The sequence below is a fragment of the Pristis pectinata genome, chromosome 17, assembly GCF_009764475.1.
Source record: "Pristis pectinata isolate sPriPec2 chromosome 17, sPriPec2.1.pri, whole genome shotgun sequence".
In the NCBI taxonomy this organism is placed as follows: domain Eukaryota; kingdom Metazoa; phylum Chordata; class Chondrichthyes; order Rhinopristiformes; family Pristidae; genus Pristis; species Pristis pectinata.
This window is the reverse complement of record NC_067421.1, coordinates 18,266,759-18,410,937: the sequence shown is the minus strand read 5'-3', so window position 1 is coordinate 18,410,937 and position 144,179 is coordinate 18,266,759. Positions and strand designations below refer to the sequence as shown.

Sequence of the window (144,179 nt, the reverse complement as noted above, 5' to 3'; positions counted from 1 at the left end):
GAAAATGCATTTCACCACCGCCCCCACAGCCCCAATTATATTGACAGTGCGAGCTCCCTGCATTCTGCAAAACAATTAATGCTTCATGGGATATCATGTGTCCTTCTACTTTATTTTACAAGTTAACATATTTTTATAGCCTCCGGTCACTCAGTTTCAGGTCTGGACCAACCCACTTTAATTCTTGCTGATCTTCAGTACCTCAGCTGTCTCCTCTAGCTGATGATGTGATGATTGGTTGGCATTTTTTTGAGTATGACTGAGGCATTTAGAGCTGTTGAGACTAGCTACTGTGGCTTTTTCCAGCTCATGCTCTTTCCGGGTTACTAATGGGGCTCCCTCTCCCTCTTCGGGATGTCTTTCTTGGGGCTATCCTCTGGACTCATCTGTTTTCTTATCTCTGCACCTCCTACAATAGGTGCAAATATCTGGCTGTCCCTGCTGTGAACAGGCCTGTATCCACTACCCTCCTGTATACAAGCTCCCAAAATCAGGTAGAGCGGTGGTTCAGAGCTTCAGTTGCCAGACTAGTGATCCAAAGGCTCGGCTTAACAATCTAGGGACCCGAGTTCAAATCTCTTTGTAGCAGCTGCAAAATTTAAATGCAGTTATAATTCAGTAACAACAACTAGCCTCAGTGATAAAGATCACAATAACTACTGGGGGGAGAGCTATCTGACCCACCGATGCCCTCATGGGAGGATATTTGCCATCCTTACTGGTCTGGGCTATCGATGTCCCGATGTTGTTGACTTTAAAATACCCTCTGACGATGCCTGGCAGTTTCGAGGAGTTGGCTCACCACTACTTTGCCAGGGGGCACTGATAGAAGGGCAATAAATGGTAGAATTGCCAGCGATGAACTGATCCTGAAAAATACAAAAAGCAAATTGAGCCAAGCCTAATTCTGCTTCCTGTCTTTGATCGATCTCTCTTGACTTCTACCCCCTCAACCCACACCCATCTCAGTTCAAAGCATAGAGGGCTCTGGAAGTGGGATTAGTATTGATGGGTACTTGATGGTCAGTATGGACAGGGCAGACCGGAAGGGCTGTTTCTGTGGTGTATGTCTCTATGACTTCTCCCCATCCCTCTCTGTAACACCTTGTGTTCTGCTGTTCTGCTTTGGAAATCCAGTGAACAAGAAAAGGACCTGTGCAGTCCCCTTGCCCCTCCACCCTAGAGATCTGAGGGGAAAGTTTTTCACAGAGGATGGTGGCTGGGTGGAACAAGCTGCCAGAAGAAATGGTAGAGGCAGATACAAGGGCATTTAGACAGGTACTTGGATAGGATACAGATTAGTGTATATGGGCATGGAGGAGTTGGGCTGAAAGGTCCGTTTCAGTACTGTACCACTCTATGACTCTACTCTTCTACTGTCTTAAGCTCATGTCCTCTCTTGGTGGCCTCCAACTCGATATTACTCTGCCAGGGTTGTCTCTGCTCCCTGACACTCCTTAAGCAAAGTGCACATGAACACCCACAGACTGGAACCTTGGCTTGAAGTTCTGACAACTTCACTTCCCACTCCCTCAGCCCGACTCAAATTTTCCGCACCATTGTTAACGATGAGAGAGAGGGGAAAAATACCGCAGCTGCCTTCAAGATCGGGTCATGGAATTGTAACACAAACATTTTTAATATTCTGTAAAAACACAGCACCAATAAAGAGATTATTTTCAGGGAGATAATCTTTTCTCCTCATGCGATACTGACACAAGGCAGATGCTGCTTCATAAACTCTGCACAACAATGCTCTCTTGCCTCGTACTTGAACGAACCTCGACCTATTTTAGAGGTGGTGACAATTAACTGAGCAAACCTTCAGAAGAACTGAGAGATAGTAACACTGAGCTATCCATTTAACACACAGTAAATTGTCAAGTGTGTTCAGGGATTAACACAATCTCAGGATTCTGATTAATGCATAAACCACTCAGGTTCTGCTGCCTTAGTTTATATTGTAGGAAACCTTTATAAATAAAGTAATGTATACTGGGTAGCCAAATTCATGGGTATAATTTTCAGTAAAGCAGTCTTCCAGTTATACGATACTGAAGCAATGCAGGTCAGCCTTCATAATTGTAGTAACTCCTCTGTTCCTGTCACAGAAGTATTTAAATCATGGAAGCTGTCCTAAAGTAATCCCTTTTCCACGATACACATCCAATGCCGATATCTCTAGGGGCCTGTGTTAAAATGCAGTGAGCTACATCACTACAGTTATCAGACTGAATTTGGTTCGTAGCTTAGTTGGGTGCAAGCCTATTTAAGTTGGGCTGTCAGAACCACGTCAGTCTCTGACTGGGAGAAACATGTCTCTGCTCTCAGTAGCCATGTGCAGCCCCTCCCCCATCATGTCATCTGCACAATGGTTAAAATGTTGCTCTTAACTGATGTTGACTGTCCTGTCAATTCTCAGCTGACATTAAAAAGATTAAAGCTGAGGGTGAGCCAATGGAGCCAAAACTACTCACAACGAATGCCAAAGCAGTGAGTGGATTCAACAGCCATTTTGAAATTCAAATCAAATAATCCAAGTATGGGGTTGTGACACAGTTTAAGGCAATTTTATAGTCTCCTTCTACTCACATTATAAGTGATCTGATCCTGGCTTCAATTGCATTTCCCTACCTGATCCACAAAACCCTCGACTCCTCAGAATCTTGTCTAGTGCAGCCCTGGTATACTTAGACCCTGTATTCCCAGCTATATGAGATAGAGAATTCCAAAGATTCACAACCCTGAAATTCCTCCTCATAGCCATCTTCAGTCTCTGATCCTGAAACCATATCTCCTTGCTGTGCCCCCCCCCCCCCCCCCACCGGGGATACATCCTCGCAGTATCTGTCCTGTTGAGCTCCCAGAATGAGATCATCTCTCATTCTTCTGAACACCAGAGTATGCAGGCTCAGCCTGTTCAATGTTTCCTCATAGGAGAATCCCCTCATCTGTGGAAGACAATCCCTTCATCCCATTCCTCTATCCATAGGTCATGGATTTTAAATTTAGTTAGGAATCAGGGAGATAACGAGGGTAAAAGAATTTCCCTCCTCTTAAGTATGTGGCAACAGGATTCACGCCATTCAAAGCACTCAGGGAACCTTTCATCTCTTTCATATCCATGTTTTTTTTATTGCACCAGGGGAGACTGTATATATGGCCCTGAACTAGACTTATAATGTGGCACATAAGTCTTGAAAGGCATGGATAACATGGCCAAGTATAAGCACAGCACCATCACAGCTCCTCCAAACTATTAAATAGGCTGACTTGAGCTGGGTCGCTTGGACCCCGGCCCCCTACACACATACTGGATGGAAGCTGAGGTTACAAACGAGCTTTCAGGAGACATCTGCTGTAGTGCAGTGAGGTCTGAGAGGCAACTGGACCTCAGGCAGTGCACTGCTGATGCCCCTGCCCTTAAAATGCTTTGAAATTATTTGACAGGAAGCTAAGCTGAGGATAGAGCCTCACCTCCTGTTAAAGTCTGAATGTCTTTTCTTAACTGCATTTCTGTTGGACCTGACTTCAGAGGCAGTTAAAGAATACTAAGTTGCTTTAAATAATTAAAAAATGAAAATTATTTTTAAAACATCAATTATTTTTAGTGCTATAATTGTTTATTTTAACAATTATAGCACTAAAAAATAACTGATATAAATAAAAGTAACCTTCCTCCCCACTAATCTCCTTGTCAGGAATCGCCTTTCCTGCAAATGAGACACTTATCCTGAATGAGGTCTGACCGATGTAGGATAGGAGAGGTGGATTCCCCAGTGTAACACTGGAGAATTCCTGCACAGCTGAGCTCCACTGTTGGAATCCATGTGGAATCCAGGAATGGAAATCAGCAACAAACCTGATGGATGTGCACAAGTCCCAGGCTTCCTTAATGAGAGCAGCCGAGCCTTGCCAGTTCCCTTCAGAACTTTAGTTTACACACAACTTGACTTGACACGATATATTGTATGTTTTACATTTGCTTCGAGGGGAAGATCAGAGAGAACTGCTGGGAGTAGCGTGGATCTCAAGACCTCTGGTGCTGGACTCTCTTATGGAGAAGGAATGGGAAACGTCTCCCACAAAATTCATGTAAAATATTGTCTATACTGGCCACCTCCCCTCTCAGTCCTGATGCAGGGTTTCAACAATTCCTTTCCCCCCTACAGATGTTGCTCGACCCACTGAGTTCCTCCAGCAGATTGTTTGTTGCTCCAGACTTCGTCTCTTGTGAGTCCTCATGGAAAGTATTGTTTCCATTCAAGATATTTACTGTCTTGGTAACACAACATACGGGCTGCATGACCCACAGTTTATGTGTTCTGTCCTCTCTAATGAGAGGATTTCCTTATTTTTTTACCATTAATCCCTGTTTTTCTATCAGGCTTTTCCAAGATCTCTTCCTTCTCCTTGTGTTCAGCCACCAGAATCATAAATCCCTGTACAGACAGGCATAGTGCAGAGATTACAAACTGACTTCAGCAAGATGCCCAACTGTGCATGGGCCATCCTCGAGCTGTGGGCAGGCCAACACATGTTGCACAACTGCCTCCCACTGCAGCCTGCATGAGTTGCAACAGACCTTCACTTCACCATGTCAGCTCTCGGAAAGTCCGATAGGAAAAGCAGGAATGCACATTGCAATGATAACAACGAAGAAAGCCTTTCTTCCCACTAATCTTCCCACTGGGAATCCTCTTTCCCGCAAATAGGATACCAATCCTACACCAGCTCTGCCCAGTGTACCAGTGACCGCTCTTACTAAAAGTAACAGACTCACTTGGGCACAGAGGCAGTTAAGAACCAGCCAGTTCTAACTCAGTGACCATCTGTATTATTGTGAGGAGCCACTAATGCAGCTCCAGGTATCGTCCTCCAGCAGTGTTACCACATGGAGGGCATCTTGCATCCCCTCTTTGCCACTTACTCTCTCCATCCTTGGCCACAGCTCTCCAGATGTGCTGTTGGAATAAGGCTGCAGTGATGGTCAATCAGTATCCAGGGTGAAGTGCCATGAAGCTGGGCAGCATTTCTCAATGCCTTGTGTCACCTGACCAATACAACATCCCATCTGAGCGACTCACATGTGGAAAGTGCACATGTGAAGCAGGGAGTGGAGCTGGGCTATAAGACGTTCCTCCACAAAGGGTTGGCAGGAACTCTTCCCTGATGATTGGCACCTCCGAGGCCGAGAGTGGGCAGCACAAGTAGTATCGGACACTAAGCCTCCTGAGACCATTCAATGGAATCTAAAGCACGCTGCAGACTGAATAGGTGAACATGGGTCATTCATCAGCCAATCCCTTGTGTCACGGAGCCCATAAGCATGAGGCAATTGTATGGCCGTCAACTGCACCGTCCTGAGGATGCAAGTGTTGTGCCCAGGGCTGGGTTGCTCTGGCATGCAGCACGGTGATGCAAGGCTTCATGTCACTTGGCACTGGGCACCTGGTGCTTCCAGCATGTACAGAATGCCAGCCACACCTCACTCCCCAAATCTCATGTCCGCTCAGCTGAATCCCAGGACAATCCCTGAAGCTCCTGTAAGTGAAATGGCAGTGGGAGGATACGGCTGTATGAAAAATTGCCCCAGTAAATTGCAACTGAAATCTACCCCTAACTACCCAGTGATGAATTCATTCCTAAGATGATGGCAAAGATACAAATACTCAGCTGTTTAAGTGCATCTCTCTCAGTGGCTCATCTCTCTCATGGTGTATTCTCAGAAGGAAGCATGCTGCTGATGGTTACATTTGTGGGATTGGCATTGAGAACTTTGTGGGGCCAATCTCCCAAATGACTGTCACTGCAGAGGAAGCTTGGTGATTCGACCACTTACGTGGCTTGTTCAGGACACTCATCATTGTTAAGGTGGTTGATTGACAGAAGCATCCTCATCCCATCCACCACCTCCCCAAGGAGAATTCCCAGCACTGGTCTATAATTAGATTTCTTGCAAACATTGTGCATGGCCTCATGTGCTTGTAAGGGCTGGCAGAATACATTAGAATCAGGTGACAGGCAGTCCTGTGGCCTAACTACCAGATTGCCTCAAGTTCCCCTTCACCCATTGTGGACCCGTAATGATTTATAGTATCACAGAGTCATAGGGAAATAGAGTATGGAAAGAGACCCTTTGGCCCATCAAGTCTGGGCTGACCATCCATTTACAGTAACCCTACCTCAATCCCACTTTTGTTCTCTCCACATTCTCGTCAACTCCCCCAAGATTCTACCACTCACCCAAACACTAAAGACAATTCAAAATCGTCAATTAACATAACCAAGCCTCACGTCTTTGGGGCGTGGGATGAAACTGGAGCATCCAGAGGAAACCCATATGATCACAAGCAGAACATGTAAAGTCCACACAGACAGCAACTGAGGCCAGATTTGAACTCGGGTCTTTGGCGTTGTGAGGCAGCCACTGTGTTGCCCTTAAGTTGGAGAAGACTGGCTAAGTTATGGCTGTTTTCATGGGAACAAAAAAGCTGACGGAAAGATTAAATCGAGGTGTAGAAAATTATAAGAGGCCTAGAATGAACAGGAAAGACCTATTTCCCAGAGCAGAGATTTAACTTATTTGGGACATGCAGTAAATGGGAGTTGAGTCAACCTTTTACTACTCAATGAGGAGAGGAGGTTGGAACTCACAACCAGAAGGGGTGGTGGTGCCAGAAACCTTTACATCATTTAAAATCTACCTGGATGACTACCTTGAGGAGTCAAAACCTGAGGGCTATGGTCCAAGACGTAGGATTAAACTAAAGTATGGACACAATCAGCCAAAAGGTGCTGGATATTTCGTGGATTATTTGAAAGTGAATCAGACAGTTGACATCCAAATCACAAATCTTTGAAGCAGTGTGAGCAAGATACTGTGGCGAAGGGTTTAATGTGTCTAAAGTCCTATCTGTCCCTAAAATTGGGGAAGGTGGAGGACAGGGACTGTAATTGAAATACTTTCTGCCCATTCTGATTTTCTTCTGCCCAACAAGCTGGGACTTCCAATGGAAAGAGGGACCTCCTGAATAAATGCAAATCACAATGAGACAATAACCTACCCCTGCCCCATTTCCATCTGTGCTCACACTGTTTCCCCTGCTCTCTGCTCTTGCTCAATAACTCAGAGGTGGAAAATGGAGCCATTTTGAAGGTTAGAGTCAGGGAGAGCTGACTGCAGTCACTGGATCTTGGGACTTAAAGGCTTCTAATGATCTCCTTGGTGCTGCGGAGACTGCAGGTAAATGATCATTCCCACTGTAAAATGTGGCTTCCTATCCCTTCCAGCATCCATCTCAACTGTCCCAGAGGGGTGAGCGCTCTGAAGTGAAGAGTTGAGCTCAGGAGACCTCCACCTCACCTCCAAGGGTTCAGAGCCCGAGAACATAAAGTCAAGGCAGCACTCACAAAATAAATAATTGACTTTCATCTCCTCTTAAAAGGGACGTCTCTCTGAATGGTCAACATGTACCTGATCACCGCCAATCTAGTCTGGAGCAAATATCTCCTTCAGGGAAAGTCGATAGTTACTGTGACAACGAATCACTTGGTGAGGCATCATTTAGTGAGGAGCAGATTACACTGTTGATAGTCGGGGTGGGCACAGCATGTTGAGTGCCTCTCTGGAGTTGTGACCCTCGTCAAGGAGACTGATGCAACAGCAGGAGTAAACGGGTCGATCTCCTTCCTTCTCGCACAAAACTCTGTGAAGTGATCTTCATTATGTGAGAGAGCGTGGCGTCCAACTTCTCATCTGATAAAACCTTCTTCTCGGTTGTCTGTTTCACTATCTCAGTAATGCTTCCCACAGGGACTGGAGGGAATCCCCATATAATCCTTCCATGTCTACTGCAGAAGGTTCAGGGTCCAGACACCAATACCTAGCAATGACCAAGCTCCAGTTAGCAGGCAGTATCCCACCCTGGTGATAACCTATTCCGTCAGTTAGGGTAACACTGATTATAACACTCCCAGAGAATCCCATCACATGGAAACAAACAACAGTGAGGTAGTAAACACACTCATGAAACCAAGTCTTCACACTTGCCTCAACGGCCAATAAAATTAATTTTCTTTACTTCTCCAGAAGCCTCTCACCACTTAATTCTGTGGAAGGCAGCACAACCTTCCTGATCTTCTGTGCACCTTATCCAAGGCTCTCCTCTGAAAATATATGCAGCACTTTGCTAAACTGATCTTGATCCTTTCCAGGGTTTACTGCAATGTGGACCTTGTGTCCAGTCCAGGGTAGAAGCCAGTGTCTAACTGCCCCAAGTATCTCTTCATTTGGGTCTGTGGCATCAGCCAGCTGACTTTCGGCTGCACCCTTCTAGAGTAGGGGCTTTTTTTTGAGATGTTATCATCTTCAAAGCTCAAGGCCAAAGCTGACTGTCCCAGAACAAAAAGAGGCTTTCCCAATGGACAATGTAAGCTTTCCATTTGGAGTCAGTATACTGTGCAGCTCACTTCTGAAATTTATTGAGTGACATGATTGGCAGGATAGGTCTTGTTAACAAGGAGAGGAGTTGGGTTAAAGCCAAGGGTGGCAGCGTCCTTTACAGCCACTGCTCATTGTGTTGTGGAGACTGGCCATCAATACAACTCTCCTTCACTCAACAGGTACCCTGAACCCACTCAGCCATGAGTGACTGACCCAGGACCTGGAGGTACATCATTCTCTGTCTTCAGCACTGCCGATGAGCCTTGTCCTCCTCTCCCAGGGGCTTGCTCATTGTTCCTCACCCACCAGCTTCGACAGGAAGATCATCTACAAAAGGCAGCTGCCAGTGTTGAGGGCGAACTTCCAAAGAAAATCGTACAGCACGGGAACAGGCCCTTCAGCTCAATAGGTCTATGCTGACCAATATGCCCATCCAAGCTAGTCCCATTTGCCCACATTTGACCCATAACCTTCTAAACCTTTCCTATTCATGTACCCACCCAACTACCTTTGTTATTGTACCTCATTTCATACACAGACCACCTTCTGTGTAAAAAATCTTGCCTCTCAACTTCCTATTAAATCTCTCTCCTCGCACCTTAAACCTATGCCCTCTAGTTCTTGATTCCCCAACCTTGGGAAATAGACTGTGTGAATTCACCCTATCTATGCCCCTCCGGAATTTATACACCTCTATACGATCACATCCCAGTCTCCTACACTCCAAGGAAAAATGTCCTAGCCTGTCCAACCCCTCCTTGTAACTGAGTCCCTCAAGTCCTGGCAATATGCTTGTAAATCTTTTCTGCACTCTTTCCAGTTTAATAGCATCTTTCCAACACCAGGGTGACTGAACGTGAACACAATACTCCAAGTGTGGCCTTAGGTAGTCGATGCCCCCTCAGGTAGTACCTCATCCTTGCTTCCCCTAGAGTCAGGAGCCAAACTATCCCTGCCACTGTGTATTTTAGAAGGGTTGGCTTTGTTGGAAATGTGTGGGTAATATAATTGATGAAACCGTTGATTAGAAAATAGAGCAGGACCAAACAAAACATGGAACTAATTACAAGCTATTAAAGCAATCAGCACCACACAACAAAAAGACACCAAGGCTTTTGTTACCTGCGTTCTACACTTTTGAATCTCTTTCCAAGTTTCCTCCCACAGGTTACACACTAATAATTAGAACATACATTCAGTTAAAACAACAATCCCTGGTGCAACATTCTAAGTTCTATGTTGTGACAAGCTTGCAATAATATTACATGTTGCTACAAAATCCTTTTGCTGCTACAAAAGCTTTCAACTTTCACATAGCAAAATGTTCCAAGATGTTTCACAGGAGCTTTATTTAAACAAAAACATTGACACCTTGCCCAATCTGGAGATATTGGGCAAGTTTCTAAGAGATTGATCAAAGAGAATGTTGCCGGGTCTTCAGGAGTTGAGTTACAGGGAAAAATTGAACAGGTTAGGACTTTATTCCTTGGAGCGCAGAAGAATGAAGGGAGATTTGATAGAGGTTTACAAAATTATGAGGGGTATAGACAGAGTAAATGCGAGTAGGCTCTTTCCACCTAGATTAGGAGAGATAAGTACGAGAGGACATGGCTTTAGGGTGAAAGGGGAAAGGTTTAGGGGGAACTTCTTCACTCAAAGAGTGGTAGGAGTGTGGAACGAGCTGCCATCTGATGTGGTAAATGCGGGCTCGCTCTTAAGTTGTAAGAATAAATTGGATAGCTACATGGACGGGAGAGGTCTGGAGGGTTATGGACTGGGTGCAGTTAAAAAGGACTAGCGGAATAACGTTTTGGCACAGACTAGAAGGGCTGAATGGCCTGTTTTCTGCGCTGTAGTGTTCTATGGTTCTATGGTTCTAGAGGCAGGTTTTAGCGAGAGCTGTAAAGGAGGAAAGCGAACAGGGAATTTTAGGTCGGGAATTCCAGAGCTCTGGGCCTTTGAGATGAAAAGAGTGAGAAGTTTAACATGTTGGTATCACTTCAACGGAAACCAAACGAGATCAAGAAGTACAGGGGTGATGGTGAATGAGATGGTGGGACTTAGAACATGGGCAGTAGAGCTTTGGAGGACCTCAGCTTTATGGAGAGCAGAACAAGGGAAGACATTGTTCTTGGATTTCGTGGAACAAGGGAGGCTAACCAGGAATGCAGTAGAATTGTCAACTCCAGAGATAATAAAGGGATGGATCAGGGTTCATAGGGATGGAGAGGAGTAATGACAATAGATAAAATTAGTCTGTCTCTTCAAAAGCATGGATACAAGTTCCAAAGGTTGTCCTGGTTTGACACTAAGATTGAGAACAGTCTGCTTACCTTTTGCCCAAGAAAGGGATGAAGGCAATGGAATTTGTGACAGGTTCTGAGATAAACCCTTCATCTCCCCGGTATTTAGCTGGGGGAAATCTCTGCTCAGCCAGTGCAGAATGACAGGTGAGCTATCTGGCACGTTAAGGCCAGCAGATGGATAAAAAGAGGAAGGTCAAGTGAGGATGGTGCTTCAGGGCAAATGTGGATAAGAACCAGGGTTGCCCTGAGATAAACCAGAAGAAGGTAATGGAGGTAACTGTGCAAATGTGAGAAGTTGTTCTCTCTTTTTCAGTTCTGATGTAAGGTCTTGGACCTGAAACGTTAACTGTTTCTCTTTCCACAGATGCTACCTAAGCAGCTGAATGGTTCTGGCATTTTTTGTTTATTTTATTTCTTTCATTAGAGGTTGTCCACATCCAATGACATTTGTAATTTTCAAAATGTGGGACCATTAAGATAAAATGGCTCCCACTCAAATCAAAATTATGTGAAAATGATGCTCACAGTTTCATGTAAAAAGAAACAGTTATTCAATGTGTTGCAAATTTGTTGAAGTGAATAATGCTGAATCTTAGAATTACTGGCTATGCTGAAGTCCAGCTAAACCAACCTCTCAACCAGAGTCCAGTTCTTTTAATCAAGGCTGCAGTGGAACTCCACAGAAAACAGAATTTTATTTGTTCTATTATGGTGCTGGACTACATGAAATATTAGTAGAGCTGCAACGAGAAATGTCTGACAAATTTAGACAGAATGCACTTTGGGAAAAGCAATATACCAGCCAGCAAGTAACAGCTAAAATAGTTCACTCTAACAAATTTAAAGCTTTGGTCTCAGTATTCTCAATTCTGCTTGTTCTCCATATTTCAGGTTAAAACAGTTGATGGTTGTCTATTTTCCAGATGCATACGAGATGGTTATCTATTTTCCCAGCCACCCTCCCAGCCCAGTGCAGTGCTGTGTGAATGCAGAATCTATCACGGCAGGGAACCCGTCTAGTCTTCACCATGGTGAGATGCGCCACCTACTGGCCTCACCTGAGAACTGGTGAAACCATTGCAGGCAGACTCTCGTGACTTGCTGGTGTATTGAAACCACTTCAGCAATTGTTTTAGCACAATGAATTGGACAGAGCTTGAAGTGAAAATGCCTCTTTGCTGGAGTTATAAAATCACACCGGCTATCTTTATATTTTTCTTTGCTAGCACTGGTCTTAAGATTCCGGTGACAGCAAATTGATAAATATAAAAATAATACTTTAAAGAAAATTTGTGCAATCCTTACTGAAAGCACATAATTATTAAATCTCCATTTTTAGGAAATGTGTGTGGGTTAAAACATTTTTCTGTCTTGTTCCTTTAAAATAAAATGGAATTCAACATTGCCTACCTGCACTGCACTTTTTCTGTAACTACAACACTACATTCTGTTTTTCTTTTTACTCTCTCGATGTACTTATGTATGGCATGCAAACAAAAGCTTTCGTCTCGGATGACGTGGCAATAATAAACCAATACCAACACTGATGTTCAAAAAAGGAACAAAAAACAGAATGCTGGAAGAACTCAGCGGGTTCAAGATGTAAGCCCTTCTCCCTCCACAGATGCTGATTGACCTGCTGAGTTTTTCCAGCATTTCCACCTTTTCTCCCAGATTCCGGCATCTGCAGTCTCTTTTGTACTCACATTCAAAAAGGACACGTTTTTACCAGTTCTGTGTGTGTCTGTACAAAATAAAAATGTTAGTTTTGCAATGATTAATGCAAAAGATATTTGCAAAAAATTAAATAGGTTATGTATGAATATTTAAATAGCACGGACTTCAATGTTAGCACTTAGAATTAGAAATCTAGATTCAGAAATTTGGATCCAGTAGGAAGCTGAAAGTTTTTAGTTCCCAAAAGCAATGGAAATGCTCAATACCAGTTCAACCTTAGTGAGTACTTAAAGCTTCAGACAACTTGGTTACCAGGCAGTGGGAAGACAAGTTGCCTGAGAGACACAGCAGTAATATGGTGTTTGGTCATGTGCCTTTGGGCTTTTTGGGTGAGGTCCTTCACTTCAATGATTTCTGTTTCTCACTCTGCTCTACTTTATGGGGAGTTGCTCGCCAATGGAACAGAATTTTATAATTGTTCGCACATGATTCTTATTCATTCAAGAAAGCCTTTCAACGTAAGTTGCACACCAGACCTTTATCTTTTTGCAGTTGGTTTTGTGGAGAAAAATCTACTCACATTTTTCATCGTTTCCTATATCATTCTTTGACTCAAGACATCAGGCGGGGAACTAAATGCCAGATTTGCCCACTGCTGCTATGAAGTCAGCCAACTCAGAGCAGTAATTATCCCTTGTGGCCTTAGCCTTCTGATGTGCCAACTTGGCTTAGATAATAATAGCCCTGTCACATCTGGGTCATGTGGTTGTGACTTTGAGTCCAATCCAAGAGCAGAATGTTTAATCCAGACTGACATTTCACTGCAGTACTGAGGCATTGTTGAATTATTGGATATTAAACCAGTGCTTGCTGATTCCAGCAGAATGGCTAGATATTAAAAAATTATTTATTCAGAGAAAAACAAGCAAGAAGTAAGCCTGGAATCCTCATCAACAGTCCTTCATCAATAATCAGTCTCATTTACTGACTGGCTGTTCAAGTAGTTATTGTTTTTCTTGTGGGATTTTTCTAGGGGTTGCTGCATGTGAGTACATAGCAATACTCACTGTAATTCATTTCTGTGCAGTGCTTCAAGATACATCTAAGCACTGTGAGGTATAATTTAAAGAAACCACTCAATTTTCAACTCCTCATAGAAGCATGGTTAAATTGCTCCATCCTAACCTACAGTATATGGACATTGGTGTGATTCTCATGGTCATCACCTCATCCACTCCTCACCCCTCCACATCCGCTTCTCCCCCCACCTTCTTCTCATTTTTTCTTGCTTTCTTCCTGGAGACACAAGAGACTGCAATGCTTGAATCTGGGGCAACACACAATCTGCTGGAGGAACTCGGTGGGTCGAGCAGCATCTGTGGGGGGAAAGGAATTGTCGACATTTCAAGTTGAAACCCTACATCCGGACTTTCTTCCTCCTCTTTGTTTATTGTCTCCAATTATTTCATTTGGATTTTAATTCTTCTCCCTTTTCCCAAGTAGATGAACTGGAAAAAAACTGCATTTAATCTTGCACTTGCACAATGTTTAAGCTAATATTTTCGTTGGAATAAAAGGAATGGCATAGAAAAGCAGAGCTGCTTGATCCCATTCTATTTAGGAAGTGTAGATTAGGCTCCTTCTAAAGTATGTGAAAAGGACACTACGTGAACCTATTAGTAAGTTTTGAACACCACTCTCAATTTTCCCATGCAGTAATGCTGAAACTTCAGCGAAATCTGTTTTAGATTTGCCCTATTAGCACCTCAATATTTATCATTTACTGCTGGCTGGCGGCTAAGTATGGGACAAAAATTAACATGTGGCGCAGTGACTGATTGTGCTTGTGTGTCGGGATCCAAACCCGATGGATGCCCAATCAGTAAGCTTGTTAAAAGAAACATCAAAAGCTGCAAGTCAAATCAAAGCAGACACTGTCAGATAGCCAGCCAGCCCACCTACATCTGAAAATACAGGTTACATCTCCCCTCTTCTCTATTCAGATGATTATATGTGGCTACAACATTTCTCCTTGTTTTTAAAAGGCACTTTATGCTGATGAGGTTCCATTATTTAACAGGCCTATTCATACTTTTTTCTCTCTCTAGTTGCAAATAAAATATATTAAATAGTGGAGATCTTTGGTCTATTCTAGATTGACACTGACTGGCATACTCTCTCCAGTATTCCCTTGTGCTGGCTCACTGAATCTGCCACTCAGGACAGACAGTGGGAGTGCAACCCCACTTGTTAAGTGATTGCCAGTGTCAGAGTCATATATTCTGTCCCTTCAGCCCACTGGGCACTAATTTACACTGATCCCATTTTATTAAACATAGAACATAGAACAGTACAGCACAGAACAGGTCCTTCGGCCCACAATGTTGTGCCGACGTAGCTAATCCTTCCTACCTACAGAATGCCCACTATTTTCCTCTCATTCATGTGCCCATCCAAGCCCCTCTTAAAAGTCCCCAATGAATTTGCCTCCACCAGCCGATCAGGCAACGCATTCCAGGCATCCAGCACTCTCTCAGTAAAAAACGTACCCCTCACGTCTATTCTGAACCCACCACCCTCTCACCTTAAATGCACGCCCTCTGGTATTGGATCACTCAATAAAGGGAAAAAGATATTGCTTGTCCACCCTATCAATGCTCCTCATAATTTTATACACTTCCAACAGATCACCCCTCAGCTTCCACCGCTGCAGAGAAAGGAGCCCAAATTTGTCCAGCCTCTCCTGACAGCACATGCCCTCTAATCCAGGCAGCATCCTAGTAAACCTCCTCCGTACCCTCTCTAAAGCCTCAACATCCTTCCTATAGTGAGGTGACCAGAATACTTGTTCTCTCCAGATTCTCAACAACTCCCCCCAGATTCTGCCACTCACCTGCACACTTGGGGTGATTTAAACTGGTCAATTTAACCCACAGACCCTCACATCTTTGAGGTGAGGGAGGAAACCGGAGCACCTGGGGGAAACTTACAGAGTAACAGAGAGAACGGGGAAACCACACACAGCACTGGAGTTCAGCATTGAACTTGCAACTGTGAGGCAGCAGCTTTATGAACTACATCACTGCCTTATTGTGCTGCTTTTTTTAAGTTAATCACCTATTCACAGGGAGAGTGGAAGACTAATCTATTACTTGGGAAAACAAAACTCGCTTCCTTCACACGTGCACACAGCTCTGCTCTTCACCAGAGCCACCGTGATATCATCCAGAGGAAAATGAGGCCACTCTTTTAACAACTCCAAGGACTAATTCACCAACGAATACCAGATCACCATCTCATTTAAAAAAGTAATTAAAGTCTAAGCAGGGATCTAAGCAGCACCTGGCAGAGGTAGACAATGAGTAGAGTACAAAGTGGGTGTTGAATTAAGACTGAAAGTTGACCCCTCCTGATAATAAGTTTCAGGGTCAGTCTAAAGGTCCAAACTAATCCTTGTGATCCTATCTCCCAGATCTACAACTAACATGCTATTCCTTATCATCAGTACCGAGACAACATCACATTGATCTGTTAGAGCTTCTCCTTTGGTGAAACAGTCTAGAAATGCATTTGCTAGCTTTTTGTTTTGCTAACTTGTCTTTCGGAAGGTTTTGTCCACAATTGTAGTCAGGATTAGCCATGTACTTTTTCCCCTTTGGCTTGCTAGAAAGAATCTTGCATAGTTCAAGGCGCCTGTGACTGACATCTCTGTTGACTTTATTTTTAATCAGTGGGTACACGATTAGCTTCAAATTTAATGCGGATCAGTGAGCCATGATGTGACCTAAGGGATAAGATTTGGAAATTACCTCTCCTGCATTCGGGCATTTGAGCCTGTTCTCACTGAAGGTAGTCAGAGAGTGATTAATGATTATACATCTGCTGTGTTGAGATTTAATCTGTCACAATTGTGCACAGTAGAACCAGATGCTTTCCTTTACCTTAAGTTGTGCTGCTACCTTGTGTTTGCAAAGAACTGGACACAAGTATTTAAATGTGGCTACACAAAAATAAAGGAATTTCAATTGCAACAGAAACAGAATTGTTCTGATTTCTGGTTCCTGAACCACTTCTTGACATTGAGTTCATATAATGATTCTAAACCACTGTTCCAGAGGCAACAGTCCAGATCCATACCTCCTTACAACACAGGAAGTGGCCACTCGGCTCATCGAATCTATGCTGGCTCACAGAGCAATCCCATTCCCCCACTAATTTCACCTATTCTTCCTACATTCCCATCAACTCCTCCCAAATTCTACCACTTACCTCAGGACAGTTTAGAGTGAAGAATTAACTTGCTAACTTGCGAGCATACACGTCTTTGGGAGGTGGGAGGAAACCAGAGCACACAGAGGAAACCCACGCAGTCTCAGGGAGAACGTGCAAACTCCACACAGTCAGCACCAGAGGTCAGGATTGAACCCAGATTGCTGCCACTGTGAGCAAATCATTCAGAAAACCATTAAACCGTTGATGGGAATTAATACTGGTGGGATGGTCCCATTACAGGTTGTAATAATTCTGGCTAGAAAATCTGCAAACCTATGGTTGTGTGGTCACATCTCAGGAAGAGTCTAACTGTATCTATATTAGTCGGTCCAGATGGCATCTGGTGGCCCATATACCCAGACAATGACCAAAATGTTGAGTGAGTGAGAGTGAGTGAGAGTGAGTGAGTGAGAGTGAGTGAGAGACAGAGAGTTAGCGACACAGAGAGAGAGAGAGTGAAAGAGAGAGATTTTGACCATCCTTAAGTCTAATATTCAAAAGTTTGCATTCATTAGGAGTCCAGATGTCTGCATTCTGTACCCAAAGTCTTTGGAAATTTCAGAAATTGTTGAGTTAAGAAGAGCACTTCAAGCACCAAATACACAAAGAGCTGCTGAAAGGACAGTGTGGGAAGGGTGACCTGGTCTGTCATCAGCAGATGTTGGCAGGTGGACCACAGTCGTCGGGGTAGGTCAGAACTGATTGGTCAACAAAAGTGATGCCTGATTGGATCATGGCAGATCGATCCTTGTCCTGTGTATGCAGCGCTCAGCTTGTAGTGTAGAGCAGAAGAGAGAAAGAGAAAGGTATCTTCGCATCAGCTGTCATATTAAGCTTACTGTCACCTCTCAACCTCAAATATCGATATTTTACCAGAGAATAAAGTCTCTCATCATTTATTAAATCCTTCATCAAGACTTCTGCACAAGTGATGGCAATCAGTTACCAGCCCATTGTAAATGTAGGCAGGCAAGGTAACATGCATTCTACAGTTGTCAGCCATTAAATTACCTAATTGACCATTTTCCTTTTGTGAAGAAAGTAGATGGGGATTCTTCATGTGAGATATCCAGCAAAGTAAACCTGGAATTGTTGCTAAGTCGGTGACCTGACATTGAACCCAGGTAGGCCTTGGTTACTCCGGGGGACTGCTGGTGGGGACCAAGTCAGACAAGTGCAGGGTACTGGCATTCCTTCAACGTGGCGCAGGGAATTATCAGGATAGAGAACTTTTTTTTATTTGTTTCAGGAAGAAGAATTTCCTTTCATCCAAGTTTGTTTATAATATTTAGGAAACGGAATCACAGATAGATTGGTAAGTCAGTGCCCTGACTGCCGGGGAGATCGCAGCTTAGACCTGCTATCTTAAACTTCCTGTTCCAGTAAAAGATGTGCTTGTGGCTGGTTAAATCCCAGCAGTTCCCCCAAAGGTAGATGTGTCATCTCTGAGAGAGAGTTCCTTGAACTTTGCCTCTTCCCAATTAAGCTCTCTCAAGTTTGAGGCCTACCTCAATGGGGAAGAGAGTGAGTGTTCGAGAACAATCAAAAACTCTCTCAGTATGGATTATATTGGAGTTTTATTGTGAGCAATGTGGTAAGATTTCACTCTAGTTATACCTCACAGAGCAAAACCAAAAGGATGGTCTCATCCTGAGCAAACAGTAGGATTGACCTTTGCCTTTACCTGTTACTTTAAGAATAGACAAAGATGTGGAAGTGTGGCAGGGCTTTATCTCTACTCAGGGACTGACCCTGCCAGTCTGAGAAGGAAGTAGGATCCCTTGGGCAGAAACCCTGGCCATTTTTTTTGTGGGAAGGGGAGAAGCCATTTCTTTCCTCAGGCCTATTCCACCATTCTACTAGAACATGACTGATTGGTCCATCAACTCTCATCATCTGTCTGTGCCATAACCTTTGATGCCTTGAATTAATGAAATGCTATTGATCTTGAGACCGAAAGCTCCAACTGTCCCAGCATCCATGGGCGGTTGGAATGGAGGATTCTAGACTTGTACCACCCTTCTGTGAAAGTCACTATCTGATTTATGTCCCCATGGCCTGGTTCTATTTTTTTTTAGATCCCCCTTCATTCCTGATTCTTTCATTGGTGGAAATATCAAATGCATCAATCCAGAAAACCATATCAAGACTTGCAATGCAAAAATTGCTTTTAATTTTTTTTCTATACAAAGGAAGCTGGCCGGGTTCGTGCTGAATATTGGAGAAGCATATGTGAATGTAACAATAAAGACAAAATCATCACTAGCGTATGGCATACTTGCTTTCATCGGTCGGGATGTGTATAAAAGTCGGGAAGTCACGTTACAGCTGTATAAAAATTTCATTAGGCCACATTTGGAGTACTGCGTGCAGTTCTGGTTACTGCATTACAGGAAGAATGTGGGGGCTTTAGAGAGCATGCAGATGATGCTCACCAGGACGTTGCCTAGATGAGAGACTATTTGCGATATGGAGAGGTTGGACAAACTTGGATGGAGAGATTGAACAAACTTGGACTGCTTTCTTTGGAGAGTTGGAGTCTGAGGGGCAACTTGATCAAAGTATATAAAATTATGAGAGGGATAGGGTAGAGAGTTACCAGAGTGGAAGTCTCAAACACCAGAAGGCAAAGGTGAGAGAGGGAAAGTCTAAAGGAGATTACGAGGCAAGTTTTTACACAGGTGGTAGGTGCCTGGAACACTGCCAGCGGAGGTGGTGGAAGCAGATGTGCCAGTAACATTTACGAGGCATTTGGACAAGCACATGAACAGGCAGGGAATAGGGGGATATGGACCTTATGCAGGCAGATGAGTTTAGTTAGATTAGCATGGTCGGCACAGATATTGTGAGCTGAAGGGCTTGTTTCTTTGCTGTACCATTCTACGTTCTATGTTTTTGTTGCCTCTGCGGTTCCAATAAACTCTAAGGTGAGGTGGAAACTCACCATATTTTTTTCCTACAGCTGGAAGCAGTGGGAACTATTTAACTATGGCCATTTTCAGAGGGGCACCCATCCATATCCTCAGTGACACTGAAAGAGGCATCCGTGGACACAACCTACACAACTCCTTTCAGTGTCTGCGGCGAGACCCGGGTCCCTGCTTACCTCCACCACTTGTGCACGATCGTGCCGGGGGGTAGTGTGAATGAGACTGACCCTGGGAACTTGTCCGGAGTCAGGTCTGCCAGTCGATTCAGTCCAGGGCAGTAAACCTTGGCCACAGTCTGCTCTCAGAACCATTCCATTCAAAAAAGGTCAAACTGCATCTTCATTTCCACCTCTGGGGCAACCTTTCCTTTTGCAAAATGGAAAGAGACAAAACACAAATGAAGTCTGAGAGGATCAGAACCACAAGTCTAGAAATTCCAGTGCATCCGACAGTGGGTTAACATGATGGAGTAACAACCACACTGTTTCTGTCCCAATGCACCAACATTTACTGCCAGCTGGGCTTTGCAAGCTCCTCCACCTCATCCTCCTCTCCCAAGGCAAGGCACTGGCAAATGGTCTGGCTGAGAGCTCAGGGTGGAGAGGGCGGTCAGCAGTGGGAGAGATCAGCCAGCAGGTATGAGGGATTGGGGTGGCATTTATTTGGATGGGGGGGGGGGAGAAGAATCTGAGTACCCACTGAAGGGCAAGGTAGGGAGATGGGCTGTACTTCAGGAGGTTGGAAGGGACAGTGGGGTAGGGGTCAGGATTGAGGCAGAGGAGGGCTGCTAAGGCCCAAGGATTGTGGCACTCCTAGCCACAGGCTGGGAGATTGAGACCATGTTGTCAAAGTTACCTGCAACACTCCAACAGCAGTGTAGCATGAAGAATGGTGTCATCCAAAATTCCCCTGACATGGAAATCACATCAGGGTCACAAGGATGGCCGCTGACAGGAAATGCCCGGTTTATTTTCCTGATAGGCATGATCTGATTTGGAATTGGTTGCAAACATGATTCATTCCATGTTCAATTGATTTTCAATCACTCAGTGTTGAAAAAAGGGGTAGGTGATTTAAATTTCTGGGCAACAGTTTTCTTAACTTCTCACAATCAATTGATTAAACATATTAATCACACAATTTCTCAGCTCTCGTCCAGTTTTTATGGAATAGTTATTTTGTAAATGTATTATTACATCACAAAAAGCGAAAGTCATTGTTGTACTCTTCCAAAAATCCAAGTTCCACCTCAACTACCCCTGATCTATTGTGCTCCTGGACCATTTATAGTTCTGTTTCCGATTTCAATTTTTTAAAAATATTTCAAATGTCAGGGATCAGCAATTTTACTCTGCCTGAAGGAAAAGGCAGTGTGGAAGAAAGAAGCTTTTCAACTAAAGGACTGCAGGATGAAATCCTGTTCCTCAGGGCTGGTGTTTGCCACCAATCACTCTGTCTCCAGCCACTCCTTTTAGTGCAACAAACCCATTGCTCTCGTAAATGCCTGGTCCCATGTTAACATTACCTTATTCCCCCTACATTTCTCAGGGCTTTGAGTTGTCAATATTTTCTTTTTACTTCCTGGCAATATGTGGGAGGGAAAGGGGAATGATCTATGTATAGGGCTTGGTGTGAGCCCAGTGGGAGAGTATGAAGCCTATTTCTGCTGCGATGAGGTGCAAGAGCCCTGCTTGAATTTTGCCCAAGTGCTGTGTAGAGGTTCTGCATTAATTTGCCTTTCTTTCATCATTAAATCTGGATTGAGTTTGGAACAATTCCAGTGCTCAGTTCCACAGATCACCTCCTTCAAAGGAAATGAACATTTTAATTGACAGATTTATATTGTGGTTATTTTGTATTATTATAAAAGACACAACTTTAGGATAATTGCCAAAACAGAAGAATAGGTAGAAGATGAGGGCTTTTTTCACCAGGGATCATTATGATCTGGAACGTACTGCCTGAAAGGCTGGTGGAAGAAGGTTCATTCAGAACTGCCAACAGGGTTACTGTATATACTGTATTGAAAAAGGGCAGATTTGCAGAGCTTCAGGGAAAGAGCAGAGGAATGGCACTAGTTGACTAACTCTTCCAGGCATCCAGCACAGTCACAATGGGCGGAATTGTCCACTCGTCTGCTGCACCACTCTATGACAGGCTTGTTTCTTATTTAATCCACAGTTCTATTTATTAACACAACTCATCCATTGCACTGGCACTTGTCTAGGCCAATGATAACAATGTGCTGTGCCCTCTATGTTTGTCATGGTGAAGAGTTGTTGGTAGTTTCTTTTTGGCTCCTGGTGATAAATTCCAGCTTCCAAAATGTCCACAAATATTGTGATCTCTGGTACTCAACAACATGGACTGAAGGGCTCGTCATCAGTTGCCTCACTGTCTAAAAAATGGGTAGGAATTTCTGTAGAGTGTTCTGTTTCTCTTCAGGTCTCTCTTCAGGAAGGGAAAGTCGGGAGAACACACACCAGTGTTCACTGGGGGGTCAGCGGTGGAAAGGGTGAGGACCTTCAAGTTCCTGGGCGTCAACATCTCAGAGGGGAAGAAGCTGATTCTGAAATGTTAAGCATGGGTCTTCAGGCTCCTGTACTTACTCCCCGATGGTAGTAACATGAAGAGGGCATGTCCCGGGTGATGAGTGTCCTTAATGATAGATGTCACCTTCTTGAGGCACCGCCTCTCGAAGATGTCCTCAGTGGCGGGGAGGGTTGTGCCTGTGATGGAGCTGGCTGAGTTGACAACCCTCTGCAGCCTCTTTTGATCCTGCGCATTGGAGCCCAACACATCGATGCAACCATGAAGAAGGCACGCCAGTGGCTCTACTTTATTAGGAGCTTGAGGAGATGTGGTACGTCACCAAACACCTTTGCAAATTTCTACAGATGTACATTGGAGAGCATTCTGACTGGTTGCATCACCGCCTGGTATGGAGGCTCCAACGCGCAGGATCACAAGAGGCTGCAGAGAGTTGTAGACTCAGCCAGCTCCATCATGGACACAACCCTCTCCGCCATCAAGGACATCTTCAAGAGGCGGTGCCTCAAGAAGGCGGCATCCATAATTAAGGGCCCTCACCACCTGGGACATGCCCTCTTCACGTTACTACTATTGGGGACGAGGTACAGGAGCCTGAAGACCCACACTTAACATTTCAGGAACAGCTTCTTCCCCTCTGCCATCAGATTTCTGAACGGTCCATGAACACATGAACTCTACCTCATTATTCTTCTTTTGCATTCTTTATTTATTTTTGTAAACGTAGTAATTTTTACGTCTTTATGTCTTGCACTGTACTGCTGCCACAAAACAACAAATTTCACGACATATGTCAATGATAATAAACCTGATTCTGATTCTCTTGGAAACAGAGTCACCAACCATCGAAAACCATGACAAATCAAGGAAGCAATTGGGAGAAAAATCTGAATGGTCAGAAAGCTGATCTAGTGCTTGGTAGATCTGGTACATCTTCTCCATGGTATCCACAGACCATAAACTGAGCTGTCGTTCCATTTGGGGCATACAGGACACTCGCTGAGTCCTCTGCTGCTGAGTTGCATTGGGCAGGTAAGGCCTGAGGTTGAATTTCAGTCTGACTTTAGTTTGATGTTTTTGAGTATTCATCACAACTGTACAGTTGCATTTTTTAAATGGAGTGGGGCAGAAATTGGTCTTATGCTATAACATGACACTGGCCTCCTGTTGTACTTTCTGCTGGCTGCTTAATTCAATTGATGCCTAGAGGCATAATGTCATAGAGACCTATGGCACAGAAATTCAGTGTGACTGAACGGAATGAATCTCCAGACAGCAATGTCAAGAGAAGCAGTAAACAGAATGTGCAGAGGCAAGTCCAACTGCATGCATGTTTCTACTAATTATTAATGAGAAACAAGTCATGACATTTAAAATGAGTTGTGTGGTTTTTTGATAAAGTAAACAGTAGTCTGATTAAAATAACATTTTACCAGCCAATTCAGTTCTCAACTCAATTGTGGTGTACAATAGCAATCCAAATAATATTGGAACCCATACCTTGCATTTAAACCACATTTGACAATTCAGTGCTTTTGCACTGATAAATATGAAGTCAATTGGGATATATTCCCGCTGTTTTTTGATTGACTGCAGCTTATCAAATATCACTGCTAACCAAAGACATTCTTGGTTCAGGAGTCACACTCTCACCTCTGAGTTGATCAGTCACTGGGTCATCCATCTTATTACATGCTGTAAGATTTGCTGTGTAAAAGTTGGATGTCACACTCATTACATCAGTGACTCTTCTCCAAATAAGGGTACTTGATCGGCTGTAAAGAGTTGTGGGATGACATGAAATTGTGAGATGTGCTGTAAGAATGCAAGACTTCCCTCAAATTGCAAGGTAAAATTATAAATAGCTTAAAGTAATCAATCATTTTCTTGTTCAATTGGAAGTCGTGTAAGTGTCCTAAAGCTTTATAGAATTATTCTTCTTTGTTCTTCAATGCTGGCTATTATAACATGCGAAATGTGGAACTAGATCGAGCTTACCTATAGCTGGCAGTTCTGTAGCGAACTCCCGGTTGTCTGCAATCTGTGGCTCTGCACATCTCAGACTTTCAAGCATCTCTGACCAAACGCAAAAATCTGAGATGACTGGAGGCCAGATGGTTGTGAATCTAACTCCTCAGCCCACCGCTGAGCTCACCATAGAGACCTGGTGCGCTGAGGAGCGAGACCTGAGTTGACATCAGGTCTGGATACTAGAAGAGTCACCAACCCAATCATTTAAATGGAGCCTCCTACCCCATGGGAGATGTCTGAAGATAAGTGTTTATTTTTTACTTTATTTTAAAGTTTTAATTATTTGTCACCATTTTAAATTGCCTTTACATTTTCTGTTACCAATTTTCTAATTCCTTGAATCAATTTTTGAATCATGAGTCACATTTAAAAACTACATTAATGCCTTAAGTCTGTTCATAGTCTCGACCCTGTTCCACCTTTTTGGACACCTCCCAAGTGTGGAGGGTCAGCTCAGTCAGCCCTCTATAAATGGAGCAGGTTGATGTGAACAGGGAGCAGGAAAATCAGCCCTTCAACTCCTCAAAGTTACGGAACAACACTGTGCTCCTTCCACCTATAATACCTTCAGGCTTTTAAAGTCCAAGCTTGATGCAATACCCTGATTGCCTGACTTTTCCTTATCACTCATTTAGCCTGAACCGTGCCTCTCCACTGTAGTCACAGCTCGTCAACTAGGTTTCAGATAATTTAAAAGAAATTAAAGCCAACCACATTCTGGCTCTTTGATTTCTTCATATCTTAGCAAAAATGCCTTTAATCTACTTGTAGAACACATGCTTATCTACATTATTGACATTAGTTCAGAATGCTGAAATTGCACCAAGTCCACTGAGCATAATTCAGAGGCTGCAACAATCCTGAAATACTCAGAAAAGCCTGTGTCCCTGCTTCCAGTCAAAATGTTCTTTTGGAACCACTTAAACAAATTGCAAAAATTAGCTAATCTAAAAAAATAAATTGATTGAAAGTTAAATTGGATGTTGGGGACCTGCTGTTGAAGACATGGTAATTACATTATGGCCTGAGGCAGTTAATGAAGAGATGAACCTCAACCTATAGCGAATCAGATGTGGTCCAATTGAGATATTGTAGAACTCAGTGTTCCTTAGCTTCTGTAGAGTAATATGCACACAGATCTGTATGCGTGTAACTGCCAACAATTGGCACTGAGTTTTGTTGCAGTGCTTTTATTCTGCATTCCCAGTGACTTTGGTAATCAGGGAGTCTCAAAAGAGGTTTAGGATAGCAATAACCAGGACCCAGTTCTATTATTTTGTCCCATCTATATTACAACCATGTTACCACACAATTTATAAAGCAATCTGATTTTTTGCACTACATCCATTTTCCCCTAAATTCCCCTTCTCATTTTATTTTGTTTAGGACATACTGAAACTTTTCTTGCAAATCGCAGCCCAGTTGAATCTGAATGGAGAGAGCTGTGGAACAGAAGATGCCATTGGATAAATTCCATGAAAGATAATCTCCTCACAAGAGTAATGGACACTCTTTCAGGACATTTTTATTTGGTATATTATTTCATGTGTGCAATAGATTCCCAAAATATTACACTTAAATCATTATTAAAAAAATGTTAGTGATAGCTATGATAAATGCAACAAAATATGCAGTAACCACAGCTCAAAGGGAGTAAATTTGCGACTAAGGCAGAAGGTTATGAGTTCAAGCCTCACTCGAGAGACATGGGCACATAATCAAGGCTGTTGTGAGAAGTGCTCCCAATGGCTGAACATCTTTTGGGTAAGACATTAAGATGGACCCCATTTGCTTTCCAGGATGATTGTAAAGGATCCCACACTATTAATTAAAGGAAGAGCAGTGGAATCCCACTGACCAACATTCATACTTCAGTCAACAGGGTATCTGCTCTTTGCTACATTGCTCTTTTTGAGATCTTGCTGTGTACAATCCAACTGTTGCACTTTAACAGTTACAATTGTGACTGCATTACAAAACTACTTTATTAGCTATTATGTAAGTGTAAGTATTTGGGAAAATTGCTTTGAACTTAGCATCCAGTAGCTATTTGTAACCCTGGTTAAACTAGACCATGTCATTGTTTTTGCAAGTCTGCACCACTGAGGAACGATGTACCAGGCAAAGGACAGTAAACAATGGTAGCCAAACGCACTTGGCTCTTTGATGACTTTTTCTTTGATCACCACACATTGCCTTAGAGCTCTGGTCAATACTTATCCCTTTTCCAACATCACTAAAACAGACTGCCCTGTCTTTATCAGACTGCTGGTTTGCAACTTGTAAGACAGGCTGGTGTGCTTCCTCCCATGCAACAGTGACTACAGTATAAAGCACTTTGGCATATTTTAAAATTGTGGAAAGAGCTGAGAGAAATACATGCTTAGGAAGTTTACAGAACACATTTACTCCTAAAGAGCGAGCACTTGATTTCATCAGTCACCTTTAACAGTGGAAAGGAAAAGTACAACAGAAGTGGTGCTCTGAAGAGGGCAGGTTAACCCAGAGCACTCAAGCACATGAAGCCCAGGGTACAGATCATTACATCACCAGCTGAAGTACTTAGCCCAGAAGAACACAACAAAAATTAGAAGTTGGGGGTTTGGAGAGAAGGCAGATGAAATAAATGAGGTGGGGGAAGAACTGCATCAAATTATATGCCCAGAAAGGTAGACAGAGAATACAGCACAGTGAGCAAAGCAGTACTTAGACAGCAATCAATTGTTTCATGATTTACAGCTGAGATTAGTTACTAGTCACAATGTAAACTCCAAAAGGTAACAAGGTTGGGAACACAGAGAAGCAAAGTAAAGGTACACATTAACAGCAAACAACAAACAGAGGCAGTTAGGAGCAAGTATTTTTTGAATGCAATTCAGCCTGAGCAATCTGAATAGTTAATTGGACTAACAGGAACTGGGGAGTGATTCACTGATCTCAGAGCCAAGACCCATACTCGAGTACCAAATTGTAAATGCAATGGGATCCTTTGTTGCTCCTGCTTACAATGCACCCTATTGTGATTCAGTTCGGAAGCTATTCCAGAAAATAAGTTGCTGGGAGTTACCAAAAAAAAATCAAATTAGTTGATGCTGAAATATGGACAAGTTCTTCCCATCAATAAAGTTAGTTAATGTTTCCTATTGAATGCAACCCGCTGAGAATGCAATGGAGATTTTCCCCACTTATCTCCATCAAACTTTGGGAGGGAGAGAGAAAATGACTGGCATCTTGTATGCTGCAAACTACCTTATCTTGCACACTTGCACTGTGACCTTATCAATTCGCAGAATCTAGACGTTTGATTGATTAGAAAGTTAGTAACATAGCTGTTAAACTGAGATCCAAATCAAGGAAAAAATTATTTTAGAATGTAACCCGTTCATGTATCAAAATGGATAGAGGGAACGTCAGAACAGAAGATGAAAGTGAGGAGTAACTATTGCACCTAAAAAGCCATAATGAGTAGAACATAATAGTTAAAATAAAGCAGGAGAAATGGGCAGATTAAAACTATTCAGTTCTTATTTAAAATTATGCTTTAGCTTAATTTAATAGCTTGTTTTACTTCTTGTTTGGGTTGTGGCAAAGTTGCCACTTATTACCCACACCTCACTATCTGGAGGTGGTGATGTCGATTGCTTTGACCACTGCTTTTTTTAAAATTGTTGTCTGCCAGATTATGCTCTTGCTAATTTAGTAGGCTAGGCTTAATAATGGGGAATGGGCAACATGTTATATGAAGTGAAACCGTACAAAACTAGTTGTCCCAGATAGACAAAAATTTCCTTAAATTGCCTAACATTCCAAGGGTTAAAATGACTTTTTGGCTGAAGTTGTACTACAATCCTAACAAAACCAAGTATTAGACAATCAAATTCTTCCTGTATACCTTATCTTCTTATTGCAACAACTGAAAAATATTAGGGATAGTTTTCTATCTTGGGTAATAGAGTTAAAGTATGTTTAAAATTAACTTAAACTCCATCTTGTAACAGATAAGATCCCAACAGGATAAGCTTTAAAGATTCATTGATGTTGTGTTCTTATATAATATTGGCATTCAATTACCTTTTATTCAAAATGAAGAACTTTCCTGTCATAATCTCACCATAGGCTTACTCAAAGAGCTTTGTAACTATTCGAGATCTTGAATGTAGTTAACTGGCTTTGTTCATATGTGGTTAGCTGAATCAAGGGAGAATCCTGCTGGAAAAAGAACTTTGATTAATGTGCTACACAAGCCACATGTTCCAGAGTTTCCATGAGTCATTCATTTCATGTTGGAAACTAGCAAGTGAGTACACTGACAGCCTGTGTTGGAGAAAGAATTAAAGAGAAATAACCAATGACATTCCAGGCTTTAGAAAAAAAACCCACAATATTGGCAAACCAAATGAATCTGTTATGCATTGCTTCCAGCTTCTGTGTTTTCCTAGCATTCCCAGATTTTCTTTTCTTATTTTATATTGTTAGTGGGTTCTCAATGCACTGATTACAAAGAAATAATATTCTGAAACACGAAAAGGAAATCAGAGAACTGCTGAACACTAAGGATGTAAGGATAATTAAGAAACACACTGTGAATAAGCATAAGGAATATAAACCACAAATTGAGGAATCATTCCAATCCATCTCTGGAAGAGCTGCCAAGGTCATTTTCAATGAGTAACCCTGTTTTACTTAAGTAGGATTATCATATTTAGTCAGGTTTTTGTAGCCGGGAATGACTATAAAATGTTGATAAATTACAAGCTATTAAAACATTCAAAATTTCAAAGTTGATGAAAAATGAGACGACATTAAACTTTCAATCATTGTTAATTTTTAAAGAAATAATTGTATTTTTAATGACAATTGTTAGAGGTATGTTGTCACCCAGACTTTTATCCACTTCAGATTTTAATTGTCCCACCTTTAAGCACCGGTGCTGACAATGGCCTCTATCTTGAACTTCAGAATTCCCTCCATAAATGTCTCCGCCATTCTACATCACTGTCCCTTGATATATTCCTTAAAACTTTGGCCACCTGAACAACAGAGTAGTACAAAGAACCACAGTAATTAGTTTCACTGATCAACAAATGTTAGTTACTTAATAAAATTTAAAAAAAGAAAAGCTTTCAAAACACTCCTAGTTGTGGGTGTCCTTGAGTCTAAAATGTAGCTTAAGGTTGTAATTCTGCGAACTGGAACAATTAGAGATGCCTGGCCATGGTGATTAGTTTGTTTTGGCTCATGACCAGTGTTGAAGGCTAAGTTCGGCTTCCAGCGCAATTATTTTAAACTCGTGCAAAAGGTTACGGAAACTCCGTTTTTGCAAGATGCAGCGTCCGGCTGTGCTGGTTCGGACAATTCCAGCTGAAGGTGCAAAATGGCAGAGGCGCTTTCCCTGTGTGTTTCCCTTCAATGTCTGTGAGCAAAAGGAATCTGCACATGTTTAAATTCTGAACCAGAAAACCCTGTCAATGCGCAGCAGGTCTGCCAACATCAATCAAGGAAAAAGATGAGATAATCCTATTAGTGTTCTATCTTCAGATGCTGACAGACCTGCTGCATAGTTTCAGCTTCTTCTGATTTTACGAACAAAAAGATAATTGACTAGCAATAAATTATACACGTGCAACTGGTTGAAACGCAGCTGGGAATCAATCCCAGCTTTTAGGCCATTAAATACACTGTAACTGCATGTCTCCAGGTAAATGCAAAATAAGATGAAGCTTCCCGCCCAACTTATCAAACGTTTACTATTTTGAACCTGCTTCCAAATGGTCTTTGATCACTTCCAAAATTAATAGCTTTTAACAGGGATCTAAGGAAAGGAACAGGAAGTCATTAATCTAATCAGGTGAAGAGTGTCAAATGGTACAATCCTTTTAATATGAAGGATTTCTTCATACGATCAATGTTTCAAAAGAGAATAATGTCAAACAAAAGAGAAAGTGCTAGAAATATACAACTTAGCATCTGGAAATAGAAAATACAGGTTAACACTTAACCCTTCACCAGGGTTCGTTCCAGAAGGGCTTAACAAAAAGAAAGATCACTGTTCTTTTCATGAAGGATCCCTCTTTTATCTCTTTGTTTCTCATCCTGAACAATATTCCTGACTGCCAGCTTTAAGAATTCAATGCATAAATAAAAGGTGTTTTTTTCAGTTCTCCCCCCCACTCCCCCTCCTGAAAGCAAGGCTGGGAGGTTGTTTTGAGTGAAGCTTGAACATTTTTGGAAGCCTAAACTAAACTCTAATTTCCCACCTCACCTGTCTCCATTTTAATTAGGGAATAGAATTTGAAGTGGGGGTGGTGGTGGTTAATTAAATATTATAGTGTTGTGTGCTTCAGATTTAAACTGTTTTCCACGAGCTCTAAAGTGGTTAGAGCTGGTAGAACTAGATTTTGAACCCTAAACTTCAGAAAACTCAGCTGTTAAAGGAAAGCAAGGGTGGCTTTGTGGAAAACATGACTTTCTTTAAGTACTGCTCGTGGGCACGCTCCCAGTGCAGTAAACAGCTTCTTCCCTGCCTGCTTTCTGTCCCACCTCCACCTGGGATACAACTACCTCCTCGGAATCAGGGATTCAATTACCCCAGCCCATCTGAACAGGAGATCAGCGCTCCCCCTGGGAATTTCCAGCCATTCCCCAACCCCAAGGCCAGGCACATCCCAACATACCATCCACCAACCCGTGGGCTCCCCAGATGCTTCATCCTGAATCTTCCATGTGTGACATGGAGCCACTCCTGTCAATCAGCATGGCTTCCTGGCAGCGAACCTGCCAGAAGAAAACTGTACTCAGTGATATTAAGACTGCACAGCCCAACTTAAAACAGCTCTCCCAGCCTCATTGCCAACAAAATCCATGTCAGTAACTGGGAGGGTCATGGTATCCAAAAATTGCACAGATCTACTGAGAGGACAGTGGCACAGCTGGTAGAGCTGCTGCCTCACAGCTCCAGGGACTCAGGTCAGTCCTGATCCTGATGGAGTTTGCATGCAGGTTTCCTTGCACAGGCAAGTGGCCACTGTAAACTGTCCCTGATGTGTAGGAGAGTGGTCGAATCTGTGGGGAGTTTTGGAAATGTGAGGGAACTGAAATGGGATCATTATAGGATTAGTGTAAATGGGTGCTTGATGGTTGGCATGAACTCATTGGGCAGAAGGGCCTTTTCCATGCAGTATGGCTCAATGACTCTATTTTTATTTCAGGAGTAGTACTTACAATCTAATTGCCTCATTTATTCATGGTTTAATGCAAGATATCTTTCCACATTTTGCTTTAAAAACTCCTTCCACCCATCCTGAAGAAAAGACCTCAAACCATCTCAAGTATTACCACAACCTCACTGCTGTTGCTGTGTGCCAATTAATGTCCAATGGTCTCCAGAGAGCATGAACAGAGCTGACTTGAGCAAGCATCCTGCTTGACAGTTAAAACCAATTCTTTACAATGCTGTTCCAAGTGAAAGCTGGGTTGGAACTCAAACATGATTAACACAGTACTTTACACCTGAATGAAAATTTTTAAAAATGTTAGAAATTGGAAATAAAAACAGAAAATGTTGGGAACACTCAGGAGGTCAGCTAGAATCTGCGGAAAGAGAAAGAGATTTCATGTTTAAGTTCCAAGACCCTTTGTCAGAATTGGGAAAGGGAGAAAAACAAGTTAATTTTAAGTTGCTGAGAAGGTGGGAGGGACGGATAGGAAAAAGGGACCATCAGTGAGAGGATGAGGAAAGGTGAAGAGAAGTTCGAGAGTTAAGTGTCAATGGAAGCAGTTAGAGGGAAGTATCAGAAACGTGACTGTTTCCTGTTGTGCCCAAAGTGACCGGTGAAATTTCACACCAATTTTGAATGAGCAGTAAATTCCAAGGGCTCTTTGGTTTGGGACAAAGCCATTATAATCAACCATGATGTGCAGGGGTCGACAAACATACAAGATAGGGAGTTTGGACCTAGTGCAAATACATCTGTTGCACACGTGCATTTCTGCTTTACACCACACTTGCATCTGAAATTCCACACGATATTCCCTCCATATTTGTGTCCATGGTAAATATGCAACCTGTAACTGATATTTTGCTGAAACAAAAATAGAACTATTTATATGAATTAATATTTTAATACATTCACAGATTACAACATAGCTAGAAAGGTCCCCAACTGACCTTAAGATGGTAATGGTTAGTTGCCCTCTTAGAACATAGAACAGTACAGCCAGGAACAGGCCCTTCGGCTCACAATGTCTGCACCAACCACAACGCCAATTTAAACTACACATCTGACTACACATTGTCAGTATCTCCCAGTTCCTTGCCTGTTCACATGTCTGTCTAAATGCCTCTTAAACGTTGCTATTGTATCAACTTCCTCCCATTTCCCCTGGCAAAGCATCCCTGGAACCTACAACTCTCTGTGTAAAAAACTTGCCACGTAAATCTCCTTTAAATTTTCCCCCTCTCACCTTAAAGCGATGCCCTGTGATATTTGACATTTCCACCCAGGGAAAAACACTCTATATACCCTGTCTATGGCTCTCATAATTTTATATACTTCCATCAGGTCTCCCCTCAGCCTCCGATGCGCCAAAGAAAAGAATCCACTATTGTCCAATCTCGCCCCACAGCTAATACTTTCTAATCCAGGCAACATCCTGGTGAATCTCTTCTGCACCCCCTCCAAAGTCTCCACAGCCTTCCTGTAATGTGGTGACCAGAACTACACACAATACTCCAAATGTGGACAAACCAAACTTTTATACAATTGTAACATGACTCCCCGACTGTTATACTCAACACCCTGACTGATGAAGGCACGTAAGCCATACGCCTTCTTTATCACCCTATCTACTTGTGTTGCCACTTTCAGGGAGCTATGGACTTGCACCCCAAGATCTCTCTGTATATCAATGCTCTGAAGGATCCTGCCATTTACTGTATACTTTCCTCTTACATTTGACCTTCCAAAGTGCAACACCTCACACTTGACCTGATTAAGCTCCATCTGTCATTTCTCTGCCCATATAATCCAAATGGTCTACATCCTGCTGAATCCTTTGACAAGTTAATTGTACAAATTCTTGGACTGCCAATATCCATATGGTGAACTTTCACAATGCTCTTGGATCAGTAGTTCCAGGATTTAAACCCAGCAGTATTGAAGGAACAGTGATATACTTCCAGTCAGAATGCTGTGTGACATGGAAGGCACTGTGCAATTGCTGATGTTTCCATGAACCTCCTGTTCTTGTTTTGGAGATCACAAGTAAGAAGTCTTCGCAAAACTGCTGCAAGGCTATTGTGCTGTGATGGGTGTAGGGAGTAAATATATAGAATGTGAGTGTGGTGTCAATCAAGTGGGTTGGTAGTCCTCGAAGATATCAAGCTTCTTAAGTGTGATTAGAGCTGCATCCCTCCAGGCAAGTGGCCAATATTCCATCATGTTTCTGACAACCTTGTAAGTAGGCTTTGGGGTATCGAAGGGCGAGTCACTCACTGCAGAATATCCAGCCTCTGATTAACTTAGCAGCCACAATATTTATGTGACCGATCCACCAAAGTTTCTGTGTCTATGGAACAGATAGGATGTCGATGGTAGGGAAACTCAGGGATATCAAAGGAAGGTGGTTGGAAACCCTCTTGTTAGGAACAAATAACGGAACGCTGGAAGAGAGTGTGACAAACAGCATCAGCATAGGCAAAAGGTGTACGTCAACGTTTCATGTCAAGAATCTGGATCAGAACTGAGAAGGAAGAGGAAAGAGTGCCAGAGTATAGCAGTGTGTGGAGGGTCAGGGGAGTAAGAGGGAAACAGAGGTGATAGTTGAGAGGTGGAACCAGATGGGGAGGGGATGATGGGTAGGTGGAACCAGGTGGGGTCTGAGGTTAATAGAACAGGATAGGTGGAACCTGCTAGGGCGCGGGTATGTGCAGATTGAACTGGGGTGGAAGGTGAACAAAAGGAGAAGAAAACTAGGTGGATGGGTGAGGTGTGTGTGGGAGAAGAACACCAGGGGTGAGGGTTACCTGAAATTAGTAAAGAAATAGCATAGGTGGGTGCTTGAAGGTTGCCGTGGCATCGGTGGACCAAAGGGCTTGTTTCTGTCCTTTGATGAGCAATTTCTTCATCCAGACAGCACTGAATCTCTGGAATTCTCTTCCCAAGAGGGCTGCAAAGGCTGACTTACAGTCAGAGCAAACTGGATGGATTTTTAGAAACTAAAGAAATCTAAGTGCTGCAGAGTGATGTTGAGATAAAGGATCACCCATGATTGTATTGAGGCAGTAGCAAGGGGGGTCAATGACTACTCCTGCTTCTATTTTTAAGGTCTTATCTGCCCTCTGTCCAACTGTAACGTTGCAAATTGGGTAAGTCTAATTGTGACTGTGAGATCTGAAAACAATTTGCATTTAACTAGCGCCTTTTGCATGCTGTCCTTTACAGATGAAAAACACGATGATGCCGGAGGAACTCAGCAGGCCGGGCGGCATCCATGGAGAAAAGCAGGCGGTCAACATTTCGGGTCAGGACCCTTCTTCAGCACTTTACAGAAGCTGAAACAGAGAAAATCGTGGGCAACACACGACAGAAGATGATGTTAGAAGATAGAAATGGATTGCAAGGGGGAACTTAATAGCAGGTGGGGAAGCAGAGTTGTTTAGGACGAATTCCACAACATGGTAATTATGTCAATGGGTGGTGAAGTGCGGGGGAAAGAAGAGAGACAATCTCAGTAATGGCGAGGATATAATCCTTGCATGAACTGTGCCAAGTGACAGCCTGTACTTGGGCTTTCCGTGTTATGCTTCACTCTTGGCAGCAGATAATGTTTTGGATTCAAGTTGTCACATTCATTGGCTCTTTTTGTGAAGAAACAATACTGCAAGAGAGGTGCATTGCTCTCTGTGCCTGATGGACACAGTTAGGATCTTTAACAGCTCATTTAGAATAGCTTGACGGTAGAATTACCATATATAGTTTCAAAGTACTGTAAACCACATTATCTAACAAATCTAAAGACATGAACTATGGTACAGAAGGTAATTGAGGCTCCTTAAATTGCTTTTTCAGTAAATTGCTTAATAAGACAGGTGCCTGTGTTCAGGCCAACCAAATCAGCAGGGTAAAGTGAACAAATATTGTAGCTGAGATAATTAACTGCCCTTCCTGAGGTATCTATTCTGGTGCTGTCAGTAATAAGTTGTACACTCCTAACCCGAGACCAGAACAAACCTTAAACATTGTGAAATTCTATCCTCAGCTGCAGAATCAGACTTTTAAAAGGACTGATCTAAAAAAACATCTGTTTCCCATTTAGTTTACACACAAGCTTGAGTTTTGCATGTTACATTTCACTGTTAGCAGCAGGCAATGATTTGGATTCATTGCATCTTTTCAACTGGAACCTATTTCCAAAGGAAAACAGAGAAAAAAACCTGTGCTATTTTCTTGTGTAAAATTTGTCATTTTGATAACATTTGATTATTATATGGAAAGAAACCAATGTGTGTGCTTTTGTCAGACTGATGTGATGCTTGATCAGAGAATCTGAGATGTTGTTGTATCTCTGCTGCAAACAGTTGTCAGTGAGGTAACTAGCAAGCGTAACCAGAGATTGTTTGGAGGCACCGAATATCATGTTGAACAGGGAGTGTGCTGAGCGGACCAATGGTCAGAAATTGGGTAAATATTTTGGGCAGACTTCCACTGGTCTGCAAGCACAGCCGGGCAGCAGTCATCAGGGGCAGAGAACCAGACAGGTCCAACATGGAACCGAACCCACATACCTGTGGAGATTGTGCACCTGACAAAAAAGGCCCGTCACTCAGAAATTCCAGTGGTGTGGCAGAGCCAGTACAAGTGCCCTGTGGCACTGAAAGCCTTCATGCAATCATAGAGCCAGCATTGTTACAGCAGAGACCATGCTGCCCATTGAGCTTCTGCAAGCCCTTCAGAGAGCAATTCCATCAGTTCCACCCCTCTAATGTTTCTTCATTAAATGGTGCGGACAGTAATGGACACTTAGAGGATGCAGACGTGACAAATGAAAACTTCTTAAAAGTGCAAAGGCAGGGAGCCAATTGTAAATTGTTTTTGCTCAAATGCCTTTTGATTTTGTTTCCACCCCCTTTACAGGCAATAACTTCTGTCTATTTACATTGCACACCTCCTTAAACTCTTCTCAACTTCTTTGCTCCATTGAAATGAACTCCAGCTCCTTCAGTCTAACCTCAAATTCCTGAACCCTGGAAACACTCTAATTAATCTTTCTTCATTCCCCCAAGGGCCTTCACATCTTTTCTAAAGTGTGGAGGCCAGAACCAGAACAAATCGCTCAACATAACTGACTGGCTCCCTGCCTTTGCACTTTTAAGAAGTTTTCATTTATCACATCTGCTCATTCTAGATCTGCTAGAGGATGTCTGCATCCTCTAGGTGTCCATTACTCTCTGCACCATTTAATGTTTGTCCCAGCTTTGTGTCATCTTCAAATGTTTGAATTTTATGCTGTGCACTCATGTGCACTGTCTTGGCAAATGTGTAGTCCATGAGGAGGTGGATGACAGAGAAACAAAGGACTGCAGATGCTGGGATCTAGATAAAAAAACATGATGATGCTGGAGGAACTCAGCAGGCCAGGCAGCATCTGTGGAGAAAAGCAGGCGGTCAACGTTTTGGGTCAGGACCCTTCTTCAGGAGGTGGATGATCATCTGTTCTGCACTGCAGCCATCTCAACGACAGCACGCAATGGGATTGAGGCCCCAACTGTGATGAAGGATCTGATGGGAAAGGGCCCACTCACTGCCAGCCAAGCATGGTCTTGGTGCTTGTTTGCAAGTTGTAGCCATGAGGCATTCTGCCTAATGACTGACAGTCTGCTCAGGGAACTATCCCACAGGATCCACCATCTCCTTCCACAGGACCTCCAGGACATTCAGTGCTGACCACTGTCTGCTGAAATTGTGCTCAATGGAGTTTTTCTGCAAAAAGCTTTCTACAAAGGACAGATAGTGTGGCAAAGTCCAAGTGATTGAAACATTGGATGTCTATGTGGCCAGAGTCATCCTTCACAACACGGGGACAGGTTGGATCTCACGTGTAGTGACACTTGGTGTTTCTCTACATGTTAGCACATATATATTGTGAAGATTAAAATAAAGTTGCAATGACCTAATAAAAAAATAGACTGTATTTCAGTCAGTCAGGCAGGAAGCTACTTTGGTCTCTGTAACTTTAGTGAAATTATGTTTGTTCAAGTTTGGAAAAATTGCTAAAACTCATGACCTGTTTAAGTGTATATTATAATGATTCTGTTGGCTGTAATATTATCATCTTTTTGAAGGATGGTATTTGGAAAACTGACAAATCACACGCTAAATAGTGTGACATTTTGTTTTTAAAAGGAAAAAACCTTGCCTTCAACAAGAGTAGTTGTTTTGCTGTGTATTGTGCTATAATGTTCTTGGACATGTCATTTGGTGGTTATTGAGAAGGTCCATTGGTTTAGAATGACAAAGTAGTCAACTGTCGTTATATTACATGACACCTGTATTTTCATTAACTAATGTTTCAGGACATCCATCCTAATTATGGGGACACTATTATAAAACTCACATAATTCATATTTCATTTCTTATGATGCAGGATTGGTGTTTTAGTGAAGCTTAATTCATTTTTGCATAAACCAATGTGTTTGGTGGTGACCTGTAAACTAAGGGTAAGAAGTCCACCTTTGGCCAGAATATATGTTGCAGTAGGAACAGCTAATTGCTTATAAGCATAACTTGTAGAAGGTGTTCTGTTGCTCTGCAAAAAGACCCCGCAGATCCATTTTATCAATCATGCAATATTAAGATATTATCTTCCATCACAGACCCAGTGACAAGGCATATGTATGATAATGTTATTCATACTACTCTTCCTCTCTGAGAAAAATAATAAAGTAGCCTATGATATAATGAAATCTAGTGGATGGGATTCTGGTCATTGGATCAATCTTACGTGATTGCTTCCCAATGAAATACTGTAGGTCTTTTTACTTACAATCTTATCTTCCAATCTAGACACCTTGATCAGCTGCTGTGGAACATTCGTACGGTTTCAAGCTAGAGTCATATGAAACTGCAGTGAACTCTCTTTGGTTGCAATTCGAATAAAGCAGCTTGGGTAATTACTTTGCAAGGTCAATAAACTGTGACTGTGTATAAACCTAACTACAGATGTAGTACTAATGACTTTTAAGCTGCCTTCTTTCGGAAGTTAGTTCTTAATCTTGCTTTCCTGCTCCAAAAACATAAACTAATCAATTCCCATGTAAAATAACTGAAAGCCTGGATGCACCTGGTATGAAAAAGGTTAAGACATGGAATAAAGCTTTGATCTGGAAGTTTCGGTTAGATAGGACTGACCTTTCCCAGCATCCGCCACATGCAAAACCAATTTCCATTTACTGCAACTTAAAATATCATAGTCAATTATCAAAGTTCATCTTTAGTTTTCTTCACTGCATTTCAAACATCTATAAACCTTCTTTTAAACTGCATGTGTCAAATGCCTCAGCAGTGAAAGAGTAAATTGAAAGGGACAGGAAGATGAGGGATAACACATGCAAACAGCCATTACACACACTCTCGCATACACACGAGAGTACACTTAGAACGAAAGACCGTCTTTCCTAGACTTTCCTCTTTTAATATATTGATTTTAAAATATACACAATGACTGGAGTAAACAGAAATTTTATAGCTACTGAATATTTCAGTTGCTAGCTGCTAAAAAAAATCATCGATCACTGCACTCAGCCTTAGTATGGCCATTTTAGCCAGGTAGATTACACCCAATGATTTGAAACAAATCATTTTTTCATAGTTTATAACAGGAACAAATATGCACTGCTGTCCAGTGCAATGAAGATTCCTCCCACTTGCTCAACTTACCCACTGAATATTGAGTATGTTCCTAAGATAGTTAACATCATTAAAAACAACCTTAATTTAATTTTCTAAATAAACTAGCTTATCATTTGAGTTCAGAATGTCCCAACCATGTTGCTGGTGGATCTAGACCCATACTGTAAGCTGTCCCTAATTTGATGGGCTGCGGCCTTAGAGAAGCCACGGAATAGTTGGTATAGGATACTGGCATCTGCCACACTCAGTCAATAGGCAGTATTCTTCTGATGATGCAACTGTTAGAGCAAAGGGGAGAGAGTTTCTCAGCAAAACAACATTATTCCTGAAGTGGAGATTGATTAAAAAGATTGTCTAAAGTGAAAACAAATGTTCCATTTCCCACCATGAGCAAAATTCAACATATCTTGAGAAACAAGTTAAGTTTATAAAACTATCTTATTCATGCTGAGTCACATAAGTTTGCCAATGTCTTTTAAACATGCTTTATTCATTATTAAATAGCTATTTCAATTTCGATAGTTGAATGATAGGTACAAATGGGAAAACTGGATTGTACAGGAGAATGTGCGATAGGATTAATCCTGCACCTGTTTGTTCAGGTGCAGGATACATTTAAACTCCATGTTCACTGACCAGCCAGCACCTATGCTATTAAATGCAGTAGTGCTTATCCACTGCCTCCAATTTCAAGAGCAGCTAACAAAAGTTAGAGTGAGCTGGCATTGATCAAAAGAGAGGTGCTAGTGATTGCAACCAGTTGTAGGAATCACACCACAGGTTTTGAACATTTCTATGAAGCCGTGGATGACAGTGAATATCAGGAATATGAAGCATGCCTTTGGATACTTTGGCTGATATGGTGAAGAGGAGGAGAAAGTTCCTCTATAGCAAGACAGCCATGTTACAGTAACTGGGTACAAAATCCCACCCTCAGGCACAGTGGTTCCTGTAGAATTTAGAGAATTTTCCACCTTTCCTCACACAAATTCTACATGGATATGGACATTCTACTCCACAGAAAAACCTTGGGTGACACATTTATTGATTTCAACATTCATCAGCTACTATCTGGTCATCTTGGAATCAAAGTTTAACTAAAAGGTATCTTGATATACATTGTACCAATTACACAATGTAATGATGTAGTCCATTGTTTCATCTTGGCTACCACATTCACAGGCAGAGGAAGGTTTGATTCACCACTTATGCAATAAGTGATAATGGTGCTCATGTATAGTTCAAATCCTGTTTAGAACCAGCCATGTCCTTTGAGGATGGTGAAAGCCTGTGCTTGGTCTTGAATGAGTACCTTGTTTCACACAGGATTGCTTTAATTAGCACGGGTGTGAGGTTCTTCTTGCTGCTAAATATTGCCTTCTCCATGTGTGATTACGCATGATGTTGGTGTGTTGCACTATTTGACTGGGGTGGTAGCAAACCAGCATGGCAGAGGATTGACAGACTTGGCAATCATCATCATACTTTTGGCATCCTCATGCCACATAAGCATCACTGCTGGTGTTACCACAAGATCATCTTAAAAATGTCCGTGCAATATTCACACAGCAAACTGGCATATAAATTAGTAAGAGAAAGAAGGAACAGCAATGCACACTCACATTTCACCCTGGATTCACCATGTGGCTGAAGTGTTAATCATAGAGAATTGGAAGCACTTTTGTGCTGTGGCTTTTTTGTCTACCATGCACTGCAAATCAACCTGGACTCGTCTTGTTTCCAACTTCCCTCAGGGAGAAAAGATTCCAAGAAACTTCAACACCAGCCTCAAGAGCTGAAGAACTCAGACTTTAACACTGAGTGGCCTTCATTATCCCTTAGATTCTCATTTTCAGACAGGTATGCATACAACTGCAACAATGATGAAGATTAGAACATATTGATTTCATCCAAACTGGTGGTCAAGAAAATATGTAACTCCTGCCACACTTCACACTTTTCCTTTAACATTGTTCAATACATAGTTTCAAAGATTACAGTTTACTGGATTAAACTTCTGGCCCACAGTTTTAAACAAAGCATCTCAATGATATTTCACACATCATTTCGTAAGTAAAAAACAAATTCTGCGCCTTAAATTATGAAATTGCTACAAGTATTTAAAAATATAATTGTTTAGAAATGTGTTCACAGTCAGTGGTAGCATATGTGCTATAAGACAACATTAACTTCCAAAATTCATTGCACTATTGGCCAAGGCTGAATTTCGACACACATGTACAAAATTTAAATATCCAAAAGCTTGTCAGTGGTTTTCTGTCAGGACCCGACTTTTAATGCAAAAGGTGCAACAGATTGCTCCATGTAAAGCACTTTAACTGAATTCTGTTCCAAACATGGACAATCCCAAGTTCAGCCCATTATAAATGTGAGTGTAAGTACACCACCCCATCAGACCAGAAATCTCCTTCACAGCTTAGAGTATTTCCACTACAGCCTGCGGCTGTCTTGTACATTTGACATTTTTGGAGTTGGTAAGTTATAATTTTATTGGATTTCACCGTTTTTATTTCACTTGTATAAAAAAGGCTGTCAAAACTAGAAAATAAGCTATACTTAACTTAGGCACATGCAAGTTATTTAGGAAATCAGATCACAAAGCTACAAAATCACCAGGATCAAATTGTGAGTATAATGTTGCTAAGCAATGGGAAACTACTGCAGAACCTAAAAGTTCAGCTTGTTTGACAAATCATTCCCCCTTCCTCAGCTTCCCTCTATAATTCTCATTCTCGTCTCCAGAAATAAAACCAATTATCCTTTGAACCTATTCACATGGTCCACTCCAAAGTGCAGAGTTCCTTCCTTCCATTACCTTTTGGGTTAAACTCCTAAATTACCTTCTTATTCCTACTTGTCCAAAGTTTAGCTTGCATTTAACCTATTGCCCTAGCAAATAATTTGTCTGGATAGGCTTTGCAATCCTTTCATAATCATTTAAATTCTAATGAGGTCATCCTGAAGTCTTACTATTTCACAGAAAAATCTATATTTTAACTTATCCTCAGGGTTTATAACAAAATAGAATATATTTTAGCACATTGCTGGATTTTAATTGGTGTTTTTATCTATGTATTACAGCCCCTCATGTGATTTTATTTAAGTGATAGCAATCATGCATTTACTTGGATAATCATCTAGTTTATGGACTTAATCACTGTCCTTATTTCTGGACCCCTATATACAGCTGTGAGTTTGGAGCATCCTGCTCTATCCAATTTAAGTAATGTATATCCAGTCCTGCACTTGAGTTGGTTCATTGATTGCAGGTAAAATTCTTGGGATTAAAAACAGAAAATGCTGGAAATGCCCAGCAGGTCAGACAGCATTCATGGAAAGAGAAACAGTTAATGTTTCAGGTCGCTGATCCCTCTTCAGAACTGGAAAAGTGAGAAGACACGTATGTTTTAAGTTGCAGAGAAGGAGAGGTGTGGAGAGAACAAAGGAAATGTCAGTGAGACAGTGGAGACATTTCCAATTCTGAGGGAAGCTTGTAACAGAACTGGCCATTTCTGCCTGCTATCATTTTGGGCCAGTATTCCTACATAGTCTGGTCTGCTCACCATGTCCCACAGCCTTACCATTAGCAGTACATTACACAGAGAAAGAAGCTTAATCTAATTTTAACTGTATTAGGCTATCCAGTCTCACCCTATCACAGATATTTCCTTTGTACCACACATCACCCTCCCTCAGCTTCTTTGCACCTAAAACTATCTTGTTTTCTCTCTTACCCAATACATTTTCCTCATTCTGATGATGAATTTTCAACCTGAAACATTGATTATTTCTTTTTCTTCAAATGCTACCTGACCTGCAGAGTGTTTTCAGCAACTTTTGTTTTCCTTTCAGATTTCCAGCATCTGTAGTTTTTTTTCCTGATTTTATATAAAAATCCTTTCACTCCTTTCACAATTGAAACTTCAAGACCATTCATGCAGACCCTGTTTATTTTATTCTGCAGCGTACAACATAAACATAAGCTGATCTCAGCCTCTCCAGTTCCAACTTTGTCATGAAGGTGCACAGGAAATAAGGGTCAAGGAATGAGCTGGAAACCTGCTCTGCAAGGACCAAAAAGTTAACCAAGTTTCACCCTGGCATAACTTCTCAGCAAGACTCCTGATCCTTCTTAACCTGTCCAATTGAAGTAATTGGTCCATATCTAGTCTCTTGATTTTGTCATAAGCCTTGATTGAAAAAAAAAGTCTTCACATTACTGAAGTATTCGGATACATGATTGAGTTCAACCTGGACAACATGGGTGTTTGAAAAATCAAAAAGCTGCAGGTGCTGAAAATCTGAAATAGAAACAGAAAATTCTGGAAACACTCAGCAGGTCAGGCAGCATCTGATGAAGGAAAAACAGTTAACACTTCAGACTGAAGATCCATCATCAGAACTAGGAAAATGAAAAATAAAACAAGTTCATTTTAAATTAGAGAGAGAGATGGGGAGGGATGGCGAGGCAAGGGGAACATCTCAGATAGGGTGAACCAAGGATTGCCTTGGTGATTCCATTGTTTACAATGCTGTCTGGGGTTTTAAACTTCATCTCGAACCCCAAAATTCGCCACTGTATTGAAATTCTTCTTTTTGTAGTGAATTATCCATTGCGTACAATCCAGAACACTGTTTATTTTGAACATGGTTATAATATTGGTCCTGAGACTACAGAGAGCTAGGCACTGAAATGCCCAGATATCTTTCTGTCAACGCTGGCTTTAATTCTGAAATGTGTAAATATATTCAGCATTTGATTTGATCATTGCACTTCTCTAGGTTGCACAGAAGCCACTGGCTGGAGTTCATAAGCAAAACCACTTCACCCATATTTCTTTCTCCTAGCTCTGAGGTGAAGCACACAATAAAGGTGCATCTGTCCATCCTGTTTGAGAAAAAAATAACTCAACATTTTCTGGAGGTATCCCAGCTGGAACCTTCTTAATTTGAATTTAGTTTTGTGCCTAAAAAGTCAGTTTATTCACCAGCAATGCAACTTTAACAGTGTTTCTCCCCATCCAGCTCATACAACAATTCATGCACCAAAGCTATTATTAAACACATTCGACAGCAATTAACAAGAAATTACACTTTGCAAAAAGCTAATTATAGTTTATGCTTCCCCTTTAATAGTAGTAAGAATGTTGCTTCTGATTTTGGAGAAAATACCTTGGATCTGCATGAAGATTTGGTGTAAATCATTTGACCAGGCCGTACCCCCATTATTCACCCAGGGCTTCACTCCAAATCTAATCAACCAGGTCACAAAGATTTTACATTATCTGAACTCCAGCCCTTGAAATGTAATTTGGTGGCTTAACCAGAATTTAAGCAGTAACAGTAAGTAAGTATTTTTCATCCATAATTAAGACTAGGCACTCTGTTGTGTACACAGATTTCACTGCCAGTTTTTGTCAATGAGGCAACAATTTGTCTGCTCCTTGTTTTAATTCCATTTGTTACTATTAATGACTCAGGAAAGCCTTCAGAAATACCCTTCAGATTGCAGGAAATTACATCTGCAGACATCTAACGATACGGTCCTCTCAAACTTAATCTAATGGACTTTTCCATGTGCACCATTTTAAAACACTTTCACCTAGTATTACACATTGAAAGTGTTTTCTTTTTGAAGCATGCAGAGTAATAGCTGTATACTTAGTCACAATTGTTAATTGTCCACAATAATTCCATCTGAAAATGATTAAATGCTTGCATTGGGTCTTTAAGGCACCAGACAATGAATAGTTCATATTGCCCTTCCAGTTTCCTGTCACTCAGCATCTGGTGCAGTTTTAACGTAAAGGCTTACAAAACATTTTCCATCAGCAAATGCATGATGCATTACTCATACAGCAAGCAAGGGTTAATGCAGCTGAAGAACTGACTTTGCATTACCCTCAATTTAGAAGTTAAATGGAATCTTTTCCTCTGGGTCTTAAGACAATATGAAGCATTGCTTTACTATGATTGCAGAGACCTGTGCCAATGCTCCTTGGTAAGCAGCTAGTAAGCAGCTTCCAGAAGGGATTCGAGAGTATATAAAAAAAACCTGTGCACTCTTCTAGAGGAATCAATTTGTTTTCACTGATTACACTTCACTACACTTGACTCTCACAGGATCTTCACAAAAAGAGAGAATTTGCAGAACTTGCATACAGATATTCCTACACATAAACTAGCAGAACGACATGCCGCTTCATCAGGCTACCTTACTTCCTATTACATTTCATACAGAGTATTATTTAAAGCTGGCGATACACAGAGAAATTGTATAGCAAAATGGAGATTGAGCATCAAAGATTAAAAATATAGTGGGTTGTATATCCGAACATGATTTCATCTGAAAAAAGATGTAAGAATGCACTTTTCCTGGTCTCAGGATGGTCAATTCACACAAGAGACAATGACATATTTTGTTAAGTGTTGTCACTGTTGTGATGCAAAATCAATGTTTTATTATTTTGAACTGTTTATTAAGGGGCAAGAAAAATTGTGGAAAATTATATGTGAGTTTAGGTGTCAGTGCCATTGCAAGTACACACAGACACATGCAGTACACACACACACACACACACACAGTATTCACACATGCAATACACACATACACACATGCAGTACACACACACAGACATGCGTGCACACACACACAGACGCACACAGCTAGAACAATTTGCAAGTCTGGCTTATGATCAACAGAGCAAAATAGTCTGGAGCACTGTCTGAGTGTATGAAAATCCTGGCTGTACATCTGCATTTTCTTGAACAATATATATAATGAGCAGCGTTTAAATGATTATTATAGTCAGAGTGATTGTGAAGTTGTTATTATGCACTGCTCCTCCCACTGGAGTAGGAATCTTAAAGAAGCAGACAGATGCAGAGGTGTAGCAATGAAGAGGGACAATCACATAAGGAATAACAGTGCTTAGGACCGAGGCTTTTGAAGGAGCACTCACCAGGGTGAAGTAAAAACAATCAATGATGTGCAAGGTACCCGAATTGGAGGAGTGTAGAGATCTTGGTAGCTGAGGCAGGTTGGAATCAGATGGGAGGCTCCAGTTTTGCTTTTTAAATTAGCTTGCAAGAGGTGACTTTTATACTCATTTTGCAAAATGCAGACATCGAAGAATTTATTGCCTAACCCTAATTGCCCTTAAGGAGGGGGCGGTGAGCCACATTCTTGAATGCACAGTCTTTATAGCACAGTTACTCCAAGAATCTACCTGAATTGGGAGTCCAGGGTTTAAACCCAGAGATGGCGAAGCTATGCCAGTATATTTCCAAGTCAGGTTGGTATGCACCTTGGAGACAATCTTTCAGACACTAGTATTCTCATGTGCCTGCAACCTTGTCATGCTGAATGAGATTGTGGTCTGGGATGTGCATTTTGTAGTTGGCGCACACTGCAGTCAATGTGTCCAGTGGTGGAAGAAATAATTGTTTAGGAAATGGGGTGCTTTGTTGTTGGAACTGCACTCATTCAGGCAAGTGGAGGGTATTCTGTCACACTCCTGACCCGTGACTTGTAGAAGGTGGAAAGACTTTGGAGTGTCCCAGATGCATCATTCACCACAGGATATCCAACCTCTGACCTTTTTTCATAGCCTCAGTATGGATGTGGTTGGTGCAATTAAGCTTTGGTAAATGGTGACCCTCCAACCCCCAAGGATGTTGATGGTAAGGAGCATTCAGTAATGGTAATGTCAGTGAACATTTCCATTAGATCGTTACATTCTCTCATTCTGGAGATGGTCATTGCCTGGTACCTTTGTGGCTTATCAGGCCATGCCTGAATATTGTCTTGATCTTCTTGTATGTAGGCAGAGATTATTTTCTGAGGAGCTGTGGATGGAATTGGACATGGGCAATCATCAGTGAACATCCCCCTTCTCACATTGATGGGGCAGCTGAAGATGGAGTAGGGGATTAAGGCAATGCCCTGAGGAACTCCCGCAGCAATGTTCTGGGGTGGGATGACTGACCTCCAACAACCATAACCATTGTCCTTTGTGCAAAGTATGACTCCAACCACTGGAACATTTTCTCCCGATGCCCACTGATTTCAGTTTCACCAGGGCTCTGGGGAGAACAAGTTACATCCATGTAAAGATGCTTGAATGGAAGTTCTCTCCTGCAAATGGATTTATAGACTGGTGAAACACTTCCTACGTGTGGCAGTCAATTAAATACCTTCTGGAACTAGGAATGTAGAAATGAAACTCAATCTCATGTAAACCATGCACCAGGTTTTCCAGATGGTGCAACATAGTAGGTAAAGGTAGTTAATCTTTGATATGGTCTGGTCAAGGTCAGGGTGATGAACATATAGCGGACATCAGTTTTATTCAAACATTGCATTTTCTGTTGTCTAAATAGGGCAGCAGAATGGATGTAGGAAGAAATTAGTAAGGTTACTGAAAGCTCTGTTTCAGCCTGTTGAAAAAGCAAAAGAAAGATCACATTACTATCCTCTGGTTTGGTGAGAAGAGTCACCTTCAGCAAGAACACAATCAAAGGAGGTAGGGAAATGAGACCCCCTGCCCACAAAAACCTCAACAGTGCATGCATTTATAATAAATAACTCTCTGAAATCCTTGGTAGCAATTACATTATTCATCAAATATTTATTCTTTACAGCAGTTAGCATTTTGTCCTCTTTCAGCTCCCACAACCAAGTGCTTTTTAAGCTTCAACAAGAAAATCAATGAAAAGATGCCATTGAAAAAAAATCATTGTTAACTGCAAAATCAGAGGAAAATAACAAAACATTTTGCAACAAGAAAACATATATGAGGCCGTGCTAATTAATTAAAGTGCCACAGATTTTCCTTGTTTTATTTTCAAAACATTGACTTCTTATTTCTTTTGGCATTTTTCCATAGGAAGCAATCAGCATTAAGCAAATTACAGGGAATCAAAAGGGAGACATTCACAGGCTTTCAGACAGACAAATGTTCCAAATTAAATTCTAAGGTTGGTGGTAAATCATTTTACTCCCAGCTTCATCGCGCATTTCAAAAAGGCTTAGCTTTTATAGCCATCATTTTTGTTCTGTTTGTTTCAGGCAAATCCCCAGTAAAATCCACAAAGCCTTGTCAAGAGCATATTAGGTCTTTATCTTTATGGCTAAACATCTTTACTATTCACGGATCTGCTGATCTCTTGTGGATGAATGCAAAAAGGAAATAGCATAAAACTCTCACAGAAGGTGAAGAGCAGGAGGGCAAGCAGCTGAATAGACTTCACTGTTTCCTCTATTCAAAATCCACCACTCATGGACATTTTGTTAAATACACAATGCAGACATTCATAGTCACTATTGTTAAAATGAAACATTTACAAAGTCACAACAGAGATAAACCTACAGTAAAACAACACACACAACATGCTCTTCAATGCAGAAAGAAAACAACAAAATAATTCTGTATTTATTTATACATTCTTCCTTTGAACTATGCAATGATTGAATGTAAGTAATCAGTTCAAATCTTTGAACAGGTTAGAGATTTGTTTTGTGTCAAGCCAGTTGTATAATTGTATAACCTTCCATCTACAGATACAGACATGCACAAAATGAAAAAAAACTCAAAGAAAGCAGAAAATCATAGCTGCTGAACTATTTATTTCATGTATAATTTAGTATACAGTTTTTAAACTTATTTTTAGTCTTTCTCATCTCTTTCCCAGGAGCTTCTTGCCCACAACAAGCTCCCTTTAGAAATTCAAGGCAGTGAATCATTCAGTGTTGCTCTGTGATCAGTTAACAGGAGATGCACTTGTAGCAAAATAGGCAATGGCAGTTTTTCCACCCCTGGGGATCAAGAATCCCATTATCACAAGGTGCCCCATCCGGCTGCCAAACCTAAGAGCTTTCCTATCAATGGCAGCCGATCAGCTGAGATGAGAGGCAGCTAGTTTTGTGTTCCAGCCCCAAGCTAGCTCAGGAGAAAGCAGAGGCTCTACCTCAGATGGATCAACTGAGGAAGAAGTATCCCTGTGGACTTCAAAGTTCACCTGGCATGGAACTTTGTTTGATTAGAACATAGGTTGCAGAATCTGCCCACTATTTCAAGACCTCTTTCTGTGACCTGTGATCTTTCAAACAGAAGGATAAAGGTTAGTGTTACCTTTTCTTAGCTTGGTTACAATTTATGAACATTTTCTTCATCCTTTATAAAGAAGAAAAAAGAAGACATAAGAAACTGATAACTGAAGCAAACAAAAAACAAACTGTTGGAAGAACTCAGCAGGTCAAGCAGCATCTGTGGAGGTGAAGGGAAGGTTGACTTTTCAGGTTGAGACCTGCATCAGGACTTGAACCAAAATGTTGACCAACCCTTTGCCTCCGCAGATGCTGCTTGACCTGCTGGAATTTTCCAGCAGTTTGTTCATTGCAACTAAGGCTCTTTCAACATATGCTATTTTCTCCCCTCTGTTGAACTGCTCCAGAACATAGATAATTAATCGTCGTTTAAACCTTCTGTTTCCAAAATTTATTATACTAGATAAGAAATTATCGAAATAACAAGTACTAAAGGACATGCATTTAAGGTGAGAAGGGGGAAGTTTAAAGATGTGCAGGTCAAGTTTTTTTTTTACGCAGAGAGTGGTAGGTGCTTGGAACAGCCTGCCAGGGGTAGTATTGAAAGCAGATACAACAGTAGTATTTAAGAGGCTTTTAGATAGACATATGACTATGCAGGGAATGGAGGGATGTGGATCATGTACAGGCAGAAGAGATTTAGTTTAATTTGGTATCATGGTCAGCACAGACTTCGTGGGCCAAAGGGCCTGTTCCTGTGCTGTACTGTTCTATGTTCCATGTTTATTCAATGCTGTTGACCTCCAAGAAGTGCACACAAGCAAGCTGGGATGATTTAATTACTAATTTCCATTCCATCACAGTGAGAAGCTGCCTGCTCTCTGTTTTCCCACCGCCCTGCCCCCCCACCCCCACATTCCCTCCCCAGAACTGCACTATAAAGATCAGGATCTTTGAACACCTTTCACTACCCTGGTGCAAGGAACTAAGGTATTTAATAATTATTATAGTTTTTTAAACATGTTTAATAATCTTAAATCATAAAGTGTTTTTGAAGTTTTATAAGTGTTTTAAACATTTTTTTAATAAAAATGTATTTATAGTTGTTTATAGTTTTTGACTGTTTTTGAATGGGAGAAACATTCAATCTTCGGTTCCAGCTGTTAGGGATTTGACTTTCCTAGCTGTCAAAGTTAGCTAACAGGAGGTGGAGAGCTTCTGCCTCCCTCATGTGATCCCATTACCCCATGTTTTGTCCTATCACCAGCAGAAGAAGAGGAATCCAGCCAGTCTTGCCCCATGAGTTACCACCGGGCAAATTATCTGAGGTACTTCGATGTTAGCAGCAAACGCAGTGGCTTATTGCTAACTGTGAATTTTGTCCTACATATGTATTTGAAATGCACATTTACAAAATAGATTGAGCAAATGATACCAAGTTTACTACTGGGGTTATCAACAAAGTCACAAATGCAGTTAATCTTTATTTTCTCCAAACCCATAAAGATGTCACTTTAATGTTTTCAGAAGCACTGCTCTTGTATTCCAACACTAAGCTTTTTCCATGCATTTTGAAATTCTTGGAAGACTACAGAAAAAAAATGAGTATGTATAAACTTGCCATGATGTCCACTATAAAAGCACCATCAAATCTGCCGTCCCTGCAATCACTCCACAATGAAATTGTTGCCAGATACAGAAACAAAATAACAGGCTGCTCTGAAAACAACTGGAGTTATATGTACTTGTACAACAGAGAATGATTGGAATAATCCATCTCCAATACTAATATCTATTTCCTTTTCTTCTCAAGTTAAAATAACTATCCTCCGCATCTTCTTTGTTTTTATTTCTCTCACAGTTTGTATCCATTAATTGTAACAGAGAGAATGAAAGAGAGAGGAAGAAAAAAAGGAGGGGAAGGGGGAGGGGAGGGGAAAAGGGGTTGGGGGGAGAGGGAAGGGGGAGGGGGAGAGGATCCTTTATTACTGTTTGGTTTGTCATTGCATGATTACAATTGGCATGCTGACCAAGTGGTTCACAAATTCACATTCACACTCTCCTCAAAGTTCCCTAGCTCAGGTTAGAATGTCCCCAGAGACTACAGCCTGAACTACAAATTCCGATACACAATTGCAGCCGCTGTCTGTAAGAAGTTTGTATGTTTTCCCCCCATGTGTCCACGTTGGTTTCCTCTGGGTGCTCCGGTTTCCTCCCACTTTCCAAAGACGTACGGGTTAGGAAGTTGTGGGCATGCTATGTTGGCGGCAGAAGCATGGTGACACGTGCGGGCTGCCCCCAGAACACTCTATGCAAAAAGGTGCATTTCACTTGATGCTTACCATATTGCCATGGGGGTTCTGCCACTTTAGCTGGCATGAATGTAAGTGCCTCTGGCACTCATTGAAGCAAGAGCCCATTGGCATGGCATTACTTGGCTACATAGTAAGGCTCACAGGCCATGGGTGGTAGCACAATAATTGCAGCAGGTCTGAAAGGAATGGTGTGAGAAACATGAGTTCAGTCCCCTCAATGTTTGGCAACATTATCACAGAGAATCCATGGGGTAGTCGTGACTTTGCTGCAAGAAAAATGCTCTCAAAAAATTTAAATGTGCTCTGGGCCCCAGCATCTTGAGTCTTTACATGGTATTAGTGAAATTTGTCTTTGATCACCAGTGTTAAATGGAAGTTACATAGTTGGTCAGTTGTTGCACAACCCTCCTGATATTCAATAACAAAAACAGAAAGTGGACTCAGGTCAGTACATCATGGGCACATTCCTCCCCACCATTGGTAGTATCTACAGGAGGTGCTGCCTCAAAAAGGTAATATCTGTCATCAAAGATCCCCACCATTCGAGACATGCAGAAGCCTGAAGTCCCACACCACCAGGTTCAAGAATAGCTACTTCTCTTCAACCATTCAGTTCTTTAACCAACCTGCACGACCCTAATCACTACCTCAGCAGAGCAACACTATGACCACTTTGCACTACAATGGACTTTGCTTTTTTTTGTTCTAGTTGTGTTTTTTGTATAATTTATGTTTAAATTATGTTATTCTTGTGAATGTTGTGTCTCTAATGCTATGTGCCTGAGATGCTGCTGAAAGTAAGATTTTCATTGCACCTTGTACATACTCTTGCATATGACAATAAACTCAATGTTGATTTTGAAACTGCTGGGGATACTCAGCAGGTCAGGCAGCAGAAATGATGCTAATAGTTCAGCTTGATGATAATGTCCTAATCTCCTAATATATAGATCCATTGAAGTCCAAAGATCAGGAAATAACAGAAGTTCATATCTGGGGATTGGTGGAGGAATGGAAGAGATCTATGAGGAGATTAGTTTGTTGGACCTGGGGGAGACATTCCTTCTTCTCCTGGTCCACAAGCAGAGATGTAAATACCACTACCCAATGGATCTGGCCCCTCCTGTCTCCATGTACCTCATGTGTTTCTTAAGCTTCAGGAAATCCATCTTCTGTGGTTTAAATGGATGACTAATAAAAAAAAGATTATGAGAATAAGCTAACAAAAAATATAAAAACTGACAGTAAGAGCTCCAAAAGAATATAAATAGGGAGTGAGTAGCTAAAGTAAATGTTGATCCTTCAGAGGATGAGACTGGGGAATTAATAATGGGAAATAAAGAAATCACAGAGGCTTTGAGCAAATATTCTGTATCCATCTTCATGGCAGAGAACGTTAAAAGCATTTCAATGATTATAGAAAATCCAGGGGCAAAAGTAAAGGAGGAACTTAAAATAATCACTATCACTAGAGAAATAGCACGTGACAAACTAATGGGTCTGAAGGAATATTGGAAAAATTACAAATATAACACTCCTATAAGAAAGGAAGAGAGCAGAAAGCCGGAACCCCTTGGCCTTGCATCTGTTATTGGGAATTGCTGGAGTCCAATATTAAGGAAGTGACAGTGGGACATCTCGAAAATTGTAATATAATTGAGCAGAGTCAACAAAGTTTTATGGAAGAGAAACCTTATTTGCTCAATTTATTATGATGCTTTGGAGATGCATAGGGAAGTGTCGATAAAGGGGAACTGGTAAATGCAGTATATTTAGATTTCCAAAAGACACTTGCTAAAGTGCTACATAAATGATATCAGAGGTTTTTTGAGGGTAACATACTCAAATGGTTCAGCTAACCGGGAGAAAACTGTTTAGGTATCATTTCAGGTTGGAGAACTGTAACTCATAAGGTGCATCAAGAATCTGTGGTGGAGCCTCAACTAGTTATAAACTATATCAGATAAGATATTAGTCACATGTACATCAGAACACACAGTGAAATGCACATTTTGCATAGAGTGTTCTGGGGGCAGCCCGCAGTGTCGCCATGCTTCTGGTGCCAACATAGCATGCCCACAACTTCCTAACCCGTACACCTTTTGGAACGTGGTAGGAAACCAGAGCACCCATAGGAAAACCATGCAGACACGAGGAGAACGAACAAACACCTTACAGACAGTGGCCGGAATTGAATCTGAGTTGCTGGCATTGTAATAGCGTTACGCTAACCACTATGCTACCGTGCCTGCGATTTAGATTAAGGGACTGAGTGTATTGTGGCCAAATGTACTGATGGTACAAACATACTCGAGAGGAAGTTGCAAAGAATAAGCAAAGGAATATCAATAGGTCAAGTGAGTGAGCAAAATTTTGATAAATTGAGTATAATGTGGGGAAAGGTGAGGTTTAGTAGGGAGATTAAAAAGTAAAGGAAATTAATGTTCAAATGGAAGGAGACTTCAAAATGTTGCTATACAGTGGGACCTGGGTATCTTCATACATGAAACACAGAAAGTTAGCAGCAGATACAGCAAGTAATTGGAAAGGCAAAAGCAAAGAGGATGGAGTACAAAGGAATGGAAGTCTTGCTGCAAATGAACACAACACTGGCGAGATTACACCCAGAGTAATGCATGCAGTTTTCATTTCCTTATTTAAAGAGGGGTATATTTGCACTAAAGACCATTCAGTGAAGGTTCACTAGATTGATTCTTGGGATAAAGAGGATGTCTTATGAGGAAGTACTGAGTGGATTGGACCTATTCTCATTGTAATTTAGAAGAATGAGAGATCTTATTGAAACATGGAAAGTTTTAAGAGCCAAAGTCGAGTCAAAGTTGAGTTTATTGTCAAATGCACAAGGTGCATGCACAGGTGCAATGAAAAACTTACTTGCAGCAGCATCACAGGCACATAGCATCATATAAGCAGCATTCACAAGAAAAACATAAACTAAACATAGTTTTTACAAGAAAGAACACAATTACAACAAAAAAAACAAAGTCCATTTTAGTGCAAAGTGGTCATAGTGTTGCTAATTAGTGTTGTGCTGGTTGGTTCAAGAACCGAATGATTGAACCAACCAACAATGTTGATGCTGAAAAGGTGTTTTCTCTTGTGGGGGAACCTAAAACTAATGGGCATAATTTCAGAATATTTGGTCACCCATTTAAGATGGAAATAAGGAAAAATTTATTTTTGCTGAGGCTGTGAGTTTTTGGGATTCTCTACCTCATTGGATATAATCAAGCCCCAGAGAGACAAGTTTATGATCTACAGGGGAGTTTAGGGTTATGGGAAACAGACAGGTAAGTCACTGAGGCCAAGGTCTTATTGAGAAGTAAAGCTGGCATGAAGGGCCACGTGGAAGAAAACTGCTCCCATTTCTTACGTACTTAAAGTAAAAATCCTGCTAAAAATGGAGCTCCTTAAAACCTTTCACTGACCAGTTGATCATCCTGTAATGATCCACCTATATTAAAATTGCAACTGGGCAGTTGGAAGTGGATTGAGGTTGGGTCTGAAAATATAAAACATTTTTTGACCAACCCACTCTGAAACCACTCATTCCATGGAGGTTAAAATTTCCCGTTTCCAGCATCTCTCCATCCCTCTCTGTCTCTCCCTATGGAAACGGAGAAACCTGCAAGGTCTCCATCAGTTGTGGTTGGGGCTCTGGGCGGCTCCAAGCACCAGAGTATTAGTTACCATTCGTCCCAGTACAGAACCCATCATATTTTGTAGGGCTTTCAATATGGCAGATGCACACAATAGAAGTCTGTCAGTACCTGTGGGGGGAGCATGAATGTTTATTCTGGTCATAAAAATCTTTATATCTGCTGCCGACAAGATTTCCCGCTACCACCATCCTCCCCATCATACCCACCCTTGCAATATCAATCCCCTGCCCCCACACCATACCCATTGCAATATTTCCATAAGCTTTCATCCTCAGAGAGCAGCTGGAGTTAAGACCAATCCTGTCCATGAGAACCAGCCCACATGATAATGGCTAGTAGCTCAGCTTATATCATGCAGCACAATGCACCCACTTGACCACTGCCTGCCTGAGGTTAAACCTAACCTCCTAGAGTCTACTATTAAAATTTAATAGAGTTTCAGTGGTTCTAGGTGTCCCTACCAAGGCAAGCTTTTGTTAAATTGTAACAATGAAAATACCACTCTCTTACTGGGGCATCTTGGTTGGAACAGACCAGTTGGGCTGAAGGGCCTGTTTCCATGCTGTATGACTCTAAGGATGCATTGTGCCACACTAAGGGATGAATGTTTAAGACCTTTGCACGATATTGGTGTAATAAATAGTAGCCCATTAAAAATACGGACTACTTCTTTGAAACATTGCATCAGCCAATGAATCAGATGGTGAGTGGAGCTTGAAGAGTGAGGAAACAGAGTCTATGACAACTTCTTCCAGGGAAACCCAGGGAATTTTCCCAGGAAAATGCAGTAAGTCGATAATGGTTATACATAAATCGTGTGCAGCATCACAGCCACTTACACCAGCATGGTCTCTATTGAAGGGGGAGTTGTCCCATCTTCTCTCTACTTTTACCAGCTATATTATGGTCAATATACAGATAAGATAATAAGATATCTTTATTAGTCACATGTACATCGAAATACGCAGTGAAATACATCTTTTGCATAGTGTTCTGAGGACAGCCCGCAAGTGTCGCCACGCTTCCGGTGCCAACATAGCATGCCCACAACTTCCTAACCTGTATATCTTTGGGAGGAAACCGGAGCACCCGGAGGAAACCCACGCAGACACGGGGAGAACGTACAAATTCCTTACAGACAGCGGCCGGAATTGAACCTGGGTCGCTGGTGCTGTAATAGAGTTACGCTAAGCGCTACACCTCCGTGCCTGCCCTGGTTAACACCTGATCTGAAAGAGCAGGCCAAAGGATGCCATGCAAGTGCTTATCTATCAGTTCATCATTGATCATCTTAAAATCAAAGATGAGAACATATAATTCAGCATGGTTCAGCATCCATCACCAACAACATCTTTCTTTTCATATCATTGAGCTGACCAGATACGGAAAATACCCACTCGCACCAATGATAGTTCCTGCACTGAAATGTCTATGTAAGCAGCCATTCCTATCTTCACATCTTGAAAAAAATCTTGATACAAGACCAAGTGGGATTGTAAGTAAGACGTAAAGGGGAAGGAAGATGTAATTAGGAAGGCAAGCGGAACATTGGAGCTTATTAGAAGGGGATTTGATAGAGGAGTATAGATGTCTTATTGAAATTATGCAGTGCCTCAATGAGACCAGACCTGGAATATTGTCTTCAGTTTTCTCTCTTTTCCTAAACTAAGGGAATGCAGTGAAGATTCATTTGTTGCGGTAAGATTTGTCCTACAGGGAGAGATTGAGGCCTGTTTTCTCTCAGTTTAGAAGAATGAAAGGAGGACATATAGAGTAAATAGCAGGGACCTGAGGAACATTGATATACAGAGGGAACTTGGGGTGCAAGTCCATAGCTCACTAAAAGTGGCAACACAGGCAAATGTGGGACGTCATGTTGCAGCTGTACAAAACATTAGTTTGACTGCACTTGGAGTATTGTGTACAGTTCTGGTCACCACACAACAGAAAGGATATTGTAGCAATAGAGAGTACGTAAGAGATTCACCAGAATGTTGCCTGAAATGGAGGGCTATAGTTCTAAGGAGAGATTGGATAGGGTGGGTTTATTCTCACTGGAACGTAGGAGGCTGAGGTGTGAAATTGTGAAGGTTTATAAAATTATGAAGGGCATAGATAAGATAATCAGAGTCTTTTTCCCAGAGCCTAGAATTAGAGGGCACAGGTTTAAGGTGAGAGGGGAGAAACTTAAAGGAGATCTGAGGGATAACTTTTTCACACAGAGGGTGATGGTTATCTGGAATGAGCTGCCAGAGAAGGTGGTAGAGACAGATCCAATTACAATGTTTACTTAGACAGGAAAGGCTTAGAGGAATATGGGCCTAATGTGGGCAAAAGGGCTTACAGTAGATAGGTATCTCTGTCGGTAATAGATGAGGTGGGTTGAAAGGGCCCATTTCTGTCCTGTACGATTCTATGATCTCATTAAAATTTATAAAATTCTTATGGGGCTATGCAGACTGGATTCAGAGAAAATATTTCTCTGGCTGAGGATTCTAGAACCAGGGTCACAATCTCAGGATTTACTAGTAAGATGAGATGAGATTTTTTTTCACTCAGAGGAATGTGAATCTCTATCGCAGAGAGTTTGTTCAAATCAGGGACTGATAGATTTCTGAATATTAACGGAATCAATGGGTATGGGAAAAGTACAGAAAGTGGCATTGAGCTAGAAGATTTGCCGTGATCTTGATGAATGACAGAGCGGGCTCGAAGGACCAGATGGCCTACTTCTGCTCTTATTCCATATGTTCTCATGTTCTTATTCTAACACGGCTTTTGTCATCTGCTCCGGGTTCTTATGTGTAAGGTCTGCAATCTTCATTAATGATTCTAATAAAGATATTGATAAGACACCAGGTTTTTCATCGCACGCATAAATTCAAAGCAAAGGTAAATAGAAAAAAAGTAAAAAGGCAAACAGTGATTCATGAAAATTAATTGATTCCAGGTTACCAATTTGTCTTTCTGGAATTTATTGCCATCTGAAAGCGGATCCATTCATTAGCTAAAGAGGTTTGTTCAAATATTACGCATTAACTGCAAACACCCCTTTCACAGCACTTGAGCTAATTATGTGCAGTCCCTTTATAGTCAGTGAAGATTACATTAGTAACTAATGCAAGAGGTTATGTACATCAGAACCTCCCTTTTGAGGTGATATAGAACAATCTTTAATCTGAGGGCTCTCACCGCCCTTACCCGGTCATGATCAACGACTGGCAAGTAAATATTTCTTCTGCAAAAAATAGAAAATAAATTTGCACTTCTGTGGATTTCAGGAAACAAATTGCAAAACTATAGCTTCTGTTCAATAGATGCAAGATACAAAACAGAAGACAAACTGTTTGGGAAAACAGGTAATCCCATTTAATCAAGAATCAGTTAAGATAATGGAGCTGTAGTCGAGATTAAATTGTATGTCACATTATAAGGGTGATACTATGTGCACAATGATGTGTGTTTGACTTCTGGTTAACCTTCCATGTAAATGTCTTAAAGACATTGTTTCTTTCAATGCAATTATTTGAAGCATTTTCTTCAGAAGGAAAAAGTTGAAACCATGTTTTTTCCACAGTCAGCAGTTCTGCTGGGAACATATCAGGCCCTTTCAATAATAGGCTTATGAAATCAAAATGGAAAATCTTATCCTGAACTATCTGAAATAAGGAATGCAGATTTGTACCAAGGGGTGAATAGTCTCTGCTGATTAAGCGAAATGAAGTTACATTCTACAAAACTGGATTTTCTCACTGATTCCAGTTTGCTCAGAAGTACTATTTGGTATTTTACCTCTGTCCTTTTCCTTCTGAATAACAAATTAATATTAAATAAACTCATGGCAGATACTTTGTCTGCATAAAAATAAACCAGAATGTGCTATTTTTCCAGTTGGCTAAAGGGAAGACATGATTAGTATCACATTTTCATTGGTGGTAACACCTAGACCTGGGCATTACTCAATTAGACATAAAGAGACAGGATTTATGGATGCCTTGAATTTATGGATGCCTTGATCTCTTTATGAAAACTGACATCCATTTGTGTATATGAAATAATAAGGGTGATTTTAATCTAACTGATGTTATTGGAACAATCACCTAATTCTACTTTCCATCAATGTCTGTTAACTGCCAGGCTGATTAAGTTAAAATTGCCACTGGAATATTGGAAAAGTCTAACTGGCAGAATAGCATGTACAATACCACAGAATACACTACACATTACAAGTAAAAAGCCTTTCACATTTCACATTGAACACTACTTATCCATAACTTCTTTTGGAACCCTGGGTTTGATTGACTGTCCATGTTTAATTAAGCCTCCCCCTCTCATCCACCCCTCCCATAACACCACCAATCTCACCTACCTGCATGACACAAATCTCCACTGCCAATTTTCTTTTGACCCTATCACTGAATAACTCAGCATTAATGCACAGATCCGTGTCAGATCCTCAATACTTGTTTTTGAAAGGGCCATACAATGTGCTCTCTGTGCTATAACTAGACATATGGAAGTGCGTAAATGTTTCTTATTTATAGAAAAAGAGAGGAAATGGGAGAGCAGTTAAAGGAGTGTAAAGTAACTTATTATTTATTTAAGAAAGCTGCAAGATTATAGTTTTTCACCAAAGGCCTTTGTGTAAGGGACAAAATGGAAATACATTGCTTTGAGCGAAACCTGGAAGTAAGTCAGAGAATGTGAGCCTTTTTCAGTTTGCCACCTGGCTATAAGGCTGTTCATTGCAGAAACTATTCTGTTTTCAAGTCAAATTATCTGACTTGCAATTCATAATTCTTGACCCTAGCCGGAAGTGAAATGCCGAGGTGACCGGTATGGACGGCCATAAACAGGAGGAAGCATCAATTAAATTCCCAGGTGAAACAATATAGAAACGTAGGAAAATATTCCTACATTTCCATTTCCGGTTGTTTTAGGTCATTCTGGAAATTCAAGTAAATTCTAGCAATGAAACATCCATGTACCCAACCACAATTCCTGCATTAGGGATGCACAGGATGATCAATCCCTGGAACACTGCTTGAGTCAAGGGTGGGTCACAGAGCTGGAGCACTGATGATCTTGGGGTCATGGGCAAGTTAGAGATCAGTAGATAATGGTCTATGTAGTGAAGTGAGGTTTGAAGGCCAATGATAAACAATAAGATCATATAAAAACATAATGATACTGTTAAAAATATTAAAAGTTAATTTCCTTTTCAAATTTAATAAGCTAAAACAGCAAATCAACACAGAATCAAAACCAATTAAAATCATTGAGACTAACTTCAAAAAATAATAGAAACAGATCCACTTTCCCTTGTCTCATTCATTGGAATGGGGAATAGTTTGCTTACACCAGGTTTAACCCAGTCTAAGCTAAAGAGCAGATGTTCCATCCTGGGAGCTGGGGGCCTGTGGAAGATCACACTGCCCCTTTGGATTCAATGAGGAGTCTACCAGCGATACACAAAGGTGGCCACAGCAGGTGGAGGAAGGGTGGAAAGTACTTAGTCTGATATCAGCTCCAGAAACTGGGATTACCAGGGGTATATTCAGATAACTCCTGGCATTAGGGCTGGCAGACAATCTACCACATTGATTTACCTGGCAAGCAGCATAGCCCGGTGGTATTCTAGGAAAACCAAGCTGTCCCTGGATCACCCAAGTCCCTCTGCAATGGTCCAAATGCAGGAAGTATGTCTGAGGTGCAAGGGTGTTTCATGACTGCCGTTGGCTGTGTGATTTTCCAGAATGGAATGAAACAACTTGAAATACTTGTTATTTTCCAATGTTTCGATCTTGTTTCATTCAGGAGACAATTGATTTTCATTTGCATAATGCTGAAGGAAACTTTGAAATGCTGTTGAGTTCCTATGGATTTGTTTTAAAACTTTATTTACACAGCACAGTAACTTGGAACAGATGAAGCTGAGGAGAGACCTGACAGGGGCACAGAAAGTTATGAGATAGCACAGATAGTAAGAAACTTTTCTCTATAGCAAGGGTACCTAAAAGAGGGCACAGATTTAGGGTAAGAAGTATGAGATTTAGAGGGGATCTGAACAAGAACTTTTTCAGCAGAATGGTGGTTGGAATCTGGAATGCACTGCGTGAGTGGGTCATGGAAGCAGGTATACTCGCAATATTATCCAGACAAGCACTTGAATCACCAATACATAGAAGACTGCAGACCAAGTGCTGGCAATGGGTTTAGTATGGACGGGTACTTAAAAGTTAGAACCATAGAACAATACAGCACAATACAGGCCCTCCGGCCCACCATGTTGTGCCGACCTTCAAACCATACCTAAGACTATCTAACCCCTTCCTTCCACTACCTTAAATTCCTCCATATGCTTATCTAACAATCTCTTGAACTTGACCAACGTATCAGCCTCAACCATCATCCCAGGCAGTGCATTCCATGCATCAACCACTCTCTGGGTGAAAAACCTCCCTCTGACATCTCCCTTGAACTTCCCACCCATTACCTTAAAGCCATGTCCTCTTGTTTTGAGCATTGGCGCCCTGGGAAAGAGGCGCTGGCTGTCCACTCTATCTATTCCTCTTAATATCTTGTATACCTCTATCATATCTCCCCTCATCCTCCTCTCCAATGAGTAAAGCCCTAGCTCCTTTAGTCTCTCCTCATAATCCATACTCTCCAATCCAGGCAGCATCCTGTTAGATCTCCTCTGCACCCTTTCCAACGCTTCCCCATCCTTCCTATAATGAGGCGACCAGAACTGGACACAGTTCTCTAAGTGTGGTCTAACCAGAGTTTTGTAAAGCTGCATCATTACTTCGCGGCTCTTAAACTCAATCCCACGACTTATGAAAGCTAACACCCCATAAGGTTTCTTAACTACCCTATCCACCAGTGATCTGTGGATATGAACCCCCAGATCCCTCTGCTCCTCTACACTGTCCAGAATCCTGCCATTTACCTTGTACTCCACCTTGGAGTGCATCCTTCCAAAGTGTACCATCACACACTTCTCCGGATTGAACTCCATCTGCCACTTGTCAGCCCAGCTCTGCATCCTATCAATATCCCTCTATAAGCTTCAACAGCCCTCCACACTATCCACAACACCACCAATCTTTGTGTCATCTGCAAACTTGCTAACCCACCCTTCCACACCCTCATCTAAGTCATTAATAAATATCACAAAAAGTAGAGGTCCCAGAACCGATCCCTATGGGACACCACTAGTCACAGCCCTCCAATCCGAATGCACCCCCTCCACCACAACCCTTTGCTTTCTACAGGCAAGCCAATTCTGAATCTACACGGCCAAGCCTCCCTGGATCCCTTGGCCTCTGACCTTCTGAAGAAGCCTACCATGCGGAACCTTGTCAAACGCCTTACTGAAATCCATGTAGACTACATCTGCTGCACTACCCTCATCAATCTTCCTGGTCACCTCCTCAAAGAACCCTATCAGGCTAGTGAGGCAAGATCTTCCCTTCACAAATCCATGCTGGCTGTCCCTAATCAGTCCATGATTCTCTAAATGATCATAGATCCTATCCCTTAGAATCCTTTCTAACAGCTTACCCACCACAGATGTAAGGCTCACTGGTCTGTAATTCCCTGGACTATCCCTACTACCTTTTTTGAATAAGGGGACAACATTCGCCACCCTCCAATCCTCCGGTACCATCCTGTGGACAACGAGGACTCAAAGATCCTAGCCAACTGTTCAGCAATCTCCTCCCTTGCCTCCTGAAGCAGCCTGGGAAATATTCCGTCAGGCCCCAGGGATTGTTCAGGGATCTCTTGCAGGATGTTAGGGATAAATTTGTCCCGGTGAGGCAGAGAAGGAATGGCAGGGCGAAGGAACCATGGGTGACAAGAGAGGTGGAACAACTAGTTAGGAAGAAGAAGGCAGCATACATAAGGTGTAAGCAGCAAGGATCAGATAGGGCTCATGAGGAATATAGAGTAGCAAGGAAGGAACTTAAGAAGGGGCTGAGGAGAGTGAGAAGGGGACATGAAAAGGCTTTGGCGAGTAGGGTTAAGGAGAATCCCAAAGCTTTTTACTCATACGTGAAGAGCAGAAGGATGGCTAGAGAAAAGGTAGGTCCGATTAAAGACAAAGGTGGGAAGATGTGCCTGGAAGCTGTGGAAGTGGGTGAGGTTCTCAATGAATACTCCTCTTCAGTATTGACCAAGGAGAGGGGTCTTGATGATGCCGAGGACAGCGTTGGTAAGGGTAATGTTCTGGAGTATGCAGATATCAAGAGAGAGAATGTGTTGGAGCTGTCAGAAAATATTAGGACAGAAAGTTGGCATGGACATGTTGGCTGAAGAGCCTGTTTCTGTGCTCTATGATTCCAAGAGAATGTTGCTGACAAGGTCGAAAAATTTCTGTAGCCTGCAATAATCAGGTTGTTGGGGTGTTAGTAACTTTTAATGGTTCCCTTTGGTCTGTCATCTGAGGGCTTTCTTCTTCCATTACTGATGCATCAGTTTGCTGCATGTGTTCTGTTTCAACTTCATTATTTTCTTCATCTCTCACCTTGAGAAAAGATACACAAACCTTTTGTTTCCTCTTTGAAGCCCTCATGAATATGTGTGCAGTAGACAGTGTCCCAGGGAATAAATAGTGCTTTCCTTTATGTGCACATTGAAAACAAGATAATCATTTGAAGACCAGTACAAGAAAACATGCATGTTCTCCATTAATCATCGCTTAACAAGCCAATAAAAAGGTTAACAGAGGGTTGGTGCATTAACATGTATTAAACCTATTTATTGTCAGAAGTAACTTTAGGGGCATAGGTAGAAATGCATAGCCATTCCATTCTTGCTTATATACTAAATTATTGTAACCATGGCTGTGCTTTGTGTGAATTTTAGCTCTAATGCACTAAGTTAATTATTCCGGAGGTATTTGTAATGCAAGGGAAGCAAAAGCAAAAGCCACACAAGGCACCACCTCACATGACATAAATGGAATACGGAGAAAGCATGGTAATGTAAAACCCTAGTGTTGATGCAATCATGTAATGCATTCAATGCAACTATCCAGCAGACACAGCACAATTACCACTGACAGAAGATTTTCAGTGGGTCTGAAGCTCATCTAAAATCAAGGCTCATTTCTGGAAGTCAGAACACAATTTGGTCCATACAATGTCTCAATTATCAAGCAGCAGGGATTAACTTCCTTTCTGCTTTCATTATGCTCTGCTGAAGACACTATCAAGTCAGACTGCTCAAGATCCAAGGGAATTTGCAATTTGTAAAATGAAGCAGCCTTCTGAAAAGAACATGGTTAAAAACGTCAAGAGCCCAGCCACCTTTGTTTCAGTTTTGCACCTTCGATCGGATGTCTTTGAACAAGTCCTAGCTCCTTCCACTGAGTACAAGCCAGATACCCAAACAAACAAAATGCGTATGTTCTGACCAAATATAGAGGCCCCTGTTTCCGCTCAGCAACATGAATGTAATTAACAAAAGAAGCTGCCTACTAGTGAAGACCTACCAAATAATGAATAATATGGTCCAAATAACATGAACTAAACATCAACAAGAATCTTTCCTTTTTATTCAAATTTTTGGGATGTAGCCATTGCTAGCAAGGCTGGTGTTTATTGTTCATCCCTAATTACCCTTAAGAAGATGCCAGTGAGCTGCCTTCTTGAATCACTTCACTTCTCCTGGTGTAGCTACTTTGGGGTAGGGAGCTCCAGGATTTTGAACCGGCAATGGTGAAGGAACAGGGATCCATTTCCAATCAGGATGGTGTGTGACCTGGTGGGGAACATGTAGCTGGTAGTGTTGCCTTATCCTGCTTGTGACAGAGGTAATAAGTTGAGAGGTGCTGTTGGAGCTGCCTGCAACTGTATTGCATTTAATACACTGCAGCCATTGTGTGAATGAATGCTTAGGTTGTGGAGTCGAGCTTCTCGAATGTTGTTGGAGCTTTGCTCATCCAAGCAGGTCGTCGATATTCCATTACACTCCTGACTTTGCCTTGTAGATGGCTGAAAGGCTATGGGGTGTCAGGAAGTGGGTCACTCACTCTAGGACACCCATCTTCTGGCCTGCTCTTGTAGCCACAGTTTTCATGTGACTGAATCAGTTGAGTTTCTGATCCAGGATGTTTATGAAAGGGGATCAGTGATGATAATACCAGTAAATGTCTACAGTCAGTGGTTACATGCTCTTTTGCCGGAGATACTCATTGCCTGCCACATTTTCAACCATGATTTGTATTTGCCATTTACTAGGCCTTGCCTGAGCGTTGTCCAGGGCTTGCTGCATACTGGCATAGACTGCTTCATTTTCTAAAGATTTGAGAGTGTAATTTAACATTGTGCAATCATTAGTGAACACATTCACCTCTGACCGAATAGTGGTAGAGTCATTAATGAGATTATTGTCCTCCTCTCATGGGACCGTCCAATAACATAAGATCAACAATCCATTATCTATTCTGATTTGAATCCCATAAATCATGTTAGCCACCTGATGATACCACAGATAAAAAGGTAAATTGTATAACAATTTCCTTTACAATAGCACAGATAAATGCACACAGATTCAACATATCTCCTTCCTTTTATAATAGAGTTTGCATGCTTCCCCTCAATGTTCCATCCCCTTCTGTCCTGAAAGTGAGATTTCAATGGAAAGTGGTTCCACAGGCACAGGCAAATCAGCACTGCCTTACCAAATTGGACAGACTAGATGGGTAAACAAGCAACAAACTGATACACAGTTTCATAGCTGAGCCTGATCTTGTGTCGCTATTTTCAATATTTACACTTGTAGCTGGAGGCAGTTGAAACAATGGGAAGCAAACCTAACTGCTTTTATCGCCCTTAGTCCAAGGACACTGAACTAACTATAATGTCCTAATGGATGACTGAAATCAACTCATTCGAGATGGAATGGGACTGAAACTTGTACCTTCTCTGTGTTTTCTACTCAAAAGAACTTACAGCATTTCCAAATGCTATGAAGTGCTATTTTTTTAAATGTAATTCCTCTTTAATGTAGTCAATTTGCCCACCATACAGCCTGGCAAACATCAATAATCAGCTTTTCAGCTGGTGTCCATGAGGATAAATGTTGGATTAATATTTTGTCAGAAATACAGCACATCCAATAGTGCAGTAGTTCCTCAGACTTGTGCTAAATTGTCAGCCTGGGCTTGTATTTATCAATTTACCAACTCATTACCATTGTTCAAATTATGTGGAGTTTAGTAAAGTTATTTTATTAGCTTCTGAAAATGTTCATCACCTGAAACCACTGAATAATATCTCCATGAAAGGCTGTCCAATGTATGGATAGTCTTGCTTTTGATTAGTGAAGGCTTTAGTAGTAACAAGATTCCCAGATATTGCAGATATGGAGAGACAAGAGACTGCAGATGCTGGAATCTGGAGAAATTCACAAAGTGCTGGAAGAACTCAACGTGTCAAGCAGTATCTGTGGAGGGAAATGGAAAGTCGGCATTTCAGGTCGAGCCCCTTCATCTGGACTGGAAAACAAGAGGGGAGATAGCCAGTATGAAAAGGTGGAGGGAAGGGGTGGAGCAAGAACTGACAGGTGATCATCTGGATCCAGGTGGATCTCCCTTTCTTTCCAGTCCAGATGAAGGATCTCAACCCGAGATGTCAACTGTCCATTTCCCTCCATAGATGTTGCCTGACCCGTTGAGTTCCTCCGGTGCTTTGTGTTTCGCAGAAGATATCAATTCCCAGCTCAACGCCACAAAATTTTGTTTAATATATATTTTTCAAGAGATCAAGAGATGTGGGCTTCACAGGTTGAGCCAGCATTTAATTGCCCAGCTCTATTGCCCATGAAAAGATTGTCGTGAGCTGTCTTAGAACATAGAACACTACAGCACAATACAGGCCCTTCGGCCCACAATGTTGTGCCAACATTTTATCTTGCTCTAAGATCTATCTAACCCTTTCCTCCCACATAGCTCCCCATTTATCTATCATTCGTGCGTCTATCTAAGAGTCTCTTAAATGTCCCTAATGTGTCTGCCTCCATAACCTCTGCCGGCAGTGCGTTCCATGCACCCAGCACTCTCTGTGTAAAAGAAAACTTACCTCTGACATCCCCCTTATACCTTCCTCCAATCACCTTAAAATTATGCCCCCCGTGTTAGCCATTGTTGCCCTGGGAAAAAGTCTTCTTGAACTACCACAGTCCTTGAGATGTGGGCATGCCCATGCTGTTGTTAGGGACAGAGTTCCAGGATTTTGACCCAGTATTGGTATTGGTTTATTATTATCACTTGTACCAAGGTACAGTGAAAAACTTGTCTTGCATACCGATCGTACAGGTCAATTCATTACACGGTGCAATTACATTGGGTTAGTACAGAGTGCATTGATGTCGTACAGGTAAAAACAATAACAGTACAGAGTAAAGTGTCACAGCTATAGAGAAACTGCAGTGCAATAAGGTGCAAGGTCACAACAAGGTAGATCGTGAGGTCATAGTCCATCTCATCGTAAATGGCAATATATCTCAACCTCTCCTCCCTCTGATGATGTGTATCTGTTCTTTCTCATCAAGTACATGTAACCTACTTCAAGAAAGATTGGAGTGCATAAAATGTGAAGGACAGCATTTTGTTTTGTAAATTTACTGTTAATAATAGATAGATAAGTAACAAGGTGTATTTAGAAAAATTATACCTAGCTATCAAAAGTACTTTGTGCTGCAATTAGTTCTTTTCTGGGCAGAGGAACATTTAGATGGAATTGCAACCTCTTGTAAAGTGCATATTGATACATCCCTAGAGGCCCATGAACTCCAGCTGTAAATTAATACGTGTGGTTTTATCACCTGAATAACCACAGAGTCAATTTTCAGCTTGCCACCCAGCTGTAAGATTGGCATTACACATTGGCTGCCAATGACAAGATTTTCATTTCCATTGACTTCAATGAGTTTAAAGTAAGCTCAGTACAAAGGGGGTCAAGGTGCTTGCTGATTTGTCACCCAGGCGGTGAAGGTGAAAATTACCCGCCCGTGACCACAAAATCCTTCAAGGAGAAAGCAACTGAAAATCACACACAGAACCGCAGAGAAAGGGGAGAATGGAAAAAAGAAACTGGGAGCAGACAATCCATTTAAAAACAGAGGGGTTACGTCATCTTCAGTCCCCTCAAGAGCAATTGTTTAAAGCGACCTATTAGAAAGCTGGCATCTTGGCATTCATTTATTAATTGATGTCTTGCACTGGTTAAGGATAATAGGTACAATCATGGATTTTGAGTTCAGCTTTTTTCTAGTTCAAGAGCTAATCAAATTTTATTTCCCATCCTCTACTTGTACCCACATTTCTATTTTCCCCCATTGCAATGCTACAAAACCATGAGGTGAGGCAAGGCAGTTAAATTTCTGGACTAGTATTTCAGAGAACTGGACTGGCAATTCAGAGACCAGAGTTCATACACTAATATGGCTGCTGAATTTGAATTCAGTTCATAATTTAGAACTTGAAAAAGAGATGACTCATTCATAACAATGACCACAAAACTACCAGATTGTTGTAAAATCACATCCAGTTCACTAATTTCCTTCAGGAGAGAATACCTGCAAGTCGTACCCAGTCTGGCCTGTGTGCGACTCTTGATCTGCCAAGATAGTTGTCTCTTAAATGCCTTATGAAATGGCCTAGCAAACCATTTTGTTCAAAAGCAATTAGATATGACCTTGCCAATTCTACCCAGATCACACAATAAAAGAATAAATGATAGAGATTAGCACCCATCATGAGTTGGTGACTGACTCTATCAAGATTACCCATTTGAGTTCAGTCCATTGGCTAAGATAACTTCAATATTTTGATTTGGCTTTGATAGCTTGAGGTTTCCAAGTAAAATTTACAAAAAGCTGCTTTGATGTAACTGATTCTACTGCTGCTCTAATCGAGGAGTGAAGGTGGTGGTGTGGGGCTGGCATTCGCTTGGACAGGAAAAGAACTATCACCATACATCAAATGCAAATAATCAAGATGTCCAGACGAAGAAATGCAGAGAACTGCCAAACCAACATGTAAATGTAAAATCATCTTTACTTGCTCAGTAGAGCCAGGCACGTGAAGAATGCTGTAATCAACTCCTATGGAATTAGGTAGGATTTTTTAAGTTATAATTTTATGTTATCACTTGGAAACATTTGGAAACATGCACTGCTCCTCCCTGCCAAAGCTGGTTTACTGGTACAAGTTCATTTCTAACTGGCCTTCACATAAAGCATTAACCTTCAATTAGGCTATTAATAAGCAAAGCTGCCAAGGCCTGCAAGATAAGCCATACAGTGATTGATGGTCATTGCCATCAAGCATATGAACATTAGATCGATGGTTCAAACTAACCTGCAGAAGTACTGAAACTGTGCCCGTTTCCAGACACAGATCAAAGCAACAGCCAGCTTTAGAAGGCAGATGAAGCTGGCTGTCAATCACTTGCCACAAAGAGAAGTGAATCTGTACACAACTGGCATTGATTATTTAACTCTTTGTCATTTCTTATTTCAGAGATGCCCTACACTTAACTCTCCAGTGAGGATGCAGTTGAAAGGGGGGAGAATGATTCAAGCTAAACCCTCTTCAAGGTCACAGGAATCCAACTTTATTCAAACCATTCATTAAAGGAACTGTGCAGGAGATTATTCATAGAATAAGATGAAGTGGTGATTCTATTTTTCAACAAAGGTGAAAATAAAACATGTTAAGTAAAACTAATTTGGATCTTTTTTGGTGAGAGGAGAACCCAATGCTTTGCAGTTCTCAAACAAGATAACAAAGGCTGAGGCAAGATTGTTGAATAATTAAGCAGTCACATAGCATGAAATGAACTTTTAACTAACAAATAAAGTCAGACTTAACAAATATCTAGTTCCAAACAGTCTTCCAATTAAGGATATTTCCTTAGTTAGGTTTCCTGGCATTGAAAATACACAGAATAAAACTCCCATATGAGTAATAAACAAGTTTTTTTTCCAAAATTTCTACCTTTTTATTTGACTGGAAGCATTAATTTGTGAACCATAAATGGGCTAACACCTCTGCTGATACAGTGAGGGCAAAGAATGCAAAGGCAAGTGCAGGTTCATATATTAGCAAACCCACAAGGTAATTTCAGTGTTTATGTATCTTGAACAATTGCTTGTCCCTGCCAATCTACAGTTAGATGAAACAAAACACACATGCTATAGGCTTACTATCATTTTAGAAGTCCAAGGTAGGTTAAAACCAGTGTACTCTCAGAGAACAAAATAAGGTGGAAGCAAAAATTAATATTCATTTCGTGTTGTAGTGATTTTCCTGTCATATAATGAATAACCTCAGTATATTCACCTTCCTCTAATAAGGTTGTATTGTCAGGGCAATATAATATTTAACAAAATGTATGACCTTGGTTCTTTTACAAAACTTTATTTCAGCCTCATTTAGTTCTTTCTACCCAGCTTTTGTCTCCTCACACGATTGGTGATTATATGGACTTCTAACTGGTGATTACACTCACAGGAGATGACACAAATCATCATTATCTTAGAATAGCTTGATTACCACATAGCTTTCAAGGTTCCTAGACTGCAGGGGATCTGATGGAGGTGAAATAGTAAAGAGACAGGACTATATCCAGAATTGATTAATTCAATTAAAAATATATGGGAAAAACAAGGGTAATTTAAGTTACACAAGGACAGAAATAGATTAGATGGAAGTCTTTCTCTCCAAAATGAATGGTCAATTTATCAGACAAATTGGCAGTTTAAGTAGACAGTCCAGATTTCCTTCATTACTCCCAAAGAGAGCTAGATTCAGTACCCATGGAATATCACAGGCATACTTTCTGCTTCCAGGCTGAAGCCTGTGCAGCTCCTTGAGGATTTGTCAGTTAGATTGGTTGGAAAGTCTCCTTGTTGTTTTAACTACTCACAGAGGCCAAGGATGCTCTGCAGAAGGTGCCAAATTCAAACAGGCGCAGATGAGTGGAAGTCTCTGCAGCCAAACAACCACAAGTCCATAGGCTACTGAACGCAAAGCTAATAGCAAAAGTTGCTCTTTTGTTGGTCACAACAATGTCCACAAATATTAATAAATGATATTTTGTATCTTCACTGAATTATTTCTTGCTCTTCATTGTAGTACATGTACAGAGAGTCTAAAGGAAACATGTAAGTGATTTCGAGTCCCTCGTAAATGCCCTTGTATATATTCAAGCATTACAAATTTTGGCATGAAGTTTTCTATCTTTCTCTGTTTTATTCCTCAATTCACTTCCGGAAATTTTGGATCAAGTCCTACATCCTTTGGCAGTAATGTACTCACATTTATTTTTTTCTTCTCTTGAAATTCAGAACCTCTAGATGAGCAGCTGATTCTTCCATTGCAGCTGATCGGTTAGTGCCATTGGAACCACCAGCAAATATACACAAAGACTGCCCAGTAACTGAGAAAGCACAAGGAAATGGACTGCAGATACTTGAAAGTTGAAGTAAAAGCACATGAATGTAGGAAAGGGGAAAGACCATTTAACCACTTGAAAATATTCTGCTATAACTCATGACAGTTTATGATGTGGCGTTTCAAATGATTTGGTGATAATGTTCAGCACATCTTACCAAGAAGGTCGATGAGGGAGAGGCAGTGGACGTTGTCTACATGGACTTTAGCAAGCCCTTTGACAAAGTTCCACATAGGAGGCTGGTCCAGAAGGTTAAGTCACTTGCCATTCAGGATGAAGTAGTCATTTGGATCCTGTGGATTCAACATTGGCTTAGCAGGAGAATCCAGAGAGTGGTAGTCGATGGTTGTCTCTCTGACCGGAGGCCTGTGACTAGTGGTGTGCCGCAGGGATTGGTGCTAGGTCCATTGTTGTTTATCATCTATATTAATGATTTAGATGATAACGTGATAAACTGGATCAGCAAATTTGCAGATGACACCAAGACTAGGGGCGTAGTGGACAGTGAGGAAGGTTATTAAAGCTTGCAGTGTGATCTTGACCAGCTAAGTAAATGGGCTGAAAAATGACAGATGGAATTTAATGCAGACAAGTGTGAGGTGTTGCACTTTGAGAGGACAAATCAAGGTAAGATTTACACAGTGAATGGTAGGGTTCTGAGGTACATGGTAGAACAAAGGGACCTGGGAATAGAGATCGGTCGTTCTTCGAAAGTGGCATCACACATTGATTGGGTAGTAAATGAGCTTTTGGCATTTTGGCCTTCATAAATCAGGGCACTGAGTACAGGAGTTGGGATGTTATGTTGAAGTTGTACAAGACGTTGGTGAGGCTGAATTTGGAGTATTGTGTGCAGGTCTGATCACCTACCTACAGGAAAGATATCAATAAGCTTGAAAGAGTGCAGAGAAAATTTACAAGGAGGTTGCCGGGACTTGGGGACCTGAGTTATAGAGGAAGGTTGAATAGGTTAGGACTTTATTCCCTGGAGCGCAGGAGAATGATGGGAGATCTTATAGATGTATACAAAATTATGAGGGGTATAGATAGGGTGAATGCATGCAGGCTTTGTCCCCTAAGGTTGGGTGAGGCTAGGTTTAGGGTGAAAGGTGAAATACTTAAGGGGAATTTGAGGGAAAACTTCTTCACTCAGAGGGTGGTGTGAGTGTGGAATGAGTTGTCAGCAGAAGTGGTAGATGTGGTTTCAATTGTAACATTTAAGAGAAGTTTGGATGGGTACATGGATGGGTTTGGAGGGAGATGGTCCGGGTGCAGGTAGATGGGATTAGGCGAAGATCAGGTGGCATGGACGATGGGCCGAAGGGCCTGGTTCAGTGCTGTAGTGCTCTGTGACTCTCTGTAAACCTGACGTCTGTAATTGTAATCAATAGCGGGTAGCTGAATCAAGCTTGTAAAAGTACAATAAACAATTGGTAGTCTTAAAATACACTTGGCCGTCGTAATGGGTCATCGTAATGGCCTATGAAAATTATTGTGATGTGCTTTAAGATGCTTTGCTTGAGCAGAGACAGTAATAACTACAATACTATTATAGGCAGTTTTGACTGAATAAACTTTGGACCATAGTGCCTGTTGAGTTTTTGAAGCATGAGGAAATACATGTGGGTGCAGAAGATAATATTTCTGGAGTGATTAGCTGCCAAGTTTGTGTTCTTCTGGCTTTTACTTGCATTCCATCTTTTGAGGTGACTTCCTCGTGCTGCTGTTCTTGTTGGAAGATATTCCGTGTGGTATGTTTTGCTGATGGTGAAGTTCTTGTGCCAGATCAGTGGTTTCCATGACAAAGTTCCTGGAATGTGTCTTGGTATTGCTGATCCTGCATCATTGAAATCCATGGAACTTCCACTTTGCCATTTGTTCGTTTTGTAAGTCTTGCTTCAGCATAATCTTTGAATCTGAGCCTACATTCTCTCTCATGCCACCAAAATGTTGCAGTGACGATTGAGGCTGCAGAGTGGATGGTAAATGTTGAACTTAAGCCCCACACTACAGGAGGCTTTGGCTCCATAACATGAGCCGAGAAAATGAGCATCTTAACACCTTTCCTTCATTACTGATGTCCCTTTAAAATGTCACAGTGAAACTGTGTGGCCTACATCCTTTCATACCTTATAATGACACGGGGGAGGGGAAACCATTTGATCCATTGGGTCCATGACAAAACTAAAAACCAATGATACCAAAAACACTCAACAGGTAAAACAGCAGGTAGAGAAAAAGCTTAAGGTTGATGACTTTGCTTGGGATGTATTTAAATTGGAAATTTGTGCCTCTCACTCTACCATTTAAGAGGGGAAGGTATGAAAACAGGGAATTAATAGCCCAATAAACTGCTTGGGGAATTGAATACAAAAGTGGAGAATTTATGCTTCTATTTTATAAGGCATTGGGTGAGACCACATCTGGATTACTCTGTACTGTGTTGATATCCTTATTTAAGGAAAGAATGGTTTTACACTGGAAGCAGTTCAGAGAAAGTTTACTGGTCTAATATTTGTTATGGGTGGGTTGTCTTATAGGAGAAGTTGGACAGGCCAGGCTTGTGAGCTCTGGAGTTTAGAAAAGTGAGAGGGGACTTAACTGAAACAGGAAAGATCCTGAGGGATCTTGACAGGGTCGATGTGGAGAGGATGCATCCTCATGTGGGTGAAACTACATCTAGGGGTCACTGACTTTTATAAATAAGGGGTGGCCCACTTAGGACAGAGATAAGGCAAAGTATTTTCTCTCAGATGAGTCTTTTAAATTCTGTTCCTCAAAAGGTGGTGGAAGTAAGGTCCTTGAATATTTTTAAGGCAGAGGTAGATAAATACTAGGTAAGCAAAGGGGTGAAAAGTTACCACAGCTAGACGGGAATGTGTTGAGGTTACAGTCATGATCTTATTGAACGGTGCAGCAGGCTCGAGAGGTTGAGAACATAAAACATAGACAGCACAGTATGGGCCCTTTGGCCCATGATGTTGTACCGACCTATATAGACCTACCCCTGTTCCTAATGTGTATTTTCATATTTATTAATGGGATATTACTGGAGTCCAGAATTAAGGAAAGAATGCTTTGAAAATTTCTGGTTGAGAAGGATTTGTAAAGGAGAGGCATGTCAGTGTACTTCATTGTTTTTTTTTGAAGTGGCAACTATAATAGTGGACGAGGAAATATCTGCAGATATTACTTATGTGGATATCATGAAGGCATTTGATAAAGTACCTCACAAAAGCTTAATTGCTGAAGTAGATGCTTGTAGAACTAAAGGCAAATCATAACAGCAAGGAAATTGATTGAACAACAGGAGACTGAGTTGGAATATGGACAGATACTCAGACTGGCAGGATGTGACTGGTGATGTCTTGCAAGGATATGTGTTGAAGCAGCAACTGCTCGTTCTATTAATGAATGGGAAGCCACACACCCAGGTTTGCTGATAATGGAAAGATAAGACAGTAATGTAAGCAGTGTAGATGGAAACTTTATCTAACTGGTCAAAGTTGTGGCAAATGGATTTCAATTTAAACAATGTGAGCTCATCCACTTGGGACCTTAAAGTGATAGAACAGAATGATGAAAACCTACAAGCAGTGGAGACTAAGTGATTATTGAAATGTCATGGATAGGGACAGAAAATAATCAGAATGTGAATAGAATACAGGCATTTGCATCCAAAGGCCTGGTTTACATGGAGACACAAGAAATTCTGCAGATGCTGGAATCTGGAGAAATACACAAGAAATGCTGGAGGAACTCAGCAGGTCAGGCAGCATCCATGGAAGGGAAATAAACAGTCAACGTTTCGGGCCGATGCCCTTCATCAGGACCGGAAAGGAAGAGGGCAGAAGCCAGAATAAGAAGGTGGATGGAGGGGGAGGAGTACACGCAGGCAGGGGATAGATGAGTTCAGGTGATAAGCAAGTCCAGGTGAGAGGGGAAAGTTAGTGGGTGGGGAGGGGGAGATGTAATAAGCTGAGAGGTGATAGGTAGAAGAGGCAAAGGAATCCAGTAGGAGAGGGCAGTGGACCATGGAATAAGGGATTGGGGAGGGGAAAAGAGGAGATGAGATGGGCAGGTCATCCAGATGGGGTAGGGAGCCATAGGGATAAGGGAAGTCGGGGGGTGGGGGGGGGGAGAAAAAGGGGTGGGCTTACCGGAAGTTAGAGCAATCGATGTTGAGGCCATCAGGTTGGAGACTCCCAAGGCGGAATATGAGGTATTGTTCCTCCAACCTGCATCTGGCCTCAATGTGGCAGTAGGGGAGGCCATGGATAGACATGTCAGTATGGGAATGGGATGTGGAATTGAAGTGGATGGCCACCGGGAGGTCCTGGCTGTTGCAGCAGATGGAGCAAAGGTGGTTTACATGTTATGTTCCAGCTACACAAAGCCCTGTTGGTGACCACTCCCAGAATAGTGTAAGCAGTTGTGGGCAGCACGGCTTCAGGTAGCCTGAAGAGCTCACATGCACAGCAGCTGAGTGAGACCAATGACATGTAATCCAGATTGTGATGCCAACATGATCTGTCACCACAAAACCCATCCATGTACCAGTTTGAAAACTTGATCCACTCCCATCTGACTACAAGGCATTCCTCACTCCTGCTCTATCTGCTTCTTCCTCAATGCACTCCAGCAGCCAATGTTACCAACTTTCATGTTCACCCCTTTGCTGTCCTCAGGGATTGACTCCGTTCTTGATCCTGCCTTCCCCATCTACTCTGCAGTCCTTTACCCCAGCTTCCTACAATTGGTTACTCTGGAGCATGTCAGATAGGGGAAAGTACTGAACTACTATCACAAAGTCATTTAAAGTATTAAACAGTAAACCATTGTGAGTTATGTTGTAACGAACAGATGATTTTGAGTTCACTCAGCATCACTTCATGTGCATCTTTGACTCAAAGTCAAAAACAGAAACGACGGAATAATTATGACTTGAACCAAAAGGCAGTTGTTTTACCAAGTCTGGCTAAGCAGCAGGTTCCTTCCCAAGCTGTTAATGTGCAACAATACTATAACCATTTCCTGCTGCAGAAGGGACCTCACATCACTGTAACAGTGAGGTGCGGTGATGATAGGGAAATGACTACTTTCTATTTGTCCTCAAAGCTACCAAGAGTTGCAAAAAATGGGTTTGCCTTGCCAATAATTCTTTGGGTTAAGGACATTGATTGTCTCCAGCTGTACATAAAAGTATAATTCTCCAGACTTTGGCAGTGTTTCTGGCTTTTCATCATAAATTCAAAGTTGATCCAAACATTCCCACACTGACGAATGCTAGCAACAGTCCAGAAAAATAGTCACAAAAATCTGTTCTTTTCAGCAGCTTAATAGCTTACTGACTGCCTTACTGTTAAACGGATGGTACAACATATCACTGTGGGGGGCGCATAGTGAAATTATCACCACATTCAGAATATTTCCATCTGCACAGTGAAATGCTCTTACCTGGAGTTACTAACAGGAAACCAAGAAGGCAGATGTCAATCAGCCAGCAATGATAATACCCTAAACCCCATTACACTTAACTCTAGGCCACAAAGAACAATTTCTAACCCATGTGATAAAATTAATTTCAGGAATCAAATGTATTTCCCAGATGTAACTACTAGAGCCTTTAACCCATTGCTCTCCATTGACATCATTTATAAAGGGGCATTAAATACAGATGCCCACTTTCAGCATAACCAGCTGATGCACTACTATATTGCAGTAAACAGCAGCATTTGATTTACCACCAACAAACCCGCAGAGATTCAGAGGTATAAGTGATGAGTTCATTTTAATGCTGTCTCTAAAATGTACAGTAAGGCCCACTGGTTGATTGATGAGAGTCCAATAAACATTTTGTGTGTGTTAGAATTTTCACCACTGATAGATGCGAAGATCATAGTTTTATCTTATGCAACAGAGAAGGAAAAAAACAATCAATTAAAACAAGGCAAAGTTACAAGGCCATTTCTTCTCTCATTAAATCAAGGACAGTTACCTCATTTCAGCCAGGAGTGCTTTATTAGAGATATTTCTATGGCTACTGTTCAATATAAAAGAAATAGAACTCTTTTGTTCAACATGCCAGTAAGACAGTGAGCCACTAAAATTATTAGTATAATAGTTGGTTGATATTTCAATTAGTTAACCAAATGAATTATTCACGACAACATCCCAATTTTTGAGCAATGTATAACAAATGATTGACAGATTCTAGTCCTGGATCTACTTGGCAGGTTCTCAAATATACTGAGCAGGTTTAACTGTAAATCAGTAGGAGTCCTTTATATCACTGCACACTCATATGTAATAGACTAGGTCAAGTTTTTTCCAAGTCTTACAACATGTTTCAGACAATTGCAATACGATTTTTAATGAAATAGTTCATTAATATACATGCCTAAAACGGATACACTAAAGCTCAAGCTATGGCTTTTATACATATTTTAGAAGTTCGACTTAATTGACTTGTGCAATACCAGTAACATATTTACCAGTGCAAGAATTTACTTATGATTACCAATAGATTGCTTTGTAATAATAGTGAATAATAATATCAATGAATAATAATATCAGTTGTTGATTCTCCTGTACAATTTTCTAACCATGTATTTAATGAAGAGCCTTGTGCTCCAATAAAGTATGTAAAAAATTCAGGCACATAATGGCTGCTGATTTTCCAACCAATTAAACTGATAGAAGGAAAATAGTGTGCAGCACATACTCAAAATTCCATCCTCATTTTTCACTTTCTGCTATCAAATCAGTTCTTGTGTACAAGTTGTTTCAAAGGTGATGTAATTTAAGAATGAACAATAAAGGAATAAGGTTATTAAGATGTAAAGCAACCTTACATATAATCCCAAAGCTACGACCTCCACCACCAAGAGCAGCAGGTGAATGGGAGCACCACAGTTCCCCTCCAAGTCATACAACATCCTGACTTGGCTAAATTCCTTATTATCACTGGGTTTAAATCCAGGAATTCACCAGAAGGACTGCAGTGTTTCAAAATGACAGTTCACAACTTCTAAAGGGCATTTAGGGATAGGCAATAATTGTTGGTCTTGTCAACAATGCACAGATCTCAAAAATAAATATTTAAAAAATTGTGTTGCTGACTCATTCACACCTCAGTTTTATCGACTGACTGACAGCCTGGAATTAGGAGACTACATAATAGCAACATCAATACAGCACTTACTTGTGTTAATGGTTTGCTTCCAAACTCAGCTCTGAAATCAACATATCATGACTTCAACGTTATAAAGCAGACAGCCCTGTCGTCTGCACTGAAAGCAATCACTGAAAGCATTAAAGATTCACCATGGAGGATTAAAACTATAGATACCAGAAAATGATTTGAAGGCAGTAACTTCATTTTAGGATTTGAATGGAAACATAAAACTATAACTGGAAAATCATCTTTCCTATAACCATGACTCACTACTTAATGGTCTTCTCTTTCTTTACTGAGTACAGCGAGTCACACAATATACACTATTACAAGAGGCCCTGCAGCAATTCACCAAGTCTTCTGTAACAGCTTCATCCAAACCTGTGAGCATCACAATATCAAAGGTCAGGGCTATCCAGTGCATGAGAAAACCATTATCTTTGATTTCCCATCCATGCCATCCTGACTAGGACAAATATATCTATTCACCAGATCAAAATCCTACAACTCCCTGTTCAATAGGAACTAAAACAAATCTGTGGGTGTCATCCAACCAATCAACCATACCTATTCTTCACAAGAGCAAGGGGAAACCTTCTAATAGGAATTGCTCATCAAAATTAAGGTCGGCCTTCTCTTATGCACAATCCATACGCATTCACATAGAGATTGGATAAAGATCAGTAAAACTATTTCTTCGTTTTCCTTCTCTTTTATAAACTAGCATCCATGAAGCCAGTTCTAACTCTTCTCCTGTTGCCTAATCTAAGATCAAGTAATTTATGGTAAGCTGAAAAACAAACCTGGATCTATTTTGAGTTTGTACTGATTGCGTGATCATTTAACATTTTGATTTTGAACAATCACAAAATCAATTAATATTTCTGTTTTTGTATGCAGAAGAGTCTTTTCCTCAATAAGCCAATAACAAACACACAGAACATGTCTCTGAAATGTACAGGCTTATTAATAAACCATTAATAATACATCAACTCAGAAGGCAAATGACAATCTCTCTTTATTCATTCAAAGGGGAATTTCACCCATCGTTTCATAAACTGAGGTTATTATGCTGGAATAAATGATTTTGATGGTATTAACTCCTTAACACTAAAAACATGATTATATTCAAATCCACATTATTAATATAGATCCATTTATCAATGATCCTAGCAGACTGAAGTTTAAAATGTAACTAAAAGAGTCCCTTCAAGGTGTGCAATAAAAATACTGGGTCAAAGTACCATGGGAGCATCCTCCTTGAATTCAGTCCTTCTCAGATATCTACATTTTAAACTTTGCATCTGACCCCTCCGTTTGATGCTATCCATGGCTGGCACAAGAAGCTCAATCCCATTTGTTTGAATGGAGACTCAGACCAAAAGTGAAAAGGTAAATACAGATTAAGAGCTTGTTTATTTTTCTTAATTTAACTTTATTTTATGGTTTTAATTAATTTCTCATGGTTTATTTTATTTTTCAGTAAATTTGTTATTTTTTTAAATCACATTGTTTTAAACTATTTAAATCTCTTTGATCTGAGTTCAAATGGTTCTGATTATCAGACACATTTAAACAAATAAAATGTCCCTGATAGCACTGAGCTGTCAAAGACCATCATGTGTTCTGGAGGCGGGGCCTGATGATCCACCTCCTGAGGCTTAGTTGACACTATTTCCTTGTCTGCCTTGTGAGATGGCTACAGCATCCAGACTCCCAGACAACTAGTCCAGCAGAGCAGTGAAAGGTCTGGTCCATCATAGACAACTGAACATTAAATAAGTAAATGAGCATTATGAAGTTTTCAGTTTTTACAAATGGTATGTGCTCAATTAGCTGTATTTGTAAGATGGGAAGAACCTCTTCACATTCTAAAAGATATTCTGAAGATTGCGGGGATATATTTCATGACTGAGCTGTCTGTAACAGAACTATGGATTTGTCTGAAGATTGTAACAGTTATCTGTTTCATTCATTTTGCACTGACAAATTTCCCATGTGCCTAATCAACCGAGAACAATAATAAAATTACAGAATTCACTGCACAACACAACTTTTAAACTGGACTAAATCATTCATAAAATAAAAGAAACAAATTCATCTGTAAGTTTCTGGCATCTTACATTCATTGTTCAATCTGTCAACCATGATTTAATTACATAGTTTGAAATTTTTGTTTCTTGGTAGACTATAACTGTAATTAAGTTGTCAGATTTTTTTAAGTAAAAAAAATCAAAAACATGTTTTCAGTTTGCTTAGATTCTATTAAAAGATCAAATGCCCAGGCCAAACTTCATCCTTCAGCCCACACAATTAAAGCAGAATAGGGGAAACTTGGCATTGGTCACCGGTTCTTTATGCATGAGAGAGAATCAACCAGCGGTTGTCATCAGCTTCACATAATTGGTTACATGGACCTACTGAATGTGTGGAGTTGAACACAACCAGTAACGATGCTCCTCATGTACAGTTATCCTGGTTCTCCTGAATGCATCCTCAGGATGGTCAAAGAGTTGCTCCCTGTGTGGGAAATCCCTCTTTACATTAAGAGAGAAATAGGAGTGATCCTCATCGCACATTAACTCCAAGAGAATTGCAGAAAAGAGCATCAACCACTATATTTGGTCTCTGTTGCCTGCAGAAATTTGACTCCCACCTTGCATCTGCTACATAATGGCACCCGAGTTGTGATCTTAATGGGCAAGTCCACAATAGGCTAACAGTACATGCCAACATGGATTGTCCCACAAGAGATTCTGCAGATGTTGGAATTTGGAACACACACAAAATGCTGGAGGAACTCAGCAGGTCAGGCAGCATCTGTGGAGGGAAATGAACATTAAATATTTTGGGTCAAGACCCTTCATCAGGACTGGAAAGGAAGAGGGCAGAAGCAGGAATAAAAAGGTAGGGGGAGGGCGAGGAGCACAGGCTGGCAGGTGATAGGTGAGTCCAGGTGAGAAGGGGCAGGTAGGTTGGGGGGGGGGGAGAGTGAAAGGGAGTGATGTAAGAAGCTGAGAGGTGATAGGTAGCCCACACTGACGTGTCTATCCAGGGCCTCCTCTACTGCCGTGCTGAGGCCAGACACAGGTTGGAGGAGCAACGCCTCATATTCCACCTTGGTAGTCTCCAACCTGACGGCCTCAACATCGATTTCTCTAACTTCTGGTAACCCCTCCCATCTTTCCCAACCCCATTCCCCCCCCCCTTTGTTTTCCCTCATTCCTGTGGCCCCCTCAACCCTTCTCTTTCCCCACCCCAGCCCTCATGACCTGCCCATCTATTCCCCACCTCATTCCCTTTAGTCCATGGTCCACTGCCCTCTCCTACCAGATTCCTTCTTCTTCAGCCCTTTGCCTCTTCTATCTATCACCTCTCAGCTTCTTACATAATTCTCATTCATCCCCCCCTCGCTGACCCACCTGCCTTCCCCCTCTCACCTGGACTTGCCTATCACCTGCCAGCTTGGGCACCTACCCCCCCCCCCCCAACCATTTTATTCTGGTTTCTGCCTTCTTCCTTTCCAGTCCTGATGAAGGGTCTCAATCCAAAATGTCGCCTGTTTATTTCCCTCCATAGATGCTGCCTGACCTGCTGAGTTCCTCCAGCATTTTGTGTGTGTTGAACATGAATTGCCTTGGATGTCCAAAGGGCCTGTGCAACAAATAAACCTGACTCAGGAAGCTGAAGGTATATCAATTGTAGGCAGACTGCTGCTCGGTGTGCACAGATGTGGGCGGGAGGCTTCAACAGTGACTGTGCAAACTTCCACAGACTAGATATGCACCACCATGCCTGTCCAGTTTTCAAGATGTCTCAGTCATACAGCTGAGTTGGAACAGGCTGACTTCTTTCAAGAGGTTAGCTGTTCCCGTCAGTTCTGGCTCTCATGCTGTGACATTACACACATCTCCCAGCCCGTATCCCCCAAATGCACCCACTCCTGGTCGGACAGAGCAGGAAGTAGTTGGTTATTGCTAAGGAGACCATTCGGAGAGCCTCCAACATTGTCACCAGATATGGAGTGGGCAGCGGCTGATCAGCCTTCCACAGGGTCCCCACTGGGTGTGAAGAGACACGGGTCCTCTTGGGGGGAGGGGAGAGAAATGTGCCCTTACAGGGGGAGACGAGAGACATGTGTCCTCACGGGGAGAGGGGAGAGACACGGGTCCTCATGGGGAGGGGAGAGAGACACAGATGCTCATTGAAGGGGGGAGGCAGGGTAGAGACACTGGTCTTCATGGTGAGAGGGGAGATACAGGTCTTCACGACTTTACGGTGAGAGGGAAGACACGGGTCACGATGGGGCGGAGGGGAGACACAGGTCACCATGATGGGGGGGAGGGGAGAGGGTCACCACGGGGCTGGGGGGCAGAGGAGAGACACAGGTCCCCATAGGAGGAGAAACACAAGTCCTCAGTGGAGAACCTTACAGGCTTAACATGGTGAAGGTTTTCCCTGGCTGGTGATTCTGAATCAGGAGTAACGGACTCAGAGTAAGGGGTTGGCCATTCAGGATGGAGAGGAAAAGAAACTTATTCATCCAGGCAGATGGTGAATCTTCGGAATTCGCTGCTCAAGAGAGTTGTGGAGGCTCTGTCGCTGAGTATATTGAAGACAGATATTGGTGGATTCTTTTGATATTATTATAATTAATACAGAAAAGTGGCAATGCATAAAAGATCAGAGCAGACAGTGGTGAGGACCTAAATGGGCTAATCTGGCTTCAATTTCTTATTGGGAACAATGGCACAAGTTTTTCTGTGTTTTGAGTGACATGAGTCTTCACTAACGGGGCCATGATACTCAAACTGATTTTGCATGTTGAGAACCTTTGAGGAATGAAGGTGTTAAGACTGTGCTGTTTCTTTTGATGAAGTAACTTTAAACTCTATGTGTTTTCTCTCTCTCGGTATGAGATTTCTTTGGCTGTGGTAACTGGGGTCACACTGTTCTCTCCAATGACAGCCAAATGCTTGTGATAAATTTGAACCTACCACTATTTAGTTGTATTTAACTGGTCCGAAATGCTGTGGGGAGTCTCTCACTTTTGGCTAAAATTCACCTTGGGTGCCTTTGTGCTTGTAATTACTCAACTTAGCTTGCACCAAAGTGAAGCCAAATTCAATTCACATCGAGAAAGACCATGTTGTGCAACTGATCTTTTGAAATGACGTTGCTGTGGCAACTATCAGTGTGTATTCTTTTTCTTATGAATGAAGGCAATCGAATTAACGAGCAGAAATAAGGTCATCAAAGCAAAGTACAATAGTGCACCTCGCTGCTAATCGCATGAAGCTAAAGATATTAACCTACCACTGATAGGCAAAGCGTGCAGACCCAATTGCTTACTGGAAAATCAGAAGTGCCTCTACACATCCTCCAGTATGTTTTGATTAGTTTACAGTGTTTTATTTAAAACTGGAGCAGGATCAGGACGATAACCTGGAGCAGAATGAAGGCTGTGCTTTGCTGGCTGACCCAGCTGCTGGGTAAGTTGAGCAAAAAAAAATTGCAAAAATGCACAAGCAATCTGAAGAACATATGCTTTCATTTCTGCCTCATGCATGCAAGGTCACTGAAGCATGTTGTGTGCTGCATCTGCTGGTGATTTGTCCTTTAACAGCTTGGGTTTTAACAAACCCTCCCCTCCTCTGCTTGAAACATTAAAAAGACAGCACAATAGTCCCCTTCAACAAGATGCGGGGGAATGATTTTGCTTTGCCAATGCTTATTTGGATATTATAAATAAAAATAGGGTGAAGAGAACACTGCTGTCTTCTGTTTTCCACATCCCTCACCCCACCCCACTGCCCCACACAGTGCAGGTCATAGTTTGTACCAGCAGCTTTCGTCAAGACACATCAGCCCAGTATGGATACTTCCCTTCCAATCACATCTTTATGGCTTGCAGCTAAGCTGGCATGACAGATACATGGCTGCGTCGTGGCATTTTTTTCTTCCATTAGTCCTTGAAAAGTGCCTTCCTTGTAAAAACTGAGGGCAGGAGCCTAAGGTATGAGCTTGGTATTTCAGTAATATAAAGCAGACTAGTGGCTGATAGGCAAACGTCCACCAGCATTTATCACGAAGCTGCTTTCTTAAAATAAATCCTTTGGGCACCCAGTATAATACAGAGCAGACAGTGTGAGGATTTCCATATCAACACGCCTTAAACTATTGCACATAGTCCTTTTCAGATGAAGTCTTTTGACCATGCTCAGAACACAGAGGAATTTCAAGGATTTTAAATTTCATGTTCCATTCACAAATACATAATTTTATCAGCAAGTAAATTTCCCTACATCTTTGATCCAAATATTCATTCTCAAAATGAATGATGGAGAAATTGGAGATTAAAATACTGTTAAAGCTTTCTAAGTGAGATTGGCTTTTGAAACTTATTCTTCTAAGCTGTTTCCTACAAGAACTTAAGCACTCCCAAAGAGTCGGATTCTAACTTCTTAAAGAAAACACTGGTTACCTGAAGAAAATGGGTATCATTATTGCCACAAACGTTTTGTTTAAAATGAGCATGTGACAGTGAAGAGTGGGTAAATTTTAGGCAGAAACACAATAAATTCATAGGCCAATCCAGGCAACAAAAACTAAATCTGCTAAATTTTGACCCTGTACATAGAAAGTTCCGTTCTCCCTGAGGAGAGAGATAAGTAGATTTCAAGTAATTGATGGAGGGCTTAGAGGGAGGATGAGAAAAAAAAAATTTCATTCAATAAATGTTGGCAGTTAGGAACCACTGCCTGAAAGGGGTTGGAAGGTAGAAACCTCAACACATGTAAGAAGCACTTGCATGATCTCTGAAAAACAATGACCTGTAGAGCTAAGGCAAGTACGTGCTGAGGCAAGCACTGAAGCTTGGTGCAGCCAACGCAAGGGCTCGGCGGGGAAGGACGACAGTTTAGGGTTCTTCTGCCACTGGAGAGGGAGGGGGCGGGGTCAGGCAAGGAAGCCCCTTAAATATTGTAAATATGGGATTGGGGTAGCACCCCAGGGAGCCACACGACTGGCATCGGTGCTGTGTTTTTTTTATATATAATAAGGTAACACTAACGATTGATCCGTACACGAATGTAAAGGTTTGCACTGTTTTATTGTTGTATATAGTTTGTTTTTTATGATGAATAAAGTTTATTTTGGAATTAAAAAAAGAGCTTTGAAGTCAAATTAACCTATGGTCCATATTTGGTCAGCATGAATTTGATGGGCCAAATGTCTTTCTGCTGCACTGTAAAATGCATCGATTCCATGACTCCCAAGAGTGATCAAAATGAACTCCAGGAGACCTCTGCAACCAAAAGGTATTTCAACCAACATTCTGCCCAGACTGTGACGTCCACATATACAAGAACACTTGCAACAAATTAACATACATTTTAAGAGCTGTTAACTTTTTCTATAAATCAAAGACCCCCGTGTGAAAAGAATAACCCTGTAACATCTAACTTGTTACCTACTTAAATAACCTATTCATGGCCCTGATACCTCCTGAATCTATCTCATTCAAATGGTCCATCCATAAGGATTTTATTTGGTTTCTGCATTGAACCTGAGTTTAATTTCTCCAAAATGTTGTCTTTCTGCCGTGTAAAAGATCTCTTTCAGTCCATTATAACCAAGGGATTTTAGAGTGGTTATGAGTCTTATGAACCAACTTCTGAACTAATTCCAGATCTTTTATATCGTTCACCATTTGGAAGTGGGCAAACGAAGGTTCAGTCAAGAGCTTACAGATGTTACAGTATTTTTATATTACATTGAATTTTCAAAGTCATACTTCCTAATACTGCATAACTCTTTGTTGTATTCTCAAGGCATTGATTGCAAACACTTGGAGAATTAGTCAATATAACAGCCCTAATCAACAGATTTTAGTTTAGAGCCTTGCATGAAAAGACATGCTTGGTGTTTGCCCTGTAAACATGGAGAACACTAAATTTATCTACATTAAATTTCCTCTCCCAGATGTGGGACCCATTGCCCTGTTGCACCTTGATCTGATTATATATATTTTTTTAAATCGTCAGTGTTTCCAACACCAGTACAAATCTTTGTGGCATATGTAAACTTGTGGAAAGCCCCTCCAATATCTTCATCCAGATCATTAATAAATTGTGAGGAACGGAAGTCCTAACAACAATCCCTGTGGGATTCCACTAATAATCACTCTCCACACAGAGCCACGGCCATTAATGACAACTTTTAAGGGCGCAACCGATTCCTTATTTATCCTTGGATTGTTCCTTTAATCCCACAGAATTTTATTCTATAAATTAACATTAGTGAACACACAGCAATACAAGTAACATGTAAGGAATCAAAAAATCCAGTGAGTTCATGGAACCCCAGTGATCTTCTCTTCTCTTCTCCCCTCCCAACCCACCTTCCCAGTTTGAACAAATATGCTCTGTTCAACAGAGTAGCAGAATGAGTTCACAATTACAAAGAGCAATGTAGCAATCTGTCATATGTGTTTATCTGTAAGATTCAGTTCTTTAGGCTTTACATACTTCTTTGGCTTAGGTACGTTTATAAACATCAATCAGCAATATTAAAATTTTCAAAATATATTTAAAAAATAGTTGAGTAAAAATTATTCATGCATCAGAAACCATGCTTTAGTTAATAACATCACAAATCATTTTTGTACTAACAAGTCATAGAGTGATACAGCACAGAAACAGACCCTTCAGTCCACCATGTCTATGCCAACCATCAAGTATCCACCTACATTAATCCTTTTAATAAGCATTTGATCCATAGGCTACTATGCCTACTGTGCTCATCCAGATATATTTTAAGTGTTGTGAGAGTACCTCGCTCCACCACCTTCTCAGGCAGTGCATTCCAAATTTCAACAACCCTCTGAGTGAAAAAAAATTCATCCTCAGACCTCCCCCTCAACCTCATACTCCTCACCTTAAACCTATGTCCTCTACTCTTAGACACCCCTGCCCTGGGGAAAAGCTTCTCACTCTCTTCTCTATCAAAGCCACTCCTAATTCTGCGTGCATCTATCATGACCCCCTTCAGCCTCTTCTGCTCCATTGAAAACAAACTCAACCTCTCCAGTCTCTCCTCATTACTGAAGCACTCCATCCCAGGCAACATCTTAATTAATCTCCTTTGCATCCTCTCCGGTGCAATCACATCTCTCCTATAGTGCAGTGACCAGAACTGCACACAATTTTCCAGTTATGGCCTGACCAATGTTTTATAAATTTTATAAACCAAGACCCCCCCCCAACCCCCCACTCTTATATTCTGTGTCCTGGCTAATGAAGGAAAGCATCCCACATGCTTTCTTTACCTGTCTTGCCTTGGGTGGTACACCAAGGTCCCTTTGTTCCTCAATACTCCCTAGGGATCTACCATTCAATGTGTATGTTGCACCCTTGCGAGACACCCCAAAATTCAGCACCCAGCATTTAAATTAATTAAGTTCCACTTTCTGTTGCTCTGTTCAACTTACCAGCAAGTGACTCAACATAAATATACAGGGGATCAAGCCAGCTAGAAAGTAGGTCTGTGATGTAACCATAATATGCTGTGCCTAGAATAATGCCACGTGTACAAAAAAATGGCAAGTCCAAAGCAGAGCTCTCCATTAAAAAAATGCAGCACAACTATGTTTCACCATCATTCATCAAAATATCATTAAAAAAAATTGTTTAGTGTTAGTTTATGTGAGCTTTCTACACAGCGCTTCTGAAAAGGTAAGTTTCACTGGAGGATTAGTGTTCCATAATTGCTTAGTTATCCAAAGGAAATTAATACATGGAAGGGGAATGTTTGGGATTATGTTATGGGATTCTGTGGTTCTCTTGCATGCTGTTGATAAATCTCCTAAGATGTATGCAATCAATATTGCCACCTAAACCAGGAAACAACTCAAATTAAACGACAAAATTAATCCTAAGGATGTCTAGGGGCTCTCACATTACAGGTTCATGACAATAGTTCATGAAATGCAAAAAAAAAATGGAGTTACAACAAAGAATTAGGAAGGCAAATGGTACTTTGGCCTTAACTGCAAGTGGGTTAAAACACAGAACTTAAGAAGTTTTGCCGCAATTATACAGGGTTTTGGTGAGATCACACCTGGAGTTTTGCGTACAGTTTGGATCTTCAGACCAAAGGAATGGGGTGAGGCGCAGGCAATGTGTATTATATATACTTGACAATCACTGAGCAGTCATCCTGCTGTAGGGAAAATCCCTCCTAATTAGATTTAACCTATTCATTTGAATCAAATATAGCTATATACTAACAACTAAAGAACATGGGGAAAATGATGGGAACAGGATTCATCCTCTTGAGCATGTTCTCCCACTCAATTAAGTCAGGACAGATCAGTATTTTAACTCAACATACAGATTTACCTCTGGACTGTAAGTGTCTGGCATAAACTTATCAACTTCAGTTTTAACATTTTCTACTGACTTGGAGTGTTATATTTCCTCTTTGTTTTCTGTGACGAAATGCTTTCAGACATCACTTTTAAATAACGTAGGTTTAATTTCAAGATACGTTCTCTTGTTCTGGACTTTCACATCAGAAGATATAGTTTCTCATTATCCATAAGAAACATATATTGATCTGAAACTTTGCGATTTGGTCACCCCATAATAACTTTTACTTGAGGGAACACACATCTATGCAATGTGCCTTCACAAGTTCTCAGACCAAGTAGCATTCTACTGAATCTGCAAAGCACAGTGTCCTTGGCCAGCGCATGTAATTCTGGAGGTGTATTGTCAGGAACTGAATGGAGTGCATTACATGCAGTCTAAGCAAACTATAAGTTATTCCTCTTTGTCACCAACATAAAAGCCAACATTACATTAGCTTTTCAATGTATTGTTTATCATTGGTTTATTATGTCACACTGAGATACAGTGAAAAGATTTTGTTTGCATGCCATCCAGATAGATGGCCTTTGAATCAGCTTTTAGGGCTTTCTCAACATGGACCCATGAATATCGATGCTCACCTGTTCTTCTCAGAAAGTTCTCTGATCTGCTATTCTTAGATTCATTTTGGATGACCTTACATTTTGCCACATTAAACTTCACCTGCCATAGTTATGCCCACTTACCTAATCTATCAATGCTCCTTTTACATTCTACTGCGACCAAATTACCATCATCAGCAAACTGGTATACTCCATCCATCAACATTTAGGAACATAGTCAAACATTGAAGCCCTAATATACTCCATGGTTTCTACGAGACACATTAATCTGATTTGAATACATGTTCATTTCTCTTTCTCTTATTTCCTATTCAAGTCAATAGGTTGTCTCCAAGTCCATGCACTCTCGTTTTTATGAATATCCTCTCATGTAGAATTATGTTGAATGCTCTCTGAATGTCTCCTTTAATGACCTTCATGGATAATCCTTTATCTATCATGTTAGCATCCTCCTCAAAAAAGCTAAATTTGTGAGATAGAACTTGCTCTTCAGAAATCAATGTCAATGCCATCTTAATATCTCACTGACTTGTTGTGTTACCAAAGACTAGATATGATAAATAAGAATAATTTCAAAAATAGCAACAGACAAAATAAAGGATGTTATTGGCTAAAAGGAAAAGAGTGATCAACTACTTCAATCCTGAAGTGATTTGCCAAGTTCATTGAGCACCTGTTCTAACTCTGGCAGAACGAGACCAGAACTCAGGTTCAAGTGATTCTCATTTCCAAATGTTTCTATCGCCCACTGAAAAAGATGGAACCTCTCATGGATCTTTCCCAAGTTACGGAGGACAGGGAAAGCTCTTTAAGATGGACATTCCAGTGTCTAATCCTAAACCAGGATGCCTTTGTATCGCTGATGCATACACAATACACTGACAGAGGAAAGGTGGACTGCCTTCAATAAGAGCAGTTGCAAGCCATGCTTATGGGACACAGGCCACATCTCCTGAAGACCCACTAACAATTAAATTCTTACCAAACTGGCTTTCTTGTACATATGATCAAAGAGAAACGTTTGGTTTAAGCAAGGGATAGGGGCCAAGGAGTTGACCAGTTGAGGTTTGAGGTAATGACAGAACAAGCAGATGCTGGAGAAATTTCTCCAGTGAGACTTACACCCATTTTCTCTGTGCTAATGAAGGCAAATCTCACCTCACTAACTCCTATGGATTCATTCACAACTTCATTTCTTTCCCCAAAGCTGCCAAGCACAAACCAATGAGCTCCACAAATGTCCACACAGTCTCTCGCTACAGTTTCAACATCTACTTTCTTCAATCAGGCTGGCATATTTAGCTGAATATGTCATTAAAATAGTTTTTTAAAAAGTCTGGAAAGAAACAACAGCAAAACAGCATTTAAAAACTTGGTTAAAAATTTCAGCAGGAAGTTCCTGCCTTCTGTCAGTAGACTGAGGTTCACCTACAATTGAAGGCTCCTTCTTTCCATTGTAAACTCTGCAATGCAAGATCTTGAAGTTTCCATGAAACTTGTAGCTTTCCCCTATTCTTGTGGAATTACAATAACCATATGAATGTTGGTTCCAGTGCAAAAATTGTATGTCTGTGCTTGTGCTTGCTAGTTATACATAGTAAAGCAAAATTAATCTTGAACTTGTACCTTTTGCCTTACTTGAATGGCACTGATGGGGTAAGCAGAAGCAGGAAGACTGCTGACTGACAATGCAGACATTTTGGATAAATGTGGGTTATTCCAAATAATCACATAACTAGGTTAGTGGAAACTTAACAGTGGAATATTCCCCTGTGCAGTGTTACACCAATGGAGATTTTACAGGAAATTAAAATCTAACCAACAGGACTAAAGGGAAGAAAAAGAAAGTGTTGGAGATGTGCAAGTAATAGAAAATGAAGATTTTTGTGTCCAAGGGGTCTGAAGGGAGAGTAAATGGATGAATAAATGTATGCATCTCAGCAAAATAATACAAATCCGCTGTGGAGACAGTACATTCACCACTTCAAAGTAGCAGCAAAATCCCAAACCACTGTTGAGCTGGATGAGAGATTAAAATACAATACAGTTTGCCATTTCTACCAACTGTTTTATGATTAAATTGTGGTGTCAAATCTCTTCAGGTGTGGATCAACATGGCAATACTGTGACCAACTGGACACTTTGACAACTAGGAAGGCGGGGATAACTCTGCCCTGTGACATTTACCCATTAAGGAGGAGTGAAAAAAAATAGATAATACAGGAAAAAGTGAAGAGAAACACCATGAATGATGGTACTGCTTTTTCCTTCAGTGTTATTTGATTGAATGTAAAGTTAACCCAGAGGAAATCATGTTTGCAAACCGTTCCAGGTCAAATCACACCAATGAATTCAGCCTGCCACTTCCTGCTGTAAGTTACCCTTCCGACCTTGATACAATTTCTGTGTCGGAAACACATAGGATGACATCATTCCTCACGCAACGCTTGGACCATTGCAGGAAAGTGGGCCACATTGCCCTGGGGGGGTCAACTGTCATTGGGCACTCATGGGACAATATGGTCCTGATCCAAAAGAACTAACCTGACAGGCCAGCAGGTAAGTAAATACTTTAATCCTTGGGCCCCTTCACCACAGTTAACACCAACCGCCAAGGTGCTGCCCCCACTCCTCCCCAATGTACAGCCAATTTCTGACCCCTTCACCAAAGACTCCAGTTCCCCTCTCCCCTACCCGCATTAAGTACCATTCTGCAGCCCCCTTCCCAACTTGGTGCCTGCTTCCCCATCATCCCCTCCCAACCATCGCCACAATTGCAGTGCGTATGCTTATCAGCATATGCACCACATCAGGTCACCCTTGAGGTTTATAGGAAAAAAGGAAAACAATGTACTGCTTACGAAAGTAAAAGCAAGGAGGCTCTACACTCATGTCATTAGTACTGGGAATACTGTTTTGCAGCACACAGACTAAAGGACTTACTGACAGCACATGTATATTTGTTTGAAAAAACAAGGTTGTGCCTGCATAGCACATTTTTCATGTTAAGTAATAACAGTTGCACAATTATGCTAATTTGATACCTTCACCAGGAATGCTGCCCTTGCGCAGAAGGTTACTGAAGAATTTCATTAATCACTGATCTGACCTGGCAATCGAGAGGCCAGGTCTAGTCTTTGTGCCTTCGTCTGAACTTTGATTAACAGAACCCAAGGAACCATGGATTCCTACTTGAATTTCAGAATGATGGATTGTCAGTGTGAAAAACTGTAACTTCCAATGGATTTACACTGCATTGAGATATTCCTGGCTAAGAAATCCACTTCAGTTTCACACTTCCACCCAGTAATAGATACATTATCCTGCAAAATACAAGTGGAACTCTTGCTCCTTCTTCAACCCTGACTTAAAATCCAGAAGTTGTTCCCACCCCACCTCAACAGCACTGTCTTCACCTGGAACGGAGCAGTTCAAGGAGGAAATCCATGTCATGATTTGGTAATAAGGGAAGGCCTTGCCGACAACACCTGTATCATAGAGTCATAGATCAGAACAAGGAAACAGGCCTTGGACCTATTGTCTCCACACCAACCATTAGACAGCCATTGACACCAATCCCATTTTTCCCCTTGCACCCCTACCAACTCCCCCTCCCCACCAATTCTCCTGCCACCCACCTACACCAGGGAGACTTTACTGCAGGCAATTAACCTACCAGCCAATCACTAAAATAGGTGGTGTCGTAGACAGCAAAGATGGTTATCAGGAATTACAGAGGGATCTTGATCATCTGGAGAAGTGGGCCAAAGAGTGGCAAATTGAGTTTAATTGAGATAAGTGCAAAGTGTTGTATTTAGGAAAGACAAATGAGGGCAGGGCTTTCACAGTGAATGGTAGGGCTCTGGGGAGTGTTGTAGAACAGAGGGACCTAGGAGAACAAGTACATGGTGTCCTGAAAGTGGTATCACAGATAGATAGGGTGGTAAAGAAGGCTTTTGGCACACTGGCCTCCATCAGTCAGGGCAATGAGTATCAAAGGTTGGATGTAATGTTGCAGTTGTACAAGATGTCGGTGAGGCTGCATTCGGAATGTGTTCAGTTTTGGTCATCCTGCTACAAGAAAGATGCCATTAAGCTGGAAAGAGAGCAGAGGTGATTTATGAGGGCGTTGCTGGGTTAAGAGGATGAAGGACTGAGTTATGGAGAGAGGTTGAGCAGGCTGGGGCTTTATTAATTGGAGCACAAGAGAATGAGGAGTGATATTATAGAGGTGTATAAAATCGTGAAGGTCATCGATAGGGTGAACGCGCACAGTCTTTTTCCCAGGGTTGGAATCAAGAATGAGAGAACATAGGTTTAGGGTGAGAGGGGAGAGATTTAATCGGATACTTTTTCACCCAGAGAGTGGTCTGTATATGGAATGAGCTGTCAGAAGAAGTGGTTGAGGCAAGTACATTAGCAACATTTAAAAGGTACTTGGACAGGTACATGGATAGGAAAGGTTTAGAGGAATATGGGCCAAACGCAGGTAAATGGGACAAGCTTAGATGGGAATCTGGGTCAGCATGGACCAGTTAGGCCGAAAGGCCTGTTTCCATGCTGTACGACTCCATTACTCTTTGTCTTTGGCACATGGGAAGGCACTGGAGTAGGCGGGGGAAACTCATATGGTCACAGTGCAATCCCCACCCAGGCAGCACGCAACATCAGTATTTAGATAAGATATTTATTTATTTGTCACATGTACGTCAAAACACACAATGAAATGCGTCTTTTTGCATTACTGAGAATGTGCTGGGGGTAGCCCGCAAGTGTCACCTCTCTTCCAGCACCAACATAGCATGCCTACAGCTCCAAACCTGTACGTCTTTTTGAAATGTGGAAGGAAACCGGAGCACCCAGAGGAAACCCACGCAGACACACGGGGAGAACGTATAAGCTCCTTACGGACAGCGACGGGAATTGAACCCAGGTCGCTGGCGCTGTAATAGCATTGTGCTAACCACTACACTACTGTGCCGCACAAATGTCTAGAGCTCCGAGGCAGCAGCACCAAACGCTGCTTCACTGAGCTGTCTCTGTCCTTAGAAAAAAAATAAAAGTTGCTGACGAGGAATTGGGTCTCACTTCTCATCTTTGGTCAGATGGTTTTTGGTGAACCAACAAACATGTTATTTAAAGTCCTGTCACTGAAAATTTCAGTGGATCATGAGACAAATTATTTGAGCTGCTGATTTCACCCTGTACAAATATGGTCTTTGTGCCATTAATGAGGGTGCAGAGAAATCAGGAGAGCCAGGGGTTTGTTGGGAAAGAGGCATGGGGCAGAGGGAGAGGAGGGTTCAGGGATTGTAAGGAGTGTACAACCTGATCAATGGCTAGAGGAGTCTTGAAGAGGACCAGATCCTGGCGATTGATGGGAAGTAGGTCTCATGGCTGGTGAGTGGGATTGGGAGGCAAGGATGGGTTTACTATTAGGGGCTGTATTGAGAGGTCAACGGGTTTGTCAGTTATTGGGTGGAAGGTGGGTCAGGTCAGAATTGAAACCTGGGGGGAAAGGGAGCAGGATTCCTATGTACGTAGGAGGTGTGGTGTTGGGACAGGAACCAAGGAAGAGGCATACAAGTACTTACATTAAAGGGGATCTACCTCGCAGGTTCCCGGTGCTGGCCTCAGGTGATCATGCACGTCCCCTTTAAGTCACCACAAAGCAAGATTCATGGGTGTCTAATTTCCAATTACAAATTTTCATTGAAGTTGGATCTTGTGGCATACAAATTATGATCCAAATCACATTCCATCCACCAAATACCAAGCTCATTTTCTATTTGTGCATATTTTGACTTAGGGCTTTACTTTATTACTGCACTTTATCTTCTTACAAATATCAATTCTGCAAATTGTTCCAAATACTGAAACACATCACTAACTCCGAGTGCAGATAAAACAAAAATAGATAATGCTAGAAATACTCAGCATATCTGGAATTATCTGGTTTTATTGCAAATTTCCAGCATCTGCAGGAAATCGGTCTTGCAGGGAAAACAAACTTGTGGACATCTTCTAAACCCAAAATCTAGTCTAAGGCTCTAAAATGTAAGGACGTCTGTTTGAAATCATTAACAGCACTATTTACTGTGTGGCTTTGTTAAACTATATTGCCCTAATATGGCACCATTTAAGCTTTCCTTTCTAAATTGATCGAAAACAAGATACAACATTAAATGTAAGAGATTGATAACAGAGAACAGAAGAAACTGGTTCCCTTTTGCACAGGAATTGAATAACCCAACCTATCCAATTCAGTTTTTATCCTACACATGGTCAGCAATCCCAATCCCACTCCATAATCCTTTAATTCCTTTGCTTTTGTAAACATCACACCTTTGGGAAAATGGAGTGGGAATTGCAGAGTTGGGGTGGTGTAGGAGGGAGAATCCTACTGTGATCCTATTGCTGTCAGTACTCCCTAGAGGATGAATGTTTGTTGACGTTACATTGGGTTTCATTGGAATAGTGTAAGAGGCCAAAAAACAGGAAGGTCAAATGGAGAGACAGATGAAGAATTAAAGCGACCAGTACTTGGAACCTCAGGCTGAATAGAAGTGTTGTGCGAAGTAATCTCATGTCATATTTCCTTATGACATAGAAGGCTGCCAATCAGCCCATCGAGTCTATGCTGGTCCCAGACCATTCCCATTTATCCCGTTCTCCCATTTATTTTCCCCATCACCTATTTTCTCACATACGCCCCTGATTTTCCCAGCTACCTATGCTAGGAGTAATTTCCAGTCACCAATTAACCAACCGCAGTATGAAAGCACATGGCTGTCACGTGACAGTGATGACAGTGACCCCTCTGGCCGGATGACAGCCTTGCTCATTGGGTCGGAAGTCACACCACTGTCAATCAAGGTTTGGCTCCACCCCACCCATGAGGTGTGGGCATAAGGATTGGCCTGGGAGAGCACCTTTGTTCCTGAACCTGCCTGACCATTGGCTCTGGAAGGCACCTTTGTCCTTGACCTCCAAGCCATTGGCCTGTCTAAATTTCCTGGCCGGGCCTTCCAGCACTATAAAGAGTGTTGCAATCCCCTGGTCCCCCTCTTTTGACTGCCCCAGGAAATAGTGAGACAACGCTGCAGAGACCACTGGCAAGAATCTGCACTACCATGTGGTTTGGGAGCATCTTAGTCAGACTCTAGGGAATGTTAGGGCCAATGTTTATTTGAGTCAAGGTATTCAGACATCGAAGTGTTTATCCCTAGATAAGCTGTACCTTGTTTATTTGTGTTTGTGTGTGTATCTCATCCTCGTTGTGATTCCCCATGTTCGTGATCTCTTGCGCGTGTGTGAGTGTGGATCTGTTCCCATTCATTCTGTCCCCACGTTTGTCTTTGTTACTAAACCATTTTTAAATTACAAAGACTGTGTCCGGAGTTCCTCTACCTTTAAGATTCCAAAAGAACCGTTTCACATAACACCAACCAACCAGAATGTCTTTGAAATATGGAGCAAACCAGAGCATCTGAGGGAATCGCACACAGTCAAAGGGAGAATGTACAAACTCTGTACGGTCAACACCAGAGATCAGGATTGAACCTGGGTCACTAGAGCTGTGAGTCAGTTGCACTACCTGCAGTGCCACTGTGCCATGCTCTGTTTCTGTTTGGTTTCTTCAATGTAATAATTCCTTATTGGAAAAGAATCAACACATTTCAATCACAAGTCCATTTCTACACTTTGGTTAGCATTACTAACTTGGTAATGGTACTAAGTAGAAAAGACCTGTGTTTTATATTTTCTGAAAGCTTGAACTTTGAAGAATGGCCGTGGAAAGTGCGACCAATTGCTGTTCAAGTGGGTAATGAGCAACGGTCCCAAACCCAGCTGAATTATGGTTCATATCATGAACTCAATCATTCCTTGAACGACAATATGTCTATCTGTCTCGCCTCAGCCAAAGCCATTGAGTGGATTTTCATCATCAATGTACAACTTTAATCCACTGCCCAAACAACAAGAACATCACACAAACCAAAGGTAACAAATTACATAATTTACCCAGTTAAATTTTGAATATTGAAGATGTCTGATAAAATTCACTCAAGCAAGAGTTAAAAACGTGACCATGGCAAAAGAAACCCTCTATCATTTAACAAAATAAGTAAAGCTATTTTTCAATGTGCCAAATATTAATGCCAGATTATGTGTTTTGCTGGAGTCAGAACATATTATTCATTGGTCCAGGCTTATGTAATTCAGAAATGATTACTGTTATACTTCATCATTGGGTAAACATGCCTGTTTTGTAGTTCCACATTAAAACAATTTAACTCAGATGCACAAAAGCAGACTTGAACTTTCCAAATGTGAAGTAATTTTTGATCATTTTTGTTTGGTAATGTGACTAAAATCTTGCCTGTGTTCCTGCTTCAAGGAACTGAAGTAGATAAAGGTAGATTTTGCTCACCCCCCCCCCCCCACACTTGCCATCAAGCTGCACAATTATCTCACACTTACTTTTTGCATTTCCATAATAGTGGCTTCCTGGAACTGTTCAGTGAGATTCTGCAGGCTGTGCATGATGTAATCTGATCACATGGTCAGACCAGAACAAGCCCCACCCACAAAGCTGCTGGGAAAACATTCAGCTGAGATCCAATGCACCATCAGCTTAGCCGTCTGCCAAAGCTATGATTCTTTCAACACTTCCAACCATGCCAAAACTGAGAATTCATGAAGTATTAAGCATGTAAAAGGATTTTAATAAGTGATTAAAAATTAACAAGTAAATAAATCAAAATGCCATAAAACATACAGGAACATTCTCAAATGATAATATTACCGCAAACACAAGTAACTAAAGGAATAGTTATTCCAAGAAAGGAATAATTAAACTCATCTGATTTTTACCTTCCTTCCTTGAGTCTGGAAGATCTCCATTGAAATAAATGGGCTCGTGGATCTTATGCCAATTTTAACTATTGGGTATTCCAGGAAGTTTGTGCTTTGGTGCTGGACTACATGACACCAGAGAACATTCAGCATTTACCCACAGATTTCAGGCCTTTCTGCAGACTTCTGAGTTCTGACAGTATTCCAAAGGTTGTTCAGATGACTCCCGATGCACTCCAGAAGTCCATTTAAAGTGAAATTTCCTGGTTGAGCATTATGGTTCATAAAGGTATAAATGTTGCCAATGGACACAAGGTTGGATGGTCAAACTTTACTGTGCATTTCTCAAGACACTATTTCATTCCAAACATTCATTCAAAATGGTGGAGAAGGAATGGTGAACCAGGCATTAAGGATTTTCAATCACCTTGAACTTTGCTTCTCCTAATTTTATTTATTAGTTATTTTAGCCTAATCAGTTCTGCCCCACGTGTGCTATCTATCCATACTTTTCTGAAGGGAGTGAAGACATAGACATATATTTAAGCACAACTTTTATAATGAAAATTAATTATCAGCTCTACAAACTCTGCAGCAGAAGAAAGAAAAAAATATGCTGTTGTAAGTTCCCCAATTGTCTGGCCAATGAAAGAAGCCAAAATATAGCAAAAGGAATGTTCTTTGGGTAGCATTTAAAAACAGCACAGCGGGTACTTCCTTCAACAACACATCACTTCAGAATTAAGGACAAGTCTTTGGAATTATAATTATAAAATGCCCAGTGATTTGGTATGTTAAAGTTATTGGTTCCAAAAATAAAATTGGATGTAATCTCTAATGTACTTTTTCAGATGGTGAGAAGGGGCTGGACTGTATGACAAGTTTGCACAGATTCAAAGGCAGACTGCATCAAATCATGCTTCAGTCAGCTTACAGGATTGTAATATCCTGAAAAGAAACTACAAAAAAAGAGGAAACTTGTAATTTTTCTTGAAAAGAAGAGTCACTGAAATCTTAAATGTGCAAGTCATAAACTTCATTGTTCTTTGTTGCTGAGAGTGTTGTTCCGTGTCAGACTGCACGGTTGCCATTCTAACGACCGTCGAGTAAAAGTTACTTCAGAACACGAGTTGCGTATTGACGTTATGGAACACTGCCATCACGGCATATTTTTAGTTTGTGTTATCAAATATTGCAAAATGAAACATTATAACTGGTAACTCGTTAGCTCTGTACACTAAGTGGGTGAGAGAAATCTCGTTAAGCTAATTGATCCTTACAAACGGTAGACTTGAGGGAACTCTGTATACTATGAACTAATTTTTTGCTTCCTCTACTTTTCTTTGCAATTTTAGTCATTCACGCCAGTACACATTCTTGGCACAAAGTTAGGGCCATATTTCTAGCTCAGAGGAATTCAAGCTTTATTGCTGAATTAACAATTAAAGGCACAATTAAAGATTTGGGCATGAGAAGAGTTTTGGGAAATTAAACTACAGTTAAAAATTCAGTCATCTAAAAACTTCAAAATAGCCAGCTGGACAGGAGATGCTTCATTAAAGGGGAAGTACAGCGCAAGGGCAGAATTCTATCACCATCAGTGAAATCGTGGGAGAGAGGCACAAGTGGAGAGAAGAGATGAGTAAAAGGAAACCTTGGAAACATAAAGAAAAACAGGTCTCAGAAGGAACCACATTGAAAAGACTGAGGAAGTAGAGGAAGAATCAAGATTTCCCAGAGCACGATAGTTCAACCAGCTGTATGCTCATTGAAGAAAATCTTTGATTTGACCACACAAAGAGGCATCTCAAGAGCTTTGTGTAAAATTGTTAGAGTACAGTTCAATGTCTTTAATCAAATCCATGTGGCAAAGTTCCGATGGGAAGAGTGAACAGAATGCCATTCCACCACATTAGCATTTAAGTAGGAAATCTTGGAAAAAAAACATGCTGGCAAATAAATGTTAAAATGTCCATTCTAAAGAAAAATGCGTTTTCATCTTTGAAGACTCTTTGTCATGCATTATGGTTATTCAACCACAGATGTTCCACATAACAAAAGCAGTTTTATTGGTTTGGGAAATGGTACAATATTTGATATACAGCTTCCACCACATCTACAAATATTGTTTATTGAACTACTGTATGCTAAAAATGTATTGGATTCAATAGCTTAACAGCAAATTAGAACAAAAGGAAATAATAACAACTTCATATGTAACCAGAGCCACTTGCAAAAGTAGAGGTGATATGGTCCACCATATATCTGGTAACAGCTAATAAAGTGTTTATGAATTATATTCATCATTTTAATGTATCCAAATGCAGAAGCCAATATGCACACATTCTTTTAACCTAACATTGAGATAAGTTATCAGATAATTGGGTATAAATTCATCTTCAGTCATGAGTGTTAAACAATATGGTTGTGGTTATGAATTATATTTGGTTCCTAAGTTGATGCCAGTAGGATTAATGTCTGGATGTGGAGAACAATGCACAGAAACAACCATATCGTGTGGTTAGTACAAGCACTCAAGCACAAATTTCTACCCAATTTGGTTTAATGATATTCACTGAAAGATAAATGTTGAGCAAGGGATTATGAGATCCCAGGTAACCTTTTAGCTAGCCTCATGAGATCTTTCTTCCTATCAAGTGTGCTTACCATTCAATGAGAATACAGAAACTCAGCCCACATTGAATTGTCTTCTCTCTAGTGGGATCTGATTGCAAATCATTCTGATGGAAGTGAGTGTGCTACCTATAAACCAAGGCTGATATTTTTGAGTTCCAAATTGAATGATACTTTGTGAGAACATTGCTTCTTGACACTCAAGGTGGCCTTATGCCATCACAGAGTCAATCCACTGGAATTTGCAGGCACTTCATACACCAGAGAAATTATTGAATTGCTTGAGAGTGAAAGCTCCCAAATACTGTATAACCAGCTATGTGCAAAACTCTCTCTTAAGTTAAAAAGCTGGATTCACAACCAAACAACAGAAGTGACTCTTCTAAATTAATTGGAAATTGGTGACTATAACATAAACTATAATCTAAAAGCCAAGTCTTCAACTCTATGAAAAATAACTAACAATTAAATATTTCTGTTTTTCTACAATGCAGAACAACTATCCAAACATTTTTTACAGATTTATTTAAAATCCCACACTGCTAGCATATTAAATTAACTGTCCTACTGCCAATTTAAAACAATAATTACCTTAATTTGCAAATACAGTTATAATGCCAAATATTATAAAAGTAAAATAAAAATATATAGGATGGCATATGCACCACAAAAAAATCAGAATCACATTGCATAGCTTTGGATACCAAGATATACCAGTGCATCCCGTACTCATATGGGACATGGAACATAGAGTAATGGAACATCACAGACTCACCAAACTGCATGTATGCATCGAAGAGCCACACTGCAGACTTCTGCCCTGAACTTGTATAACATGGAGCGATCCACTTATCCAGCCCAGATGTCAACAACTGGCAATCAAACCTCAACATACAACTTTAACCACCATCTGATTTTGTTTGTTGCTGCTTGCCAGAGACATATGAAAGAAGAATGAGTACAAAACAAGTCTTTTGTTGCATAGGACAATATCTGGCAAATTGTTCTCACTGATCTTACAAAGATAAAGCAGCCTATTTAGTAAAAATAGAATCACTGTGCAAACTGATGCAGATTAGCTCACCTCCAATTATGCCAACCCATCAGTTAAATCTGAGCTGACATTGATAAATTTATTGATAAAAGTATCAAGGACTTGTAAAAATGAGTTTTTTTTTAATGCTGTATTGTGAATTTTGTACATTGTAAAAATGAGTTTTTTTAATGCTGTATTGTGAATTTTGTACAACATTATTTCATTATTTAATAGATTGAATTGTAAAAACACGTCATGCCATAATTTAACGTGTTATGTATTTGTCGAACATTGTTAAAAAACTCATTCTGGATATAGCTGGGGTGAACGCATACAGTCTTTTTCCCAGGGAAAGTTAATCAAAAACTAGAGGGCATAGGTTCAAGGTAAGAGGGAAAAGATTTAGAAGTGACATGAGAGACAAATTCTTCACACAGAGGATGGTGCACATCTGGTACGAGCTGCCAGAGCAAGTGGTTGAGGTGGCTACAATAACAGCATTTTAAAGACGCATCAACAGGTACATGGATAGAAAAGGTTTAGAGGGATCTGGGCCAACCACAGGCAAATGAGACTAGCTTAAATTGACATCTTGGTTGACATGGACGATTTTGGCTGATGGGCCTGTTTCCGTGCTGTATTACTCTATGACTCTAATTAATACCAATGGTTCATTGAAAGAGGAACTGGACAACATCTCAACAGAAGAACAACTAAAGTTGTAGGTGTGATGGTGACGTTCTTAAAAAGCAAATATTTTCAAAGAAGCATCAAAACTATCTCCCCCACCAAGCTGTAGATACCTATGAAATATTGCTCATGATTAGTTAAACTCAGGGCTTAGGAATTGAATACTTAAGAAGGGTGTGGATAACAGAGGAAATATCACGGGACTGAAATGAGATCACATTCACAAGGAACAAGTTAACACTTTTATTACCCACAGCATGAAAAGAAATCTTTTCCTGTATCTACAAATAGTTTTAAACCAAGTAGAGGAAGGATGTCTAAGCTCCATATGATATTTAGCTAGCAGACTATATTTATTTGTAAAAAAATACGAAAGGAAGTTTCCAGCTAGTTACAATAATACTTGCCAATAAATGCAGCACCAGCCAATCTTTCATACAGTCATAAGGAAAAATAGATGGAAATGTCCTTTGGTTATGAACATGTTGAAAAAAGCAAAAAAGCAGCACTTTTAAAACCTATCACTGATTAACTTAAACTAAATAACTTTCATTTATTTCTAATTGTGTTTAACAAGTCTACCAATTTTTGTTTGAAAAATGATTGAAGTTATTCAACATTATTTGAAAACTTTCTCAGTTTCTGTCATGGGTTTTATTAAATTTAGAAATGTGGTTTTGGAAGAGAAATGCAACAAGATTCCCTAAATTAAAAGAAAATTAGCTGCACATTAGTATGTTGTGTTTTTTGAAATGCTTCTAACAGCTCCTCCTATGAGATGCTTACAACTTTCTGAGAAGCCTAAAGCTTACAGTCGTCCGAAGGCACTCTGTGATATCGTCAGCTGTAAGGTCACAAAAAGAAGTTGGTGGATTAGTGTAGAATGGTACAGTATCTGACTTCCTGTTTGATGGTTCGAAAAATGGAAATTGCACTGTGTGATGTAAATGTAAGGAGGATTGCATTGTTTGACATGTTGGATAACCTCCCCAGAGCTGAAGGATGGAATTCACCTGTTAGGAAATGCTTCCCAGGTGCAAAGTTTTCTGCAAATTGTGAGCACCAGCCATTGTGCTTCACTCTGTTGGGAACACAAGAACCTCAGCCTCCATCTGCATCCAGTCAACCCTTAACTTCCACAAGATAAGTGGTGGAGTGGTGAACATCTTTTGCAAAAAAAGGACCCTGTGACTCATTTGTTACAACTTTGCAGAGTGGACTGATATGTTTATCAAAATACAGTGGTGCTAGTATCCAATAAAATGCTCACAAATTCCCAGCATCTCTGTGCACCCTCCCTCCAACCCCGTAACTGGATCCTTGACCTCTTGACCAACAGTCGGTATGGACAGGTAACAACACCTCCTCCACAATTATCCTCAACACTGGTGCCCCACAAGGCTGCGTCCTCAGCCCCCAATTCAGCCCTCACTCCATTTACAAGTTTGTAGATGACCAGATCTCAAACAACAACGAGATGAAGTACAGGAAGGAGATAGAAAGCCTAATGACATGGTGTGAAGACAACAACCTTTCCCTCAGTGTCAGCAAAACAAAGGAGACAGTGATTGACTTCAGGAAGTGGGGCAGAGTACACACCCCTGTAGGTATCAATGATGCTGAGGTGGAGACAATTGAGGGCTTCAAGTTCCTCGGTGCATATATCACCAACAATTCGTCCTGCTCCAGCCATATGGATGCTTTGGTCAAGAAAACACACCAACACCTCTACTTCCTCCGAAGGCTAAGGAAATTCAGCATGTCCCTGCTGACTCTCACTGATTTTTATAGATGCACCATAGAAAGCGTCCTATCCAGATACATCACAGTTTGGTATGGAAACTGCTCTGCTCAAGACCACAAGAAATTGCAGAGAGTTGTGAGCGTAGCCCAGTCCATCATGCCAACCAGCCTCCCCTCCCTTGACTCCCTATACAGTTCCCACTGCCTTGGGAAAGCTGCCAACATAATCAAGGACCCCTCCCACTCCGGTCATTCTCTCTTCTCTCCCCTCCTGTCGGGCAGCAGATATATAAGCTCAAGAGCATGTCCCACAAAGCTCAAAAATCAAAAAAGTCCTCATTCCAAACATTTTGGACACACTAATAGATTAGTTCTCCTTGGTAGGACAAAAACAAACATTGGTAAATATCTAGAAACAATAATTGCTGACAACAAACAGAGCACATCCCTTTCCATTGTGAATTGAGTGTACTTGGCTCATGCATGGGGAAGACGTCCTCTGTCATTCACTAATTGATAGGTCCACAAGCAGGAGTGGATGTTGATGTAAGTAGGTCAGTGTGAAACAATATGAACTCCACCCCAAACCCAGCACCTAAATTTAGTCCACCTAGTGCAAAGAGGCAAAAGTTTGCTCCTGAGAGGTTATGACTATCAAGAAAGGTCAAACAGGCTTGGATCCTTGGAGAAAGTAGAAATTTGACTTGATAAAGGGCTTTCAAATTACCAAAGGCCTTTGTTTGGATAGATGCCTTCAAAATGCTGAAAAGAGAGGGGAGGGGAATATGTGTCTGGTCACCAGATCTCGTTGGAGCTAGTATAAATTATGAAGGATGTTACTTATAACGACACAGAAGGAGGCCATTTGGCCCAATGGCTCCACGCCGGGTTCCAGAGGAGCAATCTAATCAGTTCTCTTCTCCCTTATTATTTCCCTGTATCACTGCTCTCTCTTACATACCCCCATCAACTCCCCTTTGACTCTTTTTGCCAGTAATTTACACCAATGGGTGGTTCACAGTCCCCAATTAACCTACCAGCATGATTTAGGAATGTGGAAGGAAACTAGAGTCCCTGGAGGAAACTCATTAGGTCACAGGGAGAATGTGCAAACTCCACACAGACAGCTCACAATCAAACACAGGCCCTGGAGCTTTGAGATAGCAACACCAACTGTGGTGCCACCAAGCCATCCTTAATGAACAAACAATTTGATTTTAAATTGTGCAGGTCCATAGTTAAATATCACCCAGGATTCTTGATTAAGTGCCCTCTTCTTCTTTAAGTAGTGCCATGAGAGCATCTAATTCCTGAGCAGCAGATGGGGGCCTTAATTTAAAACCTCGGATTATCTGATTAGATTTCTAGATTAGACCCAGCTCTCTGAGATGCTACCAGAAGGCAAAGCCAACCCTACAGTCCACTCCTAGAAGGTTTGCCCCAGTAATACATAGCATCATAGAGTTGTACAGCACAGAATTAGGCTTTTCAGCCCACCATGTCCATGACGGCCACTGTACTTATCTATACTAGTCGCATGTAATTGTCCAAAGTCTTTCAATCACTGAAAACTATAGACAAATAATTGATATGTAATTGCAATAGCATATAGGAACTTTGTGCTACAAAACTGAAGTGCTAACTATTTTAAGCATCTGAATTATGAGTAGACTGGAGATTAACGTAAAAAGGTATTGATCACCAATTGTGATCTAACGTTATGGGATAGATTGTGCAGGTTCCAGTCCATTGCTTGGACTCATCACCATGAACCCCCACATGCCCATACAAACCTTTTCCAAATACGGAGTGACCTATCCTCCACACCCGAGAGGGGTCCAATGAGGCAGAGCAGGCTCTGAGCCACAAATAGGCCCCGGGTGACTTTTCACTGAGGCCCCAGCACCTGAATGCCTTCGTGGTCTTTGACACTTTATCATTACGAAAGGTTTTAGAACAGTTTTTAAATGTCTCTCATTACTGGAAGCCCTAAAAAACTATTCAAACAGATTTAAATAATTTTTAAAATTAAAATTATTAAAGGATATTTAAATAATATTAAAGAATAAAACAATAAATTTAATTAAAACTCATTTAAGTACCAGAAAATAATTGAAAGCATTAATACAAAGTAAAATACCTGTACTTACCTGTTTCCATAGGGATAACAACCCTATTCAAATGAATCGCATCACAATTTGAGTGGCAGCCCTGCTTGACATAAAGCACTTTTCATCTGACCCCTCTCTCCAACCTATCCATTGCTGGTGCATTTAGCCTTCAGGACATTTTGTACTTCTGCATTCCTGGATCTGCAACAATTGTTAGCTTATGGTCCTTTACAGAACCATCGGCTGCAAGTATCAGAATCAGAATCAGTTTTATTATCACTGACATATGACATGAAATTTGTTGTTTTGCGGTAACAGTATGTTGCAAAGACATAAAAATCTATAAGTAATCAAAAATAAATAAGTAATAAGTAGTGCAAAAAAAAGGAATAACAAGGTAGTATTCATGGGTTCATGGATTGTTCTGTAATCTGATGGCAGAGGGGAAGAAGCTGTTCCTAAATCATTGAGTTCGGGTCTTCAGGCTCCTGGACTGCCTTCCTAATGGTAGTAACGTGAAGAAGGCATGTCCCGGATGGTGAGGGTCCTTAATGATGGATGCTGCCTTCTTGACGGACCGCCTCTTGAAGATGTCCTTGATGGTGGGGAGAGTTGTGCCCATGATGGAGTTGGCTGACTCTACAATCCTCTGCAGCCTCTTGCGATCCTGCACATTGGAGGTTCCATACTAGGCTGTGATGCAATTCGGCCTGATGTCACTTTAGTGCTTTACTAAGTATGGATACCATTCATGTCATAGTTTTCTGCTTTTTCAGAAAATTGTATTTAAGGAAACACATTTACCAAATATTTTTCCTTAAATACAATGCATCTTCAGGTTGCATAAAAACTATCAGTCATTTTATTGATTTAACCATAATCCACACAAAAGCATGATGGAGTGGACATTGAATGTCAACATAGGAGAGGCCAAGGGTAGCAAATAAAATGTAAAATTGCCTAATGGTTGCTTCTCTGCCAAACTTCCACTGATTTTGGTTGAAGCATCAACACTGTCTTCAATGCACTTGAGATATTAAAATTGTGTTGCAAAATAAAACATCACTCATTACTTCTAAGCATGATAAATTGGTGTGAAAGTCATTATTGACCAATCCTTAAAAAGTCAACTGTATCAGCAAAGGCGGTGTTGACAGATTGTGAGCACTCTCTCCTTGTCTAAGAGCCAAGACCTTCACAAAGCCACTTTCATAGCAACACAAAAGTGTATTAAAGAGTGCAGCAAAGAATAGAGAGAATGTTTTACTTTCCCAAAACTTAGTGAGAAGAACAAACTTTAGCAATGCCAAATGAATAATAACTGAGATTTCTTTGAAACTGCACTAAGTTTGGAGACTCTTACAGATAAGAACAAATGGTTCTTTTTAGCTTTCCTCTATTCACCTCAATATGTCCGTAACAGGTCCACAAGTTTTTGGACTGAAATGAAATAAGAGCATTCCAGACCTAGTCGCAGTCATTTCCATACAATGACATTTTAAGAACACTTTAAGACATCAATCAGAATCCCTGACACACTCTAAAGCAGCAAATGTTTTGTATAGAATATCTACCTTAAAGAAACATTTAATAGCACCCTATCCTCTCTAGAAAATTGAAGAATTTAATGGAAAACCGTGATAAAAGTTGAGAATGGTTGAACCAAATCAATCTCTGCAGCTTTAACCCTCCATATCTTCATATTCTCTCACAAAATAGGAGGCTCTTTCAGCCCATCTAGTCTATGCCATAACGTTGACTGTCCATTTCCCTCCACGGATGCTGCCTGACCCACTGAGTTCCTCCAGCCATTTGTTTTTGGTGCAGATTCCAGCATCTGCAGTCTCTTGTGTCTCCATCCCCTCCTAATTTTCCCTGTTACCTCTTCTCCCCACATTCCCATCAACTCTTCCCAGGTTTTACCACTCACCTAAACAACTAGGCAATCAACAATAGTCAATAAATCTTCCAACTTACACAGCTTTGGGACGTGGGAGGAAATCAGAGCACCCAGAGTAAACCCACATGGTCACATTGGAAGCACGCAAACCCCACACAGACAACACCAGAGGTCAGAACTGAATCCAGTCACAGGCATCCCAAAGCTTCACGATGTCATTGACTCTTAGCACCTTGCAGTGCTGGGTGTCAACTCTGTCCTTTCCAATGAATCTACCTGGTGTATCACCATAGGGAGAGAAAGCATGCTAGTTAATCCCCAGTTTCCCGGGCAGAGTCACAATACCTTTATCCTGTCCTCCATGTCAACTGTATTGGAAACACTGTTGAAAACTAATGGTTAGTGGGGGACAAGGTCCATCCATTAATTTCATGGCTGATAACTCCAGCCTGCAACCTTCTTGCTGACACGCAGCATTTAAGCAACAAATGTCATGTTGCCACACACCATCTGGTAGAACAGGTGATTGGCCTATTGAAGCAATAATTCCATCGACTGGATGGTTCGGGAGGACCTCGCAGTATCAGCCGAGTGAGCGTCAAGACCTGAGCTGCCATTTGAAGGTACAGTCCAGTCCATCTAGAGCAAGAAGCTGGACAGCAAGAAGTGGAGGAGCAGGAGGATCAAGGGGAGAATTAGTTGACTCATTTTTTCCTGGCTGTCTGTGAAGAGCTTACCTGTAGGTAATTTTGGTGATTATAACCTCTACACCCATTCACCAAAATGGTCTCAACATTGCCTTTATGACCAAATCAGTTGCCAAAATGCATAAATACAGCAACCACAACATTAAGAGTAGCAAGTCCAAATTGGATGTGAAATTTAGTTATATTGCACACAAAAGTCAATTTGTGCATAGAACTTATTTGTGCATAATTAAGACATATTAAGATATTTATTTATTAGTCACATGTACATCGAAACACACAGTGAAATATATCTTTTTTTGTTACTGAGAATGTGCCGGGGGCAGCCCGCAAGTGTCGCCACTCTTCCGGCGCCAGCGTAGCCTGTACGTCTTTGGAATGTGGGAGGAAACTGAGCACCCGGAGGAAACCCACGCAGACACGGGGAGAATGTACAAGCTCTTTACAGACAGCAGCAGGAATTGAACCCAGGTCGCTGGCTCTGTCATAGCGTTATGCTAACCACTACACTACCATGCCGCCATTAAGTCCCATCATTGTTTTTGAGGCTTCAGTTTTGGAAAGACATCAGGCTAGAAAAATCTCAGGCTGTTGCTGCTCACATTGCAAACACTACACATCATGGGAAAATTTGCTGTCCACACTGTAAATCTTGAAAACCTTGTACAGAAAGCTGGAAAGTCATGTCCCTACCCAGAGTGCCAGGAAGTAGCACAATGGGAGAAGTGGGAATGGAAATCCGTCCGGCGGCGTGAGGAGGTGGGCTGTCTGGGAACAAGATTGGAAATGCAGTGAAAGGCGAGAGGAAAAAGGGCAGTCCAAAGGTACGAGAGAAGGCAGGAACAGCCTGATAGCAGGATAGGAGAGAACAGTCCAATGGTATAGGAGAGGGCAATCTGATGGTGTGGGAGAGGCAAGTCCAATAGTGAGAGGGGAGATAGTAGTCCAACAGATGGGCCAAGGTGTGCAAGATCCAACAGAATGTGACAGGGTGAGTACGGCCTGGGCTAATATTATGAACCAGAGTTTGGGAAGATTTACCAATATATACAGCGAAGGAGTCTATATTGGATATTCTGGGTGGATAACTTTAAGCTACTCTGGATCTGGGTGAAGAATGCACCATCTCAATGGGTGGCTTGGCTTATGTGGAACAGCTTAGACACTGCAGAGGGGCAGGGATGGGAGGAAGGGTACTCTCTTCTTGAGAAGGATTACCAGGTTCATGCTTTGAAGAACCAACCTCCATCTCTAGCTCCGCTGCTTGTGCTGCAGTGGAGATTGTCTATCAGACAGCAGGGTTCAGTCTACAAATTAGTTGACAGAGGTGGCCAGCATTTCCATGCAGGGAAGAATGTGCCCCAGGTTCTGCATCTGGACACACCAAGTCAGGGCTATACTCCTCAATTCTCACTGACATTGCACAGATTTTATGGCAGATTCTTCGATGTGCAATGTATTTCATTGTGCATATCCATCAAACCAGTTCTGTGATCTGTTGCATCTAATCAGTGCTCTGCAACTAAATTCATCTGTGGTCTGGCACCTCTCCTATCCTTGCGCCGGCCCTGGCTGGGGTGATACCGTGTGCATCCCCCATCTCAAAGCTCTGCTCCAAACTATATGTCAACATCTCAGCATGTGTGAAACCGACCAATGACATGCCTTCTTCATCGCTGCCCTCTTGCCTTGTACTGCCTGGCCTGGTTGCAATCGGATGTCTGAAACTGGAAGGTCATGTGAGTTAAGGTTGTGTTTCAGGATTCAGGGGGTGTAGGAGGTAAATGTTTAGACTACTTGCAGCTTGTTATTCAGAAGCAAGTCTAAGCTGAAGGAGGGGAGAAGTGGGAGTTGAGAGGGAGGATTAGAAATGAAGAAGCCTTTGTCTTTGTATGGAATGTGCAATGCGCGTCAGTGAGGGTGATACTTTGTGCCTGGGTGATTGAGCTAATGTGGCTGCCGAGCTTGAAAGGTATGTAAGCCGTGAAATACGGGTGTGAGCCTTAGAGTATGTTTGGTGTAATCCTGATTGACAAGTGTTGTTGGCAGGTGAGTAATTGGGATGTAATGGATTGAACACTGGGCTGAATCTGTAAAGTTTCCCCCAGTGTACAGGTGATTTATAGAACTTGGGGGTCATTGATGGGAATGTGAGGAGAATAAAATGGGATCATTATGGGTGCTTGAGGGTCACCACAGACTCAGTGGCCCAAAGGGCTTGTTTCCGTGCCCTCTTTGATTGTGTTATTGTCGACATATGTGGCATCTAAAGATGCAGTCAGTGGCTTTGACCACTTCTCTGAGGTCAGTGAACTTTTTGTAGCACTGTATCCAGGTGTTGGGGGCCTGACTCCTGCTATTGGACTCTGAGAGCATCTGCACTTTGATCATGTAACAGGAGAGTCTCTGCCTTGCCACGTCATCTCTTCTACTCTTCACCTTGTACCCCACTGGCTGCCATACAGCAGCCAAAAACCTTGGAGGTCACTCTCTCTAATATCGGGCCATCCTTCAATGCTTCCCAGGAGGGATTCACTTTCGGCATGGCTTCCTGCAACTGATCCAGCCACAGCACACCTCCCCTTTAAGAGGTGCAGGTTAAAGTCACTGACCAGTTTAAATTGGAGCCAGGTGCTTGCAATATTGCCCCTCCTACCTCCCGCTGATGTGCCCAGCCAATCAAAAGTGCAGCAAGTGAAGATTGGATGCTGATATCATTACAATGAGCAGGCAGTGTACTGCATCCATTGCAATTAGTGGGTGGTGGGGGGGTGGGGGAGCTAATCCTGTATTGTGACCACTCCCCCCTTCCTAATCTTGGAGGATGGCAGAGTGATCCCTTTCACCTCTTAATACATAGCTGGGGTCACCCTACTGCTTCTTTTAGCAGTTATACTGGAAATACTGTGCATGCCCCTATCAAGTTGCATGCATAATGCTATTATCCATCATCAGAATGAGGGAGAAGAGGGCATGGGGTGAAAGAGGCATCTGAAATGCAGGAAAAAATAACAATAACTACTGTGTGTCATAGTACAACAACAATTATTACAAACATTGGCATTTGTGATCACAGTCTCATTTCAAATAAAATAACCCAAGGTTCATGTTACACAAGGCCTCTCTGCACGTAATTCTTTCCCTGAGTAATTAACTATTCTCTCTGGTTCCATTTAGCTTAAGCTGCCGTGGCCTTTTATGTTTTTGTTAAAAAAAAGAAAGCAAGAATCACTAAGTCTAATTACCGGATGTCAATTTAAGAACGCAGCAAATAATTCAACAGGAATTACCATAAGAGGCAACTTTGAAGCAATCAGACTAGGAGCACTGCCGCAGAATTAATATTGCAAAGTCCTTTATCTTCAGTTTCCATGTCTGTGACTAGGCAACGGAGAAATGTTTGACATCAGGCTTTGTAACCAATGGATTAAAAATTAAACGCTGTTCATGATTATAATTAGGATTTGAATACAACTAAATATCAAGGCAGTTAAATAATTGCCTTGTAATATTTAAAGTAATATTAATCTATTTGAGAAATAATTGTGCAAAATCAATAGCAAGCATTTAAAGCGACATCGATCTTGCATGTGACATAGCTGGGCTGGCATCCACAGAAACAGTAAGTGTGTTGTTTAATGATATTATTTAAGACTAAAAGGTCTGGTTAATATTTTGTATCATATGGTTTTAATTTGCCAAAAAAAACTAGCCAGCAGCTGCTCTTGATATGAATGTTACATATAGCTGTAAATATTAATGATGAATGAAGAGTATTGGAGAGTCTAAAATTCCAGGACAGAGTTGTTATCCTCTAAATACTTACCCATGCTTACAGTGTGCACAACGCAACACAGCCAAGAGGCTTGGTCAGCTTTTGATGTCTAGGTGTTCTTAGATTTGAAACAATATATCCAGGTCTTCATCAATTTCAGTGAAATAAACTGCATGTTCACAGCCGCTAAAAGTTTCTGCCCTGGGGCAAATGGCCATTTATAACGATTAGATCAAAGTTAAGTACACCTCTGGAAAAGTCAACCCAATCAAAAGCAGGAGAAAGTGTCTATCGAATGTCTTTGTTGTTTGATCCAGAGAAAGTTCAAAGTTGAAATGATCACTGGACCCCTAATATTGTACTAACCAACTACAAACTGCTAAAACTATGCACTGCAGGTTAACGCATGTTGCTTTTGATGAATCAGTGTGCATTCTTTTCAGCAATCTGTCTTTGCTCTTCACACATTTAAGCATGCATATACAATCCAAAATCTTGATCAGTGATACCTTGTGACTGAAGATCTTTATCAGGCGCGAAAAAGAAGCAAGGGAGCAATAGATCATCTTGCAAACTATTGACCTCATGATGTCATCGTTTAGTTTTGGGTGATGGCATCGAGGACTCTGGCACTTGTAGCAAAAACACATGTGAAAATGCATTAGTTCAAGTCCGACAGTGACCCTGGAGAGGCAGCCTCCAGTCAGTCACGGAACACCATCAATTACATAGGCTGGCAGAGATGTGGATGGGTGCGCACAAACATAATCTGAGGAAGCAATTGTTAAAAATTTTCAATCAAAAGTAAGAACTTAAGATCTCTGAAACCCATACATTTCACGATGGAATAAGTGCAATTTCTTTTGTATTGAAGGGGGGGGGGGGGGTCTTCCAGCTTTTGAGCTCTGTTTTTTGTAGCCATTGAATGCAAATCCTGTCGAGACACAGGAAACCGCAAATGCTGGTAATCCTTGTCTTCCCTCTCAGTCCTGATGTAGGGTCTCAACTCGAAATATCATCATAGACCTTTTGCCTCCACAGATGCTGCTTGACCCACTGAGTTCTTCCAGCATTCTGTTCTTTTTTTTCTGTAATCTGGAGCAAAAAAACTGATGCAGGGTCTCGACCCGAACCGTCAACTATCCCTTTCCCTCCCCAGATGCTGCTCGACCTGCTGAGTTCCTCCAGCAGTTTGTTTTTTTTAGTGCAAATCCTGTTTGATTAGCATAGAAATACCAAGTCCCAAGTAGTGACGATCAATGCAGCTTGGAAGAACATCTCATACTCCACTTGGGCAGCTTGGAAGCCAATGGTATGAACATGGACTTTTCCAGTTTCAGGTAACCCACACTGGCGTCCTTCTCCCACACACTCACCTCTCTGTTTAGTTCTCTTCTTCCTTAGTTCACCTTTCCCATCGCCCCTCTCCCTCCCCCACCTGCACATCATCCCCGCCTCATCTGGTTCCACCTATCACCTCCCACACTCTGTCTCACCCTTCCCTCATACTGCTCTATACTGGCAATCTTTCCACTTCCCTCTCAGTCCGAATACAGAGTCTTGACTCAAAACATTGACGTACACCTTTTCCCTCCACAGATGCTGCTTGACCCACTGAGTTCTTCCAGTGTTGTTTTTTTTTTGCTCTAGATCCCAGCATCTGCAACTCTTTTGTCTTCTTAGTGCCAATCAGGGCCTGGGATCAAGGTTGGGTGATTGGGTCAATGGCTGGATAAGGAGTTTACAGATGGAAGGAAGAGGGTGAGTGAGGGTTCAGATCCTCCGTCAGGAGCTTTAGGGCAATGGAAGATCAATGAGTCAAAGAGGGAATTGAGGTTGGGGTGAATCTTCAGGTCAGGGAGGCAGATATAGGGTCAAGGGGTGATTGATGAATGGAGGATGTTAGGGTCTGGCTTGGTGGAGGAAAGGAGTTAATATCATGGTGATGTGGGGCAATGGCGAGCACAGCAATTGTAAGATTATTTTTTTATGAGACTTACCATAGTGGGGTTACTGTTTCTCACTGTGCAGTGAAGGCTGCTTTGCCTCAGCAGTAACCAGCTCTCAGGACAAAACCTAACATCCTGTAACACTGAGAAAGGAGCAGTGCAGGAGCAATGATGTCACTTGATGTGTGCATGATGTGGGTCAGATGCACAAGCAGGAAGTGCCGGTTGGATTCCTGAAGTGATGTGTGAAGAAATGGTTACTATCATGTCTTACTCCATGTTAGGTCCATTTTCAAACCTGTATGTAAACATTCAGATTTAATAGAAGTGGTTACAAACTTTTTCCCGTGATTGGGCAATCCGTAACTTTTTCCCAGGGTTGGGAAATCAAGAACTAGAGGGCATAGGTTTAAGGTGAGAGGGGAAAGATTTAATAGGAACCTGAGGGGCAACTTTTTCACACAGAAGGTGGTACATATATGGAACGAGCTGCCAGAGGAAGTGGTTGAGGCAGGTACATTAACAATATTGAAATGACATTTGGATAGGTACATGTACATGGATAGGAAAGGTTTAGAGAGGTATGGGTCAAATGCAAGCAAATAGGACTAGCTTAGATAGGTATCTTGGTTGGCATGGATGATTTGGGCCGAAGGGCCTGTTTCCGTGCTGGATGAGGATTGTGTTCACAAATGACATACCTTGATTTAAGTCCAAACTCATGCTTTAACTCAGAGACACAAGAGACTGCAAATGTTAGAATCCGGAACAAAAAACAAACTGCTGGAGGAACTGTGTGTCAAGCAGCATTCTGTGGAAGCAGAAGGTCCTGATGCAGGACCTTGACCCAAAATGTCGATCATCACTCTGCCTCCACAGATGCTGCCTGACCCACTGAGTTCCTCCAGCAGCTTGTTTTTTGCGGGTCAGATCACAAGATCACAAGACAAGGGAGCAGAAGCAGGCCATTCGGCCCATCGAGTCTGCTCCAAGGAAAAGGGAAAAAGAAATGGGGTGGGAAAAAAAAACTATTCTAATCCCATTTTCCAGCCTTATCCCCATATCCCTTGATACCCTGACTATTTAGATATCTGTCTATCTCCTCCTTGAACACCCCCACTGATCTGGCCTCCACTGCTGTGCGTGGCAAGGAGTTCCACAATTTCACCACCCTCTGGGTAAAGAAATTTCTCCTCATCTCTTTAAATCTACTCTTCACTTCCACAAGCATATCCAGAACTCTGACGCCGTGTTCTATCCTGCACCAATGTCATCACCCACCATCTCTGCGTTGAACAATCTACACCTCAGCTCTTTGTCCAACTCCCTACTCCAATCCACCTACCTTAAAATTTTCATGTTGAAATAAGCCCGTTATTTCTTCTATCCATGTAATTGCTTCCTGCATCCTTCCCAAGCATTCCTGTTCCTGTTCAGACTAGACTCTTGGATGTCCACTCCATTCATCATACCATCGACAGTTCTGTCTCCAGCCACGGAAGTCTCATGCTCTAGAATTCCTGTCTGACCCTCTTATTCCCTCTCCTCATTGAAAACTTTCTTGCAAACCTTTTATCTTTGTTCAAAGTTTTGGTCATTCTTCTGAAATGCCACCTTTCTCTCAGCTCCCATTGTTGTCCAATTATAGTTCTGTGTATACTTACCCACCAAAGGCACTAAATAAATTCAGTCTGTTGTAGTTGATTCAAATTAGTTTTAGTATTGTCTTCATGATGAACACTAAATCTTGTTATGATATTCTCAAATCATAATATTACAAGCCATGTTTAAGATTGTGCATTTGTGAGACATTTTTTTGGCTAATAAGTCACCTCACAACACTTTTCATCCTTTCAGTGTTCTTTCCTCCTCTTCTTTTTTCCAGTGAAGATCACAGCCACATTTAGACATGAGGTCATAACAACTGCAGTCTGTTAGCACCTGAATCTGTTCTGCGTGAAGACAGACAACAAGCTTCAGCAAGTTATTCATCTGTCATATGTGGAAGAGAAGAAATAATGTTGTCCTTTGACAGTATGTATATACACACACAGACACACAGACACACACACACTCACTCTCTGCAGGGGTGCTGTGAACAGCCGTAGGAACGCTAGGTGATATGTCACTTTTTTAATCTTAAGGCTCCGAGAGGGAATGGCAACACCTCCACTATCACTGCCCAACATCACTGTTAACTTGCCATATGTCAGGGTTCAAAGCTGGGTCTTTCCTAGCCTGTATCAGTCAATTATAAACTATGCAGTGCATTCAATTACAAGATGATCATGGTGACTTAGGCATGTTCTTTTTATCATTGCATTAACTAGATTGGAAAAATGTAAATCACAGGGTTTTGGGAAAAAAATGATCCAAGCATTTAAGTAAACGACTGAAATAAGCAAGCACGGTTACTAAAATCCCTTGGTGACGTACGAAAGGGTTACATTTGAAAATTGACTTGATAGGTAATCAAAGTTTGTCAAGGGTCATTCATCACTTCGTATAATGATGAATTGTGTATGGGTAACGTCACTCGGAAATGTCAGTAAATTATCGTCTTGAACTTGTGTTCTACAATCGTCTTTTGAAGCTGTTATATTCCACATTAGGCAGCAATCACCCGCGTTTTGTGCACTACTATTTACTATTTCATACACATCTGATCGCATAAGATACCTTTCAGGTTCATTTAAATGTACACAGAAATATAAAAAAAAACTCCAGTAAAACTTCCACAAAAGTTCAGCAAGGTCTTCCCACAGCAGTTAAGGAGAACTCAACTGGAAATTTTACCCATCGTAACGAGGACCGAATAGCATTCAGTCGTTGTGTTTCCTCAATCAAATAGCTGGCTGACAAACTTAGGAAGAATGGGCACTTCAGAGAGGATAGCTGAGAGCAGGTCGAGATTGAATCCCAATGAGGCCTTTGGAATGAACTCAGGAGTAAAAGGGACAGAAGAAATACAATTTGGGAAAATATAACCCATTGTGCCTCAATTGCAGTCTGGGCTTGAGAAAAGTTATACATAACTCAACCAGCATTTTAAATCCACAGACAGGAAATGTGATAAAAGAACCCGTGATTTTCTGCAAAGAAGTAACTTGTTAATCCTCAAAAATGTTGACCCAGTGCAAATACCTGTTCCTCATTAAACAATGTAAAATAAAATGCAGCATTCACATATTCTGGAATGGTATCAAGCAACTACAGATAAACATTCAGACAATAAAACCCAATTCTAGTCTCATAAAAGAGCCACAACATTATTGTGAGATGGATGCTAACTAGCGGCTTCAGCAACAGATGGAAAACAGATTTCCATCTTGGATCCTAGATTACAATAAATGATGACTTCCAGTCAGAAATCCGACTCTGCAATTAAATGCAGTTGATGTGTCTGCAGTTCAGCACTTCACAGAAGGGCAGGCTCCACTTTTCTTTTAACCTTATATGAAAACATTTATTACTAGTCTGCATGCCAATTGCCTACTGTGTAAGCAGTATATATTCCTCCTAAATATGAATTAGCAAACTTTGCCTCTGTGCAAGATCATTATTGATGTATATAAGACTATTTTAACCTGCAAATTAAGCCAGTGATATATTGTAAATTAACAACATTATGTATAATAAATTAACACCAACAATACAAACCGAAAATTTACTGCTAAGATAAAAAATCTACTATCCATGACAAAATTGTAGCATTTGGAAATGGGAAAGATCTTTATCATGCAGTTTCTATACTGTTAAGACCACCTCAACAGCAAATGAGAGAATGTTAAGGCCATATGTGAGTACATCAAATCCCTATTTTAATTGCTAGAATTTAATTAATTGTTATTTTCTGACTCTACATGATATCTTTTGCGAGTTAAAATTGTTTCTATAAACTGCTACTGTGGTTAGACAGTTTTCCATATATTTTCAAAGTTCTCCTGCAAGCATCCATTACTCAGTAGCAGCAGTGGTAGTCTCCTGAGTGTATCTAATACTTCTGAGATAGGGACTACCTCCAGGAGTGATGTTATTTAGTTTTTTTTCAGACCATTGCAATAGTTGTCAGTGCAGAGTTTAATTTCCCAATGCCCTATCTACTCTCTCAGATGGAGATAAAATTATTCCATGGCATTATTTTGAAGAAAAGCACAGAAGTTTATCTTGACATCCTGGTCGATATTTACATCCAATCAGGATTCCCAGAAAGAATAGATTTTCTGGACATGAACACATCGGTATTTGTTAAGAAAATAACTGGTATATTTCCTATGTTATAATGGTGACTACACTCAAAAGGATTTTGTTGGTATAAAATGCACTAGGATGACTTGATGTGGACAGTTGTATAAATGCTCTTCTTGTAACTGCATCCCAGTGTTGTCAGGTACAGGAAGTGTCCTGTGTATGTCCAGTAATATCATGTACAAATTAAAAAAAACACAATGTGCTCTTCTAGTTTAAGAGCACATAACCAGAAATAAGAAACATAAAACCAAAAGGTCATTCCTTCTAATAAACTATGAACAGCTTCTACAGTTGTGAGATCTCCCATTTCATTGTTAGTTTCAGAGAGAAGTAAATAAAAGGTATTATGTAAAGTCACAGTTCTCTCCTTCCCAACTCAACCAAGCATGATGAAAGCCATGAGCATTTTCCTTGAAGTCAATTCATAAAAAAACTCCATGGTATTGACAATCATTACTCAACTCTGACCTATTAAATTCCACAGATGCAACATATGGGGTTCAAACACAGAGGAGTCAATGTACTTTGTAATGTTTTTAGCTGAACTTAACTTAGTGGCTCATTGTCACAAGTGTTGGATCTGCCTTCATTGCTACTCTGGGTACAGTAAAGCTTATGGCTCCCATCTGTAGAGTGAATATTGTACATTCTACCTTGTGAGCAAATTGTCCAATATTTAAGTGCATAATTGCAGATCAAAAGGCCACATTTTAGAACGTCCAATTAGTTTTTCATTGTAAACTGTTTCAAACTAATCCAAATTCATACTGCTTTAAGACAAAGGACTGGAAGGCCACAAACATAAAATCTGCTCAAATCAGTTGCAATATTTCCTTACAGGGCAGGCACGGTAGTGTAGCGGTTAGCATAACGCTATTACAGCATCAGTGACCTGGGTTCAAAGCCGGCCACTGTCTGTGAGGAGTTTGTACGTTCTCCATGTGTCTGCATGGGTTTCCTCTGGGTGCTCCAGTTTCCTCCCACATTCCAAAGACGTACAGGTTAGGAAGTTCTGGGCATGCTATGTTGGCGCCAGAAGTGTGGCGATACTTGCGGGCAGCCCCCAGGACACTACGCAAAAAGATGTATTTCACTGTGTGTTTCGATGTACATGTGACTAATAAAGATATCTTATCTTACCTTATCTCATGACACAGATCAAGGTCATTTCAGCCCATCAAGTCTATGCCAGCAATCCTATTCCCCACCAAGTTTACGTGTATTGTATTCTCCCCACATTCCCATCAACTCCCCTCAGATTCTACTGCTGACCTACATTCTGCTGACAATTTACAGTAACCAATTAACCTACCAGCCCACATATCTTTGGGATGTGGGAGGAAACCAGAGCACCGAGAGGAAATCCAGGCAGTCACAGGGAGAATGTGCAAACTCCGCACAGGCAGCAACTGAGATCAGGAGTGCCCCTGGGTCACTGGAACTGCGAGGTACTGGTTCTTCTAGCTGTGCCACTATGCCACCATTCATACTCTATTTGAAACTGATAAAATAAGCTTCTCAAGCCAACCATTAGGCAGGATGGACAGATACCTTCAGCAATTACATCTTCTTATAAGTAACCAACTAAAATTTGTACCCATTGTGGTCATGATGGTTATATCCAGGTAGATACATCAAAATATTCTTCTAGATAAAGTGGTTAGTAGGTCTGCTTTACTGATTTGCATGTATCCCTGGGAGGTCATAAAGTCAAAAATCATAATTTATCAGAAATTTCATTGAGCTTGAGGGAGGAGCCAAGATATTATTGAACAGATGCAAACTGTGCATAAATATGCAAAATATACCAGAGGCTGGAAATCTGAAATAAAAAGCAGACAATGCTAAAAATTCTCTGCAGGTCATGCAGCAACTGTGAAGGAAGAAACACATTTCATGTTTCAGATCAATGACCATTTATCAGAACAGGGTGTGCATGCATTTTGATACCCAGATATTCAAATTCAAAAAGCCCCATCAACCACTTAGGGTCATTTAAGAAGCAGGAAGAGTTGCATATTGTTAGCTCGGCATTCTCAAGAGAACAGCTTGTGCAGGCTTTTGGAACACAGTTGTAAGTAATATAAGGATAGGGCCAATGTTCATTACCCAATAACTGTTAATTGACGGGGGTGGCCCCTACCTGTGTAGTTGATTGACAGGGGTGGCCCCTACCTGTGTAGTTGATTGACAGGGATGGCCCCATCCTGTGCTGTTGATGGATGGAGGTGTCTCCCACCTGTACTATTGATTGATGGACACGGTCCCCACGAGACCCCCAAAAAACTGGCACAAGGTCAAACAGAGTGTTGTGATGAGTGAATATTTTACAGTCTGAGGGATAGTTGTCAGTGGTGTTCACCATGGGTCAATGCTAACATCAATCCTGCTATCTATACTTAATAACTTGGATCTGGGACTACAAGGCAAAATTGGTCTAGCTGCCACTGACACTAAACTTGGAGCTGTGGTGAACAGAGGGCAGGGTAGTAATAAGCTGCAAGGCAACATAAATAAACTAAACATAATGGGCAAATAAGTGGCAGGTGAAATTTAAACAGGGAAGTGTGAAGTGATACCTTTTGGCAGAAAGAACAAGAAGAGGCAGTGTGTTGATTGGCAGTTCTAAACAATATGTGGGAACAGCAAGTCCTGGAGACAGAAGTGTATAAATCTTTGTAATTGGCAGAACACGTCAAGGGAGTAATTAGTAAAGAATTTGGATCCCAGGCTTCATATAAAGAGGACAAGGGCAGTGGAGTTAAATTGAACAGTTTTTAATCACTGTTTGGACAACAAGAGGATTGCATCCAAATCTGGTCACCACACTTTGGAGAGAGAGGAGAACCCAAGAGCCGCTGCAGAAAAGATTTATGAGAGTCGTTCCAGGATGAGTGATTTCAGCTACAGGGTTAAATTTGAGGATGTTGGTGGGAGATTTAATAAAGGTGTACACGATGACACAGATAGGGCAGAGATCGTTCCCATCGGTGGATGGTTCATGGTCTGAGGCAGATTCAAAGTGATGGACGAAAGATGTGGGGGTGGGGGAGGAAGTAAGAAAAGATTTCTGTTTTCCTGCAGAGGGTAGATATGATCTGGAACTCACTGCTTATAAGTCTGGTGAAAACAGACTCAGTTTAAGCTTTCAAAATGGATGGGTGTTTATTTATAGGGTTGTAGAGAAAGGGTCTTGCTGTAGACAGCTGGCTTGGATAATGGGTCAGAGAAACAAAGGACTGCAGATGCTGAAATCTAGATGAAAAACACTATCATGCTGGAGGAACTCAGCAGGCCAGGCAGCATCCATGGAGAGAAGCAGGCAGTCAACGTTTCGGGTCAGGACCCTTCTTCAGGATAATGGGCCAAATGGCTTCCCTCTATACCACAGCAATTCCACAGTTCTGTAATATCCTCACTGTGTTGTCTAAAGTCAGCTAACTCTGAAGTGAACAGTTTCAGCCTAGGGCATTGCTGGCCTGTTATCTAAGTGTAACATTACATTGTTTCCGCAGTAGGAAATATTTAAAGAGACACCATTTTTTATCATAAAAGTGCACAACAATTTTTTTCTCATTTGCTTTGCAAAGCACAGCACAAGCATTTGAGCCAGATTTATCATTGGCTTTTCTAGCTGGATGCAATACAAACAAGTGTGTGGTCATTCACGTTATAGACAAAAAGGAAAGATTGTTCAACTTTCTTAATAATGAAATGCTGGAAGCGGTAGAAGTCAAATGAGACTTGAGGTCCATGTACATAGGTCATTAAAATATCAAAGACGTCTGGAAAATTATCACAAAAGCTAATGAAATGCTGGATTATATCTGTAACACTAAAATATAAAGAGTAAGGAACTTTGGTACTGCAATAGCAAGGAAAAGTTAGACCACACCAGGCAACACTGTGCTCAGTTCTGGGCACCACACCTTGCCAAAGATATATGGGCCTTGGAGGGAGTCCAGTGCAGATTTACAAGAATCATTCTTGGATTTTATGGATTAAATTATGAAGGGAGATTTCACAACATTGCTGGTAACTTGGCAGAATAAGGTATGATTTAATGTGAAATATTCAGGCTATTAAGGGAATGTGGACTTGAGGCCAGTAGTTTAAATTTTAGAACCAAGAATTCAGGTGTTTGGGAAACAGTACTGTATAAAAGGGGTAGGGGACTAGAAATTTGGAACTCTCTTCTGCAAATATGAATTAAAGCTGGGTCCTAGAATCATCAAGCCTTCCTGCACAGAGGGAGGCCATTTGGCCCCTTGTATCCATGCCGGCCAAATGAGACTTTCGCTTAATTCCACCTCTCAGTTCCTGGTCAATTTCCTTGTGGGATATGACCCTTCAAGAGCTCATCCATTTACTTTATAAGTGTGTTAAGGGCTACTGTCTGCACTGCCTTTCAGCCAGTGAGTGAAGTCATTCTTTCCCCAACTCCACTCCAATCCTTCTTCCAGATAACTTAAGTCTGTTCCCCCGGTTACTGAGATCTCTGTTAAGGGAAATAAGCCCTCTGATGTTTTCCCTGTTAATTGATAGATAGTTGGCTGTTAAATAGAGGTATGTGAGGATCAGAGGTGGTTGGAGGTAAATGGAGCTCAGGTCAGCCATGAGCTAACTGAATAGGACAACATAGACGAGGGGCTGAAAGGTCTACAACCTGTTCCTTTGTTTCCAGTCTCCTTTTCTTCTCTAAGTGCTGACGTCGGGTGAAAACAGTCCACCACAGTCAACGACAGGTCAACATCTGGTATCAAAGCTCATAAAAGAATGATTACTTGTTTAAGGTACTGGAATGCATCCAATTCTCTTGAATTTGTAACCACAGTAACATCTTCAGGAGAGCAGGGGAGGGAGAAAATTGGCAGAGGCCCTTTTCTCTTTTTCTTTTGTATAATAACATGTTATAAAACCAAGTATTGAGAATGTTGTTTAAAAAACGTGTTAATGGACTAAAGACCATCTTAAAATTGTACTGGCAGAAATTTAATGCGGACAATTTAGAGAGGAAATTAAATTCACAGGTGCCTTCAGGAGAGTTTACTTATCATCACTAGCTCAGTTCGATTTTAATCTGTGGCAATCCAATGTGACTGAATCGACTGTATTATGTTAATCTGTGTTAGCCACAGCAAGGACGAGAGATTGTTCATGAACAGGTAACGAGAGTAAAGAGAATAATGCACACGGTGCTGTCAGTTTCTTTAGCTAAGCTTTCAACATCACAAAGATGTGGATTAATGTATTTGATCAAGAAGTGGAATTTCCCTCAAAAGGACCCATGTGAAAGAGGAACAGCTGGCACCACTTAAAACTGCTATCTCATGCCATCATCCAGAAGGTGGATTTAACAACTGCTCAACAAACATGAACTGGTCTTTGCAGAAAAAAATCACCTATTTTGTTCAGTGGTTTTAGTAGAACAATTGAGATTAAGACTGAGCAAGTGCACAAGAGGTAGAAAACCCTTCTGACTCACACTGCACTAAGTCAGCACAAGCTGGGACCTTACTAATCACTGACCCATGAGAGCAACAAAGAACTCTATTACCATGATTCATCTCTGGTTGTATTCTGTTGTCATACCACATATATGAACAAAAGGTGAATGGTACTGAACCCTAAGAACAGGAGACCTGCGTCAAAACAATGAAATTTATGACTGAAATGCTTGGGCTGTGAGAGGACTTTAATATAACACCATGTAAAAATCCAGCAGTTGAAAGAATCCAGGTGCATTTCTTATGGTTTCCAGTCTAGTTTTTGTATAGAGTGGATCTGTAATTCAGCAAGTTAAACCTACACAGCTGACGCTCTATCACCTGTTGCAACAGAGTGAAGACCTCAGAGTCACACTCACTTTGACAGATGCAGGGAAGGACATATTTGAGTCTGTACTGGGCTGCCACTGATCTTACAGCTGCAAAAAGGTGGGAGGAGGACACTTGCAGGAGACCCTCCATCCATCTGAGTGTTAAAGCAGAGTAGTTCTTTCTTGCAGACCATGGAGGAGAGGCGTGTGTGTGTGTGTGTGTGTGTGTGTGTGTGTGTGTGTGTGTGTGTGTGTGTGTGTGTGTGTGTGTGTGTGTGTGTGTGCGCACGCGCACACGTGCACTTGAAGCTGAGCTGACAGTTTCTTGGTAAACTTCTCAGTAAACTGGAGCTTACACACACACACACACACACACACACACACACACACACACACACACACACACACACACACACACACACACAGCCAGAGGTCACTTGGAAGCTGCCCGCTTGCTCCTGTCTCTCTTCTTTGCCACGTGGGCTCTAGCCTCCTGTTCCTCTTCTTCTAACAATGACAGCACAAGAATCAAGGGCACAGAGATTAAGCAGAAATCTTGCATTCTTTGCTGCACAGTGTCCTTCTAGTTACTCAACAAATTAATTGCCTGCAGGAAGAACCAAAATTGCCAGTATAAACCCAAAAGCAACACATTAGCTGTCAAAATATACCAGGCAGTGATTTATCTGAGAGCAGCTGATGATCACTTTAAGTGTGACTGGAAATGGTGCCCTCAAGGCCATCCACAACCCTAAGTACTCTGCCTGATTTAGAACGGGTTGAATAGAATGACAAAAGGGCTAAAAGGGGCATTCAAGCCCTAGAACAAGTCCTGGATGATTATTACCATGCTCAAATAGATGCTTGCCCATCTCAGGCAGATGAACGAGGCACCTAACAGAAGCCCTGTTCCGCCAGGTAACAGATGAACTCAACACACAGAAAGTGGGTGTGCAAAACCTGTCGTGCTTGGAGCTCATGAAAGGGACGTAAAGCAGGTGTCCTGAACTCCTGGGTTCAGTTTGACTCTGTATTGGTGCAGGATAGTGAAAAATCTCCAAGAAGTGGAGAGCAAAACATTGTAATTTGTGATAGAAAAAATTATGAAGATAAAGGCTGGGTGATTAAACTTAAACTAATTAGTTTTTATGTGATTCGATGATTCACTTCAGCAAAGACTTTACAACTGTACTTTTTTAAAGTATTGTTCCATTAGTTCATTAAGGAATATCCAGGAAATCAATGTATGTGGGAAAGTGGAGGTGAGGTCAAAGATCTGCCACGATCTGATTGAACAGCAGAGAAAGCTCAAGGGGGCATCCAGCCGATTTCTGGTCCCATTTTTTGCATTTTCATCGAGTGCTGGTGCAGCTTTACCTTGGAGCTGCTGTGCACACTAAAATGGAGCCAACCTATGCTAATCTCATCCACTTCCTGGCAGGGAGCAGAAGGCAGTATTGGCAGTGACCTTGGAGTTGATCGTAATTGATGGGTAGCCTGAGGGAACCAGGAAAATGGGAGTACATTACCCATAAAACAAAGACTTCAATTAGTCAGTGATGAAAAGGACATCTGGAAAAGAAGAAGTGTTTACCAGCTACAGGCATTTTCTAACGTCGTCTTCCTTATCCAGCTAATTATTTATGACCAATGTGGCATGTTTGTTTAACTGAAAACAACAAAGTGATTGTTCACTGATTTTAGATTATAATGATTTATCACCTTTGCAGCTTTGAACCGCCTTTCACCGGATAATACTCTGTTTGTGTGGACACTTAGGGTGAAATATCAATTATAAAAAGTGTCATTGTTTGATCACTTAACAGCTAGTCTGTGTCCTGCAATGAGGACATTCAGATCAGTGAAGTAAGATGCACTGGTTGAGAATTGTTTCTCACCTGCCAGAAAACCTTGGCAAATGTGCACTCGAATGATCAGATGGAGAATTTTATTTGGATCAGCACCACTTATTGTAACGTGTTCAGTTCTACTATCAAGTTCAAATGCACAAATATGAATTTGTGGAGAGTGCAGTTAAGTCACATGGAGAAGGCTTAATATTTGCAACTCAAGACAAGTGAGGAAATTCATTTCTGGGACCTAACCTGAGCCTTAGTGTGGTATCAATCAACCTCTTGCTGTGCCTGGGAAGGGAGTCAAAGCTCCCATTGAGTGAAATGGGGTGCAGGTTCAAATCTTAGCGAAATGAGGATCAATCTGACTTTACATCCAGAGGGAGGGTTGATCTTTGAACTGTTCCATTTTCTGCAGTTATTCACTTATGATTTTGGCAAGGCCACCATACGTTTACACACTTTATGACTTGGATGAAGGAACCAAGTGCATAGTAGCCAAATTTGCTAATGAATAGTGGAAGAGTAAGTTGCGAGGAGGACATAAAGGGATGTGGCTAAATTAAGCAGGTGGGCAAAAATCTGGAAAATGAAATATAATGTGGGACAATATCCACTTTGGTAGGAAGAATAGAAAAACAAAATGTTGTCTAATTGTTGAAAGAATTAAGAATTCTGCATTATAAAGGGATCTGCATGTCTTCATGTATGAAACATTTAAAGTCAGCACCCAGGCAAAGCAAGTAATTAGGAATGCAAACATAATGCTGGCCGTTATTGCAAAGGAAATAGATTATATGAGCAAGGAGGCCTTGCTACAATGTACATGACTTTGGAGAGACCACACCTGGAGTCAGTTCAGAGAAGTTTCACTAGATTGATTCCTGGGATGAAGGAGGTGTCTAATGAGGAAAGGTTGACTGGGTTAAGCTCAGTTTAGAAGAGTGGGAGGTGATTTTATTGAAATATGTAACACTCAGAGGGAAATTGACAGGGCAGATGCTAAGCGGATGTTTCCTATCATGGAGGAATCCAGAACTAGGGGTCACAGTGTCAAAATACAGAGTTGCCCATTTAAGGTGGAGATGAGAAGAAATTTCTTCTTTGAAGAAGAAATATCCCTTTGAGGGATATGGGCCGAATGCAGGAAATTGGGACTAGATGGGTAGGCACCATGGTCGGCATGGGCCGAAGGGCCTGTATCCATGCTGTATCGCTCTATGACCCTATGCTCTAAGAGGTGATGAATGTTTTGAATTTTCTACTGCAGAAGCTGAATCATTGTCAAAGTCAAAGCTGAGGTAATTGTCATGTGCACAAGTACATGTATGCACGGGTGCAATGAAAAACTTACTTGCTGCAGCATCACAGGCACATAGCATCATATAAGCAGCATTCACAAGAAAAACAAATTAAACATAAATTATACACAATTTTTATGAGAAAGAACACAAATAGAATTTTTAAAAATCCATTTTAGTGCAGGGTGATCAAATGGTCATAGTGTCGCTAAACTAGTGATTAGGGCTATGCCGGTTGGTTCAAGAACTGAATGGTTGAAGGGAAGTGGATGTTCTTGAAATGGATTCTGGATAGATTCTTTGACGTCTCGGAGTCAATGAATAGAGGCAACAGACAGGAAAGTGAAGTCGGGGCCAAGATCAGATCAGCCATGATCTTAATGAATGCTGGAGCAGTCCACTCCTGCTCCTGTTTCTTATGCTCCTATTATCTTCTGTTTTGCCCATCCTTAACTGCCCGAGTAAGATGGAGTTGAACTATCCTCCTGAACCACAGAAATCCTTCCAGTGATAGCCTCCCACTGTCAACACACAGGGAGTTCTAGGACTGTCAGAGCAGCCTAGACAAATAACGGCAATGCATCTTGCAGATGCTACACTTTGCAGTCACAGTAGTGAAGCAGATGCATATTTAGGGTGACGGGTAGGATGCAAATAACTGCCACGTGCTTTGTCCTAGATGGTGTGGAGTTGGAGTTGCACTCATCTCCATAAGTAGATGGTATTCATCACACTACTGACTTGTACTTTATGTGGTGGAAAGGCTTTGGGCTGCCAGGGGGATGCCCAGTCTCTGACCTGCTCTTGCAACTGGTCCAATTAAGTTCCAGTTATTGGTGACTTCAAGGATGATGGAGGATTCTGTGATGGAGGGGAACTCAGAAGTGGAGCGGGACTAAATGATGGTGGGGTACTTGGTAATGGTGAGGAACTGAGGATAGTGAGGGACTTGGCAAAGGTGGGGGATTCAATGAAGAAAAGTTACTTGGGGATGGTAGGAGGCTTGTTGATGGAAGGGGACTCCACAATGAGTAATGGTAGGGGATTCAGTGATGGTGGTATATTCAAAAATGGTGGGGGGGACTTAGCAATAGTGGGCTAACTCGATAATGATAGGGAACAGCGTGATGGCAAAGCAAAGAAGGTAATGAGAAAGTGCTTGACTTCTTTTCTTTCCCTGAAATTGGTGACAGTCACCATTACCTCTAAATATCTTAGCTTAGATAAGATATCTTTATTAGTCACATGTACATCAAAACACACAGTGAAATGCATCTTTTGCGTAGAGTGTTCTGGGGGCAGCCCGCAAATGTCGCCACGCTTCCAGCGCCAACATAGCACACCCACAACCTCCTAACCCGTATGTCTTTGGAATGTGGGAGGAAACCGGAGCACCCAGAGGAAACCCACGCACACACATGGAGAACATACAAACTCCTTACAGACAGCGGCCAGAATTGAACCCGGGTCACTGGTGCTGTAATAGTGTTGTGCTAATGCGAGATCTGTGTGAGCTCCAAAGCTAGGAGGACATCAAGCCAAGAATGTCCCATCAATAACTACTCAGTGTGAACACCTTCCTCCAGCTCTGATGCAGCCACTGGATTTGCATCCTGTCGAAGTTCCAGCTTTGTAGTTCCACAGCAGTGTGTACATAGGAATCTAGCACAATATTCACATTATGTTTCTATTCAACTTTCCTAAATGTTATGTTCTGATAGCACATTTTAGGTCAGTGTCTGGCAAGCAACAAATTACCATGTGAAATGGAGAGGCTTGGATTGACTCCAAGCCACTGTGGGGTGGGCTGGCCATGCAATGCAATTCAGGACTGGTTTGAAGGATGAGGAGGAGGGAGAAGGTGGCAGGGTTATTGGATTTGGAGCTTAAACGTCAGATGGATGAATTAATGGAGACTGTGAACTTCTAACCTCCCATCGGGTAGAAGATACAAAAGCCCAAAAGCATGCACTGTTGTGATGTAATGATCGATATGGATGGCTTGCAAAACACAAAAGTTTTTCACTGTACCTCAGTACCTGCGACAATAATAAACCAATAAAAACTTTGCAGTGGTAAGGGAAGCCTAAGCATCATGATCAGCAGCGAATGTCACTCTTCTTGTGTTCTCTGAATCAGCTTCCTTCTCCTCATCTGACGATCATCTGCACTCTGCACCCCATGCTCCCACCACCACCAACCAGGACACACTAGCTGGTATATACTGGATCTGTCAGAGCACCAGAAAACCATCTCTGATCGAACCCCCTCACTGCAATCGAGGGGGGCCAGCAAGAGCCACAAACTCAGCCAACATTCATTCTGACAGGCCTGATCACAGGCAAAGTTGATCACTGCCAGCCCTGTTGAACAAGTCGACAGCTACCTACCTGTGCTGCTGTATGCAAGAGCCTGTAAATGTCTGCAGTAGTATTTGTTCCTGAGAAATGATTCTGCTATGTTGTTCCAATGTACTCAGTGCCCACTGTCACTGTCCTTGTCACCATTGCAGGAATCACTGATGCTTTGGAGCTGGGTTTGATGTCTTGGTCTTTAAAGCTTTTCTGCAGGTTACCAAAGGCTGAGATGGCAGTGGTGGATTTTGTCATCAATGCCTTGCCTTGCCGAGGAATGGCTCTCGTGATCTGGTAAGTGATTCATGTTGACCTGGGTCTCATCTTGGATTTCAGTTGCATGTTGTGTGGGGTGGCTGTTTAGTGAAGCTCTTTTATCTTCCAGTTTAATATAAGGCCTATTCTCTCATACACTTCAGTGATGGAATTGACAGCTGCATTGACTGTTTACTGTAACACAATGACAAAAAATTGCATTGATTCTGGTTCTGGATTGGAGATGATGAATGTTGAGCAGCTTCCCACTTGCCCTGTGGGTTAACTCCACTCAGAGAGGAAGATTAAGAAGAGGATGTTTGGAGCAATGGTACAACCTTGCATGAACTCAATCTACACTGGGATTGGGTCTGTGATGGAGGTGTTGATGAGGATTACAACTTGCAGATCACCATGGAGCAGAAGGAATTTGATGACAAGCTTTTGAGGACAGCCAAGCGCGAGAAGGATCTTCCATAATCCCACTCTGGATTACACTGTCGGTCGATAACCATCAAACCACCATGAACCACGAGCCCTAAGTAGCTGTTCTGAACCCTAAATAGGGAACTGAAAAACATCAGGTTGGGTTTGAAAAAACTATTCAGAGGGAGTAGAGGAATGTTGCTTGCCTGATGTATCTGTTCTGGAAATGTTTTATGTTGATGATGGGTGGCCAGTATGAAAAAGCATTCCTTTCTGCAGCACCAACATCTTTCAAAAGGTGAAAACCTTGAGTAAAGGGTTCCTTAATGGTTGTACATGATGAAGGAAACTGTCTAGCCAAAAGTGACATTGCAGCCATGTTATTTCCTTCTAAATTGTCTAGTGTAAATCAGTAAACTAACTGGTTGACATAAAGATCCATGACAGGAATTCCTAAATGTTAAGAGTATAACATGGCTGAGATATCAAAGAGGACTCTAGCCAGGCCTTTCTGTTGGTTTGAAGGGCTGAGGGTCGGTGGGGGGGGGGGGGGGGGGGGGGGGCGCATGGAGAGCAGGAAAGTAAGCATAAAGTTAAAGCACTAACATAAATTTTAAATTTTTTAAAAAATTTTATTTACAGCGTGGTAACAGGCCCTTCCGGCCCAATGAGTCCACGCTGCCCATTTTAAACCCAACTAACCTACCCGTACGTCTTTGCAATGTGGGAGGAAACCGGAGCACCCGGAGGAAACCCATGCAGACACAGGAGAACGTACAAACTCCTTACAGACAGCGACAGGAATCGAACCCCGATCGCTGGCGCTGTGATAGCGTCGCGTTAACTGCTACGACCCCCTAGCACACAGTTTACTGTTAAAAGATCCAAAAGCATAGCCGAAAACTACTAAAGCTGAATTTACAATTCATGCAGTTCATCTGATTTGGCTTTAGAGATTATGTGCCAGGGCAAAAATCAATGTTATTATAAATCAAGTTTATCGACATTATATTCACATTGTTTTTCCCTAGATATGTATATATTCTTATTGTTACAATCGAAATACATTCCACATGCAATGTTGGAGACTTATTGGGTGTGACAATTGGTTAACCATCTTAATCACTATTAGTGTGACGTTCTTGGGTTTCACAGTTTCAATTCCAGACCCTAACCCTATTCATGATTTATACACATGATTCAAGTAACATAATTAATTTATATTAGTCATCTTATGATGTCAGAATAGAAAGGAACTCTTGCATTTTATAGCCATTTTTAGCTTTTCATGATATTCCTAAATGCATTAAATTCAAATAATTACTCTTAAGGATCAAATAGAAAATGTTATAAACTCTCATCTCATCAGGCTGCATCTATGGAGAGAGAAACAGAATCAACATCTCAGGTCAATATTCCTTCATCAGAACTGTGAAAGTACACCTGATTCCTCACTTTAAGTAGCAGAAAGGGGAAAGAATAGAGACTACAGAGGGAGTGGCTGCGATAGGGAGCAGACTAAGGTTAACAAGGTAACTATTACTTTGAACACTAGTAATTCGGAGTTAAAGAGAAAAGAAACAAAGGAACAAATTGAAACTGAAATATCCAGCAGCATCTGCAGAGCAAAAAATAAGAGAAAGCCACAGTCACAGTTGTAACTTGCAAAAAGCATGGTTACCCTTGCACAGACTAGAACACTCTGAGCTAGAAACTGAGTTGAGCTTGAGCCTGGTGGGATGTTGATATGCACCAGCTTGACCTGGTGCAGGTCACACCTGAAATTCATGCACAAACCTCAGTAGGATAATGGTGGCATCAAGGAAACACCAACCATGCTGCCAAGTACACCAGCACGCATTGGTGCAATGGAATTTCAGGAGTTTCCAGCACTATCTGAAGCTGTCTGGAACTGATCGAAGCAATTACTGCATCCCTTTAAGGAAGGTTGCTCCTTGCCTCCCACCAGTGCTGGAAGCCATCTAGCACCTCTGGGAAGATTGGAATAAACCATGGTTGAGTTTGAACAATACAGGACACCCTGATTGTCCGATACTACTCCATGTCTTTGTTGAAGAATTGGAGTGCAGTGGAGCTTTCCCTCTACACCCAGTAGGCCTGGAAGGCCTCAGGATTCATTAAGAAACACTGCTGGAAGGAGGTGCTAAAAGCATCAATACCAGGAGTGAAGTGTCCAGGACATGGATGCTGTGCATAAAAACTTTGTTGACCTCATACACGATCAAGCCAGCACAGAAAGCAGCTCTCCATTACAAGAGCGTACAGTCTGCAACTTGTCCAGAGCTACTTGAGGTCATCCTTAAGGGCCAACTGAAGTCTCCTTTTCTCCACATGAGCAGCCCCCCACCAGCTTGGCAGCAACCACTGGGGGATTAAGGGGTTTGGTGAAGGTATGCAGACTTCAATGCATAAGGTGCATTAGTTGACATTTGTTCACTTTTGGTGTTGATTGGATGTATAGATATAATGTGAGATGTTGACAGCTGGGTCTTGCATTCAGATTTGTAATCAAGCAGATGATGAGCAGTAAAGGAAAGGGAAGATGGGAACTGTGGCGGAACAGCAATTTTGATTTATCTTCCATTCATTCTCTGGTGTGGGAATACCTGGCAAATCAGCCTTTAATTATCATCCCTGACAAAAGGCTGTGAGAAGCTACCTTTGTGTCCCCATGCAGTGCTTGTGGTGAAGGCGCTCCCACAGTGCTGTTTGATAGGAACTTGACCCAGGAACAACTGAGGAATAATGGTATATTTTTATGTTAGGATAATGTGTATCTTGGAGGCTGTATTTCTGACGGTGATGCACTGAGGCAATTGTTGTCCTTATTCTTCTGGACGGCAGAGGTTGCATGCTTTACAAGTGCAGCTAATGAAGGATTGTGCACCAAAACCACACTTTGCCCTTGAAGATGTCAGTCTCATCAACCCTCCTATTATTCCCGTTTCCCTGCAACCTGTTCTCTCTCACATGTCCTCCGTGCCCATTTTTTGAATATTTTGCAACTTACCAACAGGAAGGGACAACTTATAGTTGTCCATTAACCAGCATGTCTTTGGCAATGAGGGGAAACCACGCAGTCATGGGGAGAACGTGCAAACTCTACACAGAGAATGTCATGGATGAAGCCAAGTTTCTTGGAAGTATCTTGAGATCTGCTCTCTGGTTTAGGTGGAGAACAATCTCCATTGTGGTTGGCTGCATTCATTCCATCAAGTGGCAGATCTCAGCGACAACATCCTTAGTGAACCTTAGCCTGTGGGGGCCACTGCATCACCTCTCCTCCCCATCGCATCCAATGGAGTGCACATACGCCCATAAAACACAACTAGACAATTGACTGCCTCCTTGGCTTGAGCCCTTCTCCCCTCTCCCTCTTTCAGCCTCCTCTGCAGGGAGGCTTTGCCTTCAAGCCCTCCGTCCCTGATCACATTTATGATGGACAGTAAGCGGCACCACAACCAAAGATCCAAATTTTGACACTGAAAGTTCACCCCAACTTTTCCAAAGCTCGTGGAAGAGTTTTATGCAGCAAACAGATTCGTATCCCATTCAATACCTAACAAAGCAGCAAGCACATAAAGATAAGATCCCTGGTGGATTTTAGGGGATAGGGGAATGGGGAGAGGCAAGGGCTGCAAGGGTGGTGGGGTTCCTACTATTCCACAATTCAGACTAGGCTCCTGTGTTTGGTTCACAATGTATGTTAAACTGAGTGGGTACAGCATAATTTTGCAGGCATGTGTTAAATCAATTTTATAAGAGGACCGATGCCACCAGCAGCCTGCTCTGCATGCTTCCACACAACATGCAAACCATGCAAATTAGTATGACAGGTAGCTCAAGGAGCTCTGGAATATTGCAAACTCAATTCACAATGGAAATTTAAGATAAGTTAAGATATTTATCTATTATTCACATGTACATCGAAACACACAGTGAAATGCATCTTTATGCATTACTGAGAATGTGCTGGGGGCAGCCCGCAAGTGCTGCCACTCTTCTGGCACCAGCATAGCCTGTATGTCGTTGGAATGTGGGAGGAAACCGGAGCGCCCAGAGGAAACCCATGCAGACTTGGGGAGAAGGTACAAACTCCTTACAGAGAGTGGCGGAATTGAACCCAGGTCGCTGGCGCTGTAATACTGTTACGCTAACCACTACACTACCGTCAGCATCCAAAAGCAATGTTATATGAACAAATTTCTAGATCTTATAAAGATAAAGTATAATGTGTCAGGTTTCTGTCCATCTTCCAACATACACTGTTGACAGCTTTCTAATTTTATTCATTTTCAATCTTTTTCAGATTAAACTGAATTGTTTCTCCCTCCTGAAGCTAAAGATAAACCACAGTTTTCAATAAACCAGCGATCAACCATGCATTGCAATTTTAACACCTGGGGATCCATTTATAAATACCAGCAGGTGTACTAAAACAACTCAGCTGATGCTAGAAAGCCAAGGTCTTACCCATGATGATCAAACACGTTGTGCAGTTCCTCATCAGAACCTGTACAAAACTCAAAACAGATGCTAAGAACTAATTTATTAAATCATCCCATTGGAAAGCCAAGAGGCTTTCAAAGGAGGATGGATTCACTTGCAGAGTAAAATTTACCATTTTGAGATATGGTATGATAAATTCTGAATATTCAAATTCATAAGAAAATCGAATTGTTTTAGGTTGCTATCTAACAGCCAGTTCGTGATGGGCTACATAGATATAATAAAGGCAGTTTAAAAGTGATTGAAACAAGACACATGTCTACTGCAACACAATGGTCCTGAGAGGGAACAACTTATTTGGGATAAGAAAGCATCTTCTGTGAAGGCCCATTGAATTGTTGGTGCTGAATGTGCAGAGGAGCAGAGGCAGATAAAGACAACCCGAATGCATTGTCCAATTGGATAGCACAGTGGCACAGGGAGCAGAGCTGTTGTCCGACAGTTCCAATGACCGAAGTTAATCCTGACCTCTGGTACAGTCTGCATGGAATTTGCACGTGCTCCCTGTGACTGTGTGGGCTTCCCCAGGTGTGTTTTCCAACGTCCCAAAGACGTGCAGGTTGGGAGGTGAATTGGCTGCCATAAGTTGCCCCTAATATGTAGGTGGATGGTAGAATTTGTTGGCGGGGGGGCGTTAATTGATGGGAAAGGGGAGGTTACAGGGAGAATTAGAAGGAATGGAATTGCTCTATCTGCTGGCATAGACTCAATGGATTGAAAAGGTCTTCTTCGATGATGTAAGGAGATATGAAATGTGGTGTAACCAGAAAACACTGCCCAATCCGTGGAAAATTTTCAAGGGAAAAATACAGTTCTCATCAGCCATCAAAGGAAAACTGCAAAAAAATGGGGCCATATTCTTTAATATTAAAAATTAGACAAACATCACTGAACCTCCTTTAAGAAAAAGTTATCTTGTTTTATATGTGAGGTTAAAACAGCAAACATTTTATGAATGAACTTCTAAAGAGAAAATCCAAATGTTTGTTCCCATCTGTTTGGAGAAACCAGGGTATTATTCTGTGATCTAAGCAGCACTCTGATGGTCAGGGGAGTAGAGGTCTCAATACCTCTCCTGAAGACTGAATCTCCCTGAGGATTAAGCTAGTGTGTGCTGGCTGAATTATATCTCTCCTGAAATACATCTTCTGGTCATCACACTAAGGGAAAATCAAGTCTGCAATGAAAATATACATAACAAGTCCCTATCCCCACAGACATAGTTACCTCAATTGCTGCTGGAAAATAGAATGCATCACTATTTGTGGCATTAACCCTCACAGGCTAGAGTTCTTGGGGTTGATCTCAGAAGGGTGTCAACGGCAGTATGAAACTGGCCTGGAAAGGCAAAAAAAACCATTCAGCCAAGGTTCATACAATTTGTCATTATCCACTGGTGAAAAGCGAATACCAGAATACCTTAGATAGATGATCATTAAGCATTGGCATGCATACTGTGCCAAGCATTAGCACTCCTGCTGATCAGGTACAGCTCACAGAGGCCGCTGTTGAATTTGGCCAGAAGGGTTCACATCCACAACACCTGCCATGGTTTGGTCTGCACCCCAGATGCAAGATGGATTATTTTGGAGAGCCCAGTGATGCTGGCTAATGGCACAGAGATCTCACCGAGTCCGAGAGAATCAGTTATTACCCGCTGAGATGTAGCAGGTTGAATCCAGGCACATAAGCACCAGGTCCGTGACAAGGAACTAGTTGGTGGTTGATGCTGGATGTCACCTTCCTGCCACAGAACCTCTTCTGTTGTGTCCTGACAAGACAGCCACAGCCAGAAAGGGTGCCATGCAGCAGTCAGTGGAACTGGTAGGCTGAGAAGTTCAATAAATAGAAACAGGCTTGGAATGGCACACACCATCCTGAAGAGATTATTTCTTGTGACTTCCTTTCTAACGAGGGGGAAAGAATGTGATTCGGAACAGCAGAACACCACTTACATGATTCAGAATGTGATTTCTACAACAGAAGTGCCATGTGGAATGTAGTCACTCAGAATCATCTCCAGCTCAGGAAAAGGTGTAGGCCAAAGCAGGTGTCGATCTTCCCAGTGTTCGTAAAACTCCTTGGCCCTACTGCCTGCTCTGGCAGTTCCAATTCTTTACAAGAGTCACCGTTGAAAAATACAGCTTAGCCCAGTGCAGAAGTAATCACCCTGCCAAAGCCTGGCAGAGACCCAAGTCAAGCATTAAGCAACAGTCCACTATCACTGCTCTAAATCCTTCAAAGTCCGAGAGCATATAATGCAACAGCAAATAACAACAGAGGTGGGAAATATTTCAAATGAGTGGACTTCCAAAAATGTGGATACTCATGTTCGAGTATTTGCACTAACCATATTCAATAAAATTGACTTCCAAAGAAATTTGAAAGCAGATATTATTTTCCTTGACCTCAAGGCAGCACATGATACACTCTGGAACACAAAGCTGCTGGGCAAAATATCAAGGGTTCTCCCTCATGGATCACTAAACTACTGCTCCATAAAAACGGTCAAATAAATGGAGAAAACATTGGTGCTTGGAGAAAGCATTACAGGTTATCTCCTGAATCTGTAGGCTAGCTCCAGCCTTATTCATCTTACACACCAATGACTTTGGATGCCGAAAAATTAAACTGAGCTTTAAATATTCCTTCTCCCAATTTACGTGCAGGTTGAATAGCCTACAGGGTTTCAACATTCATGGTTGCCTGCACAATTTACTATCCCTCCACAGGGGAAGAGGTGAAGAAGGAAAAATGGGATAGTGCAGAGGTAAGTAAACTTTGTATTCCATAGGTGTTTCCCTCAAGTGTACCACAAAGCCATTGTTCAGCAACGCCTTCAGTTACTGATTTTACAACAGGCAAACAAAGGGAAGATTTATGACATTTATTTCAAAGATTACCATTTTTATTCAGATAAATGAAGGGAAACAACAAGTTTGCCTTTAAACGATTGCAGTAAATCTTCATTTTGACAACATTTTCTGAAACTGATGCCACTTCATTACTGAGGTAGATTGTTAATCCGCAGCAAATCTGCATTTGGGAACCAAACACGAGTATTAACGAGAATGTTTCTTTTTAAGCTATTAATTGGCCTAATTGAATCTAATTCAGTGAACTATTCACCACGGTCATGACTGTAAATTAAGTACAAAGGAAATGCACACAGAAGAATGAAACACATTAAGGTAAAAGAATTTTGCACAGTTTAATCGTGCCAAAACTGGGTATAAATCCTGACCTGGTGAACGATTCTTGGACATCACACTTTGAACTCCAACAATTGTAGCACCAGGTAAAAGTCAAAGACATTAGCAATGATTTAACAGAAACCAATGTTCATTAACTAAGAATTGTAATTTTTCCTGCCCAACCATCAAGTACATTAGCTCTTCAATTAAAATGCAGAACCTTTGCTTGTTAGGCAACTGGTTCTTTATTTGGATTTCCATAAATACTCACATGGAAAAGCAGGTTGTTCCTGCTTCAATGCAAGGTTTACCAGACAATGAGATAATGTTGCAGCAACTTTACTTCCCCTAAGTGGTTGACATAAATCTGGAGAAATACAGGTACCTGTTGCAAGGAACTAATGAAGCAAAGGCTACTCTGCTTTCTGTCCAAGTGTTAAAGGTATATTTAGCATTGCAAGTCATTTGTAAGTGCATTTATGAGGTTGTCTGTACAAGTTACAATTTTCTTTCATGCTTTCCTAACATGCTACTGAAAGTAGCAGTGTTCATTGTCAGTGAAGCTCCAGGAATTTAATCCTTCAATTCCTTCAAAGGGATTTTCAAGATGGTTATATGGTGAGGAGCAGCCTGTAACCATCTCCATAAAATATGCATCTTTTAAAAGGTTAATTCAAAGTAATAAATAGTGCAACATTCATTGTTCTGGAACACAGTGCACAGCAGTGAAATTCTCTGATAATTCCATTTATGGAAGACTTGCACTGTTTATGTGTGAGCGTTGAAACTTCACTCCTATTTCTGTCAGGTACCCATGAGCTGTGAGCCAGTAGTTAGCACACTAACAGATCGTTCCAGAAACATGGATGGAGAGGTGATATTTTTTATCCATTTTTCAGGATCTGGGTGCCACTGGAAAGGCCAACATAAATTGTCCATCCCGAATTGCTCTTGAGAGGGTTGAGACCCCTCTAACATGCAGAATTTTCTCCTCGTCTCTGTCCTAAACACTACCTCTTCTTAGGCCGTTACCCCTGATACTAGACCCCTCGGTCAGGGGAAACATTCTCCCTGCACTCAACATGTTATCCTTTATAAGAATTTTCTAAGTTTCAATGAGATTTCACTTATTCTTTTGAACTCAAGAGAATACAGGATAGTGTATTCAATCTCTCCTCATACAGCAAACCCACTATTCCTGGAATCAATCTCATAAACAATCACCTCAATCCATCTATCTACGATTCTATGACATTTTGACAGGTATATTCTTTCTTAAGTAAGGAGACCAAAACTATCCACAATACTTTCGGTGTGTTCTCAGCAAAGCCCCTTGCAATTATAGTAAGACTCCCTTACTCTTACATTCAAATCTTCTTATGTTAAAAGCTAACAAAACATTTTTCTTTCTAATCACTTCCTGCACTTATATACAACTTATGTACAAGGGCATTCAGTTCCCATTGCACATCGTCACTACCCAGTCTCTCACCATTAAAAAAAACAATCTACTTTTCTGTTTTGTGTACCAAGGTGGATGATCTCCCAAGTGTAAAATCAAGAATATCTCCAGTTCCGTTTCTAAAAGTTCTTATGAATTTTCTCTGCACCAGTCTTTCATGCAATACTTTCTACATTGTTAAAAGGTATACTCTCTTCATTTCCCTCTGGTTCTTTAGCTAATTGCCTTAAACTATTGTTCACTGGTTACTTCCTCTCCTGCTAGTTAAGTCAAATTCTCCTTCGTTATTCTAGGGAAATACTTCAGAATTTTGAATACCCAACTCAAATCTCCCCATAACCTTCAAAGCTCTAGAGAGAACAACAGCAGCATATTCTTAACCGAATATGGGATCTGTGAATTGATAGTAAAGGCCAATATTTATTCCCCTTCTCTGATCACCCTCCCCTTTCTCAGCTGCTGCAGTCCTTCAGGTGAGGGGACTCCCACAGTGGTTTTGTGGAGGACGTTTCAGGATTTGAACCCAACAACAATAAAGGACCATTGATATGCTTCCAAGTAAAAATGGACTTGCTTGTGCTTCCGTTCCAATGTGACTGCTGTCTTATCCTTCTTTGTAATTGAGCTTGTGAGTTTTTAAACTACAGTTTATGGCTTCTATATATGGATAGGGTGATAATCAAGTAGGCTGCTTTGTTCTGGATGGTGGCAAAACTCTTGAGTATTGTTCAGACTGACCTCATCCAGGCAAGTGGACGATATCCCAACATGCTTGTGACTTATACTTGGTATATGGTGGAAAGGTTTGGAGATCTTAGGAGGTGAGTCATTCATCACAAGATACTCATCATCTGTCCTGCCTGTAGCTACGTTGTTTATGTATCTGCTCCAGTTAAGTTCCTGGTCAATGGTTAACAGAAGGTGATGATGAAAAGTGGAGGCCAATTGGAACCAACAATAGTAACGCTACTGAATGTCAGGGCAATTACATTCCCTCTTGCCTAGAGATGGTCCCTGCCTGCTATTTGCAAGACATGAAAATTGCTTACACTGGCAAGGATGTTGAAGTTTCAAAGCAGTTACAAATGGAACCATCAGCAAATATTTCCACTTCTGACCTCCTGAAGGAAGAACATTCATTGATAAAGCAGCTGGAGATACTGCCCTGAGGAATTGCTGCAGTGATGTCCTGGGGCTGGGATGATTATCTCTAACTACAACCAGCTCAATGTTTCGGCCATCATTTATCCCTCAGTCAACATTTCTAAAACTGATTATCAGCTCATTATGTCATTGTTTGTGGGAGCTTCTGTTTGTAAATTGCCTGCTGCATTTTCTACATTGCATCTGTGATGATCAAAGTACTTGACTGGATGGGATTTGGGACATTCTGCAAGAATTCCTTTCTTTTTTTTGGCATAATTTGTACACTTTAAATTGCTATGTTATAGCAAGGATGTAGAAGCTTTTGTAGTGACTGCTCTACATAATTCCATGTAATGTTGCATCATCACTCCCTCAGTACTATTTCAATCATGAACCTGAAGGAAACGGGAACCAGCTGAGATAAATGCAGAAAGTACCAGCATGCTGTCAGATGTGGGAACTAACAGCAAGGGACCTCTAATTGCTTCTCGCTGGAGCACATTGGTAAACAAAGGGACGCTTTTTTTTACAGTGTAATCATCACTGGTACCAACCAAAGATTTGCTCTTGACACTGGGATTATGAGCATTAAGGATGGTCATCAAAACAACAGAAAGAGACATAATAGATGAAAAAATACCATTAACAATACTTAGAAAAACAGTCAACTATTCATTGCCATTTGCTTCTTCTATTAACATCTAACCATGAAACAGTAAGCTTGGCCATTCAGCTTCATCCATGGGTACAAATCATTCAGACTCAGCATCTGAAGGTTGCACCTGAAATGAACTATTATTCTGTTGGCATATTGAAAATGTCATTATCATCTTCCCTCTCATCTGCTGCAAAACTCAATGCACAATATCTAACATATCCCTCATAACATCTTGATGTTTCTTTTGTGTGGTATGGTGGAGAAGAATTACTTTGGGAAGCATATCACTGAGCCAAGAACATGACCCATGCAATAAGAATAACTGGGTATTTTTAATCACTATTCTCATTAATGATGTACACATCAAGCTTCCTACCCTCTTAGCTTCTTACGTGATTTGGTGACAACTTCTATTTGACCATGCTCCTGTGAAGAACTGTAGGAAATTTTACAACATAAAAAGAAGAAAATAAATAGAAGTGGCTGTGGCTGGCAATACTCGAGTACTTTTTTGAAATAATTTGTAACACTTGTTTTCTATTTATGAATAACTGAGTTTTATGTTAAGTACTACATCCATTTTTGCCTTCATTGGCTGACATGGGATCAACCTTATTTAGTTTTTATTTCAGAGCTTTCCCTTCAAGATTTTACTTACAATTAAAGCAATTTCACTGTGAGTTCATTGACAATAGTTTCATTGTAGCATTGTGTGCTCCTTCTCTGTCCTATCACCAAGCTTTCTACTTAAAATCAAGTGTGTACTCATATACTTTCAAAATATGCATTTGTTACTGTAACCAAAAGTGGCCCCATCTGTTTTTTTTCAGAAGACTCTATACTAAGTAGGTGGTAAGAACAAAAGATCTGAGAGCAATCAACAATGTTCTTACCTTACTAAAAAAGAGGTTTTCAACTAAATCAAACAATATTGAAGGCTACACTCTTTAACCAGAAGCCTCATTTCTGAATTTGTGCGTCCTTCCAGTTCCTTGAGATTTTATTTTTGCTTACTTTTGCTCTCATTTGATCCTTTGCCTTTTCAGAGTTGTTCAGCTGTGTGGCACCTCCAAGCTGAGAAGGCAAACATAAATGCATTGTGGACTTCACAGAGCCTTTCAGCACCCAGTTGCAACAAGAGAAGCTCTCCATGGGGTAAGTGTTCCACTAAGCTGTCAGTTAACCAAGTCATACCAGAAATAAATGAGGGAGAGCCTGCAAGGACTCCAAAACCTTGTCACTTTGCAACAATGATCTGAATTTCTGCTAAAACACTAAAACTTCTGTTTATAAAGGAAAATGGATCACGGAAGAGTTGAATCATGGTTTTTAATGATGCAACACCTCTGCACATTCATTACAAAATAACCCCTCATGGGTGAAATATTCTGCACTTCAGCAAACGTAAATCAAAATGCCAGTTGCTGTGCATTTCTTAAGATATTATTTATCGGGGGTGGGGAACAGGTAGTGTGGAGTGCCACACAGTAGTATCATAGAAATACAGAGTTAGCACAGCACAGAAGGAGCCCTTCAGCCCACTGAAAATCTGCTGGCTCTTTTGAAGACAAATCAGTTTGTTCCATACCCCCCCCCCTCAAGTTATGCACTGACTCTGAAGTTGCAAATTCAAACAATAAACGCTGGCGTCAGAGCAGCTTTGCTGCTCTTGTTTGGAAATTGTTCTCAATTATCTGCCA

At 41.3% G+C, this 144,179-nt stretch overlaps 1 long non-coding RNA gene across 1 annotated transcript; it reads right to left on the bottom strand.

Moving 5' to 3' along the window:
• Positions 1-28,318: 28,318 nt before the first annotated feature.
• Positions 28,319-98,341, bottom strand: LOC127579567 (uncharacterized). The gene is made up of 3 exons (XR_007957703.1): positions 98,312-98,341; positions 29,128-29,242; positions 28,319-28,418 (listed from the first exon to the last, which is right to left on the bottom strand). It is a non-coding gene; the product is annotated as an uncharacterized LOC127579567 (long non-coding RNA).
• Between the last annotated feature and the right edge of the window lie 45,838 nt (positions 98,342-144,179).